Raw genomic sequence first — 139,097 nt, 5'->3', positions numbered from 1 at the left:
GACTGAGCTACTCAGGTGCCCCTAGATCTACTCTTACTAAAGATTTGTTCCAGGGAAAACACCACATATTGTAAAAATAGTTTTAGAAAGGAATTTTTTGCAAGAGACAGTTTGCAAGTCTAGGTATGTTCCCAGATCCTCATTATCTGACACTATCCATTCAGACTGCAAAAGACTTTCAGTAGCATCTATTCTCATACAATTTTTGCATATTCATACTTTGAAATATTGGCTCAGTTTGGGTCATGAAAAACTGTTGGACCATGAGAAAAGGTTTCTCTAGTTTAGATAATGTACTGCAATGAGAGAAACCAGGTGGCAGCATCCTTTGCATCTAGATGAGGGAAACTAGATTCAGATGAAGAGAGTGAAGTTAAAATATCTTGAACAGGGGATCCCTGGGTGGCGCAGTGGTTTGGCGCCTGCCTTTGGCCCAGGGCGCGATCCTGGAGACCCGGGGTCGAGTCCCACGTCGGGCTCCCGGTGCATGGAGCCTGCTTCTCCCTTTGCCTGTGTCTCTGCCTCTCTCTGTCTCTCATGAATAAATAAAATAAAATATTTTAAAAAATAAAAAAAACACCCGAAGACAATTTGGAATGAGGCAAATGGTTGTGTATAATGCTTACGGTACCTTTATTTTATAAAACTCTTTTGTATAATAAAAAAGTAGAGGCTATTTTTGTAGAAAAATTAGAATGTTAGGATAAATTTAGAAAGATGGGACAGCCAGGCAGGAAGATAAACATTATTATTCAGCTACAAATGTTACCAAATGAAAACTGGAATACCTAGGAGACTAGCTGTCTGGAATACCTATAAGCATTAAGTCAGACTAAATGAGCTTTAAGATGTGCAGAACAAGATCAGTGGAAAATTTCTTTAGTTTATTTTTCCTATATCCAAGGAGACAACTCTCCCCACCCCACCCCCCAGTGTCCCATCTACCTTTGAGATGGAGACTATAGCTCCATCTGACTGGACAATTTGACCATATTTTGTATTAATGAACTTAGAAAGGATAAATCATAGTTATCTAAATGTAGACTCTACATTTCTTGCTCTCTCTCTCTTTTTTAAAGATTTTATTTATCTACTTATGTGTGTGTGAGAGAGAGAGAGGCACAGAAAATGGCAGAGGGAGAAGCAGGCTCCATGTGGGGAGCCTGATGTGGGACTCCATCCCGGGACTCCAGGATCACACCCTGAGCCCAGGCATCCCTCTTGCTCTCTTTTTGTTTTTAACCTTTTTTTTTGAAGTATAACAGATAAGCACAAAAGTGCACAAAGTAGAGATATAATTCCATTAATTATTACAAAATGAATACTCGTGATCATCATCTAGGTCAAGAAATAGAACATTGTTAACTCCCAGAAACACCCATCATGTCCCATCACAACCATTAATCTCTCCATTACCCCCTAGATAACCATTTCTAACTCTCTTTTAATTTTACCTGGTTTTTACTTCTATGTAAATTGCAATACACCTAGGAATGGAATTGCTGCATCTTGTGATATACATGTATTCAACATTAGTAGTTATTACCAAAACCATTTTCCAAAGTAATGTTATCAATTTGCATAGTCACCAGCAATTAATGAGAGTTCCCATTGTGCCACATCCTTGTCAACACTTGGTATTGTCAATCTTTTAAATTTTAGCCATTAAGTAAATATTTTAGAGTCTAATATTCTTTTTTTAAAAAGATTTTATTTATTTATTTATTCATGAGATACACACACACACAGAGAGAGAGAGAGAGAGAGAGAGAGGCAGAGACACAGGCAGGAGGAGAAGCAGGCTCCATGCAGGGAGCCTGACCCCAGTGGGACTCAACCCTGGGTCTCCAGATCACACCCTGGCTGAAGGTGGCGCTAAACCCATGGGCCACTGGGGCTGCCCTGGAGTCTAAGATTCTAAGATGGCCAGTCCACAAGGATTCCTCCCCTGGATTTTTAAAAACTATTTTGAAATAATTTAACATTTGCATAGAAGTTTCAAAAATAATACAGAAAGTTCCCATATACCCTTTACCCACCCTAGCCCAATGATAACATTTTATACTACCATAGTATAATTATCAGAACTAGGCACTGACATTGCTACAATACTATTTTTTTTAATTTATTTATTTTAGAGGTGGGGAATGGGTTGGGAAGAAGGGCAGAAGGAGAGGGAGAGAGAGAATCTCAAGCCAACTCAGAACTGAGCCCAGTGTGGGGCTTGATCCCACAACCCTGAGATCATGACCTGAGCCAAAATCAGCAGTTGGATGCTTAACCATCTGAGCCACCCAGGCACCCCATATTGTTACACTACTATCAACTACTAACCAAACTATGGACATTATTCAGATTTCACCAGTTTTTACATGTATCCATATGAGATGTGTGTTTATAATTGAAATTTTATCATATGTATAGATTTGTGTTAATGTGAGGTAAATAAATGGGTCTTCTGGGGGATATGAGAGACTAAAGTTCATACCAAGGGAAAAGCTTGTGGAATCTATAATAGTAGACCAAATGTCATTTAATACATAAGTTGTTTTTTAAATTACTATCAAAAGTCATCGAAGGGGGCACCTGGCTGACTCAATCAGTGGAGCATGAAGCTCTTAATGTTGGGGTTGTGAGTTTGAGCCCCACACTGGGTGGAAAGATTATATAAAAAATAAAATCTTATAAAAAGTCATTAAAGGGAAAGGAGGCTAGTTGTCAGGAAAGATAAATACACATTTTCACAGTCTATACCTACCTGTTGGGGGCAGCTGTGGGCAAGGGTAGAGCCCCAGGGTCACCGGTTGAAGTCAGCTCTTCATTATGGCATACTTAGAAGGAGATTTGGTGATGGCAAGTGATGTTCTCTGAAGTGGCAGGTTCTTCCGCCTCACCTTGCTTTTTAATTGAAGACAATTTTCTGTGAGGCCAGTGAGACAACTTTCTGCTAGCACTTCTACAGTAATTCCTCATTCCTCCATGATCTTATATGTCCAGATGGTTCCCAAATTTCCATCTCTGGCCGAGACTTCTCTCCCGAATGTCACACCAGTATATTCAAACTGATGAATCCACTTCTAATATTTTCTTCCAAGAAGCCAGGGAAGAAGGCCCTAAACAGCTTCAGCCTGCATATATTTATGGCTCCCAGGAAAAAAGCATCAATATATTAATCACATTTTATTGACTCTGCTTGAGTGATATGCTCAATAAGAATTAATCACATGGCCAAGGCCTGGCCGTCCTGGAGTACAAGTCTCCCCCTATAGCAGATACAGTCAGTGCCCCACCCATTTATCCTTGACCACACCAAACTTTACCTGCAGAGAGTTCCTGTACAATCTCATGAGCCTCTCTGCCTAAGGGAGGCCTCTGGCCCCTAGAGTGAGTTGAGGTAGCAGGGCAGAGTTAACTCAAGAACAAGCCATAGCCCATGAGGGCCAGGATTTGAAGGATAAATACCTCTGCTTCCTGTCCTTTCAGTGGGATAATTCTGTATCCTGTCCAGTCTTCCAGAGGGCCCCAGTTACCCTCCAGTGGTAACTCACTCACTGATGCATTCTTTTTTTTTTTTAATTTTTTTTTCTTTTTTATTTATGATAGTCACACGGGGAGAGAGAGAGAGAGAGGCAGAGACACAGGCAGAGGGAGAAGCAGGCCCCATGTACCGGGAGCCCGACGTGGGATTCGATCCCGGGTCTCCAGGATCACGCCCTGGGCCAAAAGCAGGCACTAAACCGCTGCGCCACCCAGGGATCCCTCACTGATGCATTCTTGATTTGCTTTTCCTCCCTCCCCTTCTCTCTCACTGGGAGAGGGTTTCCAAATAAACCCCTTTTTTCTGGGAAAACCTTGTTTTCTGGGAGGGTTTCCAAATAAACAACTTCTACTCAATCCTTGTCTCAAGATGTGCTTTCTGAGGAACCAAGACTAGGATGACCCCTGTAAAGGCACTCTGTCTGAGAGCCCCACCAAGACCATGTGACCAAGAAAAGATCTTGGACCCCAAACTACATTCATTTGTGACAGTATTCTTTCTCACATCCCACTTTCAACCTTTACTTTTAAGATACAACAGTTCAGTGGTGGCTTCTGTGAGAAGGACAATAGGTTAACATCCAAGACTCCTCTGAACTGGCTATTTCTCTGAAACCAAGGAATAATCGGGAAAATTTATCCTCAGAATTCTGAGGAAGAAATGGTGAGATGTTTTCTCAAGGGCTGATGGAAGACAAGGAGCACTATTTGGCACAAACTCTTTGGCTTTTAAAGAACCACACCACATAGAGAACTCTGGGCCCCTGGGACACCTGGGTGGCTCAGTGGTTGAATACCTGCCTTTGACTTAGGTCATGATTTTGGGCTCCTGGGATCAAGTCCCACATCAGGCTCCCAGCAGGGAACCTGCTTCTCCCTCTGCCTATGTTTCTGCCTCTCTCTCTATCTTTCATGAAAAAAATAAAATAAAATCTTTTTAAAAAAGAACTCCAGACCCCAGGTGAGGATCAGAATATGTTGAGTATAATTCTGGGCAGAGAACAACTGCCATCTCTGGTCAGTGTGGGCAACTCAGCATGAACAGAACAAACATATTAAAAGGAATAGGCTATAGAGAACAAACATGAGGCTCAGCATGAATCTCTGAGCATGTTCAGAAGTACCTAAGCCTTACGTGTCAAAATGCTTAGCCACAGGAACCCCAGATGCCTTTGTGCATTTTCTACCCTTTTCCCCAAAGGTAAGGTACAGGAAGAGAGGTAGCGGATCACGAGAACTGTGCCTAGCAAACCTCCTGCTGGCTCTGTCCCCCGATTGAGGGAGACCCAAGCGGGGAATTTTTAAAGTAGAATCACACTGAAATTGGGCTCAAGCAATGTGTCCAAGGAATGCCTGGGTGGCTCAGCGATTGAGCATCTGCCTTGATCTCAGGGCGTGATCCCAGTCCTGGGATCAAATTCCACATTGGGCTCCCTGTGAGGAGCCTGCTTCTCTCTCTGCCTATGTCTCTGCCTCTCTCTCTGTCTCTCATGAATAAAAATCTTGAAAGAAAGAAAGAAAGAAAGAAAGAAAGAAAGAAAGAAAGAAAGAAAGAAGAAAGAAAGGTGTCCAAAATGGCACTTTAAACAAAATTGTGATCTTCAGGGTCCTGAAGCTTGATTTATTTTTTTTAAACATTTTATTTATTTGTTCATGAGAAACACAGGGGGAGAGAGAGGCAGAGAAGCAGGCTCCATGCAGGGAGCCCGACGTGGTACTCGATCCCAGGACTCCGGATCATGCTCTGGGCCGAAGACAGGCGCTAAACCGCTGAGCCACCCAGGGATCCCCCTGAAGCTTGATTTAATGTCACACTACCCTCTACAACCTTTCTTAAAGAATCTGGATTCATCACAAGAGAGGACTGCTGTGACCCAGGTCTTGTGCTTCAGGAGCTGCCAAGTGCTAACTCTGGCCCCAGCCACTGGCAGCATCTGCAGTGGGTGAATGCTAAGCAGGCCCTGCAGTGTAGAAAGGGCCTCACAGAAGTTCTTACTTTCACATTGAATCTAGGCTTCCAGGCAGCTTTGCCAGCAGCTGTGACCTACCTAAACCTCAGTTTCTTCTGAGAAATGAGGGTGAATTCAGCCTTCAGACATGTTGTATTTGGCACAGTGTTTTTGAGTTTTTAGATAGTTGCCAATATTTCCGTAGTGAGAACTTTTATATAAAAACTCAGAATTTGGGGGCCAGAGTCATCAGGCCAGGATGTTCAGAGAAGCCTAAGGGAGAACTCCCAGCTGCTCTTAATGCTGAGATTGGGAGGTAAGAAAAGTCAGAGCTAATATCAAGCTGCTGGTGCTGCCAAAAAATAAGATATTTTTTTTTTTTTAAGAAGAAGAGAAAACCAGGGGAATTTGGTCCACCTAGCAACCATTGAAGATAAGTCCTGGCCGCTGTTTTAGGTGGGGCTGTTCCTCTCTGGCTCACCACAGTCCTGATGATGGGACCAACTTCCATAATTTAAGATTTCTGCCTGCCCCTGTAGCCTTGCAGTTTTGATCCTTGACCTAGAGGATGCTTTGGCTCTAATGCACAACAGCAACAGCTACCATTTAGCAAATGGTTCCAATGTGCCAGGCACTGTGGCCAGAAATTTACATTACATGAGCTTCTTTCACAACTACGGTGGCTTGTAAAGTAGGATTATTAACCTCATTTTTAAAATAAGAAGACCGAGGTTCAGACCTATAGGTAAGTCCACCCACTGTCACACCAACTAGTAAGCAACAGAATTAGGACTTGAACCTGGGGCTGCCTAGGTCCAAGGCATGATTCTAATCATCACACATCCTGACACTATCATTGTTATCTTTGTCAGCCTAACATCGGTGCAGCTGGAATCAGTCCTTGTAGCTGCAATCAGAACTGCAGCGGGTGGTTTATAAATGTAAATGTTCCTCTCCAGGAGCCAAGGCTTAGAGATGCAGGTAAGCATGTCCCCAGTGAGCAGAAAATCAGGAGGTGGGAGGTGATGGGGCACATCCTTGGTTATAGCATCTGAGGCCAAAGTGCTTGGTGATTAGTATCAAGAGAAGACAAAAGAGGGGATCCCTGGGTGGCTCAGCAGTTTTGCACCTGCCTTTGGCCCAGGGCGCAATGCTCGAGTCCCGCGTCCCAGCATGGAGCCTGCTTCTCTCTCTGCCTCTCTCTCTCTTTCTCTCTCTCTCTCTCTCTCTGTGTGTGTCTATCATAAATAAATAAAAATAAATCTTTTAAAAAATTATTTTTAAAAAAAGAAGAAGACAAAAGAGATGAGCTGGGGCTGCGAGGAGGGTGGGGGAAGGCAACTCAGTCTCCTGGGAGGCCGGTACCCTTGAGAGGCCTTGGGGAGAACCTCAGCATCTCTAGTGCTGAGACAGGCAAGTAGAAGGGGAGAGAGTTATGGCAGATACCTGAGCCGCTGCTGTTGGCAGTAACTCTCCTGGCTAAGGGTGCTTGGGGTGGGGGCTGTGATGAGTGGAAATCGGGTGTCTATCTGAGCTGGGGCGGGGGGGCCAATGTGAGCCTCTGAGCCATGGAGCTTAGGGGTCCCACCCAAGGGGTCCATTCTTTTTGCCCCTCTCCCCTCCTTGTCTGAATGGTCCGTGATAACCAACCGGTTCCTTTGCGGGAAGCAGCCCAGCCAGCTACTTACCGGAAAAAAATAGGATTGAAGACTTTCTTAGGTGCAGCAGTTTACCTAAAGCCTCAGGACCGCCAACGCCTTGCAGTTTGGCAAGGCCGTGAGAGGACAGGGAGGAAAGGGCCCGTGCGGAGGCCCTGCACCTCGGCGCGGGGTTGCGCCGCGACTCGCCTGGCCGGGTGGGTAGCAGGGAGGATGAGGCGCGGGCAGGCGGCGAGGGCACTGCGCGGTTCCGTGGCCCAGTCGGGGGACCGGCAAGAGCCCAGAACCCAGCGCCCTGCCAAGGATCCCGCAGCCAAGGCCTGGAGCGCCCCCTACGGAGACCGAGAACACCGCAGGCAGGTGACCGCGCGGCTAAGAGGCCGGCGGAGGGAGCTCCAGCCCAGCCCGGGAGCCGGGTGCGCCCCCATCCCACCTGCGCGAGGGCACCCCGCCCGGGGGAGGAGGAGCGGGAGTCCGAGGCGGGTCGGATTCCCAGCCAGCAATCTCCTCACAGGAGGCGGCCCATTATCCGGCGTCGTTAAAGAGCAATTAGATGGAAATTAAGCCGAGAACAAGTATTGATTATCTCATTAAGGCCGGGGGAGCCCGCTCAGTCGGTGAGAGTTTACTGCCGCTCACCCCATTATCTGCAAGGTGAAAGCCTGCGGTCATCAAAACCCAGTGAAGTATCGATCTTACCCCTATCCCCAAACCCAGTCCCTGGCCCTCTCGCTAGTGTGTAGGTTCTAGAGAGGTGACAGGGCGTGGGGTGGGGGGAGGTAGGGTGTGATGAGGTGGAGGATCTCAGGCCCCCACTCTCTGGGTCTTAGCACTTCCTCTGAGGTTCCTTTCATTTTCTGCTTCTAAATCATTTCCGCCCCTGCCCCCTGGGGCGGTTAGCGGGGGGGGGGGGGGGGTGGGGGGGTGGGGGGTGGAGGGGTGGCACAGAGATAGTTCACATCTCTCTAGGGTGGTGGAGGGGGCTCTCCTAGTTTTACATCCAGGAAAGATAACTAAAGTTGAAACAACCTCAAGTTTTTGCCCCTGTCCACACAGTGTATAGAGTGTCCCTGGGCCCCAAAACTCTTACCCTGCAGGGAGGGGGAACGGCTTAGTTCCATCTTCATCTCCAAAGGAAGAGATACCTGGGATCACCCCCAAGGCCCACCAAGGTTTAGAAACCTCAGAGTTCAGAAGGTACTGCCCCAGGGTCCCAGATGATGTGACTTTTGGATAAAAATCACAGCCTGTTAGAAAAGTTTTCATCCTGGTTTTGCTTCTAGCTAGCTGTGTAACCTCAGGCAAGTTACTTGCCCCTTCAGGCCACAGAGACCTCAAAAGGATGGGGTTGGAAGAGTTCTAAAGCTCCTAGACCCTCAGACACAATAATCTGTCAAACAAAGTGTGCTGAGGTCAGGCTGGCAGTCCTCCCGGGTACAGCTGTGTGCCCAACCCCTGCCTGCCCCCCTCCCCAGGAGCTTATGCCCTCAAGGGGAAGAAGACACTGAACAGGTAATCATGGAAATAATTAATAAGTTACAATTACAATATGAACGAGAAGGAAGAGTGCAGGTGCTATGAGGCTGTTTAAGAAGGGATCAGAGGGAGCTTGCGCAGGAAACAGAGGTTTCAGGAAAAACACAGGGAACGCCTGTTGCCCACTAACTCATTCAACACACAATTACTGAAGGCGCTCCAGAGCCCATGCGGAGCAAAATGATGGTCCCTTCTCCCTGGAGTCCGCAGTCCAGTGAGGGCGGCAGACATCAATGATATAATCACACAAAGGTAAAAGCACACGTATGGTACATATGCTGAAAAATACGGTGGAGCAATGATGGAGAATAGGAGGAAGAACTGACCTGGGGAAGAGAGGGTCAAGGAAGCCTCTCCGAGAAAGCGATGGTCTGTCCAGTCGTATAGGATCAGAACAGAAGTCTTTCAACCAAGTCTTTAGGAAAACTGAGGGAGTTTCCAGGAGAGGGCACCTTCGTCCCCAACTCGCCTAGCCTTGGAGCGCGCCTGGGGCGGAGACCCAGCAGAGAAAATATGGCTCCGGTCTCTGACACTCCTGACCCCATTGTGGGGCTCACCTGAGAGTTTCAGGCGAGCCCAGGGGAAGAGGGGGAGGAGGCGGAGGGAGGGCTGGTGGAAGGAGGGCTGGCGGCGGCAGGTGGTAAGCCCGGCGCACACCAAGTTGGCCCGAGCCTTGCGTGCGGCGCTGCTGCGATATCTGGGCTCATCTCCCTGCCCCGGAGCCGGGCAACTATTAATCTTGGTTGACGGTTTCTAATGTCCTAATTGGGAAGTGGGGAGAGCGGCCCAGTCCGCCCTAAAGGTAGAAGCGGCTAATGGGCCTCTTCATCACCGCCAGGAGCGGGTCCCCGGCGGAGCGCGAGGGGCGCTGCAGCAGGTGAGACGTGGGGCTGGCGGCCGCCCTTAATGAAGCTGCCCGGCCGGGCTGCCCGAGCTCCCGTGTGTGTGTGTGTGTGTGTGTGTGTGTGTGTGTGTGTGTGTGGCGATTCCAGGGGTGAGAGGGCGGTTAGCTCCGCGACTGCGGGGGCTCACCTGGGCGCCCTTTACCTGAGGAGGCCTCCTGGGGGCGCAGTGCTGGAGTAGGCCTGGGTAAAGACGGATCTTTTCAGAGGTGACAGCAGTGGGACGGGATATGGGGGGCGGAGGGGTCGCGCTGCAATAAGCGAGGGCCGAGCACAAAGTGGGCGCTCCGAAATGCTGCTGAAGCACAAGGCCCGTGTCCGACGTGTGCAGGGCAGAGATGTTAGAAGCAAGTGTGAATTCGCAGGCTTCCGGGACCTTAATGACTCCAGGGCGCCTTGTCTTTTCCTTGCCGCGCTCCTGCCCCTCTGTGACTCAATTTCCCTTCTGGAGCGGGTTTGTGAGCTCCTGGCTCCAACTCTCAAGCCCACCCACCCCCCTCCCCAGCATACCCTCGCGGGACCTTAGCTAACCTGGTCCTAATACAGTCCCCCTCACCCACCCCACGTGGCCGAAACTGCCAGGGGGTTGGTGGCGGTGGCGCTTGGGCGCACCCAGCCGGGTCGGCGCCGCTCTTCCCCTCCCCTGGGAGCCGCTGCGTCCGGGAGCCGCGGCTTCTCTGCGGGCTTCGCTGTCTCTCGCTCGCTGTCAGCCTCTCTCCCGCCCCCTTCCCCCTCCAGGCGCCTCAGAAAAATATTGTATTCTCACCTAATCCTGTTCAATTACAGCATAATAAAACACATAATAAAAACCTAATTCATTTTTCTCCCGCGCCCCCCATCTCCCGGCATCTTCTTGCTCGGGATTAAAAATTTGTCTTCATGCTTGTGGCACCGCAGCCCCGGCGCCTCTGCATCTTTAATGTATGAGCCGGGGAGCTAGGGACCCTCCGGTTCTGCCGTCCTCGCTCCGGGAAGGCGTCCTCCAGTCACCGGAGGATGCGGGCGGGGAAGGAGGGAGAAGCGCAGACCTGAGTGGAACACCACTGGCAGCCACCCGCCCCTTCCACGGGATGGCTTGGGGCTCAAAGGCCCCCAGATTTCCAGGGGCGGGGCGATAGCTTGTTGGTCCGGTCCAACAGACCCAGTGTGACCTCCAGGGGGCGCAGCGTGGGGGCAGGTCCCGGGGACCGACTTGACTTAGGAGACCTGGCTACCTGATGCAGAGCAGAGCCGGGCGTTGAGGGGCCCCAGCGTCCTCAGCCGCGGTTTTCTCCTTTGCCTCTGATCTCAGCTGGCCCGGCCAAGACGGCTCTGGCTTCTAAGTTTCCACCACTCTCCCCAGTCCCTAGGGACTCTCTATCACCCTCTGATCACATTGTGAACAACCCGGATCACTGAAACAAGATTAAGACTTCCCACAAAGAATTATTAAGAATTCAATAAGAGAAAATTTCCTACAAAGGCACAGTACCTGGAGTTTACAGAGGACAGATCTGAGACCCAGTCCACTCCAGTGATATTCCCTCATGCCTTCATTTCTTCCCTCATGCATTTAGGGCAAGGCTTCCCAACTTTCTAGAATTATACAACCTTTAGTTTTCCAGTAATTTTTTCACAGTGCCCTAGGCTAAAAGAAATGTCTAATAATTCCCTGTAGGTACTTATGTCCAAGCAATTTAATATGCCTCTTTTGTACCTGCTTGAAAAACGAATACACATACATTGGGATGAGGAGAATATATTTTTTTAAAGGTTTTGAGAGAGAGAGTGAATAGGAGGGAGAGAGAATCTGAAGCAGATTCCCTGCAGAGCATAGAGCCCAACACATGGCTTAATCCCACAAGATTACAACCTGAGCTGGGACCAAGAGTGAAATGCTTAACTGACTGAGAGACCCAGGTGCTTCAAGAATATTTTTATGTAATTCTTTTTTATTACTATTATTACTTTTAAGTAGGCTCCACATGCAATGTGGGGCTTGAACTCACCACCCCACGATCAAGAGTTGCATGGCTACCCAGTGAGCCAGCCAGGCACCCCCATTTTTTGGTAGTTCTTAACCTTCATTACTTATTAATGGGATGTTGCACCTGTTGAGATCTGCATAACTTCTAAAAACTCAGAATCAACTTGGATACTGCCACCCTCATTTTCTGTGCCACATTCACTTTTGTGTAGTTCTTGCTATTTTTTTTGGCACAGCAATAATAAAAAATGCACTTTTGCGAAGACATTGAAAATAATGCAACAGAACCTAATTTTGAAACTGTGAACCTGAGTTAGTAGTTCGTGCAATGTCCAGCAGATGCAGAGTATTGTTGGGTTCCTCTCAAAAACTGAAAATGTCCTGTAGCAGTCCTGCAAATTCACTGTGGTAGTCTGGGATATCTGAGTATACAGTTTGGAAACCACAGATTTAGGGAGTCTGCCTGTTTCCTTTACACAGCAAGCCTCTTTAGTGGTCTTGGAAAGTTTAGGGCAATTGAATGGAAGTCACCTGATTTAGCCAAAGTTCAAGAAAAGAACTTGAATCTCGTTCACGACTCAGGGGTCAGATGTAAGCAGATGAGTCTGACAGCCTGGGGGTTTAGGTGTCAGAAGGCAACTTGCAGAAATGGGGCCTTGAAAGAAAATCACTAGCAGTGACAAGCAGGTCCAGCAGGAAGAGCCAGGCTCAGCAGAAGACCTGAGTATCATAAAAAGGAATGCTTCTAGGTATATTGTAGGGTTATATTTAATCTTACATCACTACTACCCAACATCTCCCCACCCCATTGTGCCTTGGTGCCCTGGAAAACAGGCCATGAAAATGAAACTATGTGGCCAGAGGCCCAAGCAACTTTGCTGGGGGGCCACACAATAGGAGCTGGACAAGAATAAGGTGAAGGTGTCTCCTTTCCAGCATGCCTCAAATGATGGCAGCTCAGGGCCAGCCCCCAAGAAGCTGCAGAGGTAGGGGGTAGGTCAGCACCACGGGAAACTAATTGCCATGGGAAAGAGGAATTGAGATGTGCAGAGAAACAGACAAGAGAGTTGGAGACAGTGGCTCTGATTACAGGTGAGACGCTCTTTCCCTCACCCCTTTCCTCTGGGAATCCTAGAGAGACACAGAAGAGAGGGAGCTAAGCTCCTCCTCCCACTAGCCATCATATGTAGGGACATGTCTAGGAAAAGAGCTTCATGCCTGAGGGACTTTTCACACAAGGTTCTGTTATGCCTCCCTGTGAGGGTATGCTCTCCCATCCTCCAGGGCAAAAGTCACTAAGGATGTGAGCCATTGCTTCCTTTGTGAATATGTGACAGGTTTGCTGAGGAGTAACATGGAGAACCACTGTGTTAGTGATCTGAGGATCAACATATAAGTGGAGTTTAGGGCACTTTGCATTCCTTGTTCATTTATTCAGCAAACATGTATTGAGTACTTACTGTGAGTCAGGCAGTTTTATAAGTGTGGTGAGCATAAAAAAGTGATGCTATGGGCTGTTTTTTTTTTTTTTTAAACAACTCATTTTTCTTTTTTTTTTCTTTTTAAAGATTTTTATTTATTCATGAGAGACAGACAGAGAGAGAGAGAGAGGCAGAGACACAGGCAGAGGGAGGAGCAGGCTCCATGCAGGGAGACTGACATAGGACTGGATCCCAGGTCTTCAGGATCACACCCTGGACTGAAGGGGCGCTAAACCGCTGGGCCACCAGGGCTTCCCATGGGCTGTTGTTTAATGAGTATAGAGTTTCAGATGTGCAAGATGAAAAGTTATGAAGATCTGTTTCACAACAATGTGAATATACTTAACACTACTGAATTGTACACTTATAAATGGTTAAGATGGTAAATCTTGTGTTATGTTTTTTTTTATTGCAATTTTTTTTAAAAGGGAAGATATGGTGCCTGCCCTTAGGGGAAGTTTCATTTAAACTGGAAAAAATCCTCTGTTTAGGACCAATAATAATACATGATGTAGTAAATATCAATCATGGTGATTCCCAGCTCAGGGTAATTGCCCTACTTTGGGAACAGCCTCAATCATAGAAGTAGATTTGAAGTAAAGATGTCCAATGTCCTTGTAACTTGACCCTGACCTCTGGCCACCTTCTAGGAGACAACTGATCTAAGCTGTACTGATTTCTGAAACTTTTTTTTTTAAAGATTTTATTTATTTATTTGAGAGATAGAAGAAATGAGCTGTGGAGAGGGGGAGGGAGAGAGAGGCCAACTCCTTGCTGAGCAGGAAGCTGGATTCAGGGCTCAATCCCAGGACCTGGAGATCCTGACCTGAACCAAAGACAAGACACTTAACTGATTCAGGTGCCCCTGATTTCTGAAACTTAAATAGGCAGATCAGAAACTGAAGCTGGTTGAAGCTGCTACCTTAATGGCAGTGTCTATAAACTCCAGTTGCTGAGGTCCCCAGAGATGTCCAGCTTCGTGCACTTTCCAAGGCCAGGCTAGCTAGCCCCATCTCTGGTTGTGAGAGCTATTGCAGAGTCCTTCCAATACATCTCTGTTCACTGAAGCTAGTCACAATCATTCTCTGCTGCTTTCAGCAAAATAACTGGAATTAAAACTCAAACCAGAAGAGCTTCTGGGAAATAAAATTTCTGATTGAGGACTTGCTGGTGATAGAAGGGAGGTTATAGGTGGCTGATTGGTTAATTTATAGATTTATACAGCAAACCCTTGTTCTATAAGCATACACTTTACCTTGAAGGAACTGTTTGTTGCTTGTTAACAGGAGCTGGTTACTCTCCTATGGGGGGTGTGAGGTGAGGGGAGGAAGCTTTCCTCCCCTGTTCTCCTGGTCAGTTGCAAACCTTGCCGGTCTAAGATTGGAGGGTGGAAGGAGAAAGTTGGAGGGGCTGGGACGAAAGGCTGGGGCCTGCCTTGTCCCTCTGGCAGCCTGAGTTGGGAGGAAAAAGGTATGGATATTTAGAAAGAGGAGGGAGCTGCCCAGAACCTCCCCTGGAGGGAATGATGCAACCAGGTCAAGATTCCTCCGCAATCCTAGCAAAAGAAGGCCTCAGCATCAGCATCAGGGCAGAGATCGCTGTGACAGGCAGGGACACTGATGTAGAGGGAATGGAGAGAGAGGCCTTGATGACTGCTGGGCACAGGCTGTGTCCCTGCAGATGGGAAGGGACTCGGTCCACCCAACAGGCCATTTCTACCCAGCGCCGGGCACAGAGCCACTCTTAGCCGAGTTCGGTAAACGTTCCCTGAACTGTGGGATGCAAGTAAGAGCAAGAGGCTGCGCCGATAGCCTCTAAGCCGCCGAGAAATCCGTGCTGGCGACCTCGGAGGGGCCTCGCGCGATTCCTCGAAAACCGCCCGGATTTCCGGGCAGGAAGTCCAAGGGCGGGCGCTGAGGCGCTCGCGGCCTTCGGAGCTGGGAGGGAGGGAGGGAGGCGACTTGGCGGATTTAACGGTCCGGGACCGAGGTCACCCGGAAAGCGGATCCGAGACGTAAGTTCCTAGCTCCTCCAGGGAAGAATGGTTTCCCGGCCCGCGGCCGAAAAGCCGTTGCCTGGGAAACGGAAAGGCGGTGGAGCCGAGCCTTTGACTGACAAGGGCCAGAGCAGGGGCGGGACTCTGCGCCCGACGGGCTCCACGGGCTCCGCCCCTGGGGGCGTGGCCTCCCTGTGACGGATTGACTGACGCGCTCGAGTGCGTTAGTCAGTACGCGCCTGGCTTCGCACCGACAGCTTGGTTGAGGGGAAACGGGGCTTGGCTGTGTGACTCGTAGGGCACCGCCAGGGGACCCAGGACTAGCCTAGTCTGGCTGGCATGCGCCCACAGGGCCGGAGCTGAAACTGGCCCTAACCCCGGCCCCGAGGTGCTGAGATGCCGGCCTCAGGGACCCTGAGAAGAGCAGGACATGCACGCTTGGCCCCTCCCTCTGGCCAGCCTAAGCCAGACAGGAGCCCCTTTTTCTCCTTAGAACATGGGCTGGGGATCCCTGGGTGGCGCAGCGGTTTGGCGCCTGCCTTTGGCCCAGGGCACGATCCTGGAGACCCAGGATCGAGTCCCACGTCGGGCTCCCGGTGCATGGAGCCTGCTTCTCCCTCTGCCTGTGTCTCTGTGCCTCTCTCTCTCTCTCTGTGACTATCATGAATAAATAAAAAAAAAATTAAAAAAAAATTAAAAAAAAAAAAAAAAAAAAAAAAAAAAAGAACATGGGCTGGGAGAGAGGGAGGGTTGTGGCCTTCAGGATGAGCAAGGTGGGGACTCTGGAGCAGATGAGGCCAGGCCAGGGGAAGAAGGCTGGGGAGGAAGACCAAGGACGCCGATATAGGCTCCCAAAGAAGGTTCCCAGAGTCTGAGGAGGAAGAGAGGAAGAGGGGAGGCCCAAGAATGGGGGAGCTTACTTTCCAGGGAAAGAAGTGCTACCTCTGCCCAAATGCTGATTTCTGAGAAAAAGCCCAAGTATGTGGAGGCAGTCTGGAAAAGACTGTCTGGCTAGGATTTGCCCCCTAGAGAGCCCGTGAAGCGAGCCTAAAGCTAACTTTTGCTTTGAGAACCTGGTGTGGAATGAGGAAGGAAAGATGGCAGGAAAGATGGCAGGAAAGCAGTCCTTCCTAACTGGCCCTTCTGGTGCCTTGGCCGGTCTTCTGTCTGGTACGGTTTGGTGTTATCTGCTGAGCACAGCTAAGTATGTTATAAAATGTTCTTCATGGGCAGCCCTGGTGGCTAAGTGGTTTGGCTCCGCCTTCAGCCCAGGGTGTGATCCTGGAGACCTGAGGTCATGTCCCATGTCGGGCTCCCTGCATGGAGCCTGCTTCTCCCTCTGCCTGTGTCTCTGTCTCTGCCTCTCTCTCTCTCTCTGTGTGTGTGTGTGTCTCTCATGAATAAATAAAATCTTTTAAAAAAATCTTCTTTAAAAAAATAAAATGTTCATGATCTGGTTTAACAGAGATTCTGGTACCTCACTCCCCAAGTAGGTTTTTTTTTTAATTTTTATTTATTTATGATAGTCACAGAGAGAGAGAGAGAGAGAGGGGCAGAGACACAGGCAGATGGAGAAGCAGGCTCCATGCACCGGGAGCCCGACGTGGGATTCGATCCCGGGTCTCCAGGATCGCGCCCTGGGCCAAAGGCAGGCGCCAAACCGCTGTGCCACCCAGGGATCCCCCCAAGTAGGTTTATTTTATGTGGATTTTCCAGTAAAAGTTCAAGGTCCCCTGTGGAGGGGATTACCAAAGGCAAAAGCTGTAACTCCAGAGAGAGGCTGGAAGAGTTGACTCAGGGCCCCATGGGCTTGATGGGAGGCCCTGCTCAAAGCTGGCAGAACAGGATGGAATTGAAACTGGTTTTCTAAATGTCACCCCATATACATTTCTTTAAGTAAGCTCTAAGTCCAACGTGGGCCCCAAGACCAGGAGTCACATGCTGTACTGACTGAGCTGGCTCGGTGCCCTGTCTAAATATTGCCGCATATTTAGTCAAGAATAGGACAGTGTGGCTTGCGTGGCTCATTCAGTTAAGCTGCTGCCTTCAGCTCAGGTCATGATCTCCAGGTCCTAGGATCCAGCCCCACATCGAGGCCCGAGTCAGGTTCCCTGCTTAGTGAGGAGTCTGCTTCTCCCTCTGCACCCCCTCTGCATGTGTTCTTTCTCTTTCTCAGAAAAAAAAAAAAAAAAAGAATAGGAATCTTTGCTCATGTGCCTTCAGCTATAAAACTTTCAAGTTTGGAAACTCCTCAGTGGCTTTAGTTAAGGTCCGAGTATATTTGTGGGCCTCAGTTTTGCTGGCCTGTAAACAAACTGGGCCCAAGGAGGCGATGCCTTGGAATGTCAAAGGGACCAGGAGAACTATTTCAAGTTTGGCTGGTGGCTGGCAGGTCAGGAAGAAGCTTAGCATAGAGGCTTCAGTCACACAGCTCCACTTGAATCCTGGTTCCACTACTTCCTAGTTGTGCAGCTGTGGGCAACTTTTTAAATATCTTACCTAAGCCTTTGTTTTTGCTAAGAATGGACATAACATGTCTGGCCCCGCAGTGGGTTGTGAAGATCCTAAGAGCTAATGGACTTAAAACACTTGGCCTTATTAAGCTTGGCATCACACGCAGGGATCAATGAGCTAGTGTCACTCCCACTGTCCCTACGAGTAAACCAACTTCCCAAGAGAAGTGAGCAAGCCCAGGCCAAGGTACCAGGTTCACTTCACACTGTTGTGGGACTGTTTGGACCTAAAGATTTTCTTCATCACCTAGTGTGAGATCTTTAAGCTGAAAAAGGGAAGATGAAGGGTATGTCCTACAGGGAGTAGACAATGGATTTTATTGTAGATTCATCCATGTTTTATTCTTTTGAATCTTCCAAAGAAGGTAAGAGATGCAGTTATTAAACTATTTAATGGTAGCTTTCATTCTCTGTTCATAGACATGAACTTTTGGCCTCATTTTTCCCAGGGAAAAAAAGGCGGGGGGTGGTTACATAAGGAGGGAGTGGAAGGTCCTGGGATCGGGGGAAGGGGTGTTAACTACAAATGGTCTGTAACAGGCTTGTTCCTGTGTTGTACTGTTGGGGGTATGGAGGATGTGCTGGTGACCTAACCTCTCTGATAGAGCTGGACAGTCCTTAGCCCTCTAGCCTTCCTCTCTCCAGAGGCTGCCCTGGGAACCAGAAGCTACCAACCCATGCCAAATGCCTGAAGGGAACACAGATGCCCAGAACCTGGGTTAGTATGTAGGTATGTGATCAAACCTCCTGGCCAGGACTCTGTCTGCAAAGGGAAGAGAAGGCATCTACATGCCCTGTAGGTTAGTAGTACTCAGGGTGCTGCTGGAGGACTGATTTTCTAATCTCACAGCGCCCTCTGCTGGGGGCTGAGGTGCCCTACAGAAGAGGAGGGAAGAGACCAAGACCCACATTCTGTGGGAAGGGAAGAAAAAGGCGGCTTCCGGAGGAGGCCGGCTCTTCCTGGACACTTAGGACACGGAATCAAGTGAAGATCAAGAAGTAGACAGGTTTTCAGTTTATTGAGTAGCAATGGCATCATAGTTTTAGTCACTTATGGCAGATAGTTGAAGGAGCAGGAAAGTACTCTTGGGGGATCCCACTGGGGCCTTCATCTGTCCCACCCATTGCTTCAGCCAGAGCTCATAGGAGTTGAAGTCAAGGTCCAGCCCTGTATTCTATGAGTGTACCTCTACACTCTACACTCCCATTCCCATGCCTATCTCCCATTTAGACCACCTATGGATGCCCAGGCTCTTCTTCCTCTTGGGAGGTGGGAGTGGGAGTAGGGGTAGGAGCAGGGCTAAGCCTCAAAAAAGAGAAGCTAAGGTCAGGGTTCTGCTGAATGTCTGACAAGAGTCAATAGAAGACAAAATTTCCTGTCTTAAGATTGTACACTCAGGACCTACTTGCCCTTGAGGGTGTCCTAGTTACATCCACTCAGATACCTGTTGAGGTTAAGCACCATTCCCATAGCTGTGTCCCTCTGTGAGAGGGTGCAGTGGGAGCTCTTAAAGGGGAATGTTTGCTCTGCCTTCATGGCTTTTTGGTTTGGGAGAGGAGTTGGGACTGTATGTGTAGATTTGAGGTCATGATGTCAGAGCAGACCAAGAACTCCTAAGATTGTACCCAAAGATGCCCACACTGCAGTGGGAGTGAGATGGGAAGATGGCAAGAGTGGTACAGGATACTGACACTCCTTTGTTCTGATAGAGGAGAGAAGAGGAAATGATCTACTTCAGGGTGTAGAGGATGCATAAAACCCCTGCTTCCCTTATCCTGGTACATCTTCCTCTGCCACCTCAGTTCCTGGATCAGCTTTGGGAGCCAGGAACCAGAAATCTGAAGGATTCAGCCCAGTTGGGCCTGCTAGTGTCCCTCAGTCTCTGTGCTGTGATCCTGGGGCTCCTCCTGTGTCCAGAAGGGGAGAGGTGCCACTAGAAATGACTTGGCCAGTAGAACTGTTGAGGCAGGAAAGTCGTGTAGCCTGGCTGACTGACAGGTGGCACAATGCCGAGGGGAGAGGCCAGATATCAAAATATCTGAGGACAGTGTGTCTGTTCCTAGCTTCCAGGACGGCATGTACAAAGATACACACATGCACGTGCGCATGTCTCGTATATGTATACACGTAGACATAGAAGCATAGGAGAAAAGGATTATGTGGCCCTGCTCTTAGAAACCAGAGAGGACAGAAAAAGGCTTAATTGGGGCACCTCTCTCAGCCTAATGGATTGCTGGTCTCAATGGCTGCTTCCCCACCAAAGCCCCCAACCAGTACCAGGCAGATGGGAAAGTGGCCAGGAGGGTAAGGCTCTGCTAAAGCAGCAGCCCAAGGAGGTGAGGGAGGGGGCCAGGGGCTGATCCTCCCTCAAAGCCCCTTGTTGTAGTAAACCACTTCGATGTCAGGGTTTTGCTCACGGATCTGAGCTCTCAGCTCTGGCTCCAGCCTGCTCACATGTAAGGAGCTGCAACAGAACAGCACAGGTGGGCTAAGTATCCTGTGAGCCCCACCTCATCATGCTAAACGGTCATCACCCTCCCTCCTCCCAGGCTGAATAATCTCCTTCGACTGCCAGAAGGTCCAGCTCACTGTCATATCCTCACCCCCAGAATAAGTTTAGTGCCTGCCAGGCCTCCCCCTGGAACACACTGAAAGACCCCAAGGTTGGCTGTTTCCAGAGATGTGGTGACCAATCCAGAGGGCCCAGCCAAGCCCAGGGGTGGCACTTACCTTCTCTGGGGGAACAGGGCACAGCACAAGGGGGTGGCAAATACCAGGCTGGGGAGAAGAGCATTGGAAAGTTTTGTGAAGTTTTGACCTAAGGTTGTTCCCGCCCTGCACCCTATCCCATCTCCAGAGATAGCTCCAAGAGGTAGAGATTGATTAAAGCCAGTGCTGACATTAGGTTCTGGCTGAGGAAAGAGCCTCCGGAGCAGTGACCCAGAGCTCCACAGCCAGTGAGTGCCAGAATCAGCAATTAAATGTGTATGAAACTCCTGGATGGGACCAAAAGGTACATTCCCATGCTTTCCTCTCAGATGAAGACTAGAATCTTGGGCAGCCTGGGTGGCTCAGCAGTTTAGCGCTGCCTTCAGCCCAGGGCCTGATCCTGGAGACCCAGGATGGAGTCCTGCATTGGGCTCCCTGCATGGAGCCTGCTTCTCCCCCTGCCTCTCTTTCTCTCTGTGTGTGTCTCTCATGAATAAATAAATAAAATCTTAAAAAAAAAAAGCTAGAATCTCTTCAATTAGACTCTTGACCTTCAAGGATGGAGATCACCCCCTAACACACACAGCATGCCCTACAAGTGTCCAAGACCTCTACCAGCCAAATGTATGAATGAATGATGTACATAAACATCTTGAAATCAATAACTACCTATCACATCCACCATGGAAAGGGTGCTCTTACACACCATAGCTGAGTCTCTGCACACTTACCAGAAGCCCACCAGTCCCACCTGCAGGGGTGCCCCCAGCCAAGGGCGACGCTGTGGGGAGAGACAGTGGAATGGCTTTGTGTCCCCTCCTCCCCGGCCCCACCCCATTCCCCCATTGCAGCTCTACCCCACCAATCGTGCCTTGGAGCCTCTGATATGTGGCCCTTTTCTTTGTCCCAAGTCCATAACAGGGATGGAATTTCCAGATCACCACCCTCCACTACAGCCAGGGCCTGCTTGCTGACAGCCTCCCTAGTGTTCCATCACCCAGTCTCCCCTCTGAGAATTGGTTCCCCACTTCCTTTGGAAGCTGCTTTCTTCAGGAAGCCTCCTCTAATCCTCCACTCACTTCCTCCCGTGCCCAGTGGCATGCATGAACCGGTCCCCTTTCCTGTTCTTCACACACCCTTCTCCATTCACTCCAGCCACAGGAACCACCCCTCTGTTCCTCCAATGGGCACAGCTGGTGCTCAATATATACTTGTGAATAATAAATGATTCAGTGAATGAGCTTGTATCCCTGTGCTTTGCATCTCTGCTCTGTTTGTGCACGTGTGAGCCTGTGTGTTTCACTGTTGGTAGCAGGTGATGGCATAAATATGATGTCAAGTGTGACTGTGGTGTAGTCCATCCCTGTGTGTGTCAGAGGTTCTGAAGTGACACCAGTTCTCTTCAGGACGGAAACCATGTCCTTCCTTCCCTTATCTTCTTCTCCTGCTCCCTTAGTGTTCCTTCACCCCAGCCCAATTCCTTCTTGCTGAATGAATGAAGGAGGGGGCAGCATAGGGGTGGGGCAGTCAAGAGGCACATCTCAGACTCAGGCCAAGGTGGAAACAGGCTTGGGGACTGGTCACCTCTGCTTCCAGCCACCACCACTTCCAAGATGGGAAAGGTGAGAGTGACCTACCTTTAGGAAGTCTTTCTTCTCCAGAGTGTCCATGATCACGGGGGGAATGGCTGTGGGGAGAGCAAAGCAGAAAAGGAGGGAGTAAGTGAAAGTTAGGATCCTAAGGAGGGGTGGATCCCCTTCACCGCTCTAACCACTCCCCCCAGAGTCACAGCCTCCAGAGTGCTCAAAGCCCCTCTAAGAGAGGGCCCCCCATTCTCTTAGAGCCTCCCATGCCCCACGTAGGCACCTCTGCCTCACCCATGGCAGGAATGGCCATGCAGATTCTTGATATCACCACCTGGAAGATTCCCTGCTTGGCTGCAGCCACCGAGTGGCCAAGTCTCTGACTTTCCTCATCAGTCACTGGGATGCCCACCTGCAGTTCCCTGAAAAGGAAGGCCTGGGAGTCAGATCACAGGCCCCAAATCCTACCTGTAATGACCTCACAGGCAGCTATTCCCTGGGGTCCCCTCAGATGTCATAGATTCAAAGGCTATTTCTCCTACCCCAGGACCCCAGAGTTAGACTGAGACCATGCCCAGAAACTTCTGTTTGGGGAAGGAGAAGGACTGGGCTACTCTGCATGGTGGAAGAACGTGCCTACCTGCACACCGGGCATGCATGCCAGGAGCTGGAGCCACTCACCTCTGCCTCATCAGGGGGATGTTGATGCAGTTGGCAGCTGCCACCGCTGCAAAGGGCACAAATCTGCCAACCAGGGGGGGCAGGTGCTGGGGGAAGCAAGATGTCACTTAGAAGCCCTAAGGGCCATGGAGTAGTAAGGAGCTCTGGGGGGAGAGATGTGGGGAGCCTATAGGTTGGTATAGACAAGTGATGGAGAAAAGGGAAACAAATAAAGGGTAAATGGGGGGCATTTACCTTGGTGAGGGATTTGAGTCCCAGGGCTGTGGCCACCGCACCAGTGGTGGCACTCACATAAGCTGTTCCCAGCTGCCTGTGGGTGGAAGTCAAGACACAATGTAGGAGGTGAACAGTCCAGCATGTGGTTCTTTCCTTCAGGATGTGCCAAACCCTCAACACATGAGGCATAGAAGGCAGAGAAATTCCTCCCCTGCTACAGGGTAGACTTGTCTGGAAGCTCTGATCCCTCCCCTTCAGGAGGAGGGGCCCCACCTCCACCCCATAGCAAACATTGGAGGATGCCTGTGCCCTCAGGCCAGGAAACTGGGGAAGAGGGACAGGCTGCAAGGAGGGCTTGGGTCATTAGCTGAACAAGCACTCTGGGAACAGGAGCAAACAAGAGGGAGCAGTGGTGGGCCCCTGGAGAAGTCCCCGGGGACAAGCTCTCACCCCACAGTAATGGGAGCATCGCCACTGCGGTTGGAGTAGTTAACAACAGCGTTGAAGGACTGATTCACCCACTGCCAGAACACCACTGTCGGGGTCTTCCTGAGAGAACAAAGACATTTACTTCCACCCCCTACAGTACCCCTGGTCCTCAAACCTGATAATGAAATCCCAAAAGGTTATTCCCAAGCCTTCAGGAGGGACCCAACTGGTGACCCAAGAACTTGCTCTGGTGACCCCTACATGACCCTCCCCACTTATGCAACTACATACACTGTCTCTGGGGTGGGAGGAACCCCTGGGCTGAGTTCTGAGGAATGTAGGGGATTCGAACACAAGCTCCCACCCACCCACTATTTTCTGCCCAGCTGGCCTCATTGAGTCATCAAGCTACACTCTGGTTGGATAGAGTGCTCAGGAACCCTTCAGGGACTCATGGGAGGGGACACATGGGACGGGACCTGCCTGTAGAAGGTGAGCATGCAGCCAGTGATGGTCATGTTCATGGGCACCTGCGCTGACATACGGCCAATCAGGACCACCTTCTCCCCTGTGTCGGGATGGAAGGCAGAGTCGTACACATACTTGGCCCTCCACAGCTGGTCCTCAGTGAGCCCGGGTGTCACCACACCAGCCCTGTAGAGAATGGCAAGGAAGAGACAGGTAATTCTCGGCAGCAGATCTGCCCCTGAAAGCCCTGACCAGTCAGCTCAGGGGAAGTCTGGGCAGAGGACCAGGAACTCTGGCCCCCAATCTCAGAATAAAGGAGCTCCTTTATTCTCCTTTATTCTGGTCTCTGGGGGAGAACCACATCATCCCAGAAGGGTAGGTGGGCTCCTATTTCTATTTTCCTTCTAGCCACACAAAGAAGGGTGGCCTTCTCTTTCTGCCTAAATCTTGGTTCCCAATGGGTTGAAATGACTAGGGGCATCACAGGGGATTTTCCTCCTGGAGACTCAACTTTGAGACCCTCTGTCCTTGCAGAGGGTGACTTAGCAGTGGGACAGGTCCCTCCAGAGGGTTTGTGAAACATATAGTAGCCCCCTACCCACAAAGATCAATGCCACCTCCTCAACCCAAACACCCTAAAATTCTCTGGGTTAAAGCTCTGTGCCATTGTTGTCTGTGATTCCAACACAGTGCCAGGGAATAAGGGGGTTGAGGAATGGGGCAGGGTCACTCTCAAGCTTGGGGAAAGAGATGCAAAATGTAATGTATTAATGGCAGGGAATGAGACCCTGGGGTACAGGGTCAGATGGGGTAGCGGTCTACCTGTAGTTCTGCACGATGTTCCGTGAAGCTTCCAGCTGTGCTCCAGACAGCAGCAGATTTCGGGGGTCAGTAACAGTGAAGAAGTGCCGGGCTCTGCCCAGGAAAGTGCTTTGGTCCCAGCGAGGTTCCTGGATATTGATATCTAAGGGCAACTCACCCATTTTCTGCAGGGCAAAGACCAGAGTCGGAGGACTCCAAGGCAGTTCAAGAGCTCTGCTTGTGGGAAACTTTGGCGGCCCTGCCCTGGTCCCTGGGCCTATCACCAATCCCTACTAGAGCTCAAGGTGACTCCAGATAGGTAAGCAAGGGTTAGAGGGAGGAGCTGTTTTCCAGGCAATATCCTGGCTCAGAGGGGAGGAGGGGTAGGAGAAAACAAATGGAAAAATAGATCTCTTTTGCACTCTGGCCTGGTACAGATTTTCATCAGTGAGGATTTACATGTGTATGGTTGATGCAAGAGAAGCCACTAATCCTGTGCAGCTTCTCTTGCGCCCTATATGCACAAAAATGCATGTTCTAAGCATTATATATATCCAAGTTCATGTGAGCTTCAGGCCCCAGCTGCCTTGAGACCTAGATGCAAACCCCCAAGGCTGTTTGGGAGGATGGCATAAGCCATCCCACGCCCCAGCCCCTGATTGGAGGAAACCAAGGGCTCACTGGCCACTCCAGGGCTTATCTATTCCAGATCTCAAATAAGTGAACCTGCTGCCAGCCAGGCATGCGTGCTCATGGACATGCACAAGTCACCTCTCCGGGGGCATTTTCCTCAACCCACACTGAATGGCCCAAGGCCCTCCTTGTTCCCCAGCTGGACAGGGCTGCCACAGACTCCCAAATCTCCCTGAGCCACCTACGTCCAGAAAGGGAGATTCAGTAAGTGCCCTCTCCACCTAGTACAGAGAGGAAAGCCTGAAGCAGCCATCTGGCTGTGTTAGGCAAAATCCTACAATATGACTAATCCTCTCCAACCACACTTCCTCCCTCACTGGAAGGCACGCCCTCCCCTCTCTGACACACTCACACTAACATACCCACACACAAAGATACACACATGCCCTACACAGACATACAGTGGACACGCCCTGCATACACTAGCCCACAAAGACCGTTACTTGCACACTCACACATACACACACAACCCATATCCATCAACTGTAGGCACTTGAATGTGTAACCACATGAGGCCTCACCCTAACATTCCTCCCCCCAACCAACCTCCCCTCGGGCCCCAAAAACCTCCCCAGAACCGGATACTGAATCCGGATAGGACGGAGAGCACACTTCAAGGCAGGCTTCCCTCGCTCCCAGTCCTCAGTCCCCTACTCCCCTGACCGCCGAACCCCACCCCAGGCAGCCAGCACTCACGCTTTCCCGAGCTCCTGGGCGTCTGGCTTCTGCAGCTCCGAGACCCGCCTTCCTCTAGGCGCGTCGCCCCTGCTCCTGCCCTCCCACCCATCACGCGTAACGTCACGCGTGACGCTGACCGGCGGGAGGGGCGGGGGCTCCCCCTCCCGCGCGTCCGCCGGGCGTGCCCAGGGATTGGCAGAGCCTGGGGGCGGTGGGTGCCACTTGGGGAGACGCCCCCAGCCGGGGCTCCAGGGACCTGGCCCTCCACCGCCTCCCAGAGCCAATGGGGGCTCCGGGAATCAGTTCTGGCCAGTTCCCAGCGGGAGAGAGGAGGGGAGGAAGGGCGGGTGCCGCCCCCTTTGCTTGTAGTACCCTAGCTGGCCTCGGGGGCGCAGCCTGCCTCGGCAGCAACCGGCCGAGGTGCCCGGGACGAAGGCTCGCAGCGCGCGGGGCGAAGGCTGGTGGCTTGGAGGGGCCATCCTCGGATGGGGCGCCCGGAGGGACTCGGATTACCGCCCAGCTAGTTTACTAGATGGCTGCCTTGGCAGTGGCCGCCGCCTACTTGCCCCCCTGGGCTCCTACCCCAGTTCCCACAAGCTCTTGTCGCAGCACTTCGGCATTCACAGCCCTTTATGGTCTCGCTCCGGCCTGTGCGTCCTCTATGTTCTCACCTTTTCCTCCTCCAGCCCCCTCCTTACCCTAGCTCCACTGCTCCCAATCACTACATCCGCACCACGGATCTCAGCCCTAGTCCCTACCCTGGGATGTGTCTGCATCAAGTAAGTGGATCAGAAAGTTCTTCCTCCCCTAGTGTCCTGGAGCCAGCTGCTCCACCCTGTGCCCTTTCCAGAACTGGGTGCGTGGCCAGAGAGACACTTTGTGACACAGAAGGAGGATGCATGTGAAAGAAGGCAACACACACACACACACACACACACACACACACACGCTTCACAACTCACCCAGTCACCTTACAGAGCTCGCTGCTGCACATCCAGGAGCCAGCCCACGCTCCTGCCCACTGAATGCTTACGCCTCCTCTGCCCAGGTGACATTCCCTCATTGAGGCCTCAGGGGTGACACGGAGGGGTGGCAATTCCAAGAGCCCTAGTGTCTGGCTTGGCCTGGAGAAGACGCGGTTCTGGGTTCCCCAACGCTGAACCGGTAGCGGGAGGGAACGAGGCGTGACCCAAACCCTAAATTCGTGGGGCGGGGTGGGGCATCCGAACTCGAACTGCAGCGGGCAGAACCCAGCGGCCTCAGCCCAGGTGACAAACGGCTGGCTGCGCGCCCAAAGGAGGGGCGGAGGCAGTGACTGGCGGCCCTCGCAGCCAATGGGAGCCCGCGGCTACGCAGGCCAGCCCTATTCCAGCGGGCTGGGCGGAGCGTGGGCGAGATGCCCCCAGCTGCTGCAAGGGTTCGCGCCAGCGGACGAGGGAAGCCGAAGCCGGCGGCTGCTGCACAAGCAAGAAGGTGAGGGGGCCAAGTTCGAGAATTGGGGGCCGAGAGGACCGACCCGAGGGTGGGATGCTGCGTTCTGAGTCCCAGAGCTGCTCTGGGGGACTTGGCTCCGGGTTTTGTGCACGCTGTTGTGGGACTCTAGGCAGCAGGTCCTCCACCAAAGCCTGGGAGAGGTTCGGGGAGCCTCTTTAAACGGGAGAGGAGGGGGAATGAAGGGGACGGCAGCCTGGGACCAGCGTATCTCTGGCGTTCAGGGAATCTCTGGGACCCTTGGCTGCACCTGTCCCAGGTCCTGAAGCCCTGCCCTGGAGACCCGAGCCCCCTACCCACATATACACAAAGAGAGGTGTGCAGTTAAGTTACTCTGGCCCCAATTTCTTTCACACCATTTGAAGCCCTAGGGCCCCCAAGAATCCATCTCCACTCTACCCATGACTGGGCACTGGGGTAGATGACTCAGCTGAGAGCCGGAATGAGGGATGAATGCGAGGCTCTCACTGGCCTTATATAAATGGCTCCGACAGCCGACGATGGTGCCTGGACCGGGCCAAGGGTGGGAGAGGTGAGGTGCCTAAGGCCTGGAAGGGCAGGATGTTCAAATCAGGGCAGGAGTAGAAGTTCTAGGGGGGGGGGCAGCGAGGGCAGCATTTACACCCTTGTCCCAATCCCTGTTCTCCATCCATAGGCCTGGAACACACTCCTGAGAAGCAACAGAGGTGGGGGGCCCCCAGTCACTGAGACCCCAGTCCCACACAGAAGGCTCATGGAGCCCAGAGCGTGCGGGGTCCTTTTCTGGAGGACTAGCAGTTTCCTTCTGGACTTGTAGGGCACCTCCCCAGACTAGCCGCGATGGCGCAGGGTTTTGCAGTGGGCTTCGACCCACTGGGCCTTGGAGACCTCAGCTCAGGCTCTCTGAGCTCCCTCTCCTCCCGCGGCCACCTGGGCAGCGACTCGGGCTCCGCAACGCGATACCTGCTGAAGAAGCAGCAGCGACTGCTGAATGGGCCCCCCCGCGGAATCCGAGCCTCCTCGCCCATGGGCCGCGTCATCCTCATCAACTCCCCCATCGAAGGTGGGGGCGGGGCCCAGCTGAGACCGGCGATAAGGGTGGGGGGAATGGGGCAGAGGCGCTCAGGAGGAGGCGGCAGAGCCACTATGGGGGGAGGAACTGGAGAGATGGGAACCTTAGGGCTGTGGGGGTGGAAAGCCATACACACATCCTCATCATTCCTTTCCTCGTGTTCAGGGCAATGCTTAGGGCTACAGGATTGTAGAGAGGTCAGAAGTGGGAAAGAGGAGCCTGGAGGCTGGGACCGGTGCACGTGATATGCTAGCCCCCAAGTGAGCAAGGGAAGGTATCGAATTGGCTGCTCCATCCTGTGGACTCTACCTTTTTCCAACCCCTTTGTGTATGCCCTGGGACACGGGTACAGGATGGAGAAAGATATCCTCCATCAACCAGCCAGTTGTGTGACCAGCTCTGTGTTGGGCTGTGAGGAGTCAGTGCCCAGCTGGGAGACAGAATTTCAGTCTCAGGGGCACCTGGATGGCTCAGTCCCAAGAGCACGTGACTCCTTTTTTTTTTAATTTTTTAATTTTTTTAATTTTTATTTATTTACGATAGTCACAGAGAGACAGAGAGAGAGAGAGAGGCAGAGACACAGGCAGATGGAGAAGCAGGCTCCATGCACCTGGAGCCCAACGTGGGATTCAATCCTGGGTCTCCAGGATCGCGCCCTGGGCCAAAGGCAGGCGCTAAACCGCTGCGCCACCCAGGGATCCCGAGCACGTGACTCCTGATCTCAGGACATGAGTTCAAGCCCCACGGGTGTAGAGATTACTTAAAATAAGTAAATAATTTTTTTTATGATAGTCACAGAGAGAGGGGGGGGCGCAGAGACACAGGCAGAGGGAGAAGCAGGCTCCATGCACCAGGAGACCGACGTGAGACTCGATCCCAGGTCTCCAGGATCGTGCCCTGGGCCAAAGGCAGGCACCAAACCGCTGCACCACCCAGGGATCCCAAGTAAATAATTTTTTAAAGAAGGTTTCATATGCTGAAGAAAGGAAAGGAGTAGCAAATGTTCCAAAGAGGAGGGAGGAGGGATCCCTGGGTGGCGCAGCGTTTTGGCGCCTGCCTTTGGCCCGGGTCGTGATCCTGGAGACCCAGGATCGAATCCCACGTCGGGCTCTTGGTGCATGGAGCCTGCTTCTCCCTCTGCCTGTGTCTCTGCCTCTCTCTGTGTGTGTGTGACTATCATAAATAAATTTTAAAAAAAATTCAAAGAAGAGGGAGGAGAGGAGGGCTGAGGGTCAGGAAGGGAGCCCCAGATCTGGGCCCTGAAGCAGAGGGCTACCCCATCCTATGCAGTTGCTCAATGCTGTTACATTGCGCAACTGTCCTGTATCAACGCTGGTTAGGTCCTGCAGGGAATCTGGAGAAAAATGAGAATCAATCTTCACCTTCCAGAAATTTACAGTGTAGCAGAGCTTAGAGACAGAGCAATGAGAAAGGCTGGTGCTGCAGTGAAGGTATCCCAGGCAAGGTTGGAACTGGAAAATAAGAGCACAGGGTGGGGGTGGGGGTGCAATTAGGAGACAGCCTGGCTGCAGTGACAGATGCGAGGCGACAAAGATCCAGTGAGCAAGGAAGGACCTTGAGCACCAGAGGGGGGGGGGTGATGGGGTGTCCCCTGGGGCTGGGCTTTCTGTGGACCAGACACCATATGTATTTCCAGCTCCCCTTCTGTTTCTCAGCCAGCAAAACTTCCCTGGCTGGCTCCCAGGGTGGACTTTTCAGACCCTCTTCTCCCCTGTGACCCAGCTGGGCATCTCTGTTCCCCTACCCCAGCCATTGGGGCAGGGGTGGAACATGTTGCTCAGGGAGCAGGCTTTCCTGCACCAGTGGCCCAGCATGCTCACTCCCATCATCTATCATGCTGGGCCTCACCCCTAGGTGAGCAGCAGGGTACTGCTGAGAGTCACCACTGTCATTCAGGTCATGGAGCAGAAGTCCTCAGAGGAGCGAGGAGACATGGTAGGGGACAGGGAAGGCACTGGGGCATGGCCCTTTTAAGTCTCATTATATTAAAAGAACATATACTCCTCCTCACACACCCACATACACCATGCTCCAGCTATGATGTAACAGCTCTGTACACTCTCCCTCTAAAGATCCTCTTGCAGAAGTTCCAGGATTGCTCTCACCCCCTCCCTCACCCTAGAGCCCTAGTGCAGCCAGGAGAGCAGCATCTCCTAGCAATGGGAGGACTAAGGTCATGGCTTTAACCAGCCAGCCCCTATCCTGTCTGGGCTGGGAGCCTCTGAGCTCAGAATCTTACCCTCTGCCTGAGCATAAACATCTCCCCACTCATTGCATCCTGGAACCTCTCCCTTTTGTTACTATTTAGACCATTCCAGAGGCCTGAAGCTACTGATAAGGGAGACAACAGTGGGAAGGGAGAAACTGCTACCCACATCACCCCCATGAGTTCCTGTCAGCTCCTCAAACTCAACTGATCCCAGAGAAAACACATTCTTTAATCCAAACCAGCCCTTTCTCCTCACTCTCATTCATCCATTTATTCTTTTACTTATTCAAAAAATCCTTGGCAGATATCAAGTGCTGTGCAACATCCTGGAGATACACTAGCAGAAAAAGGATTACAAAATCCTTACCACGACAGTTTACACTCTAGTGTAAGTTACACTCTAGACAATAAATAATGAGAAAGGATGGTAAGAATCTCGGAAGTACTAGTTTGGATGGTACGATAGAGCAGTGGTTTGCAAACTTTGGAATATATCAGAATTGCCTGGGCAGCTTGTGAAAAGACAAGTTGCTGGGTCCCACACCCAGAGCTTCTTATTCAGTGTGTCTGCAGCAAAGCCCAAGATTACACATTTTTATATACTTTTTAAAAGATTTTAAGTAATCTCTATATGCAGTATGGGGCTCAAACTCACAACCGTGATATCAAGAGTCACGTGCTCTACATCATCCCAGTGTCCTGGGATCAAGTCCTGCACTGGGCTCCCTGCTCTGTGGGGAGCCTGCTTCTCCCTCTCCCTCTGCCTGTTGCTCCGCCTGCTTGTGAGCTTGCTCTCTCTCTGTCAAATAAATAAATAAAATCTTAAAAGAAAAAAAGAGTCACATGCTCTAATGACTGAGCCAGTCAGTTACCCCAAGAATACACATTTTTAAAAATGATTTTATTTATTTATTTGAGAAAGAGAGAGAGAGACTGCAGGGGGAGGAGCAGAGGGAGAGGGACAAGCAAACTCCTTGCTGAGCTCAGAGCCTGACTCAGGGCTCAATCCCAAGATCCCAAGATCATGACCTGAGCCAAAATCAAGAGTTGGATGCTTAACCAACTAAGCCACTCAGGTGCCCCAAGAATACACGTTGTTTTTAAGGTTTTATTTATTCATGAGAGACACACAGAGAGAAGCAGAGACACAGGCAGAGGAAGAAGCAGGCTCCCTGCAGGGAGCCCGATGTGAGACTCGATCCCAGGACTCTGGGATCACAACCTGAGCTGAAGGCAGCCGCTCAACCACTGAGCCATCCAGGTGCCCCTGTTCCCCTCAGAATCTGTGAGATAGAAGGGGCCTCAGAGATCCTTCCACAACATCCTAGACAGATTTATCAAGTGCCAGCTTGTATGCCTCCAAAGATGGGAAACTCATTATCTTTCCTGGGAAACTCATTCCGTTGTCTGATGGCTAAAGGTTTTACAAAGTTTCTCCTTACTAAGTTGGCTCCATCTAACTCCACTATGTGGGCTTGAATCTGCCCTCCAGATTACACAGACAAAAGCATCTAGTGCCTTTCTCAGAATAGCTCTGCAACTATGTGAATGAAGATAGAGCTAGCCTACTCATTTCTGCTTATGATGAAGGGTCCAAACTTGCTCAACTCTGCCCCATAAAATGGAATCTTGAAACTTTTCTATCCATCTGACCCTCAGAGTGGCAAGGTTTTTAGGAATTTATCCTATCCCAGGCCTGTGGCATGAGAAGCTTAGTAAGCATTAGAAACACACACACACACACACACACACACACACACACACACACACTCCTCTATGTAATAAGGAAGGTGAACAGTATGTTCTAGTCTGGAGTCCTGTCCTGCCTGTTCTCATGCTCTCTGACCCATACTTTCAAAATCACCAGCAGAGAACTCAAAAATTGGCTGCCCTTAGGCCTTAGGGCCTTAGGCATCTGTGCTTAGCCTTTGCAGCCCCCAAATTGGGAAACCCAGTAGTCCTCTGTGCACAGAATGGACGTGGGAGTCATGCCTATGTCTCCCCCCACCACCACCACACACAGCCAACAGTGATGAAAGTGACATCATCCATGCAGTCCGGGTGGAGAAGAGTCCAGCAGGCAGACTAGGTTTCAGTGTGCGGGGCGGCTCTGAGCATGGCCTTGGCATCTTCGTCAGCAAGGTGGAGGAAGGGAGCAGTGCAGGTGAGCAGGGCCCCCAGGAGTGAGGTTCTGGCTTATGGTATGAGCCCCCACCTCCATGGGGTTCTGGAGTCCTGTTATCAGCAATGGCAGGAAAGGGTCCTCAGCTTTGGAGGGCCTGCTCCAATGGGGAAGTGGGGCCCCCTCCCAGGGTGGAGCAGGCTAATGGACAGGTCCCTCATCTAACAAGGAACACTGAGACTCTCTCACTTGGGGATTCCCAATCTCATGGGAGAAGTTTTACCCCAGGGAGCCTTGCGTGGTGGGGGAAGCTTAGCTTCATCCTGGGGGGAACTTCTCCCAAGTGGCCAGTGCCAGCTGCCCGCCCTCCCTTGGCACAGAGCGGGCTGGGCTGTGCGTGGGGGACAAGATCACAGAAGTGAATGGGCTGAGCCTGGAGAGCACCACCATGGGCAGCGCTGTGAAAGTGCTGACAGGCAGCAGCCGCCTACACATGATGGTGAGGCGCATGGGCCGAGTGCCGGGCATCAAATTCTCCAAGGAGAAGACTACATGGTGAGAATGCCCATGGTGAGAAGGCCCCAGCCCTGACCTTGCCCCACCCCAACCACCCTATCTACCCCATCCAGCCCATGGCTGAGGGTACAGGACTCCGCATGGGATTTGGCTAGTCTGGCTTCTGCTCTCCTGCCCCACACCCCCCACAACCATGGGCACTGGAAACACGGGGATCCTTAGGCTCCACACTGGAATGAGACAAGGCCCTGTCTCTCCCCCTTGCCCTTCTCTCAACTCTACCCCAGATACCAGTGGCTGCTCCCACCGTGGCTGCTCCTGTGGGCCTAGGGATAGTAAAAGCACCATTCCCTCAGGGTTCTCATGGGGATTCAAAATGGGTCCCAGCACAATGGAGCTGCTCCATAAAAAGAGGAGATTTGGGTGGTTTCCCAAATTTGTAAAGTCTACATCCCACTGAAGGTCTCAGGACTGGAGAGTCCCCCAAGGCAACCTCTCCTTTCCTGGGCAGTTGTCGAGGATGCTGAGAAGAGAGGGGAGCTGGGTGGTGGTGGATAGGGGGGTTCTGACTAATGGCTCCTTGCCGTCTTCCCAGGGTGGACGTGGTGAATCGGCGGCTGGTAGTGGAGAAGTGCAGCTCGACGCCATCTGACAGTGGCTCAGAGGATGGCATGCGGCGCATTGTCCACCTATACACCACGTCAGATGATTTCTGTCTGGGCTTCAACATCCGCGGGGGCAAGGAGTTTGGCCTGGGCATCTATGTGTCCAAGTGAGGGCTGGGGCGGGCCGTGCAATGGGGACAGGTCATGTCCCCTACATGTCCGAAGGCCAGGGGCAGGGTCTGGGGAGGGATGGGGGGCTCCAGGAGGAGGGTCAAGGAGTTCTGCCGGGGCATCCCCATATCTAAGTGAAGAGTCTGGTCTAGAGTAAGGGAGGGCAGGCCAGGTGGCCTATCAGATCGCCTCCTGTCTGACCCCAGAGTGGATCATGGTGGGCTGGCCGAGGAGAATGGCATCAAAGTGGGGGACCAGGTCCTGGCGGCCAACGGTGTCAGGTTCGACGACATCAGCCACAGCCAGGCCGTGGAGGTGCTGAAGGGCCAAACGCACATCATGTTGACTATCAAGGTGGGCAGGACTGTGGGTGTCAGGGAGACGCCAGACTATAAGAAAGACTTCTCAGATCTCTCTAGTACTTAATGTCCATTGCCCTATAATTTGTATAAAATTTCCACAGCCATTTGAGAGAGCAGGCCTTGAGCTCATCCCAATTTTACGGAAGAAGAAACTGAGGCTCAGAGAGGCAGAGTAACTTGGGAAGCAGAGTCACTCTGCGGGCCAGTAGAGGGCCTGCTTCCAGTCCTGCTCCCCAGGCACCTAGGGCAGCACCCCTTTCTGTGAGTGGTGGGGGTCCAGGCTTGAAAGGAGAAAATGCAGAAGGGGGTGAGTGGTGGCAGCTATGGCTTTGGGTAGGACCTGGGCACGGGGCAAGGACTGCTGGGCCAAGGCCAGGGATCAGATTTCAAGGGAGGCACCTGCATTCATTATTCATGCGGGTCTCACACTTGCCTGGAGATCCGGTCCTTCTCACTCCAGCTGCAGAGGAGGTGATGGCCCCTGCTCAGCTCTCCTTCTCTTCCCAAGCCTTCACCCAGCACACCCTTCAGGGCCTCCTCTGCTGTCTCCCCAAGTCTCCTCCTTTGATTTCCCCTCCCACAGTCCTCCCCACATTCTGTTTTTCTCTTTCCTTCATCTCATGTGCTCCCAAACACTCCTCATTTCTCCCACTCGGCCCCTCATCATTCGTATATTCAACATTTTTGAGTATGTACTATGTGGTGGCCACTATGCCAGGTACTGCAGCTGCAATGGTGAACAAGACAGACAAGGTCTCTGCTGGGGCGGGGGGCGGAGGAGTGTGGTACGGTAGAGGATGGGGGGAGACAGACTAGGTGTGTGCTGCTGACAAATGCTGTAAGAATTAATGGACAGATAGGAGGGGTAATTCCGGAAGGCCTTTTGAGTCAGGGGGTCAGGGCAGGTCTCTCTGGGGAGGTGACACCTGAAGAGGGAGAAGGAGCTAGCCAGAAGATGAGTGGAAGGAAGAGAATCCAGGCATAAGGAACAGCAAGTGCAAGGCCCTGAGGTATAGAGGCATGTTCAGAAATCAAGTGGCCCATTTTGTATCTATCATGATGAACTTGGAAAGAGATGAGGATGAAAAGTTTACTCCTGTCCCATCACTCTCCCTTCTCACCCACTCTCCCTCTCATCCTCCACCCTCCCCTCCTTACCTACTCCGCCTTCTCACCTACTCTCCTCACCCACCTTCCTTCTCACCCACCCCCTTCTCACCCTCCCCTCCTTCTTGCCCACCCTCCTTCTCACCTACTCCCCCATGCCTTCCTGTGCCCACCACGCTCTTCCCAGGAGACTGGCCGGTACCCCGCCTACAAAGAGATGGTTTCTGAGTACTGTTGGCTGGACCGATGTAAGTGGCTCAGGCCCCTGAGTTGGAGGGAAAGGGCTGAGGCCTAAGGGTGGGTTGGAGTCTCTGAGGAATAACTGGGCAGGAGAAGCAAGACCTGCTTGGTACTTCCACACGGCCCAGAGCCATTCCCAGGCTCCCCTCTGAGAAGTGGCAGGTTGAGTTCTAGGCTCCCCTGGGCTCTGAAGAAGTGACTTGCCCTGGGTTTCTCAACAAGTCAGTGGCAGGACTGCTCAGCAGCCAGTTCCCCAGAGCCTGCACTACTAGCCTGGGCTGCCACCCGACACCCCCCTTCCCCTTGCCAGCCCAAGCCTGTCCGCAACCGTGGCAGGGCCCTGAAGCCCACAGCCTGCCCCTGAGATGGCCCTGCCTTCCCCACTGCCCGCAGTGAGCCACGGGGTGCTGCAGCAGCTGTCCCCAGCCTCGGAGAGCAGCTCCAGCGTCTCCTCCTATGCCTCCAGCGCCCCCTACAGCTCGGTTGAGGGCTCGGGCTCTCTGTCCTCCGACCACCTGGATGTGGGCCTTGGGCCTGAGGAGCCCGGTTGTCGGGGGCCGGGCTGGGGGAGGGCGGACACCGCCATGCAGACTGAGCCTGACGTGGGGAGCCGCGTGGAGACCTGGTGCAGCGTGAGGCCCACCGTCATCCTCAGGGACACGGCCATCCGCTCCGACGGACCCCGGCCCACCCGCCGCCTCAATTCTGCACTCTCCGAGTCCCCAAAGACTGCTCTGCTGCTGGCCCTGAGCCGACCCCGGCCTCCCATCACAAGGTCCCAGAGCCACCTGACCTTGTGGGGTATGTAAGCTCCCAGTCCAATCCCTGCCTCATGCCCAGTCCTGGGCTCCCCACCTCCCTTTGCTCTAGGACTTGACTCAGCCTCAGTTCCACCCCAGAATACACTCATACTCGGCTCTGAGCCCTGTTTTAAACTGGCCCCAGGTCCCAAACCCACCCTCAAATCCAACCCAGCTCCTGTCAGCTATGGGTCCCAAAGCAGACCTCATCCATCCCTGCCACCTTACACAAACATGCACACAGACACACATGCCCCAGCCCTCTTGGAGTGTCCTGGCAGAGCTGGAGCTGGGCGGGGAGAGGTGGAAAGTTGGGGGAGCAAACCCACCTATCTCCATCCCCACCTCCCTACAAGGCTGTCAGGCCCGTCTGCCCCCAGTCCCTCCTCTCCATCCCTCTTCACACCCCTGGCCCTGGGCCTTCCCTTCCACCCACCACTCCAGCCTCCGGGGTGCTCCCTCCTGCCTGCAGAGGAGAAGAAGCAGCGGAAGAAGGAGAAGTTGGGATCCTCTGGGGAAAAGGGGGCCCTACAGCGCTCCAAGACGCTGATGAACCTCTTCTTCAAGGGAGGGCGGCAGGGGCGGCTGACAGGGGATGCTCCGGAGAGGCCTGGACGCTGGACGCTGGCAGTCTGGCCAAGCCCCGCCCTCGCCTAGACCTGGAGAAAGGTAAGCCCTGGGCAGATGAGATAGAAAGGAGGTTCAGCCCACTTTGGCATCCAGCAGCTTTGCGTTTAAATCCCACACTGCCTATGATTAGCCGGGAGTAACCCCTTGCCCCCATAAGCCTGTTTTCTCATAAGCAAAGTGAGAGTAACAACCTATATCTTTAGAAATAGTGAGGAAGAGATGAATGGGCGTATGTAAATCACTTAAGGACATTGGCATACAGAAGGTACTCAGAAAATGTAGTAGTCATTGTTAAACTGTCTCATCTCCCCACTTTACAGAAAGGAAAACTGATAGAGCCATAACCTAACTAGGGAGTTGAAGGGCTTGGGTCAGATCTCTATGCTCCTGGTGGTAGGGCACTTCTCTCTGGGAATATTTGGCTTCACTTCTCCTGGCCCACAGGCCCCGCCCAGTTCTAGAACCATCCTTGAGCCAGGCCATTTCCAGATCAGGGTTCAAGCAGAAGGGCCAGGACAGGCTTCACTTAGGTCAGGGGCCTCCAGGGACCCTCAGAGAGGCCTCTCATCTCTTAAGTGAGGCTCTGAGACTGGACCAAATGTGGATGAGTTAAGACTCTCAGGGTTGCATGTGGCAGAAACCCAACTCCAATTAGGTTTAAAAAAGCACTCCTTGGCTCAGCTACTGATTTAAGTGGGTCTGAAAGGTTTAAACAATCTCATCAGACATCTGCCCCCTTCATCTTTGGTTCCACTTTCTTCTAGGTTGGCTTTATTATCATGCATCTTTGGCCCACTCCAAGGTCAGATGGCCACTGTCGCTTAGCAACCCAGGGGCAGGGGTGCTTCTTAGAGTTCCAGCTAAAGTCCTCGGCTCTTGTTGGCCCAGCTGGCATCACATGCCCAACAGATGGCTGTGCTTTCATGGGCCAGCCTGGGGCATGTGCCCACCCCAGAGTACATGCACTGAGAATGGAGGTCCCCAGGTGAAACCGAGGTGCTGTTTGCAGAGGGAGAGTGGATGTTAGCTGGCAAAAACAACCAGAGGATGAGCAGCTAGACTCTGCCCCTTCTGGGGGCCTCAAGCGAGAGTCCCCTGGAAGAGACAATCTCTTCAGATTAAGCTGGGCCAGCTCCACTTCCTCAACCCATCTCTTTTTCCACAGCTCCCAGGGCCCTGCTCTCACCTGATTCTCCTCCTATCCCTCTGGCCACTCCTCTCTCTCCTTCAAAGGCTCCTCTTTTTTGTTCTGTCCCCTGAAGGTAGGTGCTCCCCCAAGCTTCATCCTTGGGGATCTTCCCTCCATACATTTGCTTCTGAATGAATCTCCACAAGCAGAACTCAGCTGCACCCTCTCTTGATCCAAAACCTTCCCTAACTCCCCACTATCTAGGAATGAGGGCCCTAGTTGAGCATGGCCCCCAAGACCTACACAGCCTAGCCTCTTGCCTCCTGATTCCACCTCCTTCCAGCCTGGCCTCTTCATTCCACCCAATGATCCAGCCATCCCTGAGCCCTCCAAGCCCCATGTTCAGTTTGGGAGTCAGAGCTCGCAGCTGAGCTTTTCTTCTTCATAGCAGGAGCAGTGGGGCCTGTACAGAAGTTTGTCACCTGGAGACTGAGACGAGGTAATTCATGCATCCCTTTACCGAGGCCTGGTTGACAGAGCTGCAGATGGGGTGCATGTTGGGGGCAGCTAAGGGGCTTTGGGGTCATGCATGGGGGATTGGGAGCATATTGGGGGCAGCTGAAAGAATTGGACCAAGCTTACCAGGAAAGTCAGGGCTGCAGAGAGATATTGGGGTACACTTTTGAGGACTGGGGAATTTGATGGGACTCCCAAAGGCAGATGTTGGGGAGGTGAGGGAACCCATGCCAGAACTCCACTGAGTACTATAACAGTGAATGTTTGGGGTGCCAAGTGCACTAGACTAGGACACCATTAGGGAATAAAGTAGTATAGGAATCTGTGTTTGGGGCCGAAGAATCTGGATTGGAGCTCTCTTCTTGGGCAGAGTGCTGGAGGAGACCATGCTGGGGAGGTTCTGGGCTAGGCTGGGATTTTGCCGGTGGCATCTAGGCCACTTGGCTGACGTGTTCTGTGGTCTGACCCCAGTGAGAGAAGCCCCCACCTCCCCTGATAGCTCCTGGCTCCATCATACATCTTTGCTCCTTTCCTGCAGAGCGGGAGAGGGGTCGGGCCCTGCTCTCTGCCAGGTCTGGGAGCCCCTCCCGCCAGCTGCCTGAGGTGGATGAGCAGGTGCAAGCCTGGGAGAGCCGAAGGCCCCTTATTCAGGACCTGGCCCGACGATTGCTGACTGACGACGAGGTTCTGGCTGTCACCCGCCACTGCTCCCGGGTGAGCTTCCAGCCTGCCCCTGACTCCAGCACATGGTCACCCCATCCTACTCAGCCCCTCATTTGTTCAGGCCACTGTCATTGGTCAGTACCTGGGCTCGATCCCAAGAGGCCAGTGGTTAGTAAAAGCAAAAATCACTCCTGTCACACACACACACACACACACACACACACACACACACACACTGAGCTCACAGACAGGAAGTGAAGCTACAATAACTAGAACCTAAACACCCAAGTGACAAATCATGTGAAGTACTACGAAAGAAAAGAACATGAGAAAATAATCCGAAAGGTACAAATTAGGTGGTATGGTCTAGGAGGGCCTCCTTGAGGAGGTTATATCTCAGCTAAGGAGAGAAGGAGTGGACAGGTGATGAGTGGGGGTCTGTGAGTCTCTGCAATCCCTGCCTTCGTTGTCCGCTAAAACCCAGGCTTTTCCTTGACCTGACCCCTTGTCTCCTTCTGCACCTGGGTCAGCCAACAGGCCCAGCCTCATGCCAGGCCCCCTCCTCTATTATCCTTTGTCACCCCCACACACCCCAGTTCTCCCTCAACATCTGCCCTGTTGTTCTGTTCCCTTCTACTTCAAACAAGAAGTAGGGCTCCAGGATGGGGGTGCAAGTTAGATGTGAAGAAGTCCTTGTGACCTGAATGCTGGGAAGGCTGCGGGAGGCACAGGTCATCCCTTCCCAGGGGATCAGAAGGCCCTTCACTGTCCTCCTGCCTCCAAGCCCCCAGGTTTCCTGTGCTGGACTCCCCGTGAGGTGCCAGCATCAGTGACGTGTGAGCTTGTGAACAAGGACAAACTGAGGGCTTCCAGGAAGTAGTTTGTGAATCCCCCCCCACTCCCTCAGCCTGGTCAGGGTGGGGCTGTTGTTGTTTGGCTGTGTGATGTGTACATGTGTGTGTGTGTGGAGTACCTACGTGTGTATCAACCTAACTGTGTGACCCTTCTACGTGTGAGGTGTGTGTCTAGCTAAGGCATGTATGTATCACCTGGATACTGAGGCACAGTAATTCTTGCGTTCCTTCACTGAGGCCTGGTGGGCAGCAGGGCTGCAGATGGGGTGTATGTTGGGGGCAGCTAAGAGCCTTTGGGCTACACTCTTCATCATGCTCAACTCTCCAAGTAGGGTCCAGAGCACCAGCCTCTGTGAACTTGCAAATCTGGGATCTGGCCATTAGGTGGTGCACTGTGTCCGTTTCTTTGTTCCACTCCTTTTGCGTTATTCCTCTGTTCCTCCCACCCTGTCCCCGAGCCAGGACCACCTCTCACTACACCCCCCACAGCACCTACATACCGCCCAAACCCGACCCACACCTCACCCACACCAAGAGGCCAGACTGGTGTGGAGCTCTAACCGGAATGATCAATAAATCTCCCCTAGTGATTCAGATGTGCAGCCTCAAATTCCTGGCCTCCCTTCTCCCTCCTCCTCTGGGCTCTCATCATCATCTCACCAGACCAGGCTTTATAAGCCACCTCTCAGATCACTTTACACTCCCCAAGCCCCCTCGCAACTTCTTATCTTTGGCGGAAGCGAGTATAAGTTTTTTATGCTCATACTCAAGGGCTTCCCTGATTTGACTCCCCAACCACTAATGTCCGCTGTCCCATGGTCACCACATCACCCTATCGTCATCTTCTGCTGGTCATGGCCTAGGGTTATGTGGGTGATGGACTTTACAGCTCTAGGCACCACTCACACAGTAGTCCCAACCCATGTAGCCTACGTGGAGCCCCTTCTTCTTCTTCTTCTTCTTCTTTTTTTTTTTTTTAAGATTTTAATTATTTATTCATGAGAGACACAGAGAGAGAGAGGCAGAGACACAGGCAGAGGCAGAAGCAGGCTCCATGCAGGGAGCCCAATGTGAGACTCCATCCCAGGACTCCGGGATCACGCCCTGAGCCAGAGGCAGACGCTCAACTGCTGAGCCACCCAGGCACCCCATGGAGGCCCTTCTTGTACCCCACAGTCAAGCTGAACTTCTGTCTATCCATTATTCCTCCTCACCCTTGGAGCAGCTTCCTCCCAATGTTCCTGAGGTTCTCTGCACTTATCCTTAAGAGTAAAAGTAAATGAAACAAACCAAAACGGGCCAGGGTAAATGCCACTGCCTCTAAGAAGCCAACTCCAGTCTTCGCACCCTCCTCTGAGACCCCCTCTGCCCCATCACCAGTGGTTTGTTTCTTTGCCGGGGGGCAAAGCCACTCATGCCAGGCTCCCTCCCCACGTGGGAGGGCACGTGGGAGGGCACGTGACTCATTCTGCCCCTCGTTTCCCACTAGACTGACTTCTGAAGGATCCAGAACAGGGTCTTTGTCATCGTGCCCCCACTGCCCAGTATAGGGTGTAGCATTTAGTAGGTGCTAAATGCAAGTTTGTGGACTTGAAATGTGGACAATTGTGACTGATTCTGTGCAGTTATATGTATCTCTCTCCAGAACAAAGGGGGTGTATTTTTGACAAGGGTATATGTGGGTCCCTGTAACTTTGTGTGTGGTTTAGGGCCACATAGTTTATATTTTATCTCCAGGTATTTATGAATGTCTCACTCTGACCACCAGGGCTTGCGGTGTCTCTGTGTCTATCTATTCCTGTCTCCGATCCTCCGTGGGTCTCCCTGAATTAGTACGTGTCTCCCTTTCACCACCAGGGGGCGGTGTGCTGCCCATAAAGGGTGGCTCCAAGTGTGCAGTTTACCAGTTTTTCTGCGTTGGTGGGGTGTGGCGGGTGGCGTGCGGGCAGTGCCAGGCAGAAGGGCCTCCACCTCCCACCCCCGGGTACTGACTGGAGAGGCTTTCTGTAGAGCCACCCTTTCCCCAAGGTCCCCATTCCAGCCATGAACAAAGCCTAATTGGTAGGTCTCTGAGGGGACCTCTGCAGGGCCGGCCAGGCCCGCAGCCCAGTGTTTGGCTCCCATTCCTTCTTTCTGCTTGGGAGGTGGGGGCGGGGAGGAGAGTCCGCTCCCTGCGCATCCTTTTCCGGCACCAACGCAGGCAGGAGCCAGACTTCTCAGGTTCCAGTGCCTCTTCACACTTCCTTATCCGTGTGGCCTAGGGCAAAGTCCTTCCAATTTGAGCCTCAGTTTCCTCATCTGTAAAACAAGAAAAATCAACGTCACCTCTCAGGGTTGCTGAATGCGAGACCATATGTAAAAGGCTTACAAAAGTGCCGGTCCCAGAGCTGCTGCTGCTGCTGTTGTAGGTCTGGTACTACAATTGCAGGCTTCCTCCTGTCACCAACTTCAGCCCATCCCGGGACAGCCTGGGGATGGGGAGGAGCTTTCCTAACTGTGGGGAACCCCACACATGCCCCAGCAGCACCCCCAGCTGTCTGACCTGGGGTGCCTCTCTCTTGCAGTACGTGCATGAGGGCGGCGTGGAGGACCTGGTGAGGCCCCTGCTGGCCATTCTGGACAGGCCTGCGAAGCTGCTGCTCCTGAGGGACATCAGGTGGGGTGGAGGTTGTGGGGAACACTTGGCGGGGGGCAGGAAAGGGACCTCTGATAACTCCCTGTATGTATTGTCACCTGGCCCTCCCACAGGAGTGTGGTGGCCTCCACGGACCTCGGCCGCTTTGATAGCATGGTGATGCCCATGGAGCTGGAGGCTTTCGAGGCCCTCAAGGGCCAGGCAGGTCAGTGGCTGGGGGTGGGGATGGGAATAGGGTCTCCCAGTGGAGGGGGTGCAGAGATGACCTCCAGCTGTGTCTGTCAGGGAGCGCTCCCCACCCAGTCCACAGGGGCCCTGCCTCTGATGGGATCTCCTCTCCCAACAGTGCGGCCTCCTGCCTTGCGACCAGCCCGGCAGGACACACCACCCAAGCGTCACCTGGTCACACCTGTGCCTGGTCAGTCAGAGTCTGGGAGCCTGGGGAGGGGGCACACTGTGGGGGTCCTGGGGAGAATGAGCCTTCTGTCCCTGCCCCCACATAGGGTGTCGTGGCCCTGGGTGAGGGACTCTGCCTGGGTTTGAGGGTACTAATACTTTAAAGCTTTCTATTGCAATATGTGTCTTAGAAAAAATATGACTTGCATACCAGACTGGTAATTTCTCACAGATTATTGCATAGACTAGATTTAAAAAGTGAGTGGGTTTAAAACCAATTATTAAGTAAATAATAGTACAGGTGGTGAGTAGATGTGATAAGCATGGCCCCAGTGGACAAGGGATTTCCTTCAGGGAACCAGACAATCTTCTGAAGCCACAAGATTGAAGAGCCTGAGCAAGCGCAAGCTTGGGTCTCCTGGGCCCAAACCAATGAAGGCAAGGACTGGAGCCTGGCAAGGTGGTATGGGCTGGTGAGGAGGGGCAGCCTGACCTTGGCCCTCTTCCCCCAGACAGTCGTGGAGGTTTCTACCTGCTGCCTGTGAACGGCTTCTCAGAGGAGGAAGACGATGGGAAACTGAGGGAACGTCTGGGGGGCCTCCAGCTCTCCCTGGGTGCCTCTGCTCCCCACCACACTCATAAAGGGATCCCCCCTCTCCAAGATGTGCCAGTAGACGCCTTCACCCCACACCGAAGCACCTGCACCCCCCCTCCCCAGCCACCCCCTGTCGCTCCCCGGCCCCCAAGGCCTAACTGGCTGCTGACAGAACCCCTGACCCCAGAGGACCCTCGGCAGAGCCAGGGCCAGGGCCCTGCCCAGAGCCGCAGCCGCAGCCACAGCCGCAGCCGCAGTCGCAGCCGGGGCCGGGGCAAGTCCCCAGGACGCAGGCACTCCCCATCCCCAGCACCTGTCCCTACCCCGAGCACAGCCAGTGGGCGCTACCACAAGCCTCGGAAGGCCAGGCCCCCTCTGCCACGACCTGTGGCAGGACAGGTGGCCAAGGCGGGAGGCCATCAAGGCCCTTCTGAGAACGTAACTGGCGGGACAGCCTGGAAGGTAGCCGAGAAGGCCCCTGGGGGGGAGCTGAGGACAGTCACACTGTCCAAGATGAAACAGTCCTTAGGTGAGTCCAGGTGGGACTGGGCCTGGTGGGTGGGACTCTTGGGTTTGGGTGAGTTTCCTGGGCTTGGGTTTGGGGCACAACTAGCGGGTTGGGCTGAGGAAAAGATTTGGATAGGGGGGTATATTTGGGAGGTTCTAGATTAGGAGGTGAGGGAACTAGAGGATTTTTGGAGTCGAAGACTGAGTAGTAACAGAATCTGGGGATTTGGGAGAAGTTGAGGCCTGGACTTGGTGTCGGGGTCCTGGGTTTCTTCCGGGAGCTCTGGCTTGAGGTGTGTGACTCCATGCTCATCCAGTGCTTCTCTCTCACTAGGAATCAGCATTTCTGGGGGCATTGAATCCAAGGTGCAGCCCATGGTGAAGATAGAAAAGATCTTCCCTGGGGGGGCTGCCTTCCTCAGTGGGGCCCTGCAGGTGGGTGAAGAGCACCCAAGCCCACTCCTGAGGCCCAGAGCTGAATTCTGGCGGGGGTGGGGCTGGAACAAGCTCATCTTCCAGCCAGACAGGTTTAGACCAGGTCATGGGAGGAGGCTGGGGTGCAGAGGGGTCAGGCCTGCAAGATGAACAAGCCTATGGAGAAATCTGTCCCCTCACACCAGCCTGGGCCTGAGGGTGGCTCATCCTGTTCCACCCCTAGCCCCAAGGGACAAAGGGCCATTGTCCATGCTTCACCCTGCCCCCAACAGCTCCAGGCACAAAAGTCCCATTGTCCATCCCCTCCACCCAGATAAAGAGGAGTGTCCTAACTGGTGGAGGTGAGAGGTTGGGTGGTGGGATGACTCGAGAACAGAGGGCTGTGATTTTCCCACCCCCATCCTAGGCTGGCTTCGAGCTTGTGGCAGTGGATGGAGAGAGCCTGGAGCAGGTGACCCACCAGCGAGCAGTAGATACCATCCGCCGAGCTTACCGTAACAAGGCTCGGGAGCCCATGGAGCTTGTAGTCAGGGTCCCTGGGACCAGCCCACTACCCTTATCCCCTGACTTGCCAGCCCTCACTGATCAGTGCCTTCCTGCTGACCATTCCCCTGCCCGCTGACCCCTCCCACTGCCTCCCAGAACCTCCCATTAATGCTCTGCCCACCAACACCAAGATCCCTCCCACTGATGCCAGGCTCCTCTATCAAACTGCCAGCCCCAACCCTTCTCCAGCTCTCCAGACTCCTGATACTAACCGGACTCTCCCCATCCATGCTGTGACTCTTCCCACTGACTTCAGATCCTCTCACTGACTCCCTAGGATCCTCCTGCTATCTTCCAGACCTTACCTGCTAACCTCCTTGGGACTCAGGAACCTCTGTTTCTTGACTTGCCTCTTCTCAAAGCTCCCCACTTTTTTCCGTCTCCAGCTATCACTGAGGCTCCATCCTTTCCAGATAAACTTGATGTCAAGGACAAGGTGCTATTGGATAGCCTGTGTCACCTGCTCACTGCCCCCCACCTCCCAGGGCAGGGAGAGGTTGGAAGAAAGCCAAGGTCTGGAGCCTGGGATTGGTGGACACTTTCTCATGTCCCCTATAGTGCCCCTAAGCACTGAGGGACATGGGCTCTCAGATAGGGCCCTGAGGGGTCACTGTATCCATCCCCCAGCCCCAAGCAGCGTTATGTGCAAGGAACAGGATGGAAGTCTTTTCTAGTTTCTCAAACCCTGAGACAACTTCATGTCATGGTCCACTAGGACCTCACACTTTCTACTGGATTTATCCTTCCCCCATCACTCTTTATCTCCCCATGACCTCTATGAGGGGTAAGGGAATATCCAGGGAATATGAGGAGTTAAGGATAGGGAAGGTCAAAGCAGTTCCCATAGTCTTTACCTAGCACACTCATCTTTTTTTAAAAACAAAAAATTTTTTTAATTTTTTTCCTTTGGGTTTGTACAAGAAATTTACAGTGTGGAAAAATATACAAGTGAAAATGAGGCCATAAACCTGGGTGTGGGGAGGGGCCACTTGGTCACAAACACAAATAAACAAGACAATTTTGAGTTCTTCCTTTGGTCTGACTACAGCCCCCTCACCCCAGGAGAGAGGCTGCAGAGCTGGAGCCTGGGGATCAGACCCCAGTCCCAGCCCTGTCCCCCAACACGGGCAGGGTGGGGGCAGGCACATCTGAAGCAGCTGGCACAGTCTGGGTCTCTCTGGCTTTGGGGTAGGGGAGTGTGTGGAGATGAGGGAGCCCCCTCCTCTTCCCAGCCCCCTGGCATCCGGGGAGTAATGCGGTTGGCAGACTGGCAATGGCAGTAGAAGTGGGGGTGAAATGGGTCAAGTGAGTAGGAGCCTCAGCGTGACAGTGAAATGGGGACCTTTAAGGAGTTTGATCTCACCCATCCGGGTCACAGGGCAGCTCCAAGTTCTTGGCAGAGACCCAGAGGCCTGGATCCCAGGGGACAAGCAGCTCTGGGCCTCTCAGACTTTGGGGACCTCAGCAGACCTGAGGCTCCTGCCCCCACTCCCCTGCAGTAGACCTCCCTCAGATCTGGGAGGCCAAGGGCCCTAGATTTCCGTGGCGGTGATCTCCTCCAGGCAGATGCAGGGGGAAGGCTCGGCCAGGCCCAGGTCAGCAAGCTCCCGGGCCTCCAGCTCCAGGCTGAGCTGCTGTAGCTCCTGCTCCAGCTGCCGGTTGCGCCGGTACATCTGGATGTAGTTGTGCTGCAGCTGCTTCTGGTAGCGGATCACCTGCTCCTTCTCTGCCTGCCAGGCCAGCCGCTCACCCTCGAAGCTGTCCCGCTGCTCCTCACCCCGCCGCCGCTCTCGCTGCAGCTCTGCCCGCAGCCGCTCCACCTGGGCCCGCAGGCTGCCCCCGACCCCGGCGGCAGCCCGCTGCACCTTGGCCTCATCGCTCTCTGCCAGGAGGAAGGGATCAGCGGTGGCAGGGGGCACATGAGGTTCCCGGAGCCCGGCCGCCTCGGTGTCCAGCTGGCCGGCTTTCTCTCGGAGCCGCTCGGCCTCCTGGCGGTGCCGCTGCAGCTCCTGGGAACAGGCCTCCAGCTCCAGCTCCCGAGCCCGGGCCGCCTCCTGCAGGCCCCGCGCCCGGCCCTCGCTGACCCGTAGTGCAGCTCGGGCTTCTCGCAGCGCCACCCGCAGGGCCACCAGCTCGCTGCCCTTCTGCACCAGCTCTGCCTGGGATTCCTTCAGCTGCTGCTTCAGCAGGGAGATCTCACCTGACTTCTGGCACACCTAGGGGTGGGAGGGGATCAGGAAGGATGGTGAGAAGGGTTCTCCTAGAGGGTCAGGCCCTGAGACCACAAAGGGTATTTGGGGAAAGGCTGTTTGATCGTGATACCCATGACGTGGATGGAGACACTGAGACAAGCCCAGTGACATGTCCAAGGTTATATGGCTGATAAGTGGCTGAAGCAAAATACAGACCCAAAGCAGGTGATTTTAAACCATCACAGAGTACCGCAGAGCCCTGGGGACAGGCCAGTGGCAGGTTTTGCAGGACTGGGAGCAATTGAGGGCAGTGCCCACATTTCCCCTGAGACACACCACAGCGTTTTGGTTAAAAGTGCAGACATTGCAGCCACACAGCCTGGGTTCAAATCTCAGCTCTGCCACCGACTAGCTATAATGGTGGGCTCTAGCCTTTCTGGGCCCGGTTCCTCATCTCAAGAAATGGGGCTGTGAACAACAGCCACCACATAGGGCTGTTCTGAGGATCAAAGATCCACTCTAAGTAACAGCTAAAAAGTGCCCGGCGCCTAGCAGGCTCAACATTCTGACTCTTATTGGTCGGGGGCAGGGGGGTGGAAGGGTTGGCAGTGGATGGGAATGCCACCGGCTCCATGAACACTTGACCAGTGAGGAGACCTCAAATGGTGGCACAAGGAGATCCTTGCCCAGAAAGGAAGGTCTGAGGGGGACGGGACCTTCATCTCACCAAGGTGGATGAGGATGAGGAGGACCTCTGGGAGTAGCAGGCTGAGGGTAGGGGAGGGCTGGACCCCTGTGCCCGGGGCTTATCCCAATTAGGCCCTGCTCCCTGCCCCTCCTGGCCTGGCCCACCTCCCACTTGGTCTCCTCGAGCCGAGGCCCAAGCTCCCGCTGCTCCCGCTCAAAGGTGGCACAGCGCCGCTCCAGCTGCTCCCGCTCCTGCAGCAGCTGCGCGAAGTCGTCCTGCAGCTGCCGCTTCTCCTGCTGCAGCTGGAACACCTGCAGCTGAAGCAGCTGTTGGGCCCGCTGTGCCCGCTGCGCCTGGGTGAAGCCGTCGTCCCGCAGTGCCTCACGCTCCCGAGGCCAGGGCCGCTGCCGCTCCTCGTACGCCTGGGGACAGAAGGTGGACCTGGGTGCCTCGAGCGAGGCTCCCCCCTCCCCGCCGCCCATGGCTCCCTGGTCACCGACTGCTCTGGCTCTGGCGGCCTATGGCTGGGCTCCGGGACGGGAGACTCCATTCAACCCTGAGGCTAATTACAGTAGGTCTAGTCACAACCACTGCTAGGATCCTAGAAACAACGTTAAGAGCAAGCACTTCTGTAGGAATTCCTAGGTGCCAGGCGTCATTCTAAGCACTTCAAAGCCTTTGCCTTACTTAATCCTCATGAGAACCCTAGGAGGCCAGAAATCTCCCCATCTACAGCTGAGCAAAGCGAGGCTCGGTACTGTGAGGTGTCTTGCTCGAGTCTGAAAGATGGTACACGGTGGTGCTGGCTCAGACCCCTCACCGCCCTGCAGGTGAAGTCAGATAGCGGGGCCGGGGCCTGCCCACCTGCCCCCCCCACACCCCACAGCACACAGGGAGATGCTCCTTGGGCTCCCAGCTCCGGTGGATGTCCTGCCACGCCACCCCCGTCATCGCTGCTGACCACACCTGGCACACCGTCACCTCACTCTCGTCCAGACTGTCCCGCAGCTGCTGCAGCTCTGCCTCACGGTCGTGGAGCTTTCCTTCCAGGACACAGTGCAGCAGGGCCTCATCCGAAGGGGGGGGAGGGGGCGGAGGAGGGGGTGGGGAGCGCTCCCCACAGGAGCTGCTGTCAGGGGAGGCCCGGGCACCGCTGCCCAAGAGCCCCCCAGCCATATGGCCTCCCAGGGAGCCTGTGCTCTTGCTGGAGGAAGATCGGCCACTGTCCGAGTGGGAGGGCCCAGTAGGGGCCCCTCGGGCTGGCCCGGGCAGTGCCCCCCGCCCAGGGCCATGGGAGGGCAGGTGCCCGCCTGGGGAGTGGGTGGCTGGCTCTGCACCCCCGGTGCTGTAGGTGGGCAGGCTGGACAGTGAGTTTCGGCCGGAGTCAGACAGTGTCCCCGATGGGCAGCCGCTGGCCCAGCCACTCAGTGCCAGGGGTTTGTCAGCAGCCGAGGACGAGGAGGAAGAAGAGGATGAGGCAGGGCCCCCAAACAGCTGTGTTAGGCTGCCCTGGCTCCCAGACAGTCCGGCGGCCCGAGGACCCAGGAAGCTAGGTAGGGATGGTGCCCCTCGAGGTTTGGGTAGCACTGGCTTGAAGGCTGTTGGGCGGATCAGGATTTTCTCCATGTTCTGAAATGAGGTGCCATGTGACACTGGGGATGAGCTGCCCAATCTTTCAAAGCCCTTATCATATTCCCTGCCCTCCCATCTGGGGTCCCCAATCCCCACACATTAATAATAATTGCTACCACTGGCTGAGGGCCTCCTGATGTCCTTTATATCAAGCTATTTAAAAGGTTCGTCTCTTATCATTACAACACCCATACGAGCAAAATATATGTCCATATTACAGATGAACAAATGGAGGCTCAGAAAAGTTAAAGGCCTCGTTCAGCCAGACACATAGCTGTTGCACAGTTAAAGGAATCTGAGCAGCTAACATTTATTGAGCACATGTTGTGCGACAGGCCCTAGGCTAAACACTGATATACATTATGTGATGGAATGTGCACGAAATCATAGGAAAGCTGCCCTGATGACTCCATATTACAGACACAGAAACTCTGGCTCAGAAAGGTTAAGTGACTTCCTTGAGGTCATGCAGCTAGAATGAGGCAGAGGTCAGATTAAAAGCCAGGTCTGGTGGTCTGGTGAATCTGGAGCTCAAATTCTCTCCTCTAAATCGGCCCCCAAATTCCAGCTTCTTCAGGGCGGTCCTGATTCCACCCAGGCCCCAAAGGAAGGGCTGGTCCTCACCTTCTCCAGCTTTCCAGAAACAGGGATGAGCTTGGGTGGGGGGCCGCGGAGATGGGCATTGCGTGCCCGCTGTTCTCGGGCATCCTCGATGTCACTGCTTGGACTGGGCGGAGACTCTGTCCGGAAGTCTTCATTGATGTAGGTGAAGCTGGTGCTGGGCACGGCCTTCCTCGGGGGCACAGCTGGGCACAGCGGCTCCTGTGCCTCATAGCCACCCCGCAGCAGGCCATCCTGCTGGCGGAAGAAGGTGGGCCCAGGGGGGCCATGGTGGCGGGGAGGAGCTGGCCCCCCAGGGCAGGGCCGGCCTGAGATGAGGCTGCTCACGCTGCCCATGGCTGGAGCTTGTGGGGCAGTGGTGGCCTCAGGAGCGGGCTCCAGTGGCACTGGCAGAGTCTGCACAATGGCCATGGTGACAGAGGCTCAGGCCTGGCCAAGGGCCTCCAGGGGAACCTGCGAGCAGGGTAATGGTGTCAGAGTTCCCTCCCTATACAAGTCCCGAGTCCCTCTCCTGAGCCCTTGTCCCTGGTCAAACAGCCTCCTGACATCAGTACAAGCCTTGATGTCCCTCAGGCTCCTCCCCCAAGCACTGGCAGGAAACTCCATTCTTCCTGGGATCCAGATCACTGCCCAACTCTGGTCTGGACAGGGCTAAAGACTGACCCTTCCGAGCAAGGACACCGAGGGGACGGGAGGCCTAGTGGTTATGCATGGCCCTTGGCAGGGGGGGCCAGGCCCCAGCCCAAACTCACATCCCTCACAGAAGCCAGGACCCAAGTTTAGGAGGGAGATCTCTACCAGGTCCCAACACAGGTTCCTGGTCCCCTGGGACAGGTGGCCTCATTAGAGGGCAGCTGGGGCTGAGGCGACCTCAGGGACAGTCAGCAACTCAGACGGTAATTAGGGAATAAACAGCCAGTCCAGGCAGTGCCAAGCCTCCCGCACCTGGGCCTCAGTTTCTCCCAGACGGAGAGGCGGCAGGGTGGAGCTGGCCAAGCAAGAAACCCAGAGCTTTTAGGGAGCCCACAGGTGCCCTCTGGGGTCTCCTGCCTTCCAGAGGTGGATGCAGGCTCCTGCTTGCTTCCATGACAACTCCTAGCCTCACCACACCCAATCGTTCTGGCCTAAAGGAGCCTGCACAGGCCTGCTGCCAACCTCTGGTTCTGCAAAACCATCCGGCTTTAGACATTCCTCTGAGTAACCCTGAGGGGATGAAGATGGAAGCCCCACCGTCACCTCTGGCAGCTGCTTTCAGATCTCACTTCCCTGGAGCCCAGGGAAGAGGGCCCCACCACCCTGGGCTCTGCTCCTTCCTGGAAGGGGACAGCGGAGTCTCCACCCGGAACTCCCTCCCCCGGTGCGAAGACCAGGACTCAGGCATCTGCTGAAGTCATCATGCAGAGCCGGGGCCAAGAAGTGGACATAGAATCGTGTAGGAACGGGAGTTTGTGTTTGTACTTATTTGTGTGTGTGTGAGACTGCACAGGCGCATGGAAGTGAGGACTTTGTGTGTAAATGATTATGTATGAAAACATCAGGGATGCGTATGTGTGAGTATATGTGTGTTGGTACAGTTGTATCAGTATTCCTATTTTTCCTATATGTGCATTAATATGTAATAAAAGAGTATGTGTGTGCATCGAGATCCCTCAGGAAATATGTAAACACAATAATTGCATCGTAATGTGTGAACGTGTGGTGTATGAGCGCAACTGAGAGTATCTTTGGATAGATGTGCTCAAATAGACATAGGTCTATATGTAAACTCACGTATCTCTTACATGAGCGTAGAAACAAGGAAGTGAGTGTGCGCAAGTGTGTACAGAGGAGTGTGTGAACAGAGCGTGTGTGAGAGTGGGTGGGAGCCTGGGTGGCAAGCAGGGCCAACTGGGTGAGCAGGAGCCTGGTTCTTGTCACTTACTGGAGTGCGGGGAAAGGAGAGACACATTATCTGACTCCTTTGCCTGTCCCTCTTTACTCTCACTTGGATTCCACCAGGCCCACCCTCCACCTCCCCACTCAAGTCAAAGGACCCTGAAACCAGGAAGGCGTCCAGACTGAGGGTTGAGGAGCTGGGGGGGTGGGAGCTGGGGGTGGACAGAGCCCACCCACCAAATGCCAGCCTTGAGCTAAGCAGATGGCACATCCCCTCTGCTGCCCTCTTCCACACCACTCCAGTGGAGTGGAGAAAGTGGCATGGAGAAAGCTGGGGGGAAGGGGCTTCCTGGGGGCAGTGGAGGCTGGCACCTCTGCATTTGCCCACTTCAGTGAGCACCAAGAAAGTGAGAAGTAAGGGGAGGAGACAGACACTCAGAGAAAGACAGGGACCCAAAAGACCAGAGACAAAGACTCAGAGAGGCCCTGGGGTCAGGCAGACAAGGAGGCAGGCTGACCCAGGGAGCCTGGGTCCCTGAATCCCACGGAGCCAGGGGCCCCTAAACCCACAAGAGATATAAATACTGGGCCCTGAGCGCCAGACACACAGGGAGCCAGAGCCAGGCCTCTGGAAAGGCAGGCCCAGCCAGCCAGGCTCCAAGAGCGGGAGCCTGAGAGAGAAGGAGGGGCAAGTGGAGGCTCCATTTTGAGAAATGCGCTGTGGCTCTGGGAAAGGGAACCCCTGGCCCTCCCCAGCACTCCCCGAGTGATCACGGGGGGCCCAGCACACACACACACACACACTCCCCCTTGGTGGGCCCGGGGGCAGCTGAGCGCTGGGTGCTGCTGGGGCCCGGGCAGGTCTGGCCAAGCTCAACTCCCACAGACCTGTTTTTGGGGGTGAAGAGTTGGGGAAAGTCTCCCCCCACCAAACTCCAAGGGCCAGTCAGGCGGGATCAAGTCCGGGGTGACGAGTTCCCATTCCCCGACAGGAAGCCGGGACCCCCAACCCACCCTCCCGCGCCTCCCCCCCTTTCCCCGCTTCCACTGCGTGGGGGCGGCTGCGGGCCTCCGCCTCCCCACCGGCCCTCCGCCGCGCCGAAGTTGGGGGCGCCCCCGGGTCGCCTCCCAGCCCTGGCGCCCCCTCACCTCCGCCGCGCCGCTCCATGCTCGGCCCGGGCCGCCCCCAGCGCTCCACAGGCGCGCCGCCCGGCTCCAGCCCGCGCGCGGCCACTCGGAGGCGCCCGGCCCGGCCCGGCCCCGCCTCCGCGGCGCCCCCGGCCCGACCGGCCCCCGTCCGGCCCGAGTGGGCGGCGCAGCGCGGGGGAGGGGTCCGAGGGGCGTCCCCGCCCCGGGCGCGGACGCGCGCAGCACCCCGCGTCACGCGAGGCCGGCGGGCTCACGCGGGGCCGCGCCGCGGGCCTCGGGACCCCCCCAAGCCCGGTGGGCTCGGGACTCGGCGGCGGCGGCGGGTCACCCTCTACCCCTACCCGGGCCCCGGGGCCGGCGGCGGCTGGTCATTGTTCCAGCACAAAGGGCCAGGCGCCACGGCGGCCGCCCTTCCCCCTCCGCTCCTCCGGTCGAAGCCTCCCCCGCAAGACACACTCCGGCTTCGGAGTCCCGAGCGGGGCGCGGAGGGCCAGCCCCCCCAACCCTCCCCGGCCGCCGGGCCCCTGCTCCCCAGGGCGGGTCGCGGACCCAGGCTCGGGCCGTGCCTGCCCCACCCCCAGCGGTGGAGGGAGGCAGATTCGGATTTGCGGAGGCGGCGCCACCTGGCGGCGCGTTCGGAGGATACGCCGCCACCCCACCAACTTTGGGGGCCCCTACCGGACTGCCCAGCACTGTACCCTACCCCCCGCGAGCCCAGGCCTGCCTCGCGCGCGGCCGTCTGCTCCCCAACCTTCCCTGAGAATCATTTGCTAAGAGAGGTCACTGCTGGGAGAGAGGCAGCCCCTGGCCCCCTGACAATCACTGGGGTGAGGCGGTCCAAACCTACAGTCAGAACCTACACCAGTCCCACAGCTGACAGCATCCCTCGGTCTTCTCAGGGTCACAGATAGTCTCACCCTCTCGCAAACAACACAATCTTCATAACACCCACACGACTTTTCCCACATTTGGTCCCACGCAGCCACAGTCTCCTCCATCACGTGATTCCAGGTTCCTTCCTTCCATAATCTTTCAGGCCAACTCACACACAGACACACTGAGTGTCACACACCTTGTGCACAATCTTTCACAAGGACTCAGAGTCCTTCCTACCGAGTCACAATCTTAAATGGGCTTCCTCTCCTAAACATCTTTAACACATTGGTGGTCTCATTCAGTCAGACAACTTACACATACCCATGGTGTTTCACGAGCATTTTTTTACCACAAAGACTTTTTTCCCCCCTGAGGGGTCTCTGGTCAGGTCAGCTGATGCCCACACCCCGGGCCAAGGACAGCCTCCCACCCCCTACTTGCATCCCCACCCCCAAGGCCAAGGCCTGCCAGAGCTCCTCTGCCCCAGGAAGGAGCATCCCCCCCTTCCAGGCCACAGCCCTGGCCAGCTCTCAGCTCTATTTTTAGCTCTATGGAAAGGGTTGTTTTTCTTTCTTTTTCCCTGGAAAGGGAGGCATAGCCCAACCACCCTCAGGCTCACCCCAGGCCCTGAGCCACATAAGAATAGACTGAGCCCCCCTCCCCAGTAGAGACCCCCTCCTCTGGCCTTGCCCTGATCCCAGCCTCTTGGGGCACCAGGAGCCTCCTCCCCTTTCTGGCAGCCAGCCCGGAAGCTCAGGCAGCAGCTGGGCTCAGCATGTGTGTAGGGGTGGAGGGTGGGGCAGAGAGGGAGGCCGAGGGCCGCTGCCCACTCCCTCATTCCCTGGGGGAGGGGGCTCATCCTCCCTTCTAGGGGAGGGGGATAGGTCCACTCCCGTACTTCGGGGACATTTACCTTTATGCATTCTCTGGGAAAGGAGGACTCCCACTCTCGCACGAGTGGGTTTTCGGCTCCTACAGTTGAAGGGAGGAGCTCCCAGTTCTGCAAGGAGGGGTGGTGGTAGGAAAGGGACCCACCGGCTCTCAGGCAGCTGCTCCCCAGACTGGAGGTATGGGGCCGGAGCTGCCGTATACTGCCACCCGAAATAGCGCCCTCCTCCGATACCTTCCGGGGTGAGGGCCCCACGAACGTGTTCGTTCGGGTGAAGGAAGGCAAGGAGCCCAGGTAACCCCACCGAGCCCGAGTCTCCAGGCCTGCGCTACCCGGACTCCAGGGGGCGTTGTGCTCCCATTTCTGGGGGAAGGCTTAACATTTCTTGAGGCGGAGAATGGAATACAGCCCGACCGGAGACCTCGGAGACTCGCCCAGGGTTGGGGAGGGAGGTCCTCGCCCTGAGGCGGGGGTGAGGGAAGCACAGCCCACTCGTCTGCGAAGCGATCACGTGCTCGGCGCCTGTTTACGTCTTAGTCTTCACCTGTGGGCGGCCAGGAAGCAGGAACCTCCGGGGGTGTCCCGCCCGGCCCGCCCCCGTCGGCGGTCACCGGGCAGCCCTTTTCTCCCACCCCTGCCAAGTACCGGACAGCAGAGCACCCTGTCAGCTGGGGGTCCGTGCGGGCCAGTGGCGCCGCTCCAGGGACTGCAAGGGTAACCCACTGGGCGCGTCCTCTCCTGAGTGCACGTGTGTCCTATGTGCGTGGGTCTCGGCGCGCGCGCGTGTGCACCCGTTGGCGTGAGTTTCCGTGTCGGTTCCCTGTTCAGGCTCCTCGCCTGCGGGCCCCCCGACCCCAGTGTGGGACCCTCTCCTCACTCCACTCCCTAGCTTCCCCAGACCGGGAAAGTTCGCTCCGGACCCGGCATGTGCGGGAGGCCGGAGTGCGGACACCTCCGCGGCCCCACCACTCACCCAGGCCACCTGCGCCGCCGCTGCCGCTCCCGCCCAGCTCCTGCTCGAGCGCCGGCACCTCTCCGCCGCAGATCTGCCGGCTCCCAGCCAGCTCCGGGCTCCGGACTCCCGGCGCCCGCCGGGCCCGGCCTGGTGGAACGGGGCGGGGCGGGGCGGCTGAGGCCGCGCCCCCGACCCAGGGAGGGGAGTGGTCTGCCCAGCACCCCCTCTACCGCGGACCCGGTACCCAGTCCAGCAGTAGCTCGGCGGTGGCCGGAGGTTGCCCCTCTGGCCTCCGACTTCACAGCTTTCTGGATTTGGTTTTCGACCTGGGGAAAGGGGCGAACAGCACGTGACCGGGAGCTAAACTACCTGGCCGCCCTAACCAAGTTGACGATAGGACTTTACTGCTACCTGCCCTACCCTGTAAGGAGCCAAACCGGGTCGGCTCTCCTCTCATTCCCCAGGAACAAGGAAAACCCCTAGGAAGCAGACAAAGAAGGCTCGGGTTTCACTAAAACAGACCCCACCCCACCCTCTGGTCGGAATTGCCCTAGCAGAACCAGCCCCTTCCCCCCTCCCCGCAGTAGGTGCCTACCCAGGTGAGCATACTTGCCAGTTCTGGCCCCGCACAGAGCACGGCCAGGCTTCCCTTACACTCATAAAGTTCCACCCACAGGCACAAACAGGAAGTTGCCCTGTATTGCAGGAAGGCACCTAGGGCTCCATCTGTGGCACCCGAGGCAGCCTGTGGGAAGGCACAGACTGTCATCTACAGGTATCTGAGCCTTACTTGCAGCAAGAGTATCTGCACAGGAGGAGTCCAGTGAATTTAATCTCTTCTCCAACTCACCTGCAGTAAAGAAGCTGAAAAAACGACACTAAATCTGAAGACACGGCTGAAGATCCAGCTGGACCCAGCTGGGCCAGGCCCTTCCTAAACTCTCAGGGTGATTCTTAATATCCGATTGGATAAAGAGCCCGGGTAATTTGCCTCAATCCACTCTGGTTGGGTACAGGGACAGTGGCTACCAGGGACCTTATTCAGGACCCAGGGATCCCCTACTGCTTTCTAGGCTCCAGGGACTTCTGAACATACTTTTGGCTAATCTTGATGTGAGTTTAAGACAGGTGTGCAATGGAATGTGTGTGTGTATGGGGTGGGGTTGGGGGAGTGTTCATCATTTCTCCTCTCCCATCATTCTGATTTGTGCTTTGTGTGTGTGTGTGTGTGTGTGGGGGTGTCTGCTAGGAGGGTGGGGCAAGACAGGCAAGTGCGTGTGTATCTATCCTTCTATCCCCAATTCACAGAGACCTCACAAAAGTCCCCTAATGGAAATAGCTAAAGGATTTTCTGAGAACACACCAGGCCTTCCAGTAGACCAGAATCCTTAAGAGGTAGGAATGACCTGGTGGTGTACATCTGGAAGGCATGGCTCACATTCAATGTTACAGACCCTGGATGAGGCATAGACCAGCCAGCGGCTGGGAATGATTACTGCAGGATTAGGAGGCCTGGCTCCAGCCAGTCTGGGAGAGACCCCCAAGAAGGGAGGCCCTGGAGGAACTACCCCCTCCCTCCACCCCAGGTTCTTCCCCAGAGAACAGCTTTGTTCCAGGGTCTGTTTCAGGAGATAATTGTAGTCAGTCCTCACAACAGACCAGAGACCCCAGAGCCTTCTACAGGGCCCCAGAGGCAGCCCTCTTAGGTAGACCAGAGAATTCAAGGCAGCAGGAAACCTCTGCCCATCCTTACAAAAGCCTTCTCCCCAGCCTCCTCACAACATTTTGCATTCTGACCATTCTTGCATGCAAATCTAAAGGGAAAATGGGACTTTAGTATATCAGAGTGAGATGGGAAAAGTGTCCTCCCTTGGGACTATTTCTGAGTAGGTCTCTAACTTTACAATCTCCTTCAGTACTTGTTAAAAATGAGGAATTCTGTACCTTTTCTGAGACCTCCAGAATTAAAAATGTCTGTGTGTGTGTTTATTGGGGGGGGGGAGAGTAGGCCCTAGGTTCTACATTTTTAAAGAGTCCCAGGAGTTCTGACACATACAAACATAAGAGAAACACTGAGTGTACAAGGATGAGGGAAGTGGGTGGGGAGCCAGATAAGAAGACACTGAGCATGATACCACACTGAGAGGTCAGTGAGTGGCTTCTATCACCTAGGGACAGCTGGTCAGGGAAGGAAGGCCTAGGCATGTGGTCCGGTGACCCACAGCTTTCACATGGAGATCCTCAGGGAAGACAGGGATAAAGAGGCACCATCCTCTGTCATCCCTAAGCCAAGAAGACACGTAAAGGGATATGAGGGTCAAGGCCCTTTAATGCCCCTGCTTCCTTGTAGTACACAGTTCAAAGACTCCCAATTCCAAGCAAGAGGAAAATCCAGTTATAGACTGGGGAGACACCTGGTGGACAAAGAGGAAAAAACACAGAAACAAAGGCAATGGAAAAAAATTTTTTTTTCAGTAAAACTAGAAAAGGCTCTACAATCATTTGAGGCAGCATAACATGGAATCATTGTCCAGGTGGCAGGCACTCTGAGCTCACAGTTTTCTTTCATGGCTCTCTGGCCAGCTTCCACTTCTGGGGCCTTGATATTACAGGGCCAAGCACCTAGGATCCAATGGTGGCGAGTGCCACCTCGTGGCAGGGTCCAGAGTGGGCAGCAGAGGAGTCTGGTACCCACCGTGTCAGCCTTTGGCTCCAGAAACCTAGACTGGAGTTTTGGCAAGTCCTCTATTCCCTTCCAGGTTCAGGGGGCCTGAACTCAGTGCTTTGAACTCCATTTACTCATTCCCACCTCATGGCCTCTGTGTCTAATTTTCCCTCTGCTTGGATCGCTCTTTCTCCAGATGTTCCCCTGGCTCAGTCCTAGTTCTTTAGACCCCAGCTCCAATGTCCTCTGTTGAGAGATACCTGTTTAGACCTTAATCTAAACTAGCTTGTAAGCATTATTGCATGACTTTTTTCTTCATAGTATATCTCACTGTCTAAAAAACACATTTTGTGTTTATTACTCTTCTTGTCTCCTTTACCAGACTGCAGATTCTAGGGAAGCAGGGTCCTCATCTGTCTTGTCAGCGCTGTAGTCCCAGTACAGGCACACAGAAGTTCTCTTGCTGAATTGAATTCTCTCTCAGTATGGAACTCTGCTCTAGGTTAGGCTCCTCTGACTGGAGAGCATCCTTAGCTTAGGACTGAAGGACAGAGATAGCCTTAGCAGAGGGCTAAGAAAGTCTGTGTCCCAGCCTATCCTGTCAGGCTCATTTCAGTGTTCAGCTCTGCACTGCTTTCACCTTGAGGGCTTGGAGAGGTCTGGCTGATAGGGGTGGTGGGACTGACCCAAGCAAGTCTCAGAATTCTGGGGCACAGCCCCTTTTTTGCCAGAGGAGGGCTTCTTGGTCACAAGCCCGTTGTCATCCTTGACCTTCTTGAGCCGAGCCTTGCTCTTGGGTGGTATGGAGAAGGTAAGAGAGCTCTTGTTGAATTCAAGTGGAAAGACACCTACGTCTCCATCAAAGCGGTTCTTGGACACCTGCAGATACCGTTTCCCTGGACCAGTTACCAGCTTCCTGTCCTGTAGGATCAGAACATTGTCTGCTTCCTGGCTTGCCTGGGGAATGGGGGCAGGAGGAAGGAGCAGTGAGAAGACATGAAAAGCAGAAAGGAAGGCTGAAGGTCCAGGGAAGAATGGAAAAGCTCCTGGGACTACTGACCATGATGCTGGGGCCACTTGAGTCTTTCAGTTCCTTGACTACCTCACTGCTGCCCCAGATTTTGTACACGCTGTTCCCTCTGCTGGTAACACTTCTCCTCCACAGCTTACCACCCTCACTTAACCCCAGCTTATCATTCACGTCTCGGTCTAAATGTCACAGTTCATCAGGGACCATTCTTGATCTTCATAAAGAACCACCATCTTTCCACTTCTGCGTCACTCTCTTCCCTAGCTCCATGTTTGTTCCATTGTGGCACAGTTCGTGCTCCTCACCCTGTATTCCCTGTGCCCAGCCCAGGCCTATTGAGTGACAGGCCCTCAGCATATCCCTGGAAGTTCCAGGATTGGGCTGGTCCTGCTGCCCAGAAGGCCCTCCTATTAATTCGATTATTTAACACTAACTGTCAGCCAAAACTCAACCCAACCTCTGTTGACACACCCTTTCCCCAACTGGGTGAGGAAGTCTCCTCAGATGTCCCAGGCTGACCCAGATGTCTTGTTTCCCAAATACCTTTGTTGCTCTTATATAGAGTAATAATCACTATTTTCCCCACGGGACAATGTGAGCTCCTAAAGGGCAAGGAGGGCAAAGGACCAACTATTATCAGCCTTTATATTCCTAGTACATGTGTTTCTTATGTCATGGCCCCAGAGGCTGCTGTCTCCTGCCTCTTCCAGGTGGATAGTCAAGAGGATTTAAGGCTGAATAAAGGCCATGCCTGGTCACACCTGCCCCCTCTACTCTCCAAAGCTTGAGCTCCTCTAAAGGCCACTTACTTTGGCTGAGCCAAAAATTGATGCTGTCTGCAGTTCCTTATCATCATCCTCTTTCCGGGGATGAATGACCAGTGTCACATGGCAGCTATTGTCTGTTGCAAACTTTCGAAAGGCCCCAACGATGTAGTCTTGAGCTGCAATCCTGTCCCAACCCCAACAAAGTAAAGACATTATCAGACACAGACAAAAGGACATGAACATACCCATACTGCTGATTCATTCACATCTCCCCACAAACCGCCACGACCCCACTCTACCCAAGGACTCACACTTAGGTCCCTATCTATACTTCCCACTGCCACAGCCCACATGTCTGAAGACAAAAATACACATGGGGTGGTGTGTGCCAGCACACGTGTCAGAAAACAAGAGAGTACAGTGTGTGCCTAGGGGCCAGCTGCCTGAGAAGACATGTGTGTTCAAGTGGGTTCCAGTGAGACAAGAGAATATCACCTGTCTGTGGACAACTGCTCATGCCCCATCATGAACTGCAGATTGTCGATGACCACATGGCAGATGTCATAAACGTATACTGCATGTTGCATTGTGTCTATTACAGTCCTGGGAAGAGGAAGAGGCAATGAATTCAAGAGTCAATCACAAGCAGTCTCCCACCAGAGAAGCCAGCATTCCTGAAAATTCTGCTGGAGATTTGTTCTTCTGCCCTCCCATTCTTTGAAAACCCTAGGCCTCGGAAATCTCACCTGATGCTCTGCTGCCCATGGAAAGTCATGAAATAGAGAGGCAGGTCCTCAAAGCGGTCGGCCCACTCGTCGTATTTGTCCAACTGCTCTTCTAGCCGCCCCACAGCGAACTGTGTCAGCATGACTCGGGCTAGTCTCACGTTGCTGATCTCAAAGCTACCCCACAGTGTGTTTACCCCCTGGGTACACAAATCCAGGGCATACTCACTGATGAATGTCGTCTTTCCACTGCCTGTTGGCCCTGCAGGGGGGTTGAACACAGACCTGGGTGAGGGAGGAAAGTTCTACCCTTAAAACCAAGACCGGAGCAAGGGCTTCAAAGTTGGGAGAAACATCCTCTTTAACATTTACCATGGCCCAATCCTACTTGATTCTGTCACCTGATCCTTTGCCTCTTACCCCAAGTAGTGATTTCCCAAGGGCTCACCCGTGAAGACTGTTAGCTCGCCCTTCCGATGTCCCTTCAAGAGACGATTGAGGTCTGGGAAGCGGTTCCAGCGGATGCCAGCTGCCTGCTCCACATTTGACAGTTCTCCTAGCACCTCCTCCCGAAGCTGCCGGAAAGACACAATAGACTTGTGCCAGGCAGGCAGGGCAGTACGCAGAATACGAGAAAGATTCAAACCTCTGTTCAGGGCCTCCAGGGGACGGGGCTGCTGGTCCCCAGGCCGCACCAAGGAGCATCGCTTGGGATTCAGTTTTCGGGCAAACAACTTGGCAGCTTCCCAGGACCGAAGGTCATCTCCCAGCCAGAGCACAATACGTCGAAACTGTTCGAGGTAAGGGAGCAAGGCAGGAGGTAAGCAGGCTATTCCTCGGGGCAGGGCCAGGGTGGGCAGCCCTGTGGCTTGGTTTAAGGCCAAGCTGTCCAGCTCACGACTCGTCAATACCACCTCAACATCTCGCCGACTGATCAGTGGTAATCCAAACAGATTGTAGTAGACACCAGGCCGGGGAATGGTGGTTTCCTTATACTGCACTCCGTCTCCCTGGCCTTCGGCACCTAGTAGCTTCAGCCCTCGTAATCCCACACCTCCAGGGGAGAGCCAAGGGAAGACAAGGCTGCGAGCAGACCACAAATACCGCACATTGAAACGCCTGAGCGTGTCATCAGTCACTTTGGTAAGGCCAAACATCACACGAGCCAGCTGGCCCTCCACCGGCTCAGGCAGCTCCCAGAGAGGTATGGCTCGGTCCCAGATCCTCCGGACCTCCTCACTGTCCTCAGCTTCTGGGGCCTCACCGAGCAGGATCCCTTCTCTCGCCCCATCCCCTTGCCCCTCCACGCTGGCCTGAAAGTCTTCCCAGCTCCCCTCTGCTAGGCTGGTCATGCAGAGAAAGCGGCCTGTGGTCTTGTCAATGAAAACGCTGAAGGAAGCAGTAGCACCACTCTGGTCCTTGAGCTCCAAGGCCTTCACAAAGGGGCTTGGTGCCCGCAGGCAGCTGTGGCCATCCTGGAAGGGGATCCCATGTGCCCGCAAATATTGGCGGATTTCAGTTGCAGTTACGGGCAACACTGGTACCTCCAAGGCTGGGAGAGCCTCCTTCCTGTAACGCCTGCGAGGAGGGCCTGGGGCCAAGCTTCTGGGCAGGCCCCTCCGACCCATCCACTCCGCACGCAGGGGCAGCAGCATACGGAGGGGGTACCCGCCTCGAAGGAGTACCCACATTCCTAGTGCAGTCGAGGGAATCACTGTTTGTAATGCCTTCAGTCCCTGCTTCGGGTGCCTTTACTAGCTCAGACTCTAGGGATCCTCTGCACAGCACTCTACAGAGCCCACTCGAGGTAACTTCTTTCTTGCAACTTCTCCCTCATAAATATCTCTTCGAACCCTCTTCAGGCCCTCTGCATTGCTACTTCACATCTACGCTCATCTACAGGAGCCTTTCGTGTCCGGTGCCCTGTACAGCCGTCGCCTCACCTCTACGACCCTCCACACTGCCCCCTCCGCTGTGCTTTCTCTAGATCATCTCTTTACCACTCCCGCTCCGCCAGGAGATCTCTTCGCCGTCCCCATCTCTACTGCCGCCTGCGTCGTTCCGGGCTCCGATGCGCTAGAACCCAAGTGGAGGCCCTCCTCGCCGCTCCTTCCCTCAAAGGGGTCCCACCACGACTAGAGCGCCACCGGGCGGCTCCCGCCAGTCCCCGCGCTCACTTCGCCCCCGCGACCGTGTCCTCCCTCGGCGCTACTGCCAGAACGTATGCGGCTCGCAACCTTGACCGCGTCTCACTACCCTCCTCTCGCCACTCTAGCCCACAACGTGGGTCACTGGCGCGCCTCCCGCGGTGACCGCGGAAGCAAAACTCCTGCGCGCGGGTGTTCCCGGAACCGGAAGCTTGGGCCTTTGTCCCGCCCCCGCCTCTCCAAGCTCGACTGGGCTGCCGGAGCGCCGTGGCTATGACGGCGCGCGGGACCCCGAGCCGCTTCCTGGCCAGTGTCCTCTACAACGGGCTGGGCCGGTACGTGCAGCAGTTGCAGCGTCTCAGCTTTAACCTCAGCCGCGATGCGCCCTCGTCCCGCGGTGCCAGGTGAGCCAGGCGAACGGCGCGGGGTGCTCTCCGGGCAGAGGTCGCCCAGGGTCGGGTCTCTGTGCTTATTCTTCTCGGCTTCCTCAGGGAGTTCGTGGAACGGGAGGTGGCCGACTTCGCGCGACGGAACCCGGGGGTCGTAATATACGTGAACTCGAGGCCGTGCTGTGTGCCCAGAGTAGTGGCCGAATACCGTGAGTGGGGCGGGACGGGGGTTGGAGGGCGGCATGGGGGCGGGGTCGAGGGGAGACTCGGCCGGCTCGCTTCTCTCTGCTCTGACTCCTGATCCATCTGCTTTCTCTCCCCGACCCCGTCCCTTTGTCCAGTTAATGGGGCAGTGCGCGAGGAGAGCATCCACTGCAAGTCAGTCGAGGAGATTGCGACGCTGGTGCAGAAGCTGGCGAACCAGTCGGGCCTGGATGTGATCCGCATCCGCAAGCCCTTCCACACTGACAGTCCTAGCATCCAGGGCCAGTGGCACCCCTTCACCAACAAACCGACATTGTTGGGTGGGCTACGCCCGCGAGAAGTCCAGGATGCTGCGCTAGCCCAGGCGCAAGTGCCGTAAAGAGTTGCCCCACCAACTGCAATCTTGGGCTCTGGACTCTTACCTCAGTGGAAGTGGTTCTTCCTCTTTCAGAGGAATTCCAAGCCCACGCAGGCAGATGGAGACCCCCAAAAGAGACATTGACGCCAAAGCTTTTGCTTGGGATAAAGAAGAGTTCTTCATTGCTCAGGATGAGGGGCAGTGACTTTGTTAGTCTCCTAATTCTTCCCTGTTTGACATCCCTGAAATCTGACCATTCAAGGATATTGCAGGCATTTATTTCTGAAATCCAGATTGATAAGAGTGATCTCAAATCCTGGTGAGGGGTTTCAAGGTTGGCTTCAGAAGAGCCCCCAGTGCCCTCTTTTTACAACCATTGAGCTAGAGAGCTAGCTAGCCCCTTATACTGTGCTGTGAACCTGGCATTAGGATAACCATTTTATAGCTGTGTGAGTGTTTAGATTAGAAAAGTAAGGTTAATAAACTTGCCCAAGGTTACACTTGAGGTCTTCAAAAATATGTGTAGATTTTAAATATAACCCCACTTTTCATTATCCTAAAATCAGAAATGGAACATACGACCCTTCAGGATGGTTAGTACCAAAGGCCACGTGATTAATCTAGTACTGACCCTTGGAGAGATTCTCAGGCCAGATTCCTGGTAATAAGCTTGCCCTGATCCCAACTACTCTCCAAGGCCCCTCTGCAGAAATGAATTCATGTTGTCTCTTGATAGGTGAGGGGAGGTACTGAAAGCTTCTTGGAGGTGAGCAAGAGAACTGATAAACAGGGAGCATCTTTTAGACTTAGCTAAAACAGAGGAGTGGAATGGTAAGGAAAAGAGCCAGGAGATAAAAACCTAGAAAGCTTTGTATGAATTCTTGAACGGTTGTAATTTGTCGTGCTCTTACCATCCTGATCAGTGAATAATGAGAGCCTTGTAAAGACCTATATACCTGCCTAGAGCAGCCAAATGGAAGCTGAGGATCCCAGTTTTCTCTGCAAATGGTTTTATGGGGAGCAGAACCAACCCTGCAGCACTGTTTCCATAGGCTCAGAAGCCTAGTGATCAGGAAGGCCAGTCTAGACCAAACGGAACACACATAGCTGTGGGGAAAGAGGGTATTTATTAACCAACAGGAGGGGGAGGAGCTGAGCCCAGGCTCCCCACTCTGTCACATGCCTGTTCTGCCCACCTAGGTGGTTTAGTGGGGGCATTCATAAAGAAGTGTAGCCGTTCTCACAATAAATACATTCATTGTGGGGTGGAGGTGGGAGAAGTTGGGTGAAGGGCAGTAAAAATCCGTGGGGATTCCACGTTCTCAGCTACAAAAATAACAGTCATCCTCACCCAAGGGGAATGGGGGAACTCAGGATTTGATTGTCCCATATGGGCCTGGAGACTTCAGAGGCCCCTGGACCCTGAAAGTGCCCCGGTGAGGTAGGACAGGGATGGGAGCCAAGCATCCAAACTCCCAGCCTCTGCCCTTTGCATAGTTCCAAGAACGGGCTTCATGTGCCAGGTGAGACATCAGATCTCCTCCCCCTGCTCTGGTCTAGGGGTAGCAAATGCTTGGTCCCCAAAAGAGAGACTGGCTCATTGCAGTGTTGGTCACCCGTCCTGGGGAATTGTCTGAGAGGACAGCTGAACGGGAGAGGGCTCTCCCTCTGAAATGTCCATGGACCAAACCCAACAGACACAGGTCCGAGGCAGCAAAGGGAGGCTCAGAAATGCATGTGGAAATGTAAGCACATGTGCATGAAGGGACATGCCTGGGGCTCTGTCACCCTTGAGAGATGACCAACAGGGTAGGGAGGCTGACTCACGAGGGCTGCACATTAAGGAGAAGGGAATGACACAGTCTTCCTTTCCCAGGCTGGCCTGTTCCCAAGCTCTTGCCAAAGAAGTCACATGGGGCTGGAACTAGGGGACAGGACTAGATAGGATGGGATGTGGCAATTGGAAGGGTACCCAAAGTCCAGGGGAGATGAAACAGGAATGCACCAGGAAATGGGGGTGGGGGCCCTGCAGCCCAGCTGACAGACATTCATCCATGTGCATGTGTGAATGTGCGCAGGGCTCAGGTGGCTCTGGTGGCTGGCAGAGGTCTGGTTTCGGGACCGTCCAGCACAGAGGCCATGCAGAGGGTGGTGATGTTGAGGTCATCTGGACCTGCAGAGCCCTGCCTGGGAGAAAGAGGAAGGGTTAGGGGGCAGGAGGATGGCCTCCTCTCCTCCCAAGTGTTTGGGTTAAAGGAATAGGACCTGGGACTGGGTCTACAGAATACCAGGCCCTGAGGGAGTACCCACCTCTGAGGAGCACCGGTTGGCCTGGGCTGCTCACAGATGGGTCTGTGAAGACTGAGGAGGGGGCTTTGGCTGGGCCTGACTCTGCCAGCCCTACAGGGACATCAAAAAGTTGGGAGAAGGGCCTGGAGTTGGGGGGGGTGAAGGTAGAGTGGCTGTGTTGGGGAAGCAGCAGCCCACCCTGGAGCAGACAGGCTGGCTTGGAAGAGCATTGTCCTAGGAGGCTGGGCTCAGACAGAGCTCTCATCCAGGTGCTCTACGAGCTGTGTGTGTTTCCTTTTCTCCAGGATGCGGCTGAGCTCCTCAGCAAAGGAGCAGGGCCCTGCTGGCACTCCATTGTTGCTCTGCCTCAGGAGCACGTAGCTGTTGCCATTCATCCTGCGCAGCCGGCTGGGAAGAGCCACCAGCCCATTGGTCAGCTCAGCCGGTGGGGGTGGGGGTGGTGGAGGCGGGGGGGCTGGGGCTCCCTCCCCAGGGATGATCTGGAGGCAGCCACCTTCCAGGCCCCCAGCCCCCTCGCCATCATCGCCCTCATCTTCCTCTTCAGGACACTGGCCTGAAACAGTCTGCAGCTGCACAGCAGAGCCCCCTGCCCGGCCAGCCCGACCCAGAGAGTATTTTCTTCGACGTCCTCGTCTGCCTCCTTGAAGACAGGCCACGTAGAGGAGGGAGGAAGCTAGGATGAGGCAGAGGCCCCCAAGTGCAGCAATGGCTAGCACGTAGAGCAGCCTTACGTCAGGTGCCAGCTGTGCCCCAGGCATGGCAGGGGCTTGTGGAGCTGGGGCAGGAGTCGCTGGCCGGACTGTGAGACTGTAGGAGGCCAGGAGGGTACGGAGGCCATTCTCCTCAGCATAGCAGCCATAGTTGCCACTGTGCTCGGGCTGTATGTCTGTCACCAACAACCCGTCCACACCCACACGGTAGCCGTGCTGCCCATCGCTTAGGCCCATGCTTCCATTGAGCAGCCACAAGGCCCGGGCCAGGTTGGATGGCTGGTCACAGGGCAGAAGGACATCATCACCTCGGAGCACAGAGCGCATTTTCAGTGGTGGTGGTGGCCCTGGAAGGGTGAGTGAGAGACAGGAGTAGTCAATGCTTGTCTATCTCAGGGAAGGCACTGGAGATAGCACACCAGATGGTTCACTGTCCGTATCTCTGGCACCAAACATAGGAACTGGAATCATGGTGACATCTAACCAAGGTCTCCTGCACCTCATGTTCCCACATAAGGTTTGCAACCACCCAGTGGTTTCAATTCCTGCAATCTGCCAGTGATTCATAATCTCGACCTCTAGCAGAGTTCTCTCCTGTCAGACTTGAACATCTTTCACCTGCAGGGCATCTCCATAAGAGGCCTCTTGGACATGGCATAGGAACTAAGGCCAGAGCCTCCCTTCCAAATGATACCAGGTCTTTTCCTTGAATTGTCAGAGCAGCGAATGGTACCATGAGCTACTCAGCTGCTTAAATCGCAGAGAAATCTGGGGAGGAGTCTCTTTTGCTTCTCACCTTTGTATCTAACCCTCACCAAGATTCTGCTTCCAGAATCCATCTCAGACCTGTTCACTTCTCTCCTTCCCAAACTGGGGAAGCTGGCCCACTCTGGCCCATATCTAATCCATTCTCCATGAGCAATGGGGGTAGCCTTTTATTTTAAAGATTTTATTTATTTATTCCTTGAGAGACAGAGAGAGAGAGGAGCAGGCTCCATGCAGGGAGCCCGACGTGGGACTCAATCCTGGGACTCCAGGATCACACCCTGGGCCAAAGGCAGGCGCTAAACCACTGAGCCACCCGGGCTGCCCCAGGTAGCCTTTTAAAAACACCATACTGATTAGGCCGCTCCCCTGCCTTAACATGGTCCCTGCCCACTTCTCCAGCCCCTTCTCAAACACATTAAGCTCATCTGCTGCTGTTCATTCTGCTTGGGTGTATCACCCCCCCCCCTTTCTATTCCCTCCACTGGTTCCTTTGGAGGAAAGAACACAGCAGTGATGAAAAGCATAAACTCAAGTCAGGCTGCTTGGGGTCAGGTTTGAATTCTGACCCTGCTACTTAATAGCTTACTAACTTTGGGCAGTTTACCTATTCTCTCTGTACTTCAGAGACATTGCCTCTCGAGGGGATGGAGATTGTGACACCTGCCTCCCAGGAATGCTGTGAGTCTGAGAGAGACTATGTGTGTGTGGTCAGTCGGTGCCTGGAGCAAGTACTCAGTACACGTTAGCTGTGACTATTAACTTTTGCTCTCCAGGCATCAGCTCAGTCATCTGATTTTCCTTAGGGAAGTATCCATTATCCTCAAACACTTGTCATAGTTGCAAGTATTCCTTTTGTAACAAAAACCAATGAAAATAATTACTTGCCGCTTCATTTAATTGTCTGTACCACCCTCTCCCTTGGCTATAAGCTCCAGAAGTGACAGAAAACTTCATGTCTTGAGCCTGTCTCCTCATTTATGATTTTTTAAGGCAACAACTGTCTGTGAAGCACTTACTCTGTGCCAAACTCTGCTGGGACGTCCTTGCTGAAAGCCCACAGACACAGCCATTCAGAGACACACACTGGCAGATAAATGGCAATAAATGTAAAGAGGCCAGGCTGTGTAGCCAGGCCTACATACGTCCATGGAGATCACCTACCTGTGTCCCTGTTGCCTTCGCAGCCTCGGTTTCCTCTCTCCATGTCCTGAATCAGTGTTGTCCTGGACACAGGAACAGGAGGACTGAGCTTTAGTGTTCCCTAGTGGCAGGGCCTGGGAGGCTGTCACCAACAGCTGCCCCCGCTTTCCCTACAGCTGGCAGGCCCTGATCCCCTGCTTACCAGGGACCCTCACCTCCCTTAACCACACTTCTCACCTGCTACCTTGGGACCTGTTGAATACGGTGCAGGCATGGGTGCTGGGGTTCCAGCCACAGTAGGGGTCCCGGGCCAGGATGCAGTCATAGCAGGAGCGATAGCGGGAGCAGCTAGACAGTGGTAGCTGGATGACTCCACTAGGGGCCCCCACGTAGAGGCTATGCTGGGAGCCAGAGAGGAAAGCTGGTTGGCAACACCCTCAACTCCCACCTACAGACACACATGGTCACTGCCCAGCCATCTATTTCCTCTCCCTATTCTGGTAAGGCCATATTGAAAGTCATGAGTCAGAGGCTACCTGCATTGGAGAGATGACCAGATTTTCCACAGACTGGGGCTCCTTGAATACTTGCGTCTCTTCGATAATGTGCATTCCAGAGCCCAGCACCACAGCCTTGTGGATCCAGCCATCAGCTGGTATGGAGAGAACAGAGGATCAGAACCAAATAGTGGAATCTGGTTTTGGCCTCCTGTAATATCCTAATGGGAGCAGCTTGGGAGTCATGAGGTCAGGGACAAGGCTTCAGCCAGTAGCAGTTCCTCAGGGCACTGGGAACTCTGGGCTAGTCATGGCAGAAATTATTGGATTCAGAAGCATTAGTGATCAGGGCCAAATGTCACTGTGTTTGGTGACAGGAGTCAGCAGTTACCAACGGCCAGTAGTGAGTGTTCATTGAAGAATCAATATCAATGGTCACCGGGGCTTCATGATTAAAAGTCATCCAGGGGATTAGCGGTCAACGAAGATCAAGGACTCAGTTAGCAAAGGGCTCAGACCAAGGGTCAGAAGTACCTGTGCCCAGAAACAGCAGGTCATAGGTGAGCCCGGCAGGCGTGGTGACAGGTGTCCCTGTGAGGTGTGTATAGCGCACACTGCGCTTGAGCAGCAGGGGCCGTCCGCGTGTGGGCACCACGGGCCGAGCCATCAGTGGGTGCAACTTCACAAAGTCCAGGACCAGGGACGGCAAATCCTGGGATGAGTTGTAGCCGCGGGTGCGCAATGAATCTGTGATGCACTGGAGTGGGTGGGGGGCGGACAGAGGTGGTGAGCCTCAGCAATCTACTGCCTGCCCATCCCCCATCAGCCCCAAGGCTAGATCCTTCTGCCCTCCCAGGGTTCTGTCTACCCAGCGCCGACCCCAGACTTGGGGACTCACTGAACCAGGCCGGGGCTCCGGCACCCCACCCTCATAGCGGCCCCAGCGCCGGGCACCATCCTGGTATTCCATGTAGGGACCTGCGAAGACAGCCTGCAGCTCGGCCAGGTCGTAGCGGCAGATGGCTGAGGCCTCTAAGGTCTTCCTAGGAAGGGGACATAGGAAAAGGTGTTGAGTCACACTGAGTGGGACTTGCTACCTGCCGAGTCTGGAGCCCACTGCTACCCTGGCCAGCCCCAGCTCTAGGCCTTAGGGCCTCTCCTAAGAGTCAGTAGGCCACTGTGGCCTCTGGCCCCAGGTTAGCTGGGTGTACCCGAAATTCTCTCTCAGCAGCCAGCCGCCCCCACAAGGGATCCTCTCGTATCCTCACTGACCTCTCTGCTCTAACCCTCGTGCTGTCCCCAGTTCCTTATCTCCCCACTATCCCTGCACTCACCACTGTGTGGTCAGTGTGAAGGCCGCATAGAAGTGCGTGTGGGCTGAGGTGTCAGCGTCCAAGCTGCAGACAGCACGTAGCATCTCATACTGTGGAATGTGACAGATGAGACGTGCCTTTAGGAAGGAGGTCCACTTCTTCTGCAAGATCTTCTTTCCTCCCAGGTCTCCCTGAAGAGATAGGGGCACAGAGTCAGGGGTCAGATTCAGGGGTTCAGCTTCTACACTCTTGCCCTGAACTTGGTCCTACTCACCTTGCACACGCGGGCCACACGGGCCACACGGTGGCTGTTGCGGCTTTGAGCAAAGCTGTTGGGGCCCTCGTCAGTGGCACGCTCCGTGAAGAAGTAGTAAACTTTGTCATCGTCACCCACTGCACTAGTCTCACTCTCCCGCACCAGGACAGAGAACACAAACTCAGCATCTGTGGGTTAGGCAGTTAAAGTGGCCTCAGACAGGCTGGGGATCCCCTCCACTACTACCCCTCGCTCAGCAGCACACAGGAATAGACAGGTTCACCTGGGAGTTTAGGGATGGGATGGTCAACTGCCCAAGGGAGGAAAGATGAAGAAATAGTCCCCTGCCCCCCATCATCCTGTGCCTCATCCTCCTGACCATTGAGCCAGTGCATCGGAGCCTCCTCGGTCCTCAGGGAATGTGGGTGTCGGCTCCGGCGGATGTCAGGGATGCTCCGGAATTCATACCGGGTGGCTGTGTAGAGGCCTCCATCTGGAGCAGAGACATGCCAAGCATGACAGACATGTCACATACAACAAGGCGCATAATACACATGGGTGGCAAGTCCTAGCAATGAGATCCATGCCCCACAAACAGCATGCTGGTAGAGGAGGAGCTAAGGTGGGGAGGAGAGCATGTTCACCAATGATGAGGCCTGTGAAGCCACGGGCTGGGTCGTAAGGACATTTCTCCTTCCCCTCTTCAAAGCTTGTTGGCAAGGTGAAGGCCTCAGCATCCTGGGGAAATATGGGGTCAGAAGTCAGTGGTCTGGAGGACATGAGGGGTTGTGGCCTGGAATCAGCAATCAGGGCTGGGGCAGGCATACTCACAATGGCTGCACAGAGGGGCTGGAAGGCATGAGTTCCGCATGCATAGAAGTGGGTAGCATTGAGCCGCTGAAGGAATCGCACGTGGTTGAAGCACTCCGTCTATGGAGTAGGTGGGGGAGGGCTGTGAGACCTTTTCCATTAATCAATCCAGCTTTTTTTTTTTAAGATCTTATTTATTTATTCATGAGACAGAGAGAGAGAGAGAGAGAGAGAGAGAGAGAGAGAGAGAGAGAGAGATTGGCAGGCAGAGGGAGAAGCAGGCTCCATGCAAGGAGCCTGATGTGGGACTCAATCTCGGGTCTCTAGGATCACATCCTGGTGGCACTAAACCGCTGCGCCACCGGGGCTGCCCATCAATCCAGCTTTGTAGTCCGCCTCTTGCCCCCACCCACCGGACATGGTTCTTTCTGAGATTCCAAAGGGTCTGTTCACTGCCCAGAACACAGAATATTCCCTGAAACTCACTGTCCTTTGGCTTCCCAGTGGCAAGACCCCTCTTCTCTCTGCTCTCTCACTGTTAGGATGATCTGAAACACTTTGCCAGCTTCTCCTACATTTCCGGCAGTCCTCTGCATCCCCAGTCCTGGCCCCCCCACCCAGGTTCCCTGCTACCCTGGAATGCTTCTCTCACATCTTCTCATCAGTGCCCCCGAGTCCTGGAGTCCCCACGCTCCCTCTGGGGTGACACTACCAAATCGGTCCCCAGGTTCTGGCCATCTCTCCACCTGATAGCCCACGGAAAAATCAAACTCACCAACTCACAAACCAAGCTTACTCCCTCCTCCCTAACCTGTACCTTCCCTCCTAAACCTGTTCATCCAGTCCTTCCCACCTTACTTCATCCATCCATCCTATTACTCAGTCCAGATACGAGGAGTCATCCTTGATGCCTTCCATTCTCTCACCCCCATGTTCGGTCCTTCTCTAGGATTCTTTGCTGTAAGTGTCTCCTCACGTGGTCCACTTCCCCTCCACCTCCACCACCCTCCTAGTCCACATTACCGCTGTCCCCTCTTCCCTGGATAAATGTAGAGATTGCCTGACTGTTCTCCGAAGCTGCTGTGACTCTATAAAAGCTACTTATTTATTCAGCGAATGAGGAATATAAGTACACAGTGTAAAATTCAAAAGGTACAAAGGGATAGGTTGTAAACAGAGGATCTCCTTTTAGCCTTGTTGGCTTCAAAGGGGACTGCTGTTACCATTGTCTGGAGTCTCCTTTCAGAGATGCTCTACCAATCAGCACCCTCATGCAACCCACTTTCCAAGGCATATTTTAAAAATATAAACCAACTCACGTCACTGCTGTATTTAAAAACCTTCAGCAGCTCACCAGAGTCCTAAGCATAGGGTCCCACCACATCTGGCCGTGCATGAAAGGCCTCTGCCTCTTCCTCACCCCCTCACCCCTCTAGCCACACTGCCTTTCTTTGCCCATTAACTGCTATAAGCTAAGCCCCTCTTGACTTCTTTGCCTTGTTAGTGATTTTTCCTCCTGCCTGCTACCCAGGGTGTGAATCCATGCAGACCTCTTTGTCTCATCCCATTCCCTCCCTGGGTATATCTGTCCCTCCTCTCCACTAGCCTGTTCAGGCCTCCCTCCTCTGACCCCATGATGTCACCAACTCCCATTGCCTTTCCTGCCTCCAGACTCACTCTATTTTAATCCATCTAGTGCTTGAGACTGGATTAATATTCTTCTAGTAGTGTTTCCCTAAGTTGTTTACATAAAAAAAGAGGGGTCAGTGAGGAATTCTGTGGTCAAATAAGTTGGGAACCATGGCTAAAGCTTGCCTTTCCAGGGGACTTTTCAGAGCCTTAAGGATATTGCTGTGCATTGTAGAATTGAGCATACAGCACTTCCCAAACTTATGTGACCATTAAACCTTTCTTTTGAAAATTAGCGTTCCTTAGAACATGCCTTGGGAAATGTTCTCCTCAAGCCTTGCTATCTGAAGGATGGCTTGGGGACTGGCAGGATCAGTGTCCTCTTGAAGCTTGTTAGAATTGCCGAATCTTGGGGCCTTCCCCAGACCTACTGAGTTAGTATCTGCATTTATAACATACCCAGGGGCTTCATGCACACATTAAAGTTTGAGAGTCTATAAAGTACCAAATGGTGAGGGTGCCCATTGTCACAGAATAAAACCCATCCTCCCAGTTGGGCATTTACAGTCCTCTGTGATCTGGGCTCCAATTCCCTCACCAGCCCCACTTTCTACCTATGCTGCATGCTCTATCAGCAGGCACCTTTGATGGAGTCTCTTAGAGGTGCCTCTTTAAATATTTATTTATTTTATTTTAGAGAGAGAGAGAGAGAGAGAGAGAGAAAGAGAGCATGAGTGGGTGGAGGGGCAGAGAGGGTGGAGGAGCAAAGGGAGAGGGAGCAGCTGAGGGAGTGGGAAGGGGGAAGTAGACTCCCTGCTGAGCAGGAGCCCCAGAAAACCCAAGGAGCCCAAGGTGAGCAGGGAGCCCAATGCAGGGCTTCATCCCACTACCCTGAGATCAAGACTTGAGCTGAAACCAAGAGTCAGATACTCAACCAACTGAGCCACATAGGGCTGCCTGAGCTCTGTGGGCTCCTTGTGAGGAGCCTGCTTCTCCCTCTGTCTATGTCTATGTCTCTGCCTCTCCTCTCTGTGTCTCTCATAAATAAATAAATAAATAAATAAATAAATAAATAAATAAATAAATAAATAAAATCTTTAAAAAAAAAAGGATTCTTGGGCCAGGACTGCTTTTTTTTTTTTTTCTTTTTTTTTTTAAGTAATCTCAAAAAAAAAGAAAAATCTCTATGCCCAATGTGGGGCTTGAACTCATGACCCCAGGATTAAGAGTTACACGCTTTACTGCCTGAGCCAGCCAGGCACCCCTGGGAATGCATATTCTTGAGAAGCTCTCCATATGGATCTGTTACATAGCCAGACATGGGACCCTTGCAGACACCCTGTTTGTTCTTAAGCCAGAAAGAGTTGACAATTCACTACCATTCCTCCATGGCATTCCTTTGACCAAACCTATTTTTCTCATCTGTAAAATGGAGGATAAGACTATTTCATAGGGTTATTTTAGAATTAGGAGAGAAAACAGCTAAGTTAACATTTACTAGAGATTATTTATTACTCTCATGATTATTATTCAGGAGCCCAGAAGAGATTAAGATGCTACTACAGGCCAAGCTGGTAGGCCACCAAATGTTTGGATTAGAAGTGCTGCACCTAGGGCCTGCCACTTTGGCTACACTCACATGTTTGTTGTGGTTGTTGCAACTGACTGGCTGATCCATACTTCTCAATCTGTGTCCCCACCAACCCTGACATTCCCAAATGAAGAGGAAAAGGAAAGAAGTTGGGGACAGGGCAGACCACATACCTGGTTGTTTTTTCCTTTTTGATGACATTTGCTTTGCATCTCTGGGGAGGCCTCCCAGTGGATCTGGAGATGGGGAAAGGGAATGGGTTGAAGTGCTGACCCCAGTACTCTTGTCTTTCACCATTATCCATGGAACCAAGTGATAGGACTGCAGGAAACAGGGGAACCTGGGGTATAGGTAAGTTCAAGAGTGGCACTGAATGGTAAAGGAGACTTGGCTTGGGAAGGGCAGTGCTATCTGATCAGGGGGCTATGGAAAGCTGGCAGGACTTCTAGGAAATTGAGGTTCCCAGGGAGCTGGATAAAGCTGGAGACCTTCCAGGTGCTCCAAGTTCTAGGGGCTAACCTCTTTGTGAGCCCCATCTCCTATGTCACGGGCATTGAGAGAGAACAGGGCACCTCGGGCTCCAACCAGCAGTCTTGCAGAGGACTCTTCCAGTAGCAGTGTTGAGTAGTTCTGGGCTTGACCCTTGAAATGCCGGGTCCTAGAGAGCTCTGGGAAGAGCAGGAGCAGTGAGCCCAGACCTGAGGCTGCCTCTCTATTCCCAGACCTAGCTCCTGCTGTCTTTCAAAATTTGAGGGTGGGGGGATCTAACCTTCATAGGGGATGGTCATCCGCGGGGTGGCATCTAGTTCTCTGGATGGTCTCCGAAGTGAGGGTCCAGGGACTGCAGTGGCTGTGAGGAAGCTCAGGAAGAGGGGCCAGAGCCTCCCCCACATTTTCCTGGGGAGGCCCAGACCTGTAAGACCCCCCAGGGGAGCCAAGGCCAGAATCACAGGGGATGATGGGAAGAACAGTCACGGGGGTCAAGGCCCAGGGAGGTCACTTGGAAGGTCAGGGGTCATGGGGCCAGGGAGGGTCCTGGAATCGAGGGGACATGGAATCACAGGGTTGTGTGGCCATGGAATCCCACGTTAGAGATCAGAGAGAGGGATATATCACACACTGCCTTTATGCATCATATACAAACTCCATGGTGGGAGGAACTTGTGGGGTCATAGAGGGGTTGTAGGTCACTGATGGGGTCACCCTGCCCCGACAGAAGGACTAGTCTTGGTTCTCTGAGGTCCGTTTTCTGAAGAAAAAACAGGAAAAAAACTCTTTGATCTATGTGTGGGTGGAAGGTAGATGGCATTACCCCCCAGACATCAAGGGGTACTGGGGGAGGTGGCCTATAGAACTCCCACTTCAGGATCAGTTCACTGTGACTCTTTCCACCTCTCTGTTCTGGTGCGAGTTGGGCAGAACTTGCTCTTCTTACAAGACCCTAGACTCCTCCCAACCCAAACCCAAAGTTAATGGCCCTCCTCTGACCAAGTCAGAAGCTAAGCTAGGCCTCCATCTCAACTAGAGCTCTGTTTTCAGGGAGAATGCCTTCTCCATCCAACAATGAGACCAAACTTGGGGCAGCAGTTGTCCTGGCTGCCTGCGGGGGTGCCTTATGCAAGAAGGCTGGGGCAGAGACATTTAATGGGCCTTTGTTTATTTTGTCCTGTTTTCCCTTTGTTTCTTCTTTTCCCTGGCCTGAGAGCTCCCTCTGGAATTTCTCTTTAATTAGACACTTCTCTTCCTCAGCATTCCTCTCTGAGGGGTTGCACATCTCTACTCTGCCCATGCGAGTCTGTACTGCACCCTCTGACTAGGCATCCACACATGCCCCTACCTGCAAACAGGCACTCATAGACATGGGGCAGGAGTGCTGCCATCTGGGCCCCCCTGGCTGCATTGGTGTAAAGTCTGTACTGGAGGCTCGCATGTGCAAGACCAGTTAATTAAGACATAAGCTACATGGAAAAGGTGAATGATCGCTTCTCTGCCTTTTGGCTAAGATCAAGTGTAATATCTGTTCTTATCAGTTTAACATAAGCTACATGGAAAAGGTGAATGATGAGATCCTTGAGTTCTTGGCCACCTCCCCTGGCACATCTTGGAGACTATTCCCACACCTGGACCCTCAAGCCAACCAGTTGGGGATGGGGTGGAAATAGGTGGCAGGCCTTCTGTGACCTCTGCAATAGACCTGATCTCTGAGGTGGCTCTTGAAGGCTTCCTAGATTGGGCTGGGTGTGAAGGAAGGCTGATCCACCCAATCTCATCAGACACCCACAGACAGGGCCATAGGAGCCACTGACCTCTCCCCTCCTCTCCAGGTCAAATATTAACTCTGTGGCCTTGAAGAGAGGGGAAGGACCAGGAACTGGCAAGAGGGAGAACAGGAATTTGGAGCATTTGTTTAAGAGGTAAAGGTCAGCACTGTAGTGGTCAGAGCCCAGAGGGGGAGAATGTAGTATGAGTGGAGAGAAGAGGGTCCTTGTACCACAGAAAGGGCATCAGCTCCTCGCTTGGGGGCTGGGCAGCAGGAAGTCCCAAGCAAACTGCCCATGCCCCACCCTTCACTGTGGAGGCACACCTGTTTATCTTTAGGGCCTATTTGCTTAGTGCAGAAGTGTGTGTGTGTGGGGGGGGCTATGGCTGCAAGGTCAGTTCCTAGGATTGGGCAGGAAGAACACACCCGAGGGTGGGAGGAACCACTCAGAGTGTGGTTCATGACAAAAGTCACACATGTCCAGAGAGGGGTGATGTGCACGCAATAGGTGCACATAAACATATGTTCACAGAAGGGCTGTGAACACATGTACTCACTGGAGAGTCATGCATACATACATTCACACAGAGGTTTGTGCATGCATATGTCCTATCAAGGGCCTGCCAGATGTGTTCACGCAAAATGACAAATGAGGTTGTATTCACACATTCACATCTATTCATTCAGCAGGTCACACAGCCTTAGAGATTGACAAGGAGGGTTATAAACCCATACATGTGCATATGAAGGATTGTACACCTACTCACAGAAAGGTCCAGCACATATACACATATGTGTAGGGACATGCACACAAACCCACCGATACAGTAGGTCAGGCATGTTCATGCTCACAGGTCAATTACATGTGTGTTCACACAGTGCTCAAACATACCATTACATGTTTGCAGAGACAAGCATTATGCACAAACAGGGGTCCAGTTCTCACTGCAGGCTTGGAGGCTGCCAGTGTCCACTGAGGTGCAGAGCAGATCCTGCCTCCCTTCCTGAAAGTCCCAATTTTAAGGCCAGATTCCAAGTGTGTGTGTGTGTGTGTGTTTAGCAATGTGGGGAGGCATCTGACCTCGGATGCTTAGATGGGATGGCCTCTCTGCAAAAGACTGAGGGGGTACCTAGCCCAGGAAGAAGGAGGCTCCTAGCTTTAGCAATGGAAAGATGGAATGAAACGTGTAACTTAGCACTGCTCTACTCCCATGTGTATACTGCTGTTCTACATGTGAGCATTGGGCAGGGGCTCTCAGCCCCCATTTAACCTGTTGGGAGGGAGGGCGGGGCTAAATGGGGGCGGAGCTGCTGCCCTCCCTCCCCCAGTAGCGACAAGGTTTCAAGGTCTCCAGTCCACACCCCACACTCCACCCCCAGGTTCCATAGTTTGGGTTCCTCCCCAGGGCCAGCCCACTGAACTCTGGTCACCTTCCGACTATGAGATCCTAGGGCTGAAGAAACTGAGGAGGGGAGACACCTCCGCCCCCAAACAGGATCGATGTTGGATCAGCAGGCTCTCGACCTTCATCCCAGATGTCCACCTGCTTAGATAGGCGGCATCCCCCTCTGCCCAGTAGGATGGCTGTCTCTTCTGGCCGAGAGCCCCTCCCCCCGCTACCCTCTCCATCCCCCATCCTGGACAGTCCGCGGGTCTCCCCTCTCCTCAGATCTAACCTCAGTCTCTACTGCTGCAGCTCGAGGACAAGCTCTCCTTCGATCCCGCCGGACGCCAGGAGACGTGACCCAGATCCCAGGGAACACTGTTCACCACGCGGGTCCCCGCCCCGCGCGGGTCCCCCACTCCGAAGTGGCGGCGGGTCTGCGCCCAGCACCACCCGAGGCCTGGCCCGCACCCCTCCAGAGCCTTTATGCGGGACCGGGAGCCTTGGCGATGAGAAAGGCCTGGCCCAGCTTGGAGGGTGGAATGGACGTGTGGAAGGCTTGGCCTGGCCTCCGCCCCCCCACCTCCCGGCCCAGGCCCCACCGCCGCCCGCACTCCCTGCCTTTCTCACCTTTGCGCTCGGATCCCCTGCCATAGAGACAGCGACGCGGCTCCGCGGCCCCACAGCACCAGCTGCGGGAGGAAGGGGCCGCGGCCGGAGGCGGGGCGGGGGTGGAGGCGGAGCCGGGGGTGGGCGGGGTCAGGGAGGCGGGGCTGACTGGGTGGGGTGCAGGGAAACGCGCGGCTCTCTTCTTTTTCGCCCCCCACCCTACACTACAGAGGTTTGAGGCCAAGGCTCCCAAGGCCTCCAGGCAGCTGGCGTCCTCTGTCCCCCCAGGGCCGTGGCCCCGGTATCGCCCCCTGGTGGTGGCCTCACCACGCCGTTCAACGTAGATAGGCTTATAGCCTCCGTTCCCTCCCCTCTGGCCCTGGGGCCCCTCCGACTTGGGTACTGCTGGGGACCTGCAAACCTGTCCTCTGGGGATTTAACCTCCGAGGGCCCTCTGACCTGTCCTCTAATCTGGACCTCACTTCTTACGCTCCTGCCACCTCTTCTGCTCTCTGCCTAGGGTGTAGAGGGCCACAGTAGATGGAGGGCAGCTCTGAGTAGCTCTAACACAGAACAGGTCTGGATTCCCAGCTCAAGAGCCTCTAGCTGCTTGGTCCTTTGGCTTGAAGTCTGAGTAGATCCGGCTTAGGGGGATGAACAGCTTGACCAGACGTTCACACAGAAAATGCTGTTTTTCTGGATAAATAAGCCACAAGGGTTTGCACTTGTCCACTCAACCAAACCTTATAGTAACTGGGGTTTACCTCCTCAGGGACTGGGTTACTCAGGTAACTGCCTTCCCTTTTAGCTCATGATGAGTATCATTCTTACTCCAGGTCTTCCAGTGAACTCTCCTCATAAGCAATCAGATATCCTGTCCCTTCTAGACTCAATCACCATACCTAGGAACGCCCCCCCTCAGAATCAGCTCCCCAACCAGGGGAGGTCCAGGATGGTCCTCCCATGCAATCTTTGATGCTGTAGTTTCCCTGGCAACTCAGGCTATATCTCTGCCTCATAGACTGTTAAAGATCCCACTAGGGACGCCTGGGTGGCTCAGTAGTTGTGCGTCTGCCTTTGGCTCAGGGCATGATCCTGGAGTCCCAAGATCAAGTCCCACATTGGGCTTCCTGCATCTCTCTCTGCCTGTGTCTCTGCCTCTCTCTGTCTCTCATGAATAAATAAAATCTAAAAAAAAAATTTAAAAAAAGATCCCTCTAGGGTTTGAATTAAACTGGGGCCCTAGCCATGATCTGGCCTGATCCCTTCCCTCATCCATGATAGTATTGTAATTGGCCCAAGAGCAGGACTAAAATGATGAAGGCCATAGGGTCACAGATAACTGACTCTTACATGTGCCTATGAGTCTGAGCTCTGGAGAGGCAGGGGGTGGGAGAACAGGCAGATGCATACTGGCCTGAGGGAGAGTGAACAAGATTCAAATGGCTCTGTCATTATTTAACTAAAGGGACCCTGGGAAAGGCATGTCATCCCACTTTCCTGAATTCCCCAGAGCTTAGTTTGGCACTTCATCATATACAATATTGTAGTTTGGGCTGCTGTGTGTGACTGCAGATCGCTAGACAGCAGGGCCCACGCTACACTTCCACCTCCCCCAGCATTCTGTAAATAGGATGTGTGTGTACATGGAGGGGGAAGTAGCTAGGGAAGAATGCTTATGTTAAAGTGTGCACACTTACAGAGACTATCCAGCTTCATTTAAAGAACTGTGCCCTCATTCTATCCTGAGGGATTAATAGCCCCATTTTATAGATGAGAAAACAGGCTTTAAGATGTTAAGTGAAAAAAAAAAAAAAAGAAGTTAAGTAACTGGCCTTGAAATTCATTCTTGTGTTTACAGAGAGAATAATCAGTACTGGAAAAGCCTGAGAAGAGGGAAATAGGGTAAACCTGAAGGGGAATTGTCAAAGGCATAAATGTGCAAGTTTGTACACAGACATGTATTAGGGGAATAGGCAGAAGGGAAGGGGTGTAAAAGAGATAAGTGAGCTTGATGTAATGAGATGGGCAGATTCCTAGGGGGAAACAGAAGGGAAAAGTCAGCAAATAGTTTGGGAGAGACCACAGAAGAAAATCCTTTTTTTTTTTTTTTTTTTTTAGAAAATCCTAATAGATTATGGAAGCCCAAGCTGGGAAGCCCAGGAAAGACATGGCTTAAAAAAGTAAGTCTGCAGTACTGTGGAAAAGTGGGCTGGGGTGGGGGGTGGGGGGGCGGGTAACAGTGGAGGGAGGGCAGGAAAACTGCTAGCCCCACGGTACCAGACGGGAGAGAAATTAACTTGCAGGGGCCCAGTGGGCTAACAGACACAGCTCCTCCTGTTGTCACAGCACTCACATTGCCAACTTCAGGTGCCTGTGTAGCTGTAGTGATCTGGTGGCAGGTTTAGCATTCCACTCACACCTATACTGAGGCAAACCCTTCTTCTCCTCAAAGGTGCCCTGTTGGCGGACTCAGAACCTCACACATTTTAAATAAGCCAAATGTGTAAATCACAATTGGAGTTCCAGCATGGCACTTGCAAAACTATAGTTGAGCAGTTACCTAGCTCTGATAATATAAATTTAGATCACAATCCATTTCTCTCTGCTCTCCTCCCACTCCAGTCTCCGAACCTAATTAAAGATCAGATGTGATGGCAATTAATGCAGCTTTACATAGGAAGCCCCTCTGACAGTACTCTTCTCTGCAGATCAAGCTGATAAAATATGAATGAGGGGAATATTGACAGTGGAAGAGACTCAAAAATCAAAGGAAGAAATGATCCTAACCTAGCCATGAATTTGGGTCCTGGGACACAGGGCATTCTCTGAGCAGGCTGTTACTCATCCTTAAAGTTACTACTCTGGCTGCTTCACAGGGTGGTTATGAGAAGTTGCTGTTTGAAAACCTTCTGGTGTACTTCACAAACACAGAATGTAAGACGTGGTTTTGTTTTTCCTAGGCTATTCTCCCCAACTCTGCTCTAAGAAAAGTGGCTGTTGTTCTCAGCCAGCTACACACCAGCGTTTGGCTCCAGGCTTCACACAGAGGCAGTTACTCACTGTAGCAGGGATCCTAGGTGAAGGGGGTAGGTATGAACTCCTGAAACTTGAGCAGAGGTTCCCTGAGGCAAAGAACTCTGGCCTAGTCAAGTTGTCCTGCTTCCTGTTCACTGTGGCAGCATTTCTTTTCCTGCTTTGCCATCTCCACCTCTGGTTTGCCCAGCACTCTCCCTTTAGGTGGCGTGATCTTTATTTTGGCCATATATACAGCTGAGGTGCTTCTTCAGTAGGGACTGTCACCAGGGCACCAATGCTGTAGTTTCATTGTTCCACTGTGCCTCAGAAGCCTGTTTTGCCTGTTAAATTTTCCTCCCAGCCAGTCGTCTTGGAGTCAGACCCAAAGCTGGGCCTCTGGTTTGCCCTCTCTTGACTCCAGCCTGGGAAATGGTTAGCAAGGAAAAGGGAGTGTCAGGACAAGTCGACAAATGATGGAAAATAACCCCCCACCACCCCTTCTCAGCTTTAGCATGCTGAGTTCTAAAAAAGTCATAAACTGATATATACATATATATGTATTTATTGGTAGAGACAGAGCTGGACAGAGAAGCCTCTGGAGCTGTCAGAAGGAGTAAGTACACACACACTACAATTTTAAGGTATGGTTGCTTAGATGTCAGTGAACCCTCCAGTATCTTAAGTTCAATTTATTTATTTATTTTTAAAGATCTTTAAAAGCAAGATCTACATCCAACAGGAGGCTCAAATACAACATGAGTAGCATGCTCTAGTGACCAAACCAGCCAGGTGTCCCTCAAGTTCAATTTTAACTGGCATTTGAGAAGAGCTTCAAATTAGAGCTAAATAATACCTAGAATATATGCCAGGCACTTGGCTAAGTACTTTCCATGCACTAGCTTATTTAATCTTCATAAGCTCTGAGATAGATGCCATTATTATTCCTCTTAACAGATGTAGAAACCAAGGTTCAGACAGGGGAAGTAACTTGTCAGAGATCAAATGGTTGGTATGGTCAATCTGGGATCTGAGGTCAGGACTAAGATCAAGGTCAAGGCGCTAAACTTGCACAAGGCTATGCTGCCAGCGTCCCAGTCCTAAAGGCAATGTTTTTGGTTTTGTCTGGCTGTTACTCCCCCACCACTCCTCTATGCCACTGTCAGAAAAATGCTCACAAGTGGTCTTCTCCAAACCAGCCTGTCAGAAGAGAGAATTACTGGCATGGTTCTAGAACCTGAGGCCTCTGGCAATCATGCCTAGCCCTCCTATGAGCTCATAATAGTTTCTTCTGTGAGGAGCTGTCAACCTGTGTCTCCCCTCAACTGGTATATGCACAGCTGTATCTGCCTGACACGTTGGAGGTGGTCCTGAGCCCTGCCTCTGCATTGTATGGTTTCTCCCTTTTTTTGACCTGGGCTCTAGACCAAGGGAGTCACGCCAAAGGGATTCCTTTCTAGTCCTCTTTGGCTAATTACGAAATATATTCACCTGGATATCAGAAGGTATGCTTCATCAGAGCCCTGTTTGTGTCGTTCACTACTGAATCCTCAAAAGGGTGCCTAGCATGTAGTAGGTACGCATTAGTTGAATCAACTGAGTGAATGAGGTAATATAAGAATGAGATTACTGAATTGCTGACCACAAAGTATGCAGCAAATTATCAAGTGGATCATGTAAAAGTGAACTGTACACATCCACAACTTTATGTATTCCAGAAATACAAGCCAAAAAAAAACAGACCAGAGAATCCAAAGCAAGAGGGGGGAAAAAATCAATTTAGAAACTAGGGGATGGGACAGGGAAATAGATGGGACAGTCTATTGGGATGGTTAAGTATCCAGATACTTAACCATCCCCTACTCCCAAACAAATATTACCAAACACATATTCAAACTGAGAAAAAGCATTTTTAATAACACACGCATACATTCATGGGACTTTAAACAAGATGTAGTAAAAAAAAAATCTTTTTTTAAAAAAAAGGAAAGAGAAAATAAATCTGCATTTACTGTAAACTGCCTATGAGCTGGGGGATTAACTGGCTGACAAGACTGCCCAGTAAACAAATGCACAGATAATGAGGTGCACCAACACTGTTAATGAGTAGAAAGAGCCACAGATCATGCTCTATGTGCCCAGCCACTGGTACCCTAATCTTGCCTCCTTAGAGACAAACCAGGACAGTCTCTTCTCTAATTTTCCAACTCAGTCACTTGTTACTGGGTCACCTCTTAAATTTTTTATTTTTAAATTTAAAAATTACCCTTGGTTTAAAGACTCCACGCATTATTACTGGCCAGTCCCCACCAACTATACTTGTTTGCACAGAAATAAAAAGGCAAATGCTCCTAACTGAGCCTGGATGACAACATGTCTTTTTCTCTTTTTTACATGTGGGGAGATTTTTGTGAAGTCAAAAGCAAGCTATTATTTGTACTTCAAAACAAAACAAAACAAAAATGCCAACCTTCCAAAAGGTGACAAAGGCACCATTGCCATCAGAAGACAGACAGGAAATGTACAAATGCTGTTACTTTACTGCTACATAGATGCATTTTGTGCATGGAGAGCCTCTTCACTAACATGATATAACTAATAGAATTATATTTTCCGAGAACAAGAAAAGCAGTTTAGAAAAGGCCAACAGTTACACACAAAAGCATAATAAACACAAGTACCTTAATTTTCGCTTGCAATAAGGGTAATAAGTTTGACATACATATCCAGAAAATTAGACAAGGTTATTTTTGGCACAGTAATACTGCCAAACACACCACCACTCAGTGCAAGCTTTGTTTGCCAAGTCCCAAAAGTGGCCTGACATTCTCTGTGCAATGAACATTTTCTCCCCCTGCTACTATCCCATTAGCTAGGCAATAACAGCAGGAGGGAGACAAAACATGGGGACTCAAGAGGGAGAAGGGTAATACTTGATTTGGGAGAAAAGTCATGGGCTACTTGTGCTAAAAGAGAATCACAGAATTTGTATGAGAACCCAATGCAAATACTGACCGGAATGTGACCTGGAGATGGAGACATCTACCAGAGTCATAAATACAAAGGGCCCACACTGATGTCTGGCCATTTTTAAAGGGACAGATGAAGTATTTTTCTCTAATGAAGAAAGACAATTAAAAATAGAGACTTTTCTTATTGGAACTGCTAAATAAAAATGTATCAAAGTGGTTTTGAATTTGATGAGCAGTTATCTGTTGAAACTGCAATACAAAAGGGTCACTTAAAAAAAAAACCTGAATAACCCACTTGTCCCCCGTCAATGTACACGATTAGAAAATATTTACACGCTGTAATTACAAGCAATATAAGCAGTATTTTATACTTTGAGATTTTGTACACTTTACACAATGCAAAATGAGAAAAATATGAACACTTATAAAATTACACACAAATAATGTATCTACAAAGTATTAAATTACAAAGAGTGAAAGCCCCCATTGTTGGGCAGATAGATGCCAGAGTTTCAAGCTTCTGTCAAATAGAACTCTCTGTATCTATCTCATTAACCATAAGTGGCATTTTCTAATAATACCCTTGAGAGGTAGTATCAAGATAATAATATTCTTACCAGTAAACTCAACACAGAATAAAACTTTTGTTGGTCTGACTCTTGGGGCCTCATTCAACCGGGGTTCTTGGGAATCGGATTTACTTGTCTTCCCTATAAAATCTCTAACTGCTCAATGCTTGACATGGGCTCAAAAGTTACTTATATTATTGTAAATGATAAATTTAAAATAAAATGCTTTTTACTTCTAAGCCTCAATTTAGAGGTAGAAAGCTATTTTTCAAAACTTGTTTTCTCCCCTCTTAAACCATAAACCCCAGCCCAATTCCCATCTTCTCCACCGTCCCCCCACCCCCCACAACTGGAGACATCAGAATGCTCAGGAAAGTAGTGTTATCCAAGTCAATATTGAAAGAAAAAAAAAGTTGACATTCTCAGTCAAGAAATAGCCCCCCCACCCCCGAAAAAGATACACTCAGTCAACAAAAGAATTTTTCAGTTAGCTAGTAAGAGTCTATTACTACCAAAGGCTTTAAAGGGCCCTTGGGCTAAGACCAGCATGTGCACTTCTACTAACACTTTACCATTTAAACCCAAGGATGGCTTTCCAGTGTTTAAGAATATTTAGAGCAGCTGTGGTTTTCAAGTGCAACAACTTTAAAATACAAGCGCACACACGTGCGTGCGCGCACACACACACACACACACACACACACACACACACATGCGCGCGTGCAATCTCCCAAAGAATAAACACCATCCAGGTCTCTGCCAAGCTTATATACTCATGAAAGTAAGGTTTTTGGAAACTTTTCCAGATCTTTAAGCTTCTATACTAGACTTCTGTAATATGGCTAACCAAGGGCCAGGATTCTAAGATTTAGCCAAGATTCTAAGATTTAACCAGTATTTAAAATATATATATATATACATTTAAAAAGAATCCAAAACAAACTGCATATGAATGTTTTGGCATAAAAACAGAGACACTATTTTATAGCTTAACCTCTTCCCCTTAAGGGGAGCTGACAATATAAGAAATTTCTGTTTCTTAACTGTTTAAATGTATTTTAAAAACCTAACAACAACAACAAAAAAACTAACAGGTTTGTATCTTGAATAGTGAAGGAAAATGTATGGATCGAAACCTCTCTGTAGTTTATAGGAGTTACAGAAGAGATTTATTCTTTTTGTTATTAAACTCAGTTCTAAGTTTTTTGAGTCCTAAAATAACCAAGGGGAAAATTAAAACCAACTGGAACTTGGTCTTGATTTCCATGTCCAACTACTTAAGTTGGTCCAAACCCCTTCCTACATATTTCCTGTGATTATTCAAGTGCCATAAATACAACTGGAAAAAAAATAGGATAACTGGCTTACAGTTTAACAAGAAGAGTTAATAGGGGCAGGTTAGACATGCAACTATTAGCTGCTTCTACCCCTCCCCTCTTGTTATAGGAATTCTGCTCTTTTTTAAAAGGCCAGTTGCCTTAAAATAAAGCAGATCATGTTTTCTATCTGCTTCAGAAACGGCAATTTCTTCATTACCAGCTTCATACTAGATATTCAAGTGGCACATTTGTAGCACATTTTCTTAGCATTCCATTGGAGTTCACAGCATTCTTTCTACTCTTCTAGGAAAAGGTCTTATTGAATTTCTCTTGTTTCATATTTTCGCTGCTTCAACTCCCGTTAAGAATCTGGTACCCAGAAGTCATGAAGCTGGCCCTAGAAAAGGGAAGGGGAAAAAACAGGATAAAGGAAAGTCGGATTATGAATTAATCCTTATAAAACTACTAATCATCAAACAGGGTTTTGATAAAGGAAGTAATAAAATCTTTATATCGTACATTTCTCTGAAATTTATGGTAATTGGATTGTTTTCACATTTTGTGGTCTAACAATTTAAACAAAGTACAAAATAAATGCAAGATGTTTTCCTCATCAACACACACATGTGGAGGATATTTAAGAAGATTATGTAAAATTAAGCTAATAGAAAAGTTTTAGTATTAAATTCTTTTAATACCACACCAGCAAAGATGGCCAGGCTAAAACAAGATCTACTGAGATTAGAAACTGAAACAACAACAAAACACTAAGATTTCTAAGAGGCTTCACTCTCAAAGAGCAGGCATTTATGAAGGTCAATAACAGCAGAAGAGTCAAAATATAAAATAGTTGAGATTACTTTTTCTAATTAATCTTTAGTGTTCCTGTGGCTTTGACATAAACTATAAAGCAACTTCTAGGTCCTATCTATTGAAATTATGGCCCTTGGACCAGCAGCACTGCCATCAGTTTGAGAACCTGTTAGGAATGCAGCATCTCTCAGGTCCCACTCCAGCTCTATCGAATCAAAATCTGCATTTCAACAAATGCACATTAAAATTTGAGAAGCATAATTTAGACAATAACATAGTTTGTAAAAGGCAAATTTATATATGGCAATGTAATACCAGGTGCTTAAACAATGCCTCTCTTAAAAGTCCCTTTAGATATGACACCAAATGCCTAACAAAAGGAAAAATAATAAATAAAACTGGACTTTATCACAGTTAAAAACTTTTGTTCTACAAATGATACCATCAAGTCAATGAAAAGACAACACACAAAAGTGGAGAATATATTTGCAAATTATATACCTAACAAGGGACTTGTATTTGGAACAAATGGAGAATTCTTACAATTCAATAATAAAAAGATAGAAAACCCAATTAAAAAATGAGCCAAGGGTTTCAATAGACATTTCTCCAAAGAAGCTACATGAATGGACAATGGACAGCAAGCATATGAAAAGATGCTCAACATCATTAGTCATTAGGGAAATGTGAATTAGAAGCACAATGATATCCTACTACCAACCCCCTACTACAGCTATAATAAAAAAAAACATGGATAATAACAGGTGTTAGCAAGAATGTGGATAATTTAAAAATCTTATACATTCTGGTGGGAGTATAAAGCACTGCAGCCTTTTGGAAAAGAGTCTGACCAATTCCTCAAAACATTTAATTACCACATGACCCAGCAATTCCACTCCCAGGCATATACCCAAAATATTTTCATTTGAAAACATATGTTCACACTAAAACCTATGCAGAGCTGTTCATGAAAGCATTATTTGGACAGCCAGGAAGGAGAAGCCTACTCAAATGTCCATCTAATAAGTGGATAAATCAAATAAGATATATTCATACAATGGAATATTATTTGGCAATAGAAATGACATACATGCTACAACATGGATTCACCTAACATTATGTGAAAGAAGCCAGTCATAAAAGACCACACAGTGTATCACGGTGTATCACTTATATAGGCAAATCTATACAGACACAAAGAATAGTGGTTACCTATAGGCTTGGAGGGAGTGGGGATAGAAATGCAGGTGGTTGGGGAATGGGCAGTGGCTGCTAATGGGTTCTGGGATTTCTTTTTGGAGTGACAAAGTGTTTTAAAATACATTAAAACATTTGATGGTGATGGCTGCACAACTCTGTGCATATACTAAAAATCATGTTAAATGAGTGAAATATGATATGTCAATTTTATTTCAATAAAGCCGTTTAGAAAAATGCTCCTCATGAAATAACCTACATTTGATGCAATGTGACATTTTAAAACGGGCTCAACATCTTTGGAAATAAGTAATAATAAAGCAAACCAAAATGAAAAAACATACACAATTATACTGGAATTTTCAGTTTATCTTAAGACATGGAGATGCAAGTGCTCTGCATATTTTTTTCAAACAGTATAAAGAAATACCATTTAGCAATACTACTAAGAATAAATAAAACTGTTTAATAAAATGACACCTGAGTAGGCCGACAGTTCTGGATTATTTCCTGCCATTTTCCATGTATCCTGGCAACCAAGTCTTTTACCTTAAAAATATCAAAAAGGGGAAAGGGATCAGATCAAAACATCCTTAACTAAAATCAATTTAATGCTTGATATAAAAGATCTGGTAGTTGTGACAGGCCCACACTCAACAATTCAACTTAATTTTTGTCAAGAAAGAGAAAATACTCATCTTCTGGAGAGACTTTCAAACCAGTGATTAATATAAGACATTTATCCATCACCATTATCTAAATTACTGAATGCTTAGGACTCTATTTTCCCATTTGTTACTAAAGATCATCCAGAAAAAACATATTCCTTCCCTACCTTCAAGACACTTATATTTTTAACTTGTTGGCTTTTGAACACCCACGTAGAGAAGCTGAAGTGTGGGTTTTGTATTCGGCCTAAGGCTTTAGCTGTTCATTGTCTTTCCAATTTCTGTTTGAAAGACTCAAGGCCACAAAAATAGTTGTCATTTGTTCCTTTCCACACTATCAGAAGATCCAAGATTCACTCTTCTGCCTCTCTAGGTTTCTGCAAAGTACTATGAATTGTCTTTAAATAATAGGTATATTCCTACATTTGAAGGCTTAGTGAGTCTCTGCCTGAAACTCAAAATTTCCTACCACTCTAGAGATGCTCAATTAGCTCTTAAACATAACTGCTTCAGAAAAATGTCAGTCAGGAATTTTATAGCTGCTTTAAAGTTATAAAGTAAATTAAAAGGTCTACTTTTTTCTCCATTTAGAGTTCAGCCGATTCAGTTTCTCTAAAATAATCACCATCTTTTTCAATTACAGGTTGTGAAGAGGAAACTCCTCAGCAGACCATCCCCAACGCAATTTTCATAGACCTCTGTGTCTCTCTACACTCTAAGTAAGATGAGCTCTGGCACCAATCTATGCCGGCCCTTAGCTTTAAGAAACAAAAACCTTGGGTGGTCCCCTTTTAGCATGTCTGTCAGCAGTAGCCACTACCACCAAGTTCTACGGGCCAGTAACTCTAGTCAATGTTCAAAAGAATGTGCTTCTCTGAAACTGGTTTCCACTCTAAGGCAAAGAGCTATCCCCTACATTTTTCTGAAAATCTGCAATCTGATACAACTTCATTAGTTGCTCATCTTTGTATTTAACTTAAATCTACTAAAATATATACACATACTAAATCCAAATGGGCACTGTTGAAACGACTAACCTTTACAGTTAATTAATGTAAGATATAAAGTTACAAAGCTGAAACTTCATTTAATGATTTATCCAAACACAATGCCAAAAAAGAATCAGCTCTACACTACAAATGCTCAAAGATGATTTAGAATTAAAAAATCAAAAAAAAAATCCTTAAAAGAAAAGGTTTTTTAAAAAAGTGTTTAGTTTGTTTTAGGATAAAAGGTTAAAAATCATTTTATTAATACTAAAGTTGCTTTCCTAACTCCATACTCCTATTCAGCTTTTCTATGGTCTTTGAATACACTAAACTTTAAAAAAAAAAGGCTTAGTAAACTTACTGCTAAATTATTTCTATCATAGAGCTCAGACTGGGTGATGCAGAACTCAGAAACCTTCTTTCATGCATTCTCTAATTAGGATATTCAAAGAATAACAGGTAACTTATTTCTTCTCTATGAACAAAACAAGTTTTCAACCATCACAAAATGTTATAACCACTTTTAAAACATATATTTAATTAAACAATGCTTTTAATCCTCGAAACTAACTTAAGCCTAAAAATCTTAATTTTGTACCATGAAAAAAGAAACTAAGTTTTATTAGTACTGGAAGAATTTTCTCTTCAGGTGTCAGGAGTTTTAGAGTAGAGAGTATAGTAAAATGAAAAATGTATTTGTCTTGAGATTTTTTTTCTCTTTCACTTTTTTGACTTTAGGAAAGTGTTTTATTATTTTTTATTTATTTTTATTTAAATTCAATTTGCCAACATATAGTATAACACTCAGTGCATCTCATCATGTGCCCTCCTTAATGCCTATTAGCCAGTTACCCACCTCCCCTTCGGCAACCCTGTTTGTTTCTCAGCATTAGGAGACTCTCATGGTTTGTCTTCCTCTCTAATTTTTCCCCACTCAGTTTCCCTCCTTTCCCTTATGGTCCCTTTTACTGTTTCTTATATTCCACCTATGAGTGAAACCATATAATTGTCTTTCTCTGATTGACTTATTTCAATCAGCATAATACCCTCTAGTTCCATCCACATCAATGTAAATGGTAGATGTAGATATTCATTCTTTCTGATGGCTGAGTAATATTCCACTGTATATATATTCTTTCACTTTTTTTTTTTTTTAAAGTAATCTCTTCACCCAATGTGGGACTCGAATTCATGAACCCAAGATGAAGAGTCACATGCTCTACTGACTGAGCCAGCCAGGCGCCTCTCCTTTTATTTTTATTTTATTTTATTCTTAATGTTTTAATTATTTATTCATGAGAGATACAGAGAGAGAGGCAGAGACACAGGCCAAGGGAGAAGCAGGCTCCCTGTGGGGAGCCCAATGTGGGACTCAATCTTAGGATTCCAGGGTCACACTGAGCCAAAGGCAGACGCTCAACCACTGGGCCACCCAAGCATCCCTACTTTCTTTCTTTTTTTTGAGGCATCCCTACTTTCACTTTTAATCTAGCTAGAAGTATTTACTAGAAGTTGATTTGTTATTAAAGGAAAAAGTCATATTTCTCATCTTATATTTTCTTTTAAAGAGAGGCTTATATGCTTCTCTTTCTCAAATATTAACTTCCATTAATTAATGGCCAAACAACAACAGCAAAACCTAACAATTCTTATAAAAAACACACTTACCTTAGTTCTATAGAATAGTCTAGCATCTTCCCTAATATCACACTTAACGTGCTTTTCCAAAGCCCCACAGAGATGCACGAAGTGTTTCTGTGCAAAACAAACATGAGGGATGAAAACAACTCTGAAGCATTACAAATTAACAGAGGAGATGATGTTGCTAGAACAACTAACAATCATTTAAAAATCTCTTTCTCGGGATCCCTGGGTGGCGCAGCGGTTTAGCGCCTGCCTTTGGCCCAGGGCGCGATCCTGGAGACCCGGGATCGAATCCCACGTCAGGCTCCCGGTGCATGGAGCCTGCTTCTCCCTCTGCCTGTGTCTCTGCCTCTCTCTCTCTATCTGTGTGATTGTCATAAATAAATAAAAATAAATAAATAAAAAATATTTAAAAAAAAAAATAAATAAAAATCTCTTTCTCTAGTTAGTGATTTCTGATATTAACCATAACGTAATAGTAGTCCTATTAGTGAAAACAGTAACTGCCGCAACAGTAAGACTATTAAGGTTTCCTGCTAATTAACATAAAAATATATACAAACATGAGAGTTGTTTCGTTATATATTAAGCTACATTATGAAAATGTGAATTCTGACTGTGATTTATGCTCAGAAATTTAAAGAGTCCTTTTTAAGATTTTATTTATTTATTTCAGAGAGAAAGAGAACATAAGCAGGGGGATAGGGAAGGACAGAGGGAGGTAGAAGCAGACTCCCTGTTGAGCAGGGAGCCTAACAAGGGGCTTAATCCCAAGGACTCTAGGATCATGACTGAGTCAAAGGCAGAAGCTTAGCTGACTGAGCCACTCAGGTGCTCCTCCTTCTTTTTTAACATATTCTCTTAACGGAATATTCAAGTAACAGCTTACTTTTTCTCTATGAACAAAACAAGGTTTAAAAAGTTTTTTTTTGGGGGGGGATCCCTGGGTGGCGCAGCGGTTTGGCGCCTGCCTTTGGCCCAGGGCGCGATCCTGGAGACCCGGGATCGAATCCCACATCGGGTTCCCGGTGCATGGAGCCTGCTTCTCCCTCTGCCTGTGTCTCTGCGCCTCTCTCTCTCTCTCTCTCTCTCTCTCTGTGACTATCATAAATAAAAAAAAAAAAAAAAAGTTTTTTTTTAATAAAGATTTTTTTAAAAAAGATTTTATTTATTTATTCATGAGAGACACACAGAGAGAGAGAGAGGCAGAGACGCAGGCAGAGGAAGAAGCAGGCTCCATGCAGGGAGGCCGATGTGGGACTTGATCCTGGGTCTCCAGGATCACGCCCTGGGCTGAAGGCGGCACTAAACCGCTGAGCCACCTGGGCTGCCCTTTAATAAAGATTTTATTTATTTATTCATGAGAGACACAGAGAGAGAGGCAGAGGGAGAAGCAGGCTCCACACAGGGCGCCTGATGCAGGATTCGATCCCGGGACTCCAGGATCACGCCCTGGGCCGAAAGCAAGCATCAAACCACCGAGCCACCCAGGGATCCCTTAAAAATAGTTTCTTGAGAAATTAAGTGTCTTAAGTTTTAGATGTGTATTGTGCAAAACATTCACTGTCATACATACAGTATAGTAAGGTTGAATATACTAAGGTGAGAATATAAACGGACACTTTTTTTTTTTTTTTTAATTTTTATTTATTTATGATAGTCACAGATTGAGAGAGAGGGGCAGAGACACAGGCAGAGGGAGAAGCAGGCTCCATGCACCGGGAGCCCGACGTGGGATTCGATCCCAGGTCTCCAGGATCGCGCCCTGGGCCAAAGGCAGGCGCCAAACCGCTGCGCCACCCAGGGATCCCTAAACGGACACTTTTTTGAAGGGAAACGTGATAACCATTATTTTTACAATAATTTATTTATTTTTTTTTTTTTAAAGGTTTTTATTTTATTTTTTATTTTTTTAAATTTTATTTATTTATGATAGGCACACAGTGAGAGAGAGAGAGAGGCAGAGACACAGGCAGAGGGAGAAGCAGGCTCCATGCACCGGGAGCCCGACGTGGGACTCGATCCCGGGTCTCCAGGATCGCGCCCTGGGCCAAAGGCAGGCGCCAAACCACTGCGCCACCCAGGGATCCCTATTTTACAATAATTTAAACTTGAAAAATTTACAACCTTTGATCTAGCAATTCCAATTCTAGTTTTCTACAGAAATGCTTATATAGGTTGGTAGACATGCAAATAGCATGTTCAAGTTAGTCTGTGTATAATTACAAAGAGCATAATACAATGTTCATAGGTAAAGATTTTGAAATACTATAGTTATTAGAAGTGTTAATATCTTACGGCAATAAAAAAGATAAGTTGCAAATAATATGAATAGAATGACTCCATTTTCATTAAGGTAATAAGTTAGTATATACATAAATTATGGAGAAATTTATAGGAGGGCATGGGAGTCTTTTAACTTTCTACTTTATATAGTTTTATAATAATTGAAATTTTTTTTACTTTTTTTTTTAAAGATTTTATTTGTTTATTCATGAGAGACAGAGAGAGAAAGAGAGAAGAAGAGACATAGGCAGAGAGAGAAGCAGGATCCATGTAGGGAGCCCGATGTGGGACTCAATCCCAGGACTCCAGGATCATGCCCTGGGCTGAAGGCAGGTACTCAAGCACTGAGCCACCCAGGCATCCCTTTTTTAACTTTTTTTTTAAGATTTTATATTTTTACTCATAAGAGATATATAGAGAGAGGCAGAGACATAGATAAAGGGAGAAGCAGGTTCCCTGCAAGGAGCCTGATGTGGGACTTGATCCCAGGACCCCAGGATCAAGGCCTGAGCCAAAGGCAGATGCTCAACCACTGAGCCACCCAGGTGCCCCTATAATAATTGAATTTTTAAACAATAATCATTGCTTTAACCAAAAAAAAAAAAAGAAAAAAATTTAAAAGAATGTGAAGACCACTTAAGAGTAAAACAGATAGATGACTACATTAGGTTCCAATCAGGAGAGCAGTTTTAGGGGGAGGTGGCAGGCTCAGTCAGGGGAGCATGTGACTTGATCTCGGGGTTGTGAATTCAAGTCCCATGTTGGGTACAGAAGTTACTTAAATAAATAAACAACAACAACAAAAAGAGGAGAGCAAACAAAATTCTATGTACAATGGTGTTTATAAAAATAATCAGACTACTACACAGAGAAGGAAACCATCAACAAAATGAAAAGGCAACTACTGAATGGGAGAAGATATCTGCAAATGATATATCTGATAAGGGGTTAATGTCCAAAATATATAAAGAACACCAAAAAACAAACAAACAAAACCCTACAATAAAAAAATGGGCAGAAGACCTAAACAGATATTTTTCCAAAGAAGATATACAGATGGCAAAAAGATATCTCATTGTGGTTTTGATTTTAATTTCCTTGATTATTAGTGGTATTAAACATCTTTTCATGTATCTTTTTGCCATCTGTATACAGGGGTGCCTGAGTGGCTCAATCAGTTGGGTGTCTGCCTTTGGCTCAGGTCCTCATCCCAGGGTTCTGGAATCAAGCCCTGTGTTGGGCTCCCTGCTCAGTGGGAAGTCTGCTTTTTCCCTCTGCTTCTGTCCTTCCCCACTGCTCTCTTTTTTTTAAAAAATATTTTATTTATTTATTCATGAGAGATACACAGGGAGAGAGAGGCAGAGACACAGCCAGAGAGAGAAGCAGGATCCTTGCAGGGAGCCTGATATGGGACTCGGTCCCGAATCCTGGGATCATGCCCTGAGCCAAAGGCAGAAGTTCAACCGCTGAGCCACCCAGGCATACCTCTCTCTTTCAAATGAATAAACTCTTAAAAAAAAAAAAAAAAAAAGTGAAAGAAAAATAAATATAGTTAAAAATAAAGTTAAAAAAATCAAATCAAATCAAAGTTTACTCAAGGATATAGAAGACATGGAGAAACATCCCAAAATGATCTATGAATGCATAAGAATTGCAACAACATTTTTTAGGGGGGTGGAGGCAGAAATCGATTCTTTTTTTAATTTTTTTTTTTTTAAGTAGGCTCCACACCCAGCATGGGCCCAAGGAAGGGCTTGAAGTCATGACCCTGAGATCAAGACCTGAGCTGAGATCAAGAGTCAGAAGCTTAACTGACTGAGCCACCCAGGCGCCCCAGACAAACTGATCCTAAAACTCACTTGCAGGGCAGCCCGGGTGGTTCAGCGTTTCAGTGCCCCTTCAGCCCAGGGTGTGGTCCTGGAGAACCGGGATCGGGATCAAGTCCCCACATCAGGCTCCCTGTATGGAGCTTGCTTCTCCCTCTGCCTGTGTCTCTGCCTCTCTCTCTCTCTCTGTGTGTCTCTCATGAATAAATAAATAATTAATCTTTTAAAAAATATATAAATAATAAAACTCACTTGCAGAAAAAACAAGTATCATCTTAAACAGAAAATGCTGGAAAATATTTTAAAATATTTTGAAAATAAGTGAACAGATCTATATCAGATATCAAATACACTATGTAAAAATAAAGTTAATTAAAACTGTTGTCTTGGATCAGGAAGAGCAAATAGATTGATGGAAAAGAGTCCAGAAAAAGAACTGGGAATTGAACATGTAATAAAGATGGCATTTCAAATTGTTGCAAATTGATCCTTGAAATGAGACAATGGGCCACATCACCTTACACTTACAGGATGGCTAGAATCAAAAGACAAGAAATAGCAAGTGTTGGCAAAGATGGAGAAAAAGGAACCCCCATGTAACTACTGGTGGGAATGTGAACTGGTGTGATCACCATGGAAAGCAGCATGGAGGTTCCTCAAAAATTTAAACAGAAATACCAAAAGGCTCAGTCATTCTATTACTGGATATTTACCCAAAGAAAACAAAAGCACTAATTTGAAAAAATACATGCACCCCTATGTTTACTACAGTATTATTTAAAATAGCCGAGAATGGAAGCAACTTAAGTGTCCAGTGACAAATGAATAGATTAAGATGTGGTATATATGTGTGTGTATGTACACACATATGTATGTGTGCATATATATACATATATATATAATAGATATGTGTGTATATATATATAAAATAGAATACAGCCAGAAAAAAAAATGAAATCTTGCCATATGAGACAAATGGATGAACCTAGAGTGTTAAGTGAAAGTGAAATAAGACAGAGAAAAATAAATACCATATGATTTCACTTATATGTGAAACCTAAAAAACAAAGTAAGTGAATAAACAAACAAAAAGCAGAAACAGACCTATAAATACAGAGAACAAACTGATGGTTCCCAGAGGGTAGGTGGGTGGGGGACAGTGAGAGGCTATGCAAAATGGCTGAAGGGGAGTGGGAGATACAGATTTCCAGGTATGGAATGAGTAAGTAGTCATGGGGATAAAAGGGTATAGCATAGGAAGTATAGTCAATGGTACTGTAATAGTGCTTCATGGTGACATATGGTAGTTACTCTTGTGGTGAGCATAGCATAACATATAAACCTGTCGAATCCCTATGTTGTACACCTGAAACCAGTGTAACACTGTCTCCTTAAAAAACAACAACAACGGGCAGCCTGGGTGGCTCAGCGGTTTAGCGCCGTCTTCAGCCCAGGGCGTTATCTTGGAGACCCGGGATCGAGTCCCATATCGGGCTCCCTGCATGGAGCCTGCTTCTCCCTCTGCCTGTGTCTCTGCCTCTCTCTCTGTGTGTCTCTCATGAATAAATAAATAAAATATTTTAAAAAAAAGATTGTCATTGTTTAAAAAACAACAACAAAAAAAACCCAAAAGCAAAACAATAAAACCTAAGAAAATCCCTCATGAACCAGTCTTTTTTTTTAATTTTTTTTAATTTTTTATTTATTTATGATAGTCACGGAGAGAGAGAGAGAGAGAGAGGCAGAGACACAGGCAGAGGGAGAAGCAGGCTCCATGCACCGGGAACCCGATGTGGGATTCGATCCTGGGTCTCCAGGATCGCGCCCTGGGCCAAAGGCAGGCGCCAAACCGCTGCGCCACCCAGGGATCCCTCATGAACCAGTCTTATGTCCTTTTCACAATGCCTAAGGAGGTAATATTAAGTTTTAAAACAGGTTGGAATACCTACAGTATGAAATATGATGACTTAAATAAGAACTTTCTCCACAAGTATGGATTATGGAAGTATGGGAAGGAAAGAATAATTCAAAATGAAAATCTTGACATGGGGAGATAATTAAGAAATGCATATGTAAAGTAGCCTGACTTACTATTAGTTTAATTTTGAAGTCAATTTTTTTTTCCAAATATTATTTCTAAAGAAAAAAAAAAGTGTAGTGGGAGAAGAGATGGGAAGACACCAGCTAAGAGCTGGTCCATTTGGTGACCCTGGTATTACACTGCTGTCAAGTTATGATGGTTAAATTACACTCCAATAAACAGAACTATTGTGCAGATAAATAATTCTTGCCAAAGATATGGTTGCAAAGTTACTATTACTTCTCTTTTTCCAGTGTATACTGGGATTTCTATAGTAAACCCAAAGTTAACTTTTACAAAGTTTTCTTCTATATAAAGAATGTTCATTCGTTCCATCAATAGTGGCACTTATTAAAAACAAGAAAATGCTAAAAACTACCTACCCGTTGTCCAGAAGAAAAAGAATGAGAACAACTAACTTCACCAACTAAATGAAGAAGAATGTACGTCAGGTAATATGCCTGTTAGAGAAATAAAAGAAAACACCCATGAATTAGCTAGCATAGATACCATCCCAGTTTTTTACACATTAGGAGAGTTGCCCAGGAAGGACTAAGAATTTGCTAAGTTGACTGAGCTGGTAAGTCAGGAAGAGCCAAGCATTTAACCTAGGCTTCCTGATTTCTAAATCAAGTGCATTCCCTTTGCCATCTTGCAACTGCCCTAGTAAAGGAGTACCAAAAAATACTTCCAGTATTAAATTAACAACAACCACCATTTGACCTCAATTCTCAACTCTCAGGGTTACTGAAGAATTTCATGACAGCTGTAAGTAAAAAATATCATGCACTTTATAATTGTGTTGCTAGAATGTACCTAAGTCTCTAAATCCAGAAATGCCTATGCTATTAGCTTGTCATTAGGAAACTGGCACCAGTTATATGTATTCTTTTGAGAGATGATCTAGCCCCAGATACCTGCTTTTCAAGTTCCAAATGAAGACTATCATCAATAGTGCCATTTGGCTGTTCAGCCCTTTTCTTCAAGACCATTTTCTTCAACAAATCAGAAGGCTTCATTTGTACAAGATAGCGATGTAGGACTGATATCTATCAACAGAAGAGGAGAAATTGAACAGTTGCTCTTTCTTAATCTTTTTTTCAGTGGTCCTCTGTTCATTTTGCCTTCTCTAATTTTGTCCCTTTAGCTTTCTTTATAGTCCAGGGATATCCAATTCTCCTTTACTTAAAAGTTCTCATTTGCTTAGAAGGGATTTTAAATTAAAAGATTTGATATTTGTAATTGAGGATAAAAGGCTCAAGGAGGAGACCAAATGGCATTACAATAGAGGCCAAACAGAATGCTTTCTCTGTGAAATTATTTTAAAGTCAGCAAAGCTAAATCTCTAAGAGTAGAAGTCCCTGAATTCTGAAAAGAATTCTTTTTTGATGGAAGTATCACTGAAAGAACTGACAGCTATTTGCCTGGTGGCTCAGTAATAGTCCCCATATATCTGGAATCAAATCTACTTGAACTCTGCTAATGAAGAAACCAGCTGTCCCTTGCAATCTCTCTGTCTCACAGCACCCTGTGCATACTTCTATCATTCTTACTACACTGTACTAAAATGGCTGGTTTATTTTGTTTCATCCTAGATTATGGTTTCAAGAGCAGAGTCTCTAATTTATTTTTTCATCCCTAGGACCTAGTAGAGAAAAGAGCATTTGTATTGAATTGCAATTCATACAAGAACACATCTAGAACAGGTTAGATGTTGAGTTTTAAAATTCCAACCATGTGTAGCCCCCATAGCTCCCTCAGTGCTATTAATGTTTATAAAAAGCTTTCAGGACCTCTCAGTGGAGCTTCCTTTGGACATACTTAAACCCATTCATATATACAGGATATATTTACTACTGAACGAGTACTAGAGGACAACCATGTTTAAGCCCTACAATTTAAGGATTATTTAATATTAAAACAGGCACAAGGGGATGCCTGGGTAGCTCAGCAGCTGGGTGTCTGCCTTAGGCTCAGGGCATGATTCCGGGTTGGGGAATCGAGTCCCGCATTGGGCTCCCTTTGAGGAGCCTGCTTCTCTTGTCTTTCTTTGCCTTTGCCTCTCTCTGTGTCTCTCATGAATAAATAAATAAATCTTTAAAAAATAAAAAAAAAAATTTAAAAACTTAAAAAAACAAGTACAAGATGCAATTATGTATAATAGTTCTGCAACTTCTAATCTTATGATAAAATCGCTAACCTTGATAAGGTGAACTAATAGTCTCATATATATCACATTTTGATTTTCCCACTAGTATTTACACATTGATTCATCTAATTGTCCACAATTAACCTTATGGTATTGGGTATGATATCATGTCCATGTAATGGATCTCAATAGTTAAGTACCATTTTAAAGTTTATATGAACTATATAATTATGCTTGAGAGTTGAGATCTAACCTCAGAACTTTTGACTTAAGAACCATCACTTTTCCTTATATCTCACTATCTTTCCCATTTATGAAAAGAAAACAAAAATATTATTTATACCTGCAGATTACTGGCATTAGGGATATCTTCATGTTTCTCATCCAAAAGCTTTGAAATAATCACTAGGCTGAGGCACTGTCTTAGTTGCCTGGAATTAGAATTTAAAGTATTTAGAATGCATTTTAATCAATACTGTTTGAGATGCAAAGATGCAAATAAATGAGCCCAAAGGAGTCCTTCTAAATGGAAACATAGCTAATATTTCAAGAGACGGCAGTACAAGAACATATAAACTTTAATAGAACTGTAAGATTTTCACGTAAAATATTTGTATTAGAATTGTCTGAAACTCAGGCAAATCATTAAGAGCCTTTATCTTTGGCCCTGCTGATTCACTGAAAGAAAATCTATTTTATTGCTCACATTTATGTTTACTAAAGTAAAATAAAAAGAAAAAAAAAACTGGGATCCCTGGGTGGCGCAGCGGTTTGGCACCTGCCTTTGGCCCGGGGCGCGATCCTGGAGACCCGGGATCGAATCCCATGTCGGGCTCCCGGTACATGGAGCCTGCTTCTCCCTCTGCCTGTGTCTCTGCCTCTCTCTCACTGTGACTATCATAAAATAAAAATAAAATTTAAAAAAAAAATAAATAAATAAAGTGGAATGGCCTTAATTTAAAAAAAAAAAAAAAGAAAAAAACTCATTTTCTTTTTTTTAACTCATTCATTTTCATGATATGTGCCATTTGTATTGTTATAAGCTAAAATTAAAAATCAAGGATATCACGAAATGATCTAAGCATTAGAATCAGGCTGTCACAATGCCTTTCCCCATGGCCAACTATGAAATAAAAGACTGATCCAATATTCAAAGAATGATGAAAGAGAATAAAGGACCAAAGTATTTCATTAATGTAAATATAAATTTTTCTTGATGTTTATTTCTCAATTTTCTATACCTTCCACGTGATGTCCAGTTAGGGACCAGCTGTACCAACCACAGAAGGTTGTGTGGATGACTAGACAGCTCATTTATGGCCAGACAGAGTTCAGGCACCTGAAAACAAAGAATAAGCAAGATTTTTCAAATAGGTCAGTGGAACTAAATCATCCACCATCCCTTCTTGCCCTTATGGAAGCATTATTATAAAATGAGCCTCATTTTCAGAAAAAGCATGGAGTCTAGGACCTGCTAAAACAGATACAGTACACAGAATCAGTTTTAAACTTTGGAAGAGGGGATCCCTGGGTGGCTCGTCGGTTTAGCACCTGCCTTCGGTCCAGGGTGTGATCCTGGGAATCGTGGGATTGAGTCCCGCGTCAGGCTCCCTGCACGGAGCTTGCTTCTCCTTCTGCCTCTGTGTCTCTGCCTCTCTGTCTCTCATGAATAAATAAATAAAATCTTAAAAAACAAATAAACTTTGGAAGAGACTGAACAGATATACTAATCAGAATCTCACTTGGCTTTCATGTTTTGTGCTATGGCATACCTATACCTGCATCTAAACAGTCCTCTCCAGGAGAATCTAAATTTAAATAAATCTAATTTAAGATTGATTGATTGTTTTAGACAGAGAAAGAGAGGGAGCATGTTTGAGTGGAGGGAGGTGCAGAGGGAGAGAGAAGAGAATCCTTAAGCAGACTCCCCGCTGAGTACAGAGCAGAACTGGGAGCTCCATTCCAGGGCCCTGAGATCATGACCTGAGTCGAAATTAAGAGTTGGACACTTAATCAACTGAGCCACCCAGGTGCTCCTAAATAGACCTAAATACAAATACCCTAGAGGTATATAATGAAAGCTGCAGAAGATCATGTTTCTGACCTGGGATTTCTTGCATTTTAGGGATCCTCAACTATTTCAGTATTTCAAGTCTAACAAAATTGCTTCAAAATAATCTCTGAGTAGGGGAAGAAACTATGGGATGAGGGTAACAGATGGGACAAGGTTGATTATGTCCTGTTAATTGTTGAAGCTGGGTGATAAGTACTTATGGGTTCATCATACTTGTCTATTTTTGCACTTTTGAAATCTTCCACCAAAAAAGATTCTAAAAAATAGAATTCTTAAAAACCTAACAAAAATTATACACATTTACCATTAATATGGCTATAGATATTCAACTAAAATTTTTGTTGTGTGACTTTGCTTCACCATTTCATGTAGGTCTTTCCTAAAGGTCACTTCAGAAGGGCCTTCCCTGACTGCCTTATCTGAAACAGCAGAGGATCCCTGCCTTGCTATTATTCTCTACACCCATGTCTTGCTTTATTTTAATTTGTGGTCCTTACTACAACTTGACATGATATTATAATCTACATTTACTTTATTATTTAACTCTCTAACATAAAACTGCCATAAAGGCAATGGATTTATCTTTTTCATGGCTTATTTCTAACACATTAATGCTGGGCCCACAGTAAATTCCCAATAAACACTTAAAAAAAAATGAATAGCTGCAGTTTTAGAGAAGATTCAGTTACCATAAATTTAAATAATACAGTTCCTTGGGTGCCTGGACGATTAACTGATCAGTTAATCACATGCCTGCGGCTCAGGTCATAATCTCAGGGTCCTGGGATGGAGCCCCGAGTTCAGCAACCTGCTCAGCAGGGAGTCTGCTTCTCCCTTCTCCAGCTTCTGTTCTCTCTCTCAAATAAATAAATAAAATCTTAAAAAAACAAAATACAGTTCCAGCGAAGATACTCCCTTCCTCAGTTTATTTTTCATATGTTAGAGATCTTAACAGGCTAGAAAATAGTAATTCCATATGCACCATGAAAGTCAAACTGTGATGGTATATAAAAAAACAATGCTAAAATCAATATAAAGGCTTTAAGTATGGTTTACCTTTGTGTTCCAATCTCTAATATTTTTCATCAGATTTATCAGGAGGCTCTGAAAGTCCACTAGAGGAATCTGTTTCAGCTGTTTCTCCAAACTCATTTTAAACAACATTAAAATCAACAACATTATTTCACGATCTTGGTAACCTTCTGGATGTATGGATGTACACAAGCCGAGAAACTGTGACAGAGCGCAGAGATAAAACAACTTAAGGAGATAAATTTCACTTGGAGAGTTTAAATTATAAAAACTTTCTGACAAAAAATGCAAAAGTAAAAAACATCAAATGTCTGGAAAAAGAAGGCAAGAAATAAATACTTATTTAATAGTTGAAATAGGTGACAAGATAAGTATTTTATTCTCCAATTTTCACTTTTGAGATTTTTTAAATGGTTCGGTATCACTGATTTGATTCAGCCACTAAAAAGTTTTAACACTGTTATTAATTCTTAATCACTAAGTAATAACTTTTTCTTCAAACATCCTAATTCTAAAAAATTATTGGTTCCAAAAAATACTGGTTTCTAAAAGCTTCTTGGTAAAGGTATTCCTAGAACTGTATTAATTCTGTAAATCTAAAGTTCTCTTTTACTCCTAATATTAAAACAAAACAAAAAAAATAGCAAGAACTACATTTGATACAAATACTATTACAAGCAATTTAAAAGATTGGATATTAGTAAACCTCTAGTAAAACACTAGTCATTTTGTTTTAAAACCTCCAACCACAAAACTAAATGGTTCTAGTTCTGTGCTAAAGACATAAAAAAGTAGTTTTCCCCTACCTTAACAACATTTAAAATGTTGGTTTCAGGAAGAGTTGAAAAAATTGGCTTACAAGATGAATCTTCACTTCCATCCCGCCCCAAAGTCATCTGTGTTTCAGAACTATTGAAAAGTGAATAAAGTAACATGAAATTAGGCACAAGATAATTATTTTAAGAAATATCGAACAAAAAATAAGTTTCATTGGGGCATAATTTACACACAATAAAATATACTGATTTTAAGTTTTGACAAATGTATATAGTAGGGTAACTGTCAAAAGAATAAAGAAGTAGCAGGACATTTCTATTACCCACAAAATCTCTTCATGCCAGATCCAAGTCACTCCAGGTAAACACTAATCTGATTTCTATCTCTATTCATTAGTTCTCCCTTGAACAGCTACTTTTTATAAGGCACTATCCTCACTGATCTTGGTGGTGTCAGAGAACTACGTAGAAGGTGTCTTTGACTACAAAAGAACTCAATATTTGAAGGTCTCAATGAATAGACAGCAATATAAAGAAACAATTCTAAGCACCTTAATTTTGGATGAGGTAATCCGTGAAGGTTCATGGAGGAGGAGATACATGAATTTGGCCTTCAAAAGTTATTTTGTTTAATTTTTTGAATAAATAATATCTTCATATGGTTAAAAAACTTCAAAAGGTATCAAGGCACAGTATGCTGTGAAGAACTATCCTCAGTCTAGGCCTTTTGCCCCCTACTTGCCCTCCCCATAATCACTACTAGTTTTTAGTCCTTCCTTCTACAGGCATTTTATGTATATACAAATAAATATGAATCTATGCCTTCCTTTACTATAAACTGTACATAGCACACTATATACTGTTGTATATCTCTTTTTTCACTTAATGTATCTTATACTTCCATAACTATATATGAAAAGCTTTCTTAACTACTAAAGTCTTTGCTTGGTAGCCCTGTGTGCCTTCCTAGCTATATAACCTCAGGCAAATAACTTAAACTATCTATGCCTGACTCATCTATAAAATGTGAATGAAGTTAGTATCTAATAGTTGTAGTGACCATTAAATGAAGTACTACATGTTAAGTCCTTAGGACTGTCCCTGGCACATAGTAAACAATATGTAACTACTAGTAGTTATGATAATTATTAATGTATCAGGATTTATTTAATCTGTCTCCATACGGATACTGTCTTGCTCTTAGAAACAGTGCTTCAACCAGTGAGACAGGTAATATCCTGATGAGCAGACACCGAGGATGGAGCTGAGGGATCAGTATGAGAAGAGTCAATGCAATGACTAATACAGAGGAACATCAAGTAGACCAATTTTGTTAGAACAAAAGGGAGAGCAAAATAGAAAATAGGTCAGAGTCAAATTGTAGAGTCTTAAATATAAGGTGTAAAGGTTTGAGAACCAAAGAGTAAGAAATTCAAGACTATGTTTCATAAAAGGAATCCTCCAAGAATGAAAAGAATGAATACCTTGGAGGTAGAAAGCTTCCAGGGAAAGGTTATTTTTTCACTAGGGTAGGCATGAAAAGACAATCTGAATTAGACTGATACTGGTAACAAAAAAGGAAAGAACAGCTGTGACATGAGCAGAGGAAGTGGAACACAGGGATGTGAGAATTGATGGAATGTAAAAGAGAGAGGTTAGTTGTGATTCAGATTTTTAATAAATATTTTAAAGATTTTATTTATTTATTAATGAGAGACACACAGAGAGAGAGGCAGAGACACAGGCAGAGGGAGAAGCAGGCTCCCTGTAGGGAGCCCAATGCAGGACTCGATCCCAGGACCCCGGGATCATGCCCTGAGCGAAGGCAGACACAACCCCTGAGCCACCCAGTCTCAGTCCCATGTCTCAGATTTTAAGTCTGTACATCTAACACAATAATGGTCGAGAAAAGAACTTTTCTACTATCCTTTAGTATCATATTTTCCCTATCTGAATACTACTATCCTTTAGTATCGTATTTTCCCTATCTGAATATTTAAGAGCCTTCAGACATTTCATACACACCAACAAAAATTGTTAAGTTGCATGTGAGTCTTAGAAGAGAGCGTTGCGGTCATATCTCAATAGGATTCAGTCTTGTACTCATGTTGGTTAAACAGGTATTTCATCACAGTTCACTCATTCCTTCACCAGCTCCTTCCTGCTTTCCTGTGCTCATTGATGCCTACCATTACAATGCAACAGTTACTACAGACACCATCTCCCTGCTGTAGTCACCAAACCTAAGGCCAACTCTTCAACTGGTAAGTAACCAAGAAAAACAACTATCTCACCAAATATCATTTGCATGCATTATGTCTTAATGCATTCATTATATATCTTTACTTCACTATTTCTACTTCAGTATCTACTTGCAACAGTGAAGAAAAATTCAAATCTGTTGCATACAACATACAAAATTACCACGTTACTGAATTCACTGAATGTTAAATAATAAAATAATTGGCATTTTAATTTTTTAAAATATAGGTAGTTTGAGTATTTTAATGATGTATGGAGGAAATGTTGAGTTTTTCTGGATGGGCCAGGAAAGCATTTTTTCCCCCTATTTAAAGTGACAGAGAACATAGTTTTAATCTGAAAATTTGCTATCCAACATATTTTTAGATACAGATTACATCTGAGCAACAAGGGATCCTATTATGGAATGGAAAGAGAACTAGAGAAATAAGAGTTTGGCTTTGGATATAGCAAGTAACAAAAATTTACCTTTCTCTCAGAAGTGAAGATGAGTATATTTTTCATAATTAAGAACATTCTTATTTCTATGCTGTTTATTTCTTCGTCCAATTTTCTAATAGGCTATTGATCTTTTTCTCTTTTAATTTGAAACTAAACCAAACCTATGTCTGCAACCAGAGTTGTTTCATTCACACATATATGCATGAATATGAAAAATTATATGAATATATACCTCCCTCTTATCCCTTTTGAGGCTTTTGATTTTGTGTATAGTGACTACTATCATGGCAAGTTGTTTTTAATGTGGTCAAATAAGTTAATTTTTCTTTTTATGGCTTTCAAGTGTGAGTTCATACACAAAACCATTTTCTCTTTTTCTAGGATTATAAATACCTGCTGGTTTCTTCTATTACTTTTATGGTTTCATTGTTTACTTTAAAATCTTTAATCTATCATTTTGAGATATGGATGCAAAATTTTTCAGATGGCTACCCAGTGTTCCAAACAGTGGAAAATACCAGATACTTAATATCCTACTCTTTCCTCATTTATGGAAATAGCATCTTTAGCATAGTGTCTCTGTCTTTGCTTGTTTTGGACTTTCTTCCACTGATAGAGCTTTGCACCTTGTCCTTGTCGTATACTATTATCTGCTAAAGTCAGTCCTGCCTCTTAACTCTTCTTTCTCAAAGCTTTTCTGGAAATTGTTTTTTTCCATATGACTTTAGAATTACCTGTATAGTAACAACTCTCCCCTTCCCCACAAGATATTTGATTGGCATTTTAAAAAATATTTATTTATTTTTAAAAGATTAAAAAAATATTTTATTTATTTATTCATGAGAGACACACAGAGAGAGGCAGAGACTCAGGCAGAGGAAGAGGCAGGCTCCTTGTGGGGAGCCTGATGCGGGGCTCAATCCCAGGACCCTGGGACACAGAGAAAGAGAGAGAGAGAAAGAGAAAAAGAAAGAGAGAGCGCACAAGCAGGAGGAACAGCAGAGGGAAAGAGAAAAGTAGACTCCCTGCTCAGCAGGGAGCCCAACACCAAGCTCGACATGACCCAAGCAGAAGGCTGATGCCTAACCAGCTAAGTCATCCAGGTGCCCCAATAGTGGACGGTCTTATTAAATTTTTTAAAAAAATTTAAATGTTTCTATTTCCTCCTTGTTAAATATGATGATGACTTTAGACTAAGACAGATGTTAAGGGGCACCTGGGTGGCTCAGTCGGTTAAGCATCTGCCTTCAGCTTGGTTCATGATGCCAGAGTGCTAGGATAGAGGCCCAAGTCAGGCTTCCTGCTTAGAAGGGAGTCTGCCTCTCCCTCTCTCTGCCCCTCCCCCTGCTCATGTTCTAATAAAATCTTTAAAAAAGAAAAAAAAAAAGACAGATATTAAGAATGTATCTAATTCAAGACCCATTTCAATTTTGAGAGATTTAAAAAACCAAAAATGGGTATTGAACCTAACAATTTATTAATTGTTATTATATTACAAATTATTAAAAAGAATGTTTTGAGGAGTTTATGAAAACAAAACTTACACCAGATTGTCTTCATTAAAGTCTGGCTGAAGATTCTCCAGAGGAAACAAAGATCTAAAATCAATTCCCATATTGAAAAACACAGCTGCTATATCGGATAATGATGGGATCCAGGGCCAAACTGGTGAATCACTGAAGGTATCTAGTTAACAGAAGAAAATATTTTATCCCAAATCCCAGGTTCACAAACACACAGTTGCAAGATGACACTATGTAGTGAAACATGGATATTATGATGATTTTAGAGAAATGACATCTGATAATGATATGTTAACAATATAGTTATTTAGAATGATCATATAGGAATTATACATTTTCTAGTAATGTGAAGGAAATGACATTTATGAAACGACATTTATGAAAATATTTGAGAGTGATGATGAATAAAAGAGAGAGGGAGTAGTACGCTTTGAAAAGACTGAAAATAACAATCGTAAAATACCAACTACTTCTAACACAGGATGATTTTACCATTTTCAATCCCCATATAGTCCTAATTCTCAAAACAAGTGAAAGATACAAATCACAATGCTGTTTAATGAAACAAGGGATCTCAAAAATGAAAAAACAGTTGTTACGTTTTTGTAGTAGATACTTTCAATCTCCTTAGTGCATAATTAGTACAATACTTGCTCATCAATAAGCCAGTTAAAGTTAATTGGCTAAATAAACAAACTTGCAACTATTTCCACTTACCCAGACAGTAACTCATGAGTTGGTAAATATTAAGTTAGGGCTGTTCCTTTAAGATCTTATACCCCTTTTCTCAACTAGAAAATGCAGATACTCATTTTTGATTGGCGTTTCATTTCATTTCATTACTAGAGATTTTAGATCAACTAGAAAAATGCAGATACTCATTTTTGATTGGCATTTCATTTCATTTCATTACTAGAGATGCAGAAACTAGAAAAATGCAGATAACTAGAAATGCAGATACTCATTTTTGATTGGCATTTCATTTCATTTCATTACTAGAGATTTTAGATCACAAAAATAATTTTTTATTCTATACTTCTGAATATCCTAAATGTTTAGCAATTAGAAATAGACTCCGTACACAGCATTCAATAATTCACACTACTAATCAGAGTATACTTATATACTCACCATTTCTAATCGTTATTTCCATCAATGTACTTAAAATCTGCACAGACACAATACAGTCTGTATGAACCGACATCATCTGCCAAAGTAGATAAGAGTATTAAGAAAGAAGAAAGAAAATGAGCATTTATTACTTGTCAGGGAAATATAAAGGTATTTTGTGTGTATTTTCTTTAATATGCATTTTACATACATTTCATTTTAATATTTAAAATAACCTTATGAAGTGGTCATTCATTATACATAAGGCTCAGAGAGATTAAAATACTCCACCTACATAAGACACGAGGAGTTGGAACTTAAAATCCAGGTCTGATTCTAAAAATCAGGGCCTTTCTATTCTAACATGCTGTTTTTACAACTTTCATTTATAATTAGAGAAACATTTGAAAACTATCAAAAAACGGCTTTCTAATTCATGTGCAATGAAATCCAAAATCCATAAAGGGAAAGGCTGCTTGCTAGTTGTTCACAGGCAAAAACCAAACCACAAACTAGTAAAAATGTTTGAAACGATACAATATGCAAATTAACATACCAATATACTTTTTAAAAGATGTCTAATATCACCAGTAGTCAAAGAAATGCACCCCCTACCCCCAATAAACTCACCTGCAGACTCAAAAAAAAAAGAAAAAGAAAAAGAAATGCAGAGAAATGACAAGCTATCATTAGCTTGTCAAGAGAAACTGGACATTGAGATTGTTAATGATCAAGAACATTGATAACACCCAGTGTTCATTAGAGTATTAGGAAAGAGGTAGCATGGCCAGTGTAAGTATAATTTGGTAAAATTTAAAAAGTAATTTGGGGGATCCCTGGGTGGCGCAGTGGTTTAGCGCCTGCCTTTGGCCCAGGGTGCGATCCTGGAGACCCGGGATCGAATCCCACGTCGGGCTCCCGGTGCATGGAGCCTGCTACTCCCTCTGCCTGTGTCTCTGCCTCTCTCTCTCTCTCTCTATCATAAATAAATAAAAATTAAAAAAAAAAGTAATTTGGTAGTATCTGTGCAAAGTTATTGCCCTTATATTTTGATCTAGTCAGCCTTTTTACATATAGACATTTATATGCAGAGGCATATAATTAACATAATTTTACAGTAAAAGATCATTTTGGGGGAACAAAATCTCAATTTAAAAAACATTTTAGGGCAGCCCCGGTGGCTTAGCGGTTTAGCGCCGCCTTCAGCCCAGGGCGTGATCCTGGAGACCCGGGATCGAGTCCCATGTCAGGCTCCCTGCATGGAGCCTGCTTCTCCCTCTGTCTCTCTTCTCTCTCTAATAAATAATAATCTTAAAAAAAACACAAACATTAAAAAAAAATCCTATGACAGGGACACTTGGGTGGCAGCTCAGTTGGTTAAGCCTCCAACTCTTGATTTCAGGTCAGGTCATGATCTCAGGGCTGTGAGATCAAGCCCTGGGTTAGGCTCAGCTGGGAGTCTGCTGGAGATTTTCCCTCTCCCTGTCCCCCTCTCCTCCCACTTCCACTTGTGTGCATGCTTTCTTTCTCTCAAATAAATAAATCTTAAAAAAAAAAAAGAGAGAATTATGTGACATGTTGAAGGTAATTTTATTTTTTAAAAGATTTTATTTATTCGTGAGAGACACAGAAAGAGAGAGGCAGAGACACAGGGAGAGGGAGAAGCAGGTTCCACGCAGGGAGCCCGATGTGGGACTCGATCCCAGGTTCCAGAATCACGCCCTGGGCCGAAGGCAGATGTCCAACCGCTGAGCCACCCAGGCGTCCCTTTGAAGGTTAATTTTACAGTGGTTTTGTAGGGGAAAATATTTCTCTTTCCCTTTTGCTTTGGAGCTATAGATTATGATTATAGTAAATTTAAATCTAAAATGCAAGGGAGAATAACCCAAACTCTGGTTTCAATCAGGCATATTTGTATCATCGTATGTTTGTATTTGCATCATTTGCATGTTTGTGCCATTTTCAAAATCAACTTCTGTCAAAAAAAGTCTGTTACATGTTTGTGTTATGTTTTGCCACTAGGTTGCAGCAACATTCAAAGGCATGTTGGAAACAGGACAAGCCTTGGTAACAATCTTTTTTGGGCAGTAATGAATTCTAAGGTAGGCAACACAGTTCATGGAAATAAATAAATATGTAAAGAGGTGTATATAACAATCTAATGTCTATCAATTGAGACTGGGTTAAATAAATCATAGTATAACACTACAACAGAATATGATAAAGCCATTAAAAAGGATGACAACATTTCTACTGACAAAAATACTCAATAATTTGTTATCAGAAATAAACAAGTTACAAAACAGCACATACTCTGTTCATATCGTCATACAGTAATCTATGTACATCCAGAGAAACATCTAGAAAACACTAAAATTTAAGAGCCCCCAGAAACTGGGGTGGCAGTAAGCCTTTAAGAAAATTCTTCTTTCCATTTTACTTGAACTTTGCACAATCAAATGTGAATTCCCTTTGAAAAAATTTTTATTTTTATTTTTTTATTTTTTATTATTTTTTATTTATTTATTTTTAAAGATTTTATTTATTTATTGAGAGAGAGAGAGAGAGAGAGAGAGAGGGGCAGACGGAGAAGCAGGCTCCATGCAGGGAGCCTGATGTGGGACTCGATCCCGGGTCTCCAGGATCACGCCCTGAGCTGCAGGTGGCTTTAAACCGCTGCGCCACCGGGGCTGCCCTGAATAAATTTTTAAAAACTAATGTTTGGGATCCCTGGGTGGCGCAGCGGTTTGGCGCCTGCCTTTGGCCCAGGGCGCGATCCTGGAGACCCGGGATCAAATCCCAAGTCGGCCTCCCGGTGCATGGAGCCTGCTTCTCCCTCTGCCTGTGACTCTCTGTGTGACTATCATAAAGAAATAAAAATTTAAAACTAATGTTTTTCTAGTTTTATATATGCATAAAATCAGGAAAATGCAAACATTTTCATTACATTTTAACAATTAAATTTACAAAACGTTAGGACCATGGATTTCATTCTTTTTTCTTAATGGCTGAATGATATTCCATTGTACATGTACACATGTGTGCACGTACATCTGTATATACTCATCTACTGAAGGACACTTGGGCAGCTTCCATAATTTGGTCATTGTAAATATTGCTGCAACAAATACAGTAGTGTATATATCATTCTGAATTAGTGTTTTTGTATTCTTTAGGTAAGAAGGGTTTAAAAAAACATGAGAACCACAGCATTAAAATAAATTGACATACTTTCTAAAAAAGAAAGTCATAAATTGGTACATCTCTCCATCATGAAAAATGCAATTGAAAAGGAGAGATGAGACAAAGTGTTTTACACAGAAAAAGTGATTAATGAATAATTATTAGTTTAGTTTTTCTTTTTCTTTTTTTTTTTAAAATTTTTATTTATTTATGATAGTCACAGAGAGAGAGAGAGAGGCGCAGAGACACAGGCATAGGAGAAGCAGGCTCCATGCACCGGGAGCCCGACGTGGGATTCGATCCCGGGTCTCCAGGATCACGCCCTGGGCCAAAGGCAGGCGCCAAACCACTGCGCCACCCAGGGATCCCTAGTTTAGTTTTTCAAAGAATAAATATGAAGAGTATAAAAACTACTTATATGAAGACATGCTTATATGTTACAATCAGGGTTTTGAAGGCTATAATGAGGACCCACATCAACAAGATAAAAATTAACACAGATAAATGCAAAGTCTTACTTGTAAGTTTAGGAAAAGATATATTACATAATTAGAGAATGACAAAGCCCTGGCATGACAGCAAATGGAAGTTTTGAACTGCAGTAATAGGAATATGTCAATGGGTAGATGGTAAGAGTCTCACTGGAAACTATTGCTAAGAAGGACCTTATCTAGAGCATATATCCATTTAAGGGGTAAACACTAAGAGTTAAAGGTCATTTAGAAAGATGATCAGTAAAGGGACCAGATATTTAGTGACTGGAGAAAGTTTAGTGTTGGGGGGAGATGAGGGTCATCATCTTTTAAAATAAATGAAAGACTATTAGATGAAGCATATTTTGGGAAGCTCTAGAAAAGATAATTAGTACTACTATATAAAAATCACAGGGAGGCAAGTTTTGATTTAATTAGGACTGTTTGAAAAAAAAAAAAATTACTAGGGTCAGAGTAAGCTCCTGACCACTGGAATTAAAGGCTCCTGCCCCAGAGTCTGCATTGCCTGTTATTTTCCTCTGCCTAGAATGTTCTTTTACCATAAAGTAGCAAGACTCACTCCATTACTTTCTTAGATCTTTACTCAGACCTCACTTACCAATAAGGCCCTCATTATCAATTATCATATATAAACATTCAAAAAATTAAGTTTTCCTCCCACCCTGATACTTCTCTGTATCTACCCTAGCCTACTCTTTCTTCTTAGCACTTAACATCTAACATAATATATCTCTAAATACGCATTCACAGACACACAGACATACAAATTTACTGTTTCCTCTATAGTACTAGAATATGGCTTTCATGACATCAGAAATGTAAATTTTTTCATTGTTGTTCTCTCTAGTACCTGGCACAGCTGGCACTCAAAAAAAAAAAAAACCAGTTATATGAAAAATAATGAATAAAAGGCCCTACTGGAATATCTAGTTCTTGCCAAATATGAGATTGTTTGAAATGCTATCTTAAAGCCCAAAACAGAAACTTATGTTTTTCCCCACTTCATACAACATATTTTTTAATAGTCATATTTTTGATACCACCGATATTTATAAATAAGTTATCATGCAGATAATTAAGTGGATTTAAAAAATAAATCTGAATGAGGAAAAAAAATTTGGTTGCAGACACACACACACACACACACACACACACACACACACACATGGGGAAATATTAGTATACAAGTCAAATCCTAAAAATACATATGCAAGAATCTCCATAAAAATGAGAGAAAAAAATATTTAAAAAAAACCCACAAAGTCCCCCTCCACTCCCCCTAAAAAACAGGTAATGTAAGAATAAGAAGAACTCTTCTAAAACTAACTATAATAGTGATTTGCCAGTGGGATGAAATGTCTTAGGCACAATAAACATTACTATCCCACACATAATCTGCATTTGCATTTCTTTTATAATCTCTTTACATGGACTCTTTTTGCCTCATTTTAACCCACTGAAATCATGAATTTGATTGTGCTTAATTATTTTTTTTCTCTAGTAATGTGTAGATATAATTACATTTTAAGTTTGTTTTTGACTAGGAAATGCAGACAACTATACTTCTCAACATTTTTCTTACCCGAAACAGCCACTTTAACACAGGTACAGGACACTGGACATAGTGATAAGCAGAGGTAAGAAAGCCTTGTGTTGTCAAAAAAATCTGATCTGTTTTTCCTGATCTGAAAAAATAAAGTGAAATCAATGACTGTTACTTTATGGCAAGAAACTTCTACCACCACATCTGACATAACCAGGGAAATGAGCAAGCATACCGTCCTCAGTCCATGGAAGTGGACTCTACTCCAATATGGATGAGTTACTGATAAAGGAAATTCAAATGATGGTCTAATGCTGATCTGTTGGCCTGTCTCCAGATTTATCTAGTGGATAAACTTACATTAGCTGGCAGAGTTGAGAAGGCTCCTATTAAGTCTCAGAGCATCGTCTGCTTTTGCCAGCTTGGGTTTGTACTTCCATAAAACTCAGCACCAGAATTAATGTGATCTCTCTGGATCTGAGATATCATGCATTGAGAGAAATTAGACAACTCGGGCACTGTGATACAGACTGCTAATTGCCCATCCCAACATCTATTCTTGCCTTTCCTCTTGGCAACTGAACCCTGATTTTTAGCTCAGTACACTGGCTCTGCCTGAAACAGAAACCATTTCCCAGCCTTCCTTGTAACTAGGTGTGACCATACTGAGTTCTACCCAACTAACCATAAGTAGAAATGTGTAGGATTTCTGGGAATTTGAATGTAAAGGCTGGAGTACCAGTAGCACCTGAAGCTAAGTCCTTAGGATAGTGGAGAAGAAAGACTATATGGCAAAACACCAGCCCTGGACTCCCTATCTCTGAACTTCTTTCACATTAGAAAGAAATATACTTCTTGTTTTAAGCTACTATTTTGACAGTTGCTGTTATTATACACTGATATTAACCTTAATTAATACCAAGCAACTATCTTACACTGATTCCTATAATTAAATAATAAACACAAAAAGCAACAGTAATAAGGATTAGGAAACTGGATAGGTCATAATAGAAATCAGATTATGTCAGTCAGGAATCTTTTAGGGTAATTTTTAAATAGGAAAAAGTAAAATGTTTTTCTATTTTTCTACTTACTTAAGAATAAGCTTTTCTACAGCGCTCTGTCCTATAAAACCAGAGTCTCTTAAATCCAAGGTATACTGATTGAAAATTTTTCCGGAATTGAGGAAATTAAATATTTCTTCACCTGGGTGATGATCAGGAATAGCATCAATTGTAACTGAAAATTTCTTTAGAAATTCCCTAGAATAAAAAAAGTTATTGAATACCAAATAGTTACATTGGATATGGTTTTGTGTTTAAAGGTTTTGCTGCAAAGAAAACTTTTCTTACGAATGTTAATCCCACATAAGACTATCCCACATAAGAAGACTATCATGGGAACATGTGTTTTGCACCTCCCACTTTTTGCTAGTAATCCATAGCCACTAAATGGGTCTGTGTGAAAAGAAACAATAACCAGGAGAAAAAAATATGTAACTTGGCCTTAACATTTGATCTTCAAATACATTATAGATGGATTAGAAAATGATCACAGACTACGCATTAAGTAAATAACCATCAATGGTCCATTTATTTCACAAGAACAAAATTTAGAAATGTAAACTTAATAGGGTATATATTATGAAAAATGCTATACCTGTGCTCTTCTAAAAGGCCATCCTCATCATCTGTACTGTCTTGATCTCCAATTCTGATGGGGGATTTAATACCTCGGCCCTGCCTTATATCTTCCTGTAGTTGCTTCTGCAGTTCATCTAGCCTGAGAATTGAAAAAGATAGTTTACTTTAAAAATAATCTTTAGGGATCCCTGGGTGGCGCAGCGGTTTGGCGCCTGCCTTTGGCCCAGGGCGCGATCCTGGAGACCCAGGATCGAATCCTACATCGGGCTCCCGGTGCATGGAGCCTGCTTCTCCCTCTGCCTGTGTCTCTGCCTCTCTCTCTCTCTCTGTGTGACTATCATAAATAAATAAAAATTAAAAATAAATAAATAAATAAAAATAATCTTTAGTTTATGTCTAAAAGCAGCACCAAAAAAACAAAACAAAACAAAACAACCTTCCCAAAAAACCCAACCTCTTATTAAAGTACCTTGTTATATGACAAACTTTGTTGCATTGCAGGCCAAATTATGTTACTCTAAACATCAGGATGTAGAAGAGACTTTTACCCAGCTACTGGTATGATATTAGAATAGTATTAGTTGGAACACCTGGGTGGCTCAGTTGGTTAAGTGTCTGCCTTTGGGACATGTCTCAGGGTCCTAGGATCAAGCCCCATGTCTGGCTCTCTGCTTAGCGGAGAATCTACTTCTTTCTCTCCCTCTGCCTCTCCCCCTGCTTGTGCTCTCTCTCAAATAATTAAATAAAAATCTTAAAAAAAAAAAAAAAGAATAGTGTCCTTCACATAGAAGACTTGAATATTTCTTTATAGCTAGGACTTCAAGAATGATATCCAAATCATTTAGAGAAACAGGAAGGAAAAATGGCAAAGAATAATTTGATCATCCCCTTGAATCTTTAATGCTCAGCTGACTTCTAGTAGACCAACAACCTGATAATGTTAATTAGGCTTTCTAGCAGCAGTAATCATTATCAATGTCATCATGGTTACCATCACAACACCTGACACTGAGCCCTTACTATGGGACAGGCACTGTATTGAGAACTTTACGTATTAAATCTTTCAACCCTCACAAGAACCCCATGTGTAGTTTATTACCCATTTGACGTATAAGTAAATAGACATTATTAGGAAAGCTAACTTGCTCAAGCTCACAATGCAGGAACTGGGATTCAAAGCCAGAGAGTCCAGCTCTGGAGTCCTTCCTTATACTGTTTGCCAAGATTAAGTTATCTTAACCAAGGTCCTTATTCCCAGCTCCAGCACCACAGTAGATGAGTATAATATAACAGTAAGTGACTGGTAAATATACTGATCAATACAGGAAAAAGTCAACCATCAGATCAAACTAGCATCTCTACCTCTGGTCTGTACAGTGTTCATTTTAAATAAACAACTTCAGGTCTGACATTACAAATCACATGAATTCATGAGAAGTTTAAAGAATCTTACAATAAAGAGAATTTCTCCAATTTAAAAAGGGGAACACTTCTGACTAATTATAATTCCTATGTTCTATAATTCCTTGTCTATCAAGTTTGAGACACATACATACCAACTTCAAGTCAGTTGAGATTTTTTTTTAAAAGATTTTATTATTTATTTGAGAAAGAGAAAAGAGTGTGCACAAGTGGGGGTAGGGACAGAAGGAGAGGGATAATCAGTGTGGAGCCCAATTCAATCCCAAGACCCCAAGATCATGATCTCAGCCAAAGTCAGATGCTTAACTGAATGAGCCACCCAGGAGCCCAACGTCAGTTGAGGTTTTAGTGAAGTTTTCTGGGCTAGTTTTGTGCATATTGCTTAAATAAGGAATGTATTTTTCCCCCTCATTAACAATAGCAGCTTGTAACTAGTGACACAAATTTTATTAGGTCCATTATGATCTTCAAACTTTTTGATTTCTGTGTGTGTGTAGCAGAGAGAAAGACATAGACAGAGATAGAAGGAGAGAGAAACGTAATTCTAAATTTCTTCCTTGGGACGCCTGGGTGGCTTAGCAGTTGAGTGTCTGCCTTTGGTTCAGGGCATGATCCTAGAGTCCCAGGATCGAGTCCTGCATTGGGGTCCCTGCATGGAGCCTGCTTCTCCCTCTGCCTGTGTCTCAGCCACTCTCTCTCTCTCTGTGTCTCTCATGAATAAGTAAATCAAATCTTTAAAAGAATAAATAAATGAACAGACTTCTTCCTCAAGGGTAACTTGATGTAGAAATACCATGTCTGGCTATGCTGGTTTCAAAATTTGGACTATGTGAACATAAGAATGTTTTAAAAAAAATTCTACCTGTACAAACAAAAAAACCCCAAACAACTCAATTAAAAAATGGGCAAGGGGCACCTGGGTGGCTCAGTCGGTTAAGCATCCACCTTCGGCTAAGGTCATGATCCTGGTCCTGGGATGGAGCCCCAGGGTGGGCTCCCTGCTCAGCAGGGAGTCTGCTTCTCCATCTCCCACTGCCCCTCCCCCATCTCGTGCACACTTTCTAATAAATCAGTAAAAAAAAAGGGGGGGGCAAAGGATCTGAATAGACATTTCTCCAAAGAAGCTATACAAATGGCCAATAAGGACATGAAAAGATGTTCAACATCATTAGTTATTAGGAAACTGAAAATCAAAACCATAACGATGTACCACTTCATACTTTTTAGGATGGCTATTATCAAAAAACCAGAAAATATCAAGTGTTGGTGAATGTGGGAAAACTGGAATCCTTGTGCACTTTCGATGGGAATGTAAATGGTACAGTCATTGTGGAAAACAGTATGGCAATTCCTCAAAAAATTATGTATAGAAACACCATATGATCCAGCAATTCCACTTCTGGGTATATATGTAAATGAGTGCAGACTTGAAGAGACATCTGTACATCCATGTTCACAGCAGCAATACTTCAATAGCCAAAAAATAGAAACAACCCAAGTGTTTATCAAAGGATGAACAGGTAAATAAAATGTGATATATACATTCAATAAAGTATTTAAATTTTTTTTTATTTTTATTTATTTATGATAGTCACACACAGAGAGAGAGAGAGAGAGAGGCAGAGACACAGGCAGAGGGAGAAGCAGGCTCCATGCACCGGGAGCCCGATGTGGGACTCGATCCCGGGTCTCCAGGATCGCGCCCCGGGCCAAAGGCAGGCGCTAAACCGCTGCGCCACCCAGGGATCCCAATAAAGTATTATTCAGCCTTAAAAAGGAAGGAAATTGGGCAGCCCCAGTGGCCTAGCGGTTTGGCGCTGGCCTTTGGCATGGGGTGTGATCCTGGAGACCTGGGATTGAGTCCCACATCAGGCTCCCTGCATGGAGCCTGCTTCTCCCTCTGCCTGTGTCTCTGCCTCTCTCTCTCTCTTTCTCTCTCTCTCTCTGTGCCTGTCATGAATAAATAAAAAATCTTTAAAAAAAAAAAAAAGGAAGGAAATTCTGACACATGCTATAACATGGGCAAATCTTGAAGACACTATGCTAAGTGAAATAGGCCAGTTAAATGGACGAATACTCATTTATATGAGGCACCTAGAATAATTAATTTCATAAAGACAGAAAGTAGAATGGTACTTGCCAAGGGCTGGGGGAAGAGGTGGTTGGGAAATTATTATTTAATGAGTATGGAATTTCAGTTAGGGAAGCTGAAAAAAAGTTCTGAAGATGGAAGGTGGTGATGACTACACAACATGTGAATGTACTTAATGCCACTGAATTGCACATTTAAAAATGATTAGGATGGTAAATTAAATTATACATATTTTATTACAATAAAAAAATATACACAAAAAGTTCTTCCTGTACATTTGATCAAGAATTTCAGCTACCAGTTAAGATACTGGTTATGGTAAGCAGAAAGGAAAAACCATAAAAACCTGATCTTCTGACCCAGCCTATGAACAAGAATACTTTATTTCTAACATAGTTGTAATTATAGTATTAACACAAAATGCATGTTAATTTCTCATGATTTTTAAAGGAAAATTAAAAGCCAGCCACACAAGCAGTATGTTAAATTTACCAAAGTAGTCATGATCTAACTAACCTTTGAGTGTCTTCCATCTCTTTCACTAGCCGGTCTAAAGTATTTGTGTAAGTTCCACTATGACCATGTTCCTAAAACAAGAAGAAAATTTAGGGATACTTTATAACATATCTTAGTAGAAGAATTGGGATGTTTTGAGTTATTCAGAGTACTAAAGAATATTTTCTATTTCAATAACCTAGGCCAGGAGGATACCTTTCTTAGAGAATTTTCACCATCATGCTTTAAGTCTAGTATTTTGTACTGCAGGCAATTTGATTATACCACTTATTAGGAAAGGCACTGCTTATAAAACCCTGCCAGTCTTATGAACTGACTGCAAACACCCGAGGGCTCCATGGCTACCCTGTTTTTATTTTTAAATTCTATTTTAATGGAATCAAACTATTAATTTTTAGGTGTTACCATGGAACATTAACACCTTCCCCACCAAATTTTACAGACATATTATTAGAATTTAATGCAGCTTATTCCCAAGATAGAATGAAGCACTTTAGAAATAAAATTGCACACCACAATTAACAACATTTCTACACTCTACCTTCATTTACAGCAGTGGTCTCCAAAGCAGGGGGTGTGCAAGGTGATCCATTGGGGTGCAGGAAGAAAATAATAGAACTTCTATTTATATGGAACTTCTATAGAAACTCCAGTAGAACTTAGTCTATAGTAACTTCTATATAACTTCTATAGGAAAATACTTTTTTCTTCTTCCTTTTAAATTCTGTTTTTGCATTATGTTTTAGAAAGTACATAGTAGTATAGTGGTACATGTATATTATCTATAAGTATACATATATATTGGAGTACATGCTTAAAAATTTTTTTTACTAATTAGAAGTGTGTGTGATCAAAAAAGTTTGGAGACCACTGATTTACAGTAATAAAACTAAAGATATGGGAAACCCATTAACCAAACAAGAACTATATCAGTTTCAGTCCAATTATGAATAACAAATACTGAATTTTCAAGTAAGTTCTAGCAATTTAACCCTCTTTCACTAATCAATCCAACTTTCCCTCTCCAAGTAAAGATAAATGTCACAGAACTACTTACTGTATAGTCTGATGACTGAGATCTAAGCCCCTTGGAAAGAGGAGGCTTTCCTGTAGATGAAGGAGTCTGATTGAAGTTCAAAGCCATTATTTCTTCCAGTGATTTTAATGTTTCCTCTTCCTCATCACTGTCTAGGTTGTAACCTAAACTTTCTTCATCACTATCAAAATCACCCCTTAGTTTTCTTTTCAGTGCATTGCTACCTGCATTGGAATTTCCTGAACTCTCTTTATCTGAAGGGGCTTTATCTGAAGGCGTTGTAGGGCTTGGGATACATGGCACAACTTCCAAAGCAGCTGGGGGAGACTTTGTAGGAGTGCTATATTCTGAATGCAAAGATCCCCCAGAAATTTTCCCTGAAGATACATTAGAATCAGCTTTATCAGTCTTTGCTTTGTGTTCCTTGTGTTTGGAGGATTCTGTAGAATGCCCAGAACATTCTTTAGATGAGGAACGCTCTTTTTCTTTTTTAGGAACTGGAAGAGTGCAATTTTTAGCATTTAATGGTACCCGAGAGGAACCAGCACTTGGAACATGGGAAAGTAAAGGTAGAAGTTTTGTTTCCTTTGATGCCACAGAGCTAGCACTTTTATTTTTCTGAAGGTTGCTAGCTTTTTTAACTGCAGACTTTTCCTGAGGTAAAGATAAGTGGGGTTTCTGCATCTTAGTCTCTTTGGTACTTGCCACACGGATTTGGTCACTATTCCTGGAAGAATGGTGGCCAGAATTTGAAGGTGCCAAGCCTCCAGAGGAGCGATCAACTTCTTCGCTGGGTTCCTTAGATATATCTTCCAAGCGCAATACATCCCCAGGTGTCTTCAGTGCAATATGTTTTATAAATTTCTCTCTCTGATGTGGTCCGTCAGGACGCTTCTCAAGGAAGGACTCTTTTACTTTTGGAATTATGGATTCTCTTGTGCTTTTCAGATCTGAGTCCACAGAGTTCCTTTTTCTTTTGTCAGGGAATTTATTCTGCTTAGACCCTGCTAAAATTTAATTTTTGCCAGATTAGTGAAAAATATATTTTCCTATAGTAAAGTTTTATTCAGTGAGTGTCTAGAACACTCTGACAAAACGTTTAAATTGTAGAAGTTTAAGCTGAGATCATTCAATGTATGTGGGATAAGGAAAAAGTTAATACTACCATTTATTTATTAACTAATAAAGTACAGGCGTCCAAATTTAAAGCTGATGACAGTGCTTATTTTCTTTTTTTTTTTTAAGATTTTATTTACTTATTCCTGAGAGACAGACAGACAGAGAGAGGCAGAGACACAGGCAGAGAGAGAAGCAGGCTCCATGCAGGGAGCCTGATGTGGGACTCGATCACAGGACTCCAGGATCATGCCCTGGGCCAAAGGCAGGCACTAAACCGCTGAGCCACCCAGGAATCCCCCGACAGTGCTTATTTTCATTCCAAAGCTATTAAAGGTTTGTACACGAACAAAATTTAAGGTGTTGCTCCCCAAAGCACAAAAGCTGTATATCTGTATCAAAGTTCATATATTCTTCCTTAGACCAAGGACTGATTCCAGAAATGTATTACTTCTACATCTAAGCTTATAATACCTTAAAATACATACACGATAACTAGTTTAAAGCAAATTTAAATTTTTCAATTAAAAAAATATCCACCCAAGGCTTTCTTCTCCAGTGTTTGTTTATTCCTTCCTGTGTATCCTTCTAGTCTTTAACTGTGTTATGAACTGTGGCTCCCAAAATGATATGTTGGAACCCTAACTCCAGAATCTCAGAATGTGACTTTAGTTAGAAATAGGAGGGGCACGTGGGTGGCTCAGTCAATTAAGCATCTGCTTTCGGCTCAGGTCAGGATCCTAGGGTCCTGGGACCCAGCTCCTAGTCATGCTCCCTGCTCAACAGAGTCAACAGAGGGCCTGTTTCTCCCTCTCCCTTTGCCCCTCCCCCTGCTCATGTTCTCTACATCTGTCAAACAAATAAACAAAACAAAAATCTTAAAGAAATTTTCTAAAAAGAAATAAAATAAAATTAGAAATAGAGTCTTTACAGGGATAATCAAGTTAGTCATTAGGGTGAGTCCTAAACCAGTTGTTTGGCTTCTTAAAAAGGGGAAATTTCCAGTCTTGAGGTGTTTTATTTTGTTTATACTATCATACCATGAATTCATAGGGAATGGATGGCAGCAGTTCAGGCTCCTTTCCATTGGTTCTCACAAAATGTACTTCTCTGGGTGGAGCAGGCTGGCCTTTTATTTTAGTTAACGTAAGTATCTTTCTCTTTGGCTTACTTCAAAATGGGAAATTTGGACATGGAGACAGACTTGAAGAGGGAAGATGATGTGAAAACACACAGGGAAGGGGCACCTGGGTGGCTCAGCTGGTTAAGTGTTCAACTCTTGATTTCACCCCAGGTCATGATCTCAGGATCCTGGGATTGGGACCTCTCCCTCTCCCTCTTCCGCTGCTCGTGCTCTTTCTCTCTCAAATAAATAAAATCTTAGGGAAAAAAGAAAAAGAAAAGAAAAGAAAACACACCGGGAAAAGATGCCATGTGATAGGAGTGATGCATCTACAAGTTAAGGAATGCCAAGAACTGTAGGCAAACACCAGAACCTAGGAGAGGCAAGGAAGTATTCTTTCCTAGAATTGTTAGAGCAAGGCCCTGATGATAGTCTTAATTTTGGATTTCTACCTTCTAGAACCATGAGAAAATAAATTTCTGTTGTTTTAAGCCACCTAGGTTTAGGTGCTCCATCCAGGAGAACTTTAATAAACCACGTATATTTGCATTAACCAGATTTTTAAAATTTCTTATGGTGTTTAAAAATGTGGTGTAGGGATTCCTAGGTGGCTCGGTGGTTTAGCATCTGCCTTCAGCCCAGGGCATGATCCTGGAGTCCTGGGATCGAGTCCCACATCAGGCTCCCTGCATGGAGCCTGCTTCTCCCTCTCAATCTCATGAATAAATAAATAAAATCTTAAAAATAAAATAAAATAAAATAAAAATGTGGTGTATCATTAATTAAAACCCATTATTCATTGAAGATTACTATTTCTGTAATCAATATTCCCCAAATCAAATTTCTCTCTGCATATGGGCAGATGTCCTCAAATCCCCAACAGTTTGATTAAAACAATAACAAAGGAACTCAAGAGTTAAGCAACTTTTTGGATAGCCTGATCAGTACATAATCTGAAAAACTTTATAAACAGAAAAAAAATCAATTAATGGGCAGTCTGGGTGGCTTAGCAGTTTAACGCCGCCTTGAGCCCAGGGCCTGATCCTGGAGACCCAGGATCGAGTCCCACGAGTCCCATGTCAGGCTCCCTGTATGGAGTCTGCTTCTCCCTCTGCCTGTGTCTCTGCCTCTCTCTCTGTGTCTCTCATGAATAAATAAATAAAATCTTAAAAAAAAAAAAAAAAGAAAAAAAATCAATCAATAACCAAATACCTCTATCTCCATTTTTCTACAGATATCTCCTATTACCTAAAGAAATCATTCCATGCCCACTTAGTTTACTGGGGTTAAATGTCTTGTAAAAAAAGGACAGTAGTATAGGATGAGAAATCAAATGGACTTACACTGAATAAGTTTGGGGTTACAAAAAAAGGCAGCTACAAAGCTGCCAGTTTGAGTTCTGTTCCAGTTCCTAAAGAAGTCAATTTATATACAGATAGAAATGAGAAGGGATGCCTGGGTGGCTCAGCAGTTGAGCTCTGCCTTTGGCTTAGGGCGTGATCCCAGAGTCCCGGGATCAAGTCCCACGTCAGGCTCCTTGCATGGAGCCTGCTTCTCCCTCTGCCTATGTCTCTGCCTCTCTGTGTGTCTCTCATGAATAAATACATAAAATCTTTAAAAAAAAAAAAAAAAAAGAAGAAGAAATGAGAAATTCCTGATTTTTCAGGAATTGAAGACCTGACCAGGAGGAGAGAAAAACTGTTTATGGGCAAAGTTTAGGAAAAATCAGCTTATTAAGAGGTTTTGACATCTAGAATTGAAGGAAGTTGAACTGGTACTTAGGTAAGCTCCTCTTTTTTGCAAGCTCTCTAGGGCAGCGGGCTAACTACATGATTCCTTTTGCATCACTTGTACAAACTGTAGACTGTCTAAGAACATTTCAAGTTTCTATTCATATATAAAACAGAGAAGACAGGGATTGAGTTTGTAAATAGAAAAAAAGTAAAAGTTCAAATATTCATTAATAGGGGATTGGTTACTAATAAATTATAGAATAAACAAAGGATGAATTAATTCAGACCTCAGAATGAAGCCCAAGGACAGGATTCTGGAAGACTAAACAGCTAAATGCCTTTACCAACATTTCTGAAATCCTCAATTTGTGTGTGATTAATAAATGTGTGATTATGTGTATCATCATCACAACTGAGAAATATAATAGCAGTAATTTGAACAAGACGGTATATTTGAATTATTAAGATTTACTATCAGATAAAGATAAGTATTCTTCAGGTTATCTAGAGTGAAACAGCCTCTTATGTCCTTTATATTCTGTTGACAGTGAAATGCAGTATATATGTGTATTTATTAGAAAGCACAGTATGATAATTAAAAAAGAATTATGAAGCCTGAAAAATATTAGAAATAAAAACGTAAGTGAAGGTAACTTCTTAAATCTGCTTGTGAAAATATGCAGAAAACATCTTTTTCAAGCACTGTTCAAAAACTGCAATATGTGGAACTGTAGAAATGAAACTACTTCATTCACCACTGATGAAATCAGCAAACCTATGAACTGAAGAGAATTTTTATTTTAATCATTACTAAAAAAAAGCTGAAAAGCTTGGTGGCAAAACTACCACCAGCAGCCCTTTATACTGGCAGAGCAAGCCTAAAAATATTTTGTTTTTCCATTCACCTCACTGGAAAGTGATCATTTATTACAAATGTGTAATAAAGTGAGTACAGGGACAATCTCATGCCTGAGAATTTTTTGTTTTTGTACTTCAAATGTCAAAATTCAATGAAATTTGATCACTAAAAATCAATGACACTATAAAAATTAAATAAAAATTTAAAAAACTACATAAAACTTCAAATTTATTCCTGTATCCTAAAGCTCTTTCTACGATGGTAAACTATGGTTTCAGCCTTGGCTGAACATTGATTATAACACTTGAGATTGCCTGCTCAAAATGCAACACACCTCTGGAATATATAGTTTTACATGAAATCTGAGGAACAAGGAGTCACATCTGTCTCTTTGTACCTGTTTCCTCATCTTTAAAAGTAACCATCTTTTAAGGATGAAAGTCAAATGAATTAAAGCACAGAGAACACGGCATGACACACAATAAGTGTTCAATAAATGCTGGCTATTACCATTATGTCCACTCTATCTTACTGAATATGGAAATTTGTAAAATCCATTTTGCAATGTTTGCAATCATGGCAAAAAAAAAATCTGATGTATCAGACTATTAACAGTTGTTATTTCTGGGAGCCTTTCATTTCCTGTGTTATAAATTTCTGCAATGTTTGACTTTTACACTGTTCTATTTCCTAGTTAAAAAAAGATAAAGATATCTTAAGAATTACTGAATTAATGGTAGTATTTATTATATATTTCCTTAACCGACAGATACAAAAAGTACAAACTAAATATAAGTGTACTTGAAATTTGGTATTAAAAAGTTATTTTTGGGACACCTGGGTGGCTCGATGGTTTAGTGCCTGCCTTCGGCCCAGGGAGTCCCAGGATCGAGTCCCACATCAGGCTTCCTGCATGGAGCCTGATTCTCCCTCTGCCTGTGTATCTCTGCCTCTCTCTGTGTGTGTCTCTCGTTAATGAATAAATAAAATCTTTAAAAAAAAAGTTTTCTTTGTATATGAAATATTAGGAAACACTGTTTTGGAGCATGAGAACAGTTTCAACCTTATACAAACCATCTAAATACCAAAATCTCAGATAGTCCACAATTTCAATAATATTAAGACTATGCTTCTTACTATAGCTAAGATTCAGTAGTAGTACACTGAATACCAAAATGAGAAACATGTTGCTAGGAAAAGCAAAAAAAAGTCAAGGCAAACCACAGGTTACACATACTAATTCAAGGACTATACTTTTTGAATTTAATTTTACCAAACTTTTTTTTTTTTTTTTTTTAAATTCATGAGACACACAGAGAGAGAGAGGCACAGGCAAAGGCAGAGGGAGAAGCAGGCTCCATGCAGGGAGCCTGACGTGGGATTCGATTCTGTGTCTCCAGGATCACACCCTGGGCTGAAGGCAGCGCTAAACTGCTGAGTCATCCAGGCTGCCCCAATTTTACCAAACTCTTAACTAAATCTGAGACATTCGATTTCCCTCTAGGAAGGAAACTGCATATTTAAACAAATTTGTTTTAAAAAGGTGCCACTGATACAATTTTATTTAAAAATTGATAAATTAATTTTGATTCTACCTGAAGCAGGTTCCCATGAATCAGAAGAGGACCTTTTCCTTGAGAAATGTCCATTTTCCTATCAGCAAAATGAGAAAAAATTAATTAGGAATGGGGGCCAGTAAAGAATGTGAACTTTTCTTCATAACTTTAAACAGATTCTAGACCAAATAAAGCAAGCACTTATATTTGGAGGTAAGTTCAAACTTCTGTAGTAAAATATTTTAAACTCTTAAGTTTTATAAAAAGAGCATTTATATTATAAAAACGTAAGGATGTATAAAAATACAGTTTTCAAATGCAAATTTACAGATTTATATTAACTCAAGATTGTATTAGAACACTATACCATGATTTTGATAAAGTTATAATAACCCTAATATTTGTCAACTAAATGGACATAACACAGGGGTGCCTGGGTGGCTCAGTCAGTTAAGTCTCTGACTTTGGCTCAGAGCATGTTCTCAGGGTCCTAGGACTGAGCAGGTGAAAGACTCCCCACTGAGCGGGGAGTCTGCTTATCCCCCTTCCTCTGCATGTGTGTGCTTTTTCAAATAAATAAAATCCTTAAAAAAAAAAAAAAAGGACACAATGGACTCTTCAATACTGCAGTTCAAGTACTGATTGATGCTCAACCAAACACTGAAATCTTCTAAGAAAGGACCAGATGTTACTAACCTTTATGGTTAACAAATCTCACTGTTGGAAGACACCAAAACTCCTTGCAAACAAACCCTAGAGTTTACAAGTATGTTTTCCAGCAACATACAAGGCAACACTCTCCATTTACTCCTAAAATGTCATGGTTTGATTTTCTTTTGGTCTGATTTTAAAATCTCTTAGTATCTTATCAACATAGGCCTTTCTTGATATCCGATCTTCCAGGAAACACTGTATGTAGAGAAGTTCTTTGAAACAAAGGTACTTGTCTTTCTAGGGGAGAGGGTCAGCTTTTATGATAATCTAGCTTTAATCTTTTCTCAAGGGATAGCTTTCTAAGTATTACCATATAAGTTGTCTACCACCCATTCTCAGGTATTTAGGACCAGTGATTCTCAAAACTTTAAAGTACATCAGAATCATCTGGAAGGCTTGGTAACTGCAGACTGCTGGACTCTTGGCTCCAATTTCTGGTTCAGTGAGTCTGAGGTGGGGCCTAAGAATTTGCATTTCTAAGTTCCCAGGTGATGCTGATGTTGTTAATCCAAGGACCACATTTCGGAAATTTCTGTTCTAAACCATTTCCTACTGTTTTAGATTTTCCATTCCTTCGCACAGCCTAATTTAAAAATGACTATAAACTTGCCTAAAAAAAGAATGTTTTCTTTCTTAAGAAAGATCTTTGTTCATGGTCTGAAAAAAGGGCAAGAAACACTACTGAGTCCTATGGACAGCTGGAGGAAACCTAATGGAGTTTAGGTTTTAAAAAAACTGTATATCAGCATTTGCTTAACAAGAGATACTAGTATGATGTCAACAATTATTTCTAAATTTAGCATTCTAAATATAATAAAGCAATAGCGAAGCTAATTCAGTAATTATTACACATACCAGGTTTGAAAGATTACTTTTTCCAGCTGTGACGTCATTCTGTTTACTTTGTTCCTGCCTTGGTTTACATTTTCTTTCTATACTAGAGGATTTTAAGGAAAGATTGCTTGCTTCTGAGAAAGAATTTTCTGAGTTGATTCTCTGTTCCATTTGTTCCCTTCTCAACTTCTTTAGTTCTCTTTCTCTGCAGTAAGAAGCTAATGACAACCGGAATTTAGCGCCCAGTGGACTTTCTCCTGGGTGGTGCCTGGATAAGCTGCTCCTGCTGCTAAGACTTCTAGAGCTGTTCTTGAAGATGTCAGCTTCTGTCACTGTGGCCTGCTTTTTGGAATCTGCACTGGTCTTGTCCCGATCTCTATCATTCTTCTCCCTGCTATTTTCATGAATGAACAGCGACTTTCTTCTCTCTGGAGATCGATGTTTTTTCTTCAGTGCCTTCATCTCCTTTGATAAGCAATATGGAGGAACATAGACTTCTGTAACCGCCTTAGGATATTTGGTGGCTATTGACACACAAGGCTGACGTGATTCATGTATACCACCATCTTTATGGTGCTCTTTAACACCTTTCATAAAAGCCTCTAAAATAGTGCCCTTTTCTGATGGCACCCTTTTGGGTTTAGACTTTTTTGGTGAGGATAGTTTCCTTTCAAACTGCTCTGTCCCAGTGATGGACAATCCACTTCCTCCATATTTGATGTCTGATTTTTGTGGAGAATCCAACATATGTCTGTCTAAATAGCCAATTAAAACACAAATTGCATGTTATTAAAAATAACAAACTATTACATTTTGTATATACTTTTAAATTAATAGTATTTAAAATACTAAGCTATCACAAAAATTTTCAAATTCATATTTAAATGATGATACACATTTTATGGGGGGGAATTCAGACACAATCTATTTAATAACCTTACTTTCATAAACTCCCTTTTGCTATTTCTTGTAAGCTCACCATGGCTCTATTTATGTTACTGTATCAAGAGAATCAAAATAGTATGCCTTATGAACATTGTTGACTGACATATTTTAAATATAATAACAGCAAAAAGCTTCATGGTTAGAATTTATCTTTGAAAAAAACCCTGCATCTTTATTATATTTTCAACTTGAACATTATGCTTAATTAAGTAAGAGCTTAGAGAAATTTGAAAATTGAATCCATCTCCCTCTTGAAAAGATCCTGCAAAAAAATGCATTAGTGGTATACATACCTTGCTTTGAAGCTGGTTTGAAGAAATCTATAATTGACTGCTTCCTGAAAATAAAAGCATAACTAATATGGTATCACACAAGCAAACATTAAAACCTCAATAATTCAGATTAAGGTGAGAATAATAGTAGATTTATAGAATATAGATTGGATTTAATCAAGTTCTGACAGTGGCAATAATGCTTTCCTAAGTTGATTATAAAAAACTGAAAATATAATTTACCATTTCCTGTAGAAGCAAATTTATAAAAGCACAACTGAGACTTAGATAACCTATAGTACTACAATGATTAACATTGGAATATGGATCCAGGGAATTGACAGTATACTTCCTACGACTGAAAATCATGAGGGGATCTGATCCTATTGCTTGGTATCTCCAATGACTGATACAAAATAATGCTCAATAGATGTTTGCTGAATGAATAAACAGAGATTATAAAAACTGAGTAAAACCTAAACAGATTCATAACAAGAGCAGATGACAGAATGGCAATATCAGTGATTGGGCCTATCTAGGGAGGCAGCTGAATTGAAGTGCATGCTGGCCAAAAGGCAGAAAGGATCAAGTGCCAAGCCTGTATTATCTTCTTTGTACACTACAGTATGATGTTAATCTAAGTTAAACAACAGAAATTAGAATGAGTCTTCACAACTAGTGTTTCAAAATCTTAACTTTTATATAAAAATTCTTAAGATATTTGCAAAAATAACATATTGCCTAGGGAAAACACAAAACAAGAGAAAAGGAAGAAAGTGAACAATTACAAAAACCAACTGTTTTAATTTTTAAGGATATCTGTACCTTACAGTAACACAAAAGTGAACCATATTACCAGAATTTGTATTCGGATTGATGTATTTAGAATTATTTGTCAGCTGCATAAGGAGGAATGTCATCATATGTAGAGCAAAAAATTAACTTCCTGGCAAAATTCTGATAAAACATATTCATTTTACTTAAAGAGAAGCAGTACACTATCAGTTTCCCTAAACAATTATCCACAGTGAGGTTGGAATGCTCAGACAAAACTTGAACAATCCCAGTCCTTTGTATGTTCACAGGTCACATAAGAAGAGCAACACCCATCTTTAATGGTTTACTAAGAGTCCACAATGTTTGTGAGATGTTGGTAGAAAAGCTAACTGGTTATGAAACGAGTATCAATGACAGACTAAGGAAGAATCTATGCATTTGTTTTTATAAAATATAAAAAATCAATGCCACAGGAGAATAAAGGAAGAAATGCTAGAGGTTCTGCAAACTGGTAAAGGACGATGCCTTCCATTACTGGTTGAGGAAAGAGATGGAAACGGATTAAGAAGTGGCTAATTCAAAACAACACTAAATATGCTTTTACAGTAATCACTAAAAGAAAGTATATTATATCTTAAAATTTTAGATCCCAGGCTCCTTTTCGAGTAATACAACAGAGGGAAAATGGTTTTGGGTAAAACATACAAGAAACCTGTAAAATAACCATGAATATAACTTTCAAGTAGGAACAGTTCTCTAATTTCATATGCATAGAATTGTCCATTAGTTATTTATAACTAGCTCTTTAAAATTATAACAGCTCACAAGCCCTTACCTGAAAATTTGGGATAAAATATGTTTTTGAATTTGAATTTACTGGATTTTAGAAAGGGGGGGCAACTCGGATGCATTACATAAAGCCCCCAGTGGGGTCTGACACTGCACCCCGAAGCATACACCAATATTTCTCCAGCAAAGCTTACAAATACACTCAGTGTGATAAAGCCCATATATAGTCTTCCATTACTTCTAGTCAGATTTGGCTGCCAAGTAAGATGTGGTGCCAAACTTACTGAAAACTTTTGATTTTCATAGCATCCTGGCTTCCACAATTAAGATAAGGGATTGTGGACCTGTACCACAACATTAGAAGATAAACTTACTGTGACACTTAAGTTACAAGCTTTTTAAAACTTAAAATAAAAAAGACAGTACCAAGTGCGTAGAGAATTTAAACATCTTTTATTGTCAGAGGATGTCATTTGATAAAACTCCCCATCTCGTTACAAAGCTCCCACAAAATCTTCACAAAAAAAATCTAGCCTCTTGGAGAGGCGGAAAGCTGCCGAAGGAAAAAACATATCACATTCCAAATCTGCATGTTAAGTATGAATTATCGTGCATACTGGACTATAAAGTAATTAATGGAAGGGTCTCCCTCGTCACATCGTACATAATTCCACCCACAATTTAGAAAAGATTTTACACTATTATGCTACTCCGATCAGCAGAACTGAACGTACAAAAAAACCACCTCAATATGCACTTAGCAGTTAGGGCCCCGGGTCCAGCTCTCGGAAAGGACAAAAATCACGGTCTACCTAAGGCGGGTTCTCCGTAGCCACCCAGGCTGTGGTCACTACACCGAGACCTGCGTCCCAACTACAGAAAAAGAAACTCGAAGTCCCAGAAGCCCCCGCGCGGAGGCGGGGCAGGGGTTTGCCAGGCCCCGGAACGCCGAGGCCTGAGCTCGCGGAGGATGGCGGGAACTGAAAGAGCGGGCGTCCGCAGTCCTCCCTCATACCCTTGCCCCCGCGACCCGGCCCCTTCTCCAACCCTCTGCACGGTACCTGTCCCCAGGACTCTTTGTTCTCTTTCCCGCTGCAGCAGGGGCGGTACTACCGGGTCTCAGATGGCAGCGCGGGGGCGACGACCCCGGGGCTGGGGATGAGGGGAAACCTGGCCTAGCGGGCATGCAGCGCCTTGTCATGTCGGCGCCGCTGGCGACGGCGGCATGAGCTGTGGCTGGAGAAGTTGGGTGCGTGGTTGCCGTCTTGCTGCTGGGACTCGGGGAGGCTGTCGGAGCAGAGTTGGGCGGCACCCCCTTCTCTCTTCATGGCGGTTCTCTCTCTTCGGAAGTGACTCCTGTGTGAGCGGGAAGGAACCTGAGGACCAACAGGGGGCGGGTCTTACTTGAAGGGTCGCACTCTGACTGGCTGCCGCGCCGGTCTTTCCAGTAGTGGAGCAATAGAAAGCGGCAGCCTCTCGGGAGAAGGCGGGGCTTCGAGAAGGAGAGGGGGTAGGAAAACTGCCCCCCCCGTCACGTGCGCGGCTGGGGGTGGGGGGGTGGGAAGCGCACAGTAGCATCCGGGCCGCGACGGCCTCGGCGGGCACGCGGGGGCGAACCAGCGCGAGCCGCTGCGGGCGCTGCGGCAGCTGGCGACAGCCGCCTGTTCGAGGACGAAGGTCGAGGTTTGCATTAGCAAACCCGAGCCCGGCAGCTGCCCTCAGTGAGGATGGCCAACGGTTGGGCTTCCTGTGTCATACAATTGTGCCTCAGAAATCCCCAGCTGCTCATTACATCGTCTCTTTAACATCTTAGGCCAAAGTGCCCTAATGCTGTCACCATTTCCTTGGTAATCTGCACAGCCCAATCTGAAGTCTTGTCCATTCTGTGAGAGTTCTTGTTAACGTGTTGTGGTGGGTGCTTTTTCTCTTAAGGGGGGAAAAAAACCACTGAAATAGAGGCTGTTTTTCTTCCACAGAAGCATTTTCTCAGCTGTTGAAATGAGTTATCCATGAAGTCTGCAACCCGATTCCTTGGAGATTTTTGAAAGGAACATAGGGTCAGCTTTCAATTACCCATGTTAAGTGTGGACAGCATAGATTAGTGAAAGCTGCCAGCAATCTCCAAATCTCCTTTGTAACGGGCTTGTGAGTTGGAGGCTGTCAGCCAGGGTTTTTCTTACAGATGGAGACTGGTCAGAATATTTCTGAGCCTCAGTTTCTACATCTATAAAATGGCTTTCTACTTTTCTGGGAAATTGTAAACTATAGGATAAGCAGTGTAAACGTCACAGTTTGGAGTCTGTCGTATAATAAGTATTGAGCAAATTAGCGTTCCTTCTCCTTTGCTCTTTAGACCTACTCTTACATACTTTACTATAAAAATCTCCCAGAAAAAAATAAAAAAATAAAAATCTCCCAGAGACAGATCAGATATTGACATCTTATATACACAGACATATAATATATGTAATATACTAATAGTTGTAATGCACTGTTATGACATATATGTCAAACCAAAATACCAATCTTCAAGATGTCCAAGCTTTGATTGGCAGGCCTGTTCAATCATCTGGGTGGAAGAAAATATTAAATGACAGAAAAGAATTTAGGTCTTCAAAGTTTATTGTACTGAGATTTGACTGCCTCTGTAGCTAAGTAAGGCTGACTGACCTGAGGTTCACCTCTTTTCCTTTCTGTTTAGCCCTTAGGAGGAAGAATTAATGAGGAATAAAAATGGCCCACAAAGTTGTGAAGTATAGGGTAAAAGATAAACAGTGAACATACAGATCTCTCATACATCAAAAAAAAAAAAACCATATACGCAGCTATATACGATGTAACAGGAATGCAAGGAAGGAAATAAATAAGGGGCATTTTTCTGTTAATAAGTGAGAAGTTATTGTACCTAGCATCATTCTTTACCTAACAAAGAATATAATAGATGCTTGAAATGTGTTGAATAATGATTTGCACATTTGTTTATTTGGGGTTTTTTACATGTATTATTTCCTATCTCTTGTATTAGCACTTTCTGTTGGGTGTTGTTACACTAGTAAATTCTTGTTTCTATAATGGCACATCTACAAAACATTTACTCTGATACATTTCACTGCATGCTTGGTCCATAAGAAAAAGCGATGCATAATAAAACAATATACTACATGATCAATCAGTTGCTTTTCTTGGATTATTGTATTTGAATCATCTGACCTCCAAGGTATCACTTTAAAGTCTGTACTCATGCTACCAAACAATAGTTTTCACATTTTCTTAATCTGAGCAACAGATTATGGAGTTAAGTGAGGCAAGAAATCCCTTGATCAATAAATGGAGATGGAGTCATAATGAAAACACAATTTTAAAAATCTCTTCTTAACAGGGAAGTAGTTATCTAAATCCTCAATAAGCATCAAGGCTCTTCTTTGTTTAAGCTGTGTTTGAAAATGATACAGATTTGGCCACAGGGTGAAATATGTTCAACATACTAAGTAGAACTGCTGGGAGCCTTTCAGGTTCTTTTTCCCCCCAATAACATCGGGCAGTCTATTTTGTAATTTTGCTCCTTCTCCTCACATTGAGTGTGTACATATGCTGGATGCACAGATTGTTCATGTAGGGTTCATATAGTGGGCCAGAAATAGGTAGCCAGGAGCGGTACACCAAGGGAAAGATCAGGTGTTTGCATGTGAGGAAGGCATGAGGACAGTAGAACTGGAGTGGGGCTGGGGAGAGAGGATGATGAATAAAGGAGACAAAACTGAATTAGAGACTTAAGACAAAACTTCAGCCAGGATTGGATAAAGAATTTGGAGAAATTAAGGCCAGATGACCACAAAAGGCTAGTTTGAGAAGATTCCTAGGAATACAGGTGGGGATGAGGAAGCAAAAACCATAGGAATGGAGTGGCATCTCAGCTCAGTCTGGCACCCTGAATTGTTAAAGACCCTAAGGAGGAATGCAGACTCTGGCCTTGCCAGGAATGGATGGAGCAGCAGCCGAAACAATGTTACAGGAACAGCAGATCAAGTTTGCTGGGAGTGTGATGGGAATCCTGGGAGAAGTGACTGGACAACTGATGCCAGTGATTGCAAGCAGTCACAAAGAAAACAAAGTGGACAAAGCTGGCTCACACCCTACCTTAGCAGGCAAGGAGGAGAAGAACAAAAGGTCAGTAAGTTACAAAGAATGTTACTAAAGAGAACTAAAGTAAGAGTAACTTCTGGTTCTACAGTAATGATGCACTTTTGCTCTGAGATGGCTACCCTCTGGTAAATTTCAAGGCTTTTATTGGAGGGTTCTCTAGGGCAGGCAGAGAGACAAAGATGGGTTTACTGGGGAGCTGCCTGCTGAAGACCAAGACTGTATGTGTGGAGGGGAGGGTAGATGGACCTGGGAAGGAGGATAAGGAACAGACCCAGAGAAACAGGAAATAATTAACTTGAACGCCTGACAGAGAAAGACCACGTGATGATCTAAAGAAGGAAAGGCGAACTCCTGCTTTTCAAGATCCACAGGGTTCACTTTGCAAATGGATGCCGAACTCAAAACTGCCCAACAAGCGTGTTTGGAAAAAGCACTGGCTTGGTTTTTAAGGGGCTGCTAGGGAAATGCCAAATGTAATATAATGTAATGTCATATAATCTAAATTTCCTGGGAATAATTAGTAACACTCTGAAAAAGCAGATCTGATGTTAGGGAAAGTATGTTTCTTGCTATTTCATTATGGAATGATGCAAGATAATATTTCCTAAACTTTAAACACAAGTAACATATTTGTGATTTTTGACATACCTAAAAATTTCCTGTATCATTATAAATCAATCTTAAACACATTTATTTTGGAAGAAACCTTAAGATCATTTCCATAAATTAAAAAATCAGTATCACTTGGAAAATGGAAGCAAACTGTAGAAACTAATAAAGAACTAAATAAGAACTAGAAAAAATATCTCTCCATGTTTCTCCTATGGTCACCTTGTTTGCTAGTGGTGGTAGGCATAGGTATTATTTATACATGTGTGAAATACAAGAGACTCTTAGGGAAATACTGGTCTTAGGGAGATACTAGTTTTAATCAGGTGTTTTTCACACTTGGTTAGCAACTCATTAGAGGGTTTTGAAATTGATGTAATGGATCACAGACTATACTGAAAAAAAGGCGAGTGAATGGAATACAGAATATCAGTGCACATAGTTTATAGTAATGTGTTATTTTGCCAAACTTCTTCAACTGTATGCAAATTTTTTATGACAATGATGCAAGAGGTAGTTCAGTGGCTCCCACTGTGGACAGTGGTGGAAACGTTTGAAAGTCTTTGCTGTAATCTGTATTCATACTTCACCCTTGTCTATTGGTGGCACTGAATAGCGGAAGCTGCTTGAGGGAGAAAAGGTGGGCTTCCTTTGTTCACCACTGCTGGTGGGGAAGGAGGGGAGACACATCAGGCTCTCCCCCCCCCCTTTTTAAAAAGATTTTATTTATTCATGAGAGACACAGAGAGAGGCAGAGACACAGGCAGAGGGAGAAACCGGCTCATGCAGGGAGCCTAATGTGGGACTTGATCCCAGGACTCTGGGATCATGCACTGAGCCAAAGGCAAAGGCTCAACCACTGAGCCACCCAGGCATCCCTCAGGCTCCCCTTATATCATTTTAAGGCCATTTCCCCCAGGAGTGGGGAGTCGTGTAGAGGGAGGCTGACTGTGTTTCCAAAGGAGCTTGCCTTTACCCTTCTTGTGCTGTATTAGCTTCAAGATGGGAGAGATGGCCCTCTCAGGTCCAGCCTTGTCCTTAGTGATCTAGGGACTGTGAGTAAAAATGGGAGAAGGGAGAATGGTGCAAACAGGCAGAAGGATCCCCTCTCCAAC

The 139,097-nt window shown here is 47.1% G+C and overlaps 7 protein-coding genes and 1 pseudogene across 21 annotated transcripts; 3 read left to right on the top strand and 5 right to left on the bottom strand.

Annotated features, from left to right (window-relative positions):
* Positions 1–18,538: 18,538 nt before the first annotated feature.
* On the bottom strand, positions 18,539–27,014 carry SFXN3 (sideroflexin 3). Of its 4 annotated transcripts, none has more exons than XM_055345730.1 (11): positions 26,831–27,009; positions 24,448–24,611; positions 23,637–23,811; positions 23,179–23,273; positions 22,747–22,822; positions 22,513–22,598; positions 22,126–22,253; positions 21,886–21,935; positions 20,980–21,029; positions 20,270–20,317; positions 18,539–20,003 (listed from the first exon to the last, which is right to left on the bottom strand). In XM_055345730.1, exons 1-11 carry the CDS (start codon positions 26,858–26,860, stop codon positions 19,907–19,909), a joined length of 999 nt encoding a protein of 332 aa, XP_055201705.1. In that variant the 5' UTR covers positions 26,861–27,009; the 3' UTR covers positions 18,539–19,906. The 4 variants fall into 4 exon arrangements, 3 of the variants coding, with proteins under 3 accessions (XP_055201705.1, XP_055201707.1, XP_055201706.1); XM_055345732.1 differs by lacking the exon at positions 26,831–27,009 and adding an exon at positions 26,760–26,777; XM_055345731.1 differs by lacking the exon at positions 26,831–27,009 and adding an exon at positions 25,816–25,912.
* A 150-nt stretch (positions 27,015–27,164) lies between these two features.
* On the top strand, positions 27,165–46,422 carry PDZD7 (PDZ domain containing 7). Its single transcript, XM_055345722.1, is given in 20 exon segments — positions 27,165–27,270; positions 27,944–27,974; positions 28,085–28,330; positions 32,593–32,733; positions 33,072–33,246; positions 33,803–33,979; positions 34,190–34,337; positions 35,640–35,700; positions 36,086–36,493; positions 36,965–37,090; positions 37,093–37,161; positions 38,700–38,750; positions 39,306–39,481; positions 42,849–42,940; positions 43,033–43,124; positions 43,266–43,337; positions 43,828–44,439; positions 44,752–44,852; positions 45,259–45,479; positions 45,481–46,422. Coding segments are annotated over 18 exon segments (3,132 nt in total). The 5' UTR covers positions 27,165–27,270; positions 27,944–27,974; positions 28,085–28,107; the 3' UTR covers positions 45,668–46,422.
* Positions 46,267–56,903, bottom strand: LZTS2 (leucine zipper tumor suppressor 2). 6 transcript variants are annotated; one of them, XM_055345728.1, is made up of 7 exons: positions 56,885–56,903; positions 56,294–56,601; positions 55,345–55,864; positions 50,535–50,984; positions 49,260–49,907; positions 48,443–48,700; positions 46,267–47,614 (listed from the first exon to the last, which is right to left on the bottom strand). In XM_055345728.1, the coding sequence occupies exons 4-7, from the start codon at positions 50,940–50,942 to the stop codon at positions 46,931–46,933; spliced, it is 1,998 nt and encodes a 665-aa protein (XP_055201703.1). In that variant the 5' UTR covers positions 50,943–50,984; positions 55,345–55,864; positions 56,294–56,601; positions 56,885–56,903; the 3' UTR covers positions 46,267–46,930. The 6 variants fall into 6 exon arrangements, with proteins under 6 accessions (XP_055201703.1, XP_055201698.1, XP_055201700.1 ...); XM_055345723.1 differs by having other exon boundaries at positions 49,245–49,907; positions 56,885–56,902; XM_055345725.1 differs by lacking the exon at positions 55,345–55,864 and having other exon boundaries at positions 49,245–49,907; positions 56,885–56,902.
* Positions 56,904–58,723: 1,820 nt separating this feature from the next.
* On the bottom strand, positions 58,724–63,782 carry TWNK (twinkle mtDNA helicase). 2 transcript variants are annotated; one of them, XM_055300629.1, is made up of 5 exons: positions 61,911–63,782; positions 61,484–61,724; positions 61,233–61,340; positions 60,780–60,921; positions 58,724–59,897 (listed from the first exon to the last, which is right to left on the bottom strand). In XM_055300629.1, the coding sequence occupies exons 1-5, from the start codon at positions 63,151–63,153 to the stop codon at positions 59,577–59,579; spliced, it is 2,055 nt and encodes a 684-aa protein (XP_055156604.1). In that variant the 5' UTR covers positions 63,154–63,782; the 3' UTR covers positions 58,724–59,576. The 2 variants fall into 2 exon arrangements, with proteins under 2 accessions (XP_055156604.1, XP_055156605.1); XM_055300630.1 differs by having other exon boundaries at positions 61,484–61,747; positions 61,911–62,294.
* A 42-nt stretch (positions 63,783–63,824) lies between these two features.
* MRPL43 (mitochondrial ribosomal protein L43) lies at positions 63,825–65,060 on the top strand. Its single transcript, XM_055300631.1, has 3 exons — positions 63,825–64,013; positions 64,101–64,207; positions 64,340–65,060. The coding sequence occupies exons 1-3, from the start codon at positions 63,883–63,885 to the stop codon at positions 64,579–64,581; spliced, it is 480 nt and encodes a 159-aa protein (XP_055156606.1). The 5' UTR covers positions 63,825–63,882; the 3' UTR covers positions 64,582–65,060.
* A 1,893-nt stretch (positions 65,061–66,953) lies between these two features.
* Positions 66,954–76,486, bottom strand: SEMA4G (semaphorin 4G). The gene is made up of 14 exons (XM_055300628.1): positions 76,354–76,486; positions 76,104–76,252; positions 75,758–75,820; positions 72,386–72,484; positions 72,199–72,292; positions 71,934–72,047; positions 71,573–71,742; positions 71,320–71,489; positions 70,884–71,028; positions 70,520–70,742; positions 70,025–70,140; positions 69,726–69,889; positions 69,510–69,571; positions 66,954–67,927 (listed from the first exon to the last, which is right to left on the bottom strand). Exons 1-14 carry the CDS (start codon positions 76,475–76,477, stop codon positions 67,098–67,100), a joined length of 2,523 nt encoding a protein of 840 aa, XP_055156603.1. The 5' UTR covers positions 76,478–76,486; the 3' UTR covers positions 66,954–67,097.
* Positions 76,487–76,699: 213 nt separating this feature from the next.
* On the bottom strand, positions 76,700–134,562 carry SLF2 (SMC5-SMC6 complex localization factor 2). 6 transcript variants are annotated; one of them, XR_008661235.1, is made up of 22 exons: positions 134,292–134,562; positions 131,686–131,729; positions 130,469–131,202; positions 128,939–128,996; positions 122,534–123,519; positions 121,477–121,547; positions 117,463–117,585; positions 116,898–117,065; positions 115,843–115,945; positions 110,605–110,680; positions 109,495–109,636; positions 105,278–105,380; positions 104,496–104,672; positions 102,607–102,704; positions 101,709–101,796; positions 100,134–100,265; positions 99,600–99,677; positions 93,049–93,135; positions 90,204–90,272; positions 87,931–88,110; positions 82,902–83,278; positions 76,700–76,833 (listed from the first exon to the last, which is right to left on the bottom strand). XR_008661235.1 is itself a non-coding variant. In XM_055300622.1 (20 exons), exons 1-20 carry the CDS (start codon positions 134,429–134,431, stop codon positions 88,075–88,077), a joined length of 3,513 nt encoding a protein of 1,170 aa, XP_055156597.1. In that variant the 5' UTR covers positions 134,432–134,562; the 3' UTR covers positions 84,744–88,074. The 6 variants fall into 6 exon arrangements, 5 of the variants coding, with proteins under 5 accessions (XP_055156597.1, XP_055156598.1, XP_055156599.1 ...); XM_055300622.1 differs by lacking the exons at positions 76,700–76,833; positions 82,902–83,278 and having other exon boundaries at positions 84,744–88,110; XM_055300623.1 differs by lacking the exons at positions 76,700–76,833; positions 82,902–83,278 and having other exon boundaries at positions 84,744–88,110; positions 122,534–123,516.
* On the top strand, positions 77,563–77,675 carry LOC129493990 (U2 spliceosomal RNA; annotated as a pseudogene).
* Positions 134,563–139,097: the final 4,535 nt, after the last annotated feature.

The sequence above is a fragment of the Nyctereutes procyonoides genome, unplaced genomic scaffold (assembly GCF_905146905.1).
Source record: "Nyctereutes procyonoides isolate TBG_1078 unplaced genomic scaffold, NYPRO_anot_genome, whole genome shotgun sequence".
In the NCBI taxonomy this organism is placed as follows: domain Eukaryota; kingdom Metazoa; phylum Chordata; class Mammalia; order Carnivora; family Canidae; genus Nyctereutes; species Nyctereutes procyonoides.
Note: the sequence above shows the minus strand (reverse complement) of the source record. Positions and strands in the feature narration are given on the sequence as shown.

What these genes read in the sequence shown, in the direction of transcription:
- SFXN3 (XM_055345730.1), bottom strand. Translation starts at nt 26,860, where the DNA reads ATGAGGGAATGTCACCTGGGCAGAGGAGGC. An exon ending in GTCACCTGGGCAGAGGAGGC is followed by an intron (nt 24,612 to 26,830) that starts GTAAGCATTCAG and finishes TTTGCCCTGCAG; the next exon opens with AAAATGGGTGAGTTGCCCTT. An exon ending in GATGCTCCCATTACTGTGGG is followed by an intron (nt 22,823 to 23,178) that starts GTGAGAGCTTGT and finishes TTCCACCCACAG; the next exon opens with GCAGCTGGGAACAGCTTATG.
- LZTS2 (XM_055345723.1), bottom strand. Translation starts at nt 50,942, where the DNA reads ATGGCCATTGTGCAGACTCTGCCAGTGCCACTGGAGCCCGCTCCTGAG. An exon ending in TTTCTGGAAAGCTGGAGAAG is followed by an intron (nt 49,908 to 50,534) that starts GTGAGGACCAGC and finishes ACCTCATTTCAG; the next exon opens with AACATGGAGAAAATCCTGAT. An exon ending in GTGAGGTGACGGTGTGCCAG is followed by an intron (nt 48,701 to 49,244) that starts GTGTGGTCAGCA and finishes TTCTGTCCCCAG; the next exon opens with GCGTACGAGGAGCGGCAGCG.
- TWNK (XM_055300629.1), bottom strand. Translation starts at nt 63,153, where the DNA reads ATGTGGGTACTCCTTCGAGGCGGGTACCCCCTCCGTATGCTGCTGCCC. An exon ending in CGAGCTAACAGTCTTCACGG is followed by an intron (nt 61,725 to 61,910) that starts GTGAGCCCTTGG and finishes ACCCCCCTGCAG; the next exon opens with GGCCAACAGGCAGTGGAAAG. An exon ending in CATGGGCAGCAGAGCATCAG is followed by an intron (nt 61,341 to 61,483) that starts GTGAGATTTCCG and finishes TCCTCTTCCCAG; the next exon opens with GACTGTAATAGACACAATGC.
- MRPL43 (XM_055300631.1), top strand. Translation starts at nt 63,883, where the DNA reads ATGACGGCGCGCGGGACCCCGAGCCGCTTCCTGGCCAGTGTCCTCTAC. An exon ending in CCCTCGTCCCGCGGTGCCAG is followed by an intron (nt 64,014 to 64,100) that starts GTGAGCCAGGCG and finishes CGGCTTCCTCAG; the next exon opens with GGAGTTCGTGGAACGGGAGG. An exon ending in CAGAGTAGTGGCCGAATACC is followed by an intron (nt 64,208 to 64,339) that starts GTGAGTGGGGCG and finishes CCCTTTGTCCAG; the next exon opens with TTAATGGGGCAGTGCGCGAG.
- SEMA4G (XM_055300628.1), bottom strand. Translation starts at nt 76,477, where the DNA reads ATGTGGGGGAGGCTCTGGCCCCTCTTCCTGAGCTTCCTCACAGCCACT. An exon ending in GAGATGGGGCTCACAAAGAG is followed by an intron (nt 75,821 to 76,103) that starts GTTAGCCCCTAG and finishes CCCCATCTCCAG; the next exon opens with ATCCACTGGGAGGCCTCCCC. An exon ending in CGAAGGCAACAGGGACACAG is followed by an intron (nt 67,928 to 69,509) that starts GTAGGTGATCTC and finishes TCACCCTTCCAG; the next exon opens with GGCCACCACCACCACTGAAA.
- SLF2 (XM_055300622.1), bottom strand. Translation starts at nt 134,431, where the DNA reads ATGACAAGGCGCTGCATGCCCGCTAGGCCAGGTTTCCCCTCATCCCCA. An exon ending in ACAAAGAGTCCTGGGGACAG is followed by an intron (nt 131,730 to 134,291) that starts GTACCGTGCAGA and finishes TTTTATTTTCAG; the next exon opens with GAAGCAGTCAATTATAGATT. An exon ending in ATTTGGAACTTGAAAAGCAG is followed by an intron (nt 99,678 to 100,133) that starts GTATCTGGGGCT and finishes TTTCTCTAACAG; the next exon opens with GCATATTACCTGACGTACAT.